This window comes from Peromyscus leucopus, chromosome 4 (genome assembly GCF_004664715.2).
Source record: "Peromyscus leucopus breed LL Stock chromosome 4, UCI_PerLeu_2.1, whole genome shotgun sequence".
NCBI lineage: Eukaryota > Metazoa > Chordata > Mammalia > Rodentia > Cricetidae > Peromyscus > Peromyscus leucopus.
The window spans coordinates 56,504,556-56,638,186 of record NC_051066.1 but is presented as its reverse complement, the minus strand read 5'-3'; the positions used below and the strand labels follow the sequence as shown (position 1 = coordinate 56,638,186).

The 133,631-nt window shown below is 37.9% G+C and overlaps 1 protein-coding gene and 1 long non-coding RNA gene across 2 annotated transcripts; one reads left to right on the top strand and one right to left on the bottom strand.

Annotated features, from left to right (window-relative positions):
• Window positions 1-15,617: 15,617 nt before the first annotated feature.
• On the bottom strand, window positions 15,618-53,100 carry Itprid2 (ITPR interacting domain containing 2). Its single transcript, XM_028884596.2, is given in 19 exon segments — window positions 15,618-16,772; window positions 17,678-17,796; window positions 24,830-25,294; window positions 25,935-26,000; window positions 27,218-27,368; window positions 27,961-28,088; window positions 28,168-28,245; window positions 30,211-31,410; window positions 33,470-33,558; window positions 37,232-37,304; window positions 43,313-43,932; window positions 43,935-43,991; window positions 44,776-44,984; window positions 46,193-46,291; window positions 46,378-46,417; window positions 48,224-48,280; window positions 49,128-49,177; window positions 52,450-52,495; window positions 52,779-53,100. Coding segments are annotated over 18 exon segments (3,744 nt in total). The 5' UTR covers window positions 52,990-53,100; the 3' UTR covers window positions 15,618-16,772; window positions 17,678-17,691.
• A 234-nt stretch (window positions 53,101-53,334) lies between these two features.
• On the top strand, window positions 53,335-109,848 carry LOC114703729. The gene is made up of 6 exons (XR_003736174.2): window positions 53,335-53,556; window positions 57,398-57,510; window positions 94,541-94,614; window positions 95,912-96,033; window positions 107,613-107,688; window positions 109,569-109,848. It is a non-coding gene; the product is annotated as an uncharacterized LOC114703729 (long non-coding RNA).
• Window positions 109,849-133,631: the final 23,783 nt, after the last annotated feature.

The following is a 133,631-nucleotide window of genomic DNA, read 5'->3' as shown; positions in this document are numbered from 1 at the left end:
GGCATAGCAGCAGTATCACATACTGAGCTTGAGGCTAGCCTAGGCAGTATGATACACCCATCTCAAAACAAACAAACAAACAAACAAACACTAAAAACCTTCAAATTAAAAAAAAACAGATTTCTGTTTCATGCAAAAAATATTTTTATACATATTGTAACTTGGTGTGAGACAGTCAGACCTAGAAGCATAAACAAAGATGCCCCAGGTAGAGGAAATAATGGTTTAAATGAGCCTGCACAGAAGTCACATAGTAGAGAGGTTTACCTTGCGGGCACTGATTTCCCGTGGAGCTGTTCCCCACACAGGTAGCTCTGAGTATCATACATTTAGCGGAGCAGAAGGGTTTTGTTTATTTCATTTATGATCAGTGATTGGTTATTCTTTTGAGCCAAGGACACTAGAGGATATCTAATCAAGCTTTGGTGATGTGACAGTGTGCAGCTTCGGATGGCTTGGGGCAGAGCAGAAGCCAATTAAGAGGAGAGGCAAAAAAGGCGGTGTAGATAAAGAACTTCATTACGAAGAGCTTGCTGGTGGGGAAAAAATTTCCATCTTTGCCAAGAGGCTGGTTTATATAGGATGTGAATGATCATCTACAACTGAGAGTCTCCTAACAGGTGGAGGCGGTGGCCAAATGACGCACATCAGATCTCCGTTGCTGAGTCATAAGATGGTGGCATGCTCTGTAAAGCTCAAAGCAAGGATCATTATTTCCTCATGCTGTTCTTGTCACTGATTTACCACCAAGACAGTCTCTGACCTTTTACACAATGACTCACGAGGGGTGACAGCTGTCCCAAAGCCATCTTGCTGATCTCCAAACTTGGAGAAATAGAAGAAGCATCAGACCCTTCTAACCATGACAGGAGGCAACAGTCTGAGGAGATTAACCAAGGTGTCTGCATCAGAGCAGGTCTTAGGGTTAAGCCTCAGTGATGTCTGGCACTCTGGAGTGACATGCAATCTCTTTTTTAGAGAGCTATTATATTTGGAGTGTGTAATGAATGCCAGACAAGCTCCAGGCTTAGGGGTTGGGGAAGGACTCTGTGGAAGAGGAATCAGGAAGAGGTGACTCACCCCCCACACACACCGAGGTGGGTTTGGTTGCTAAGAACAACAGGAGGCTTTGAGGGACTTGGGAATCAGAAATGTGGGAACAATTCACTTTCTTTGCTGCCCTCAATTTAGTCTTTTTAAAATTCGGGTTGGACTGCATGCTCTCTGAGCCCTAATGTTCTGATTTTAAAACAGAGTGAAGTTCACTTCAAAGTCAGCTGAAGAGCGGCAGCAACAGAAATAGACCTCGGAGTATAAACACTATGTTATCCAGAGAGAAAACAAAGATGACAGACTACATGTTTTAAAATAAACTCACTCACTGTGGTTTTTAATTCTCAATTATAACCTTGAACTTTATGAGTATTGATTTCCTAGGATAAGAAAACCTATAAGTGCTTTCCTAACTATCTTTCTATTCATTTTAAATAAGGTCATTAAAACCTCTCTCCTTCTCCTTATCCCTCATTCCCCTCTCTCTATATATATCCTTCTCCCTTCTCATCTCTCTCTCTCCCCCTCTCTCTCATATATGTGTGTGTGTGTATGTATGTATGCATACACATAGATATAGATAGATAGATAGATAGATAATACAGATAGATGGATGATAGATAACTAATATAGATAGATAGATAGATAGATAGATAGATAGATAGATAGATAGATAGATAGATATAGATATCTCAGTTTAAATATCCCTTTGCCCTCATCAAAGGAACTTTTCTTTGTTCAACTAAATTTTGGATATACAAAAAATTAATCACAATGTGTTCTGAGTATTTATAAGAAAAAACAAAACAAAACAAACAAACAAACAAAAACAAGATAGCATGCTTTCCCTAAAGGGAACAAAAGCTTTGTGAAGTACTTCAAACATTGAAGCAGAGTATTGCTCACAACACCATAAGACAGGGACAGAAACAGTATTTATTTGCTTGAGGTCATATAGTAACTGAGTCCTAGGCTAGAGGTTCAACTCAAGGTGGTTTTGAGTAATGGGTTAGATCAGGCCACCCAACTCAGAAATCAACGGAGAGGTAAAAGGCAGAAAAGGAATTTAACTACCAGGTCCACACTGGGAAGCCAGACAAGGTCAAGCATCTCAGCAGATCTTCAAGACCCTGCCCTGAGCCTTGGCTTTAAACAGAGGAAGAAGTAGACAGGGCATCCTGGGTATATAAGAAGTAAAACATAGCCAGGCCAGGCCAGTCATCATTCAGTCCAAGTCCAAGGTGACTCTGGAGAAATCCCTATGGCATGAAGGGATATTCTGATTCCCGTGAGCTGACTGTTTATGCCTTAAGATAAGTCTCTGTTTCTATTCTGAGGTAATTGCTTCCAGTTAGTGGGTCAATCTCATTCGGGTGATCTGCTGTGACACTTTACCTGGAATCTAAGGTAATTCAGTTTTATAACAAGAGACTTTCTGAAGATCTGGAACACAGCATTGTAAACACTGTCAGTAAAACACCTTCCTTACTTTACCCTTGTGCTGTCTGCTGTAAAAGGAGATAAGATAAAAATAGGTATGCCTTGAATGATAAATATGCCTACATACAGAGTTCATCAGGAAGCTGACCCATATCAAGACAAAGGGGACAGGCTGAATGAGGGAGAAATGCCAACTATATCTATCTCATCTCCCTTCTACCATTTTAATATGCCCTGTTTTGCTTTTTGAGACAAATTTTCACTATGCCCAGGCCGGTGTTGATTCATAGTGTCCATCTTGCTTCAGCCTTCCAGATGCTGGGATTATTGGTGTGCCACTGTGCCCAACAGATCTAGTACATTTAAGTAAAATAAATTCCTAAATTGATGTCATATATTTACTATTTGTCTTCATCTATCCTTTCCTGTAGGACTGTAAGTCCCTGCTCTGCTAATAAGGAAACAAATTTGGAATCCTGTGTTCCTACAACAGCAGTAGATTTGAAACTAGATCTAGCTAGTCTCTCAAAAGCTCTTCTACGTTTCCCCTTATATGGGTGAGATTCTTGCAGATAATCCTGTCTTTTCAAAATGCATAGAAAGAATATCACCCTCTTTCCTCAGAGAATGGGAAGCAGTTGTAAAAAGGATGAAGACAAGAACAATGTTAAAAATCTATCATTCTAATGCCCGTATGTTTCCCGGTGGACCACATTTCATCCCTTCCCAGCCTTTATTTTACATCTAAATTAGACTACACAATTCCTGGACTAGACACTCTGTTGAGATCAGGCTGTGCCCTGCTCAGAGTCACTCCACACTGTTTAAAACAATGAGGCTTTGGGTTGTGCCTTTCTCTAAGTGACTCCATTTTATAAGTGACATTTGAATCACTGTAAGTACAAATACAGAGACAGGATGACTCTGTACCTTTTTGTGGATGCAAACAATACCGTTTGCTCAGCACCATCCATTAGGCACAGACCAATAAATAAATTATTCCTAAAACTACAAAAGTATACCACCCCATCAACTTAGCAGTGATGGGGACCATATAACCACATGAGCACATTAAATCATATCGGGACAGGCAGGCCCAAGAGTTCATCAACCAACCAGACCCAGGGAAATGTGAAACCCACCTCACTTGGAACCCATAAGGAAGAGGACACCTAATGAACACTGTGATGGAAAAAGACTGATAATCTGTCACCTGACCATCTGGTGTGGTGTGTGTCAAGGGACTCAGGGCGAAAACTCAGGACTGTCTCAGCTGAGTGAAGCTTGCTTCGGCTCTGCTCCATCTGCCGGCTACTCAAATGACCGTGAGCAGTCCATTTGTCTGTCTGGACCTGGTCCTGCACTTCCACTTCATGGCATCCAGTTTCCCCCTGGATTCTGTTTCTGCAGCTCACCTCAGGGAAGTTGAAGCTTACTCAGACCTGTGACCCTTGGCATCTCCAGTGACTCTCCAGTAGGGTTTGTTATCTTACCCCAGCAGAAACTCTTAGCATAGCTATCCGCCCTTCTACCTCTGTCCCCAGTAAGGCCTCTTTGTACCCCTTGACCTCCACAAACATGTCTGTCTACACGTCTGACATAGTGTGCTCATGACACCCTCTCAGCCTCAGATTCCCAGTTCAGTCACTTCTCTCTTGAAATTTCCTTTCTCTCTTCTCTGGTTAATGAGAAAAGTCATTTTCTAAAAGTCAATTTCTCATGCTACTTCCATTTCATGAAAACTCTGTCTACCCATATCTGGTAAAATTTTTCCTACTCCAAATTCTTTGTTGGTTGCCAAGGTAGAGTACAGGGTGTAGAACAGGCATGTTTCAGACATGTTTCCAATACCTGTCCTTCTGATGCTTGCTAATGAGAGCCTGGAAAACACCCTCTATGAGGCTCAGATTCCTCAATTATAGAGTCGAGAACACCATTTCTACTTCAGTAATAACTACCTTGCAGTACTGTTAAAACTGACTATATAATTCCTTGGTCATTGGTAACGTATAAACAGACAATGATGTATAATTTCTAACTCTTAAAAACACTTTCATGGGTCCATGACTTTTTGTTCTTTGATGATGTTCTGGCATTAGCAATCCAGTCTATTCTAGTAGCTACAAAACTAGAGTCAGTTCCATAAAGAAAACAACATTCAATCTCATAGGTAATATCAAAGTTTTCTTGCCCTCTATATGGAGGACAGAGTAGAGTGAAGAAAAGTCATGGCTGATTAGTTCAATAGCATCTAATTCTGCCTCCTTCTGTGCTGCAGAAACCCCAGTCCAGGCCTCTCTAGTGTCCTACATCACTGGTAATGGCATATCAGTTCTCTAGAGCTGCAGACACACTTCTGACTCTGTTGACTTTTGTTGGTTTTGGAGCTTCTCTCTTGAAGAGCAAGGCAGTTCACCTGTATTGCCCAAGTGTTCTCAGGTTACCTCCATTCTAAGGATCTGGCAATCCACTTCATATACATATTGCTTCATATACTGTAGCTCCCTTTTGAAAGAGATTAGTTCTTTTAATATCATGCCAGATAAACTAATTTATGAAGGAGCATGGAGTGGTAGAGTCATATTTTGCCACTAGGAACCAGTGTAAGTAAATGGAAAGCCCATTCTAGTAGTTTCTCTTTGTAGCCTTTGATCCTAGGTTTCTCAGGCAGAAGTCTAATTGGCATTCCCTTAATATCTAAAACAAAGTTATAAAAATCTCATCATAGTCCTTATTGGCTTGAGGGTATAGTGAGGTGAGGAAATGTCAAAGAAGACCATCCAAGTCTCATACAAACAAGTCTCTCTACTCTGCAGCTTTGCCCCATTACTCAAGCTGGGCTACATGGGCTCATCAGTAGAAGCATCTTTTCTTTTAGCAAGTCACCTGTCGCATGGGTAAGACTAGTACATCCTTTATCTTTTGAGACATTGTGTTGGGGAGATAAGTTTTCCCTTGACACTGTTATATTGTGCTTTGTCACAGGAATTCATTTTTAAAACTTACTGATAATGGTCCCCAGGAACATCTAAACTATGATCGTAAAAGTCATCAGGGACTAAGGAATCTTTACCTTGTCTTTCCTTTGCTGGGCCAAACACTACCTTAACTCTTTTTCTCTCTGTTTACAATCAATTTTGTTAGCTTTCCTCTCCCAAGCCTCTTCATTTTTCTAAACACACACACACACACACACACACACACACACACACACACACACACACACGACTATCGTACAGCTTTGAATACCCACAAATCAGAAGAAAGTGACTGGTTAAATCCCAGTTATACACATGGATCTGTGTTGCTCTCAGTCTTCGTCACCAAAGGTTCTTTCCACCATGGGTAGTAGCTAAAGTAGAGAATTCAAATGCTGAGTCAAAATGCAGAGTATAAGTAACTGTGAGCCCTAGGCTGCAGATGAATCATCTATATCAACACCCCTTAGCTAAGGCTGAGAGAACAGTGCAGAGGAGAATGCAAAAAAGAATGTCCGAGCGGGCAAATGGAGACTGAATGGAGCTCTGAAGTTCTGACTTCTGCATGTGGCTTGGCTGTTATTCACATTCATTCAACAGGAGCTTTTGTTACCTTCGTAAGACCTACAAAAGCTAGTCGGGATTCCAGCTTGGGCAGGGGAGAGGACCCTGAGATTCCCCTTGTTTGGGGAAGGGGCTATTAGCAGTTGATGTATGACAAGGGAAGGTCATTCCTCTGTGAGGACATGACCCCTGGTAAGTTGTCCATGCCCCCAGTGGGTAGTCCCATTGCATGTGGGGACAACACCAATTATACTCATGGGAAAATTATCAACTTCAATAATCCCTCTTTCTTTTTGTCCTTTATTTAAGTCCCTAACTTCCCTGTGACCTAGTCATAAACAATTGCCTTAGATCACTTACTTTTCATCTGTCCATTTTTATTTTGAGACAGGGACTTGCTAGGCAATCTAGACTGGCTTTGAATTTGCCATCTTTTTACCCTAGGCCCATGAGTGCTAGATTATAGATATATACCTTATGTCTTTAATCTTAGATAGACATTTAATTTAAATCATGGAAATTACAAGCGTTGTTCCTTCATCTTATTGAGGATTACCTAGACAGAGGTGGTCTTTTACCTACCTGAGACCATTCTTCACAGTCCATGTTCTACAATGGTAGTTTACATGAATGAGACAGTAGAATCCTACCTGAGAAGTCCCAGGTGCACCACACCCACTTTCCCAGAAGCCCTGGAGTTTACAGATGATTGCTGTCATGTAGGGGTCATTAGTTTATCATTTAGTCTTTAAAAATGAGGTCAGAATTGAGTCCTGTGTTCAGTGACAAGAACAACAATCATCATTCCCTAAATTGTCCCAACAATCAGCCCAATAGTCTAAGTCTGAGGTAAAGAAATGTCAGCCGGGGCTCTTGTCTTCCTCCTAGAATGAAGAAAATATTCAGGAGTCTAACATAAAATAATACAAAAACATTGTCCTCCATGGGCCATTAGGACTAAATGACTGACTGGCATTCTCTTGGTTTCACCACAAAAATGAGAACAAATGAAATGACAAGAAGATTCCACCCTTACTCAGCATGAGTTCCTGAGAGAACTGCTAGAATCAATATAGTATGTTTCTTTGTAAGAAAATAATTTTTGACCCAGAAGAAATGACTGGTTACTGAAGCAGCAGAAAGCCACCTGTACAGAACTTTCACAGAGATGCAAACTCAGAGCCACGATCCCCATACATGTCCTTCTGAGGCTTGGGGAACACAAACAAGGAAGGCCCATTCATTTATAGGTTCACATAAACAAGGCTGACAGAGTAAAAGATGAGCTGCTCATATTTTTCCACTTCATCTTGTGAACACTTCACTCTGGAAATTATCACCCAGGCTCAGGTCTTTGGGATTGCCATAACAAGATTGTTTTATAAGGAACGCAGCTCAACTGGTATGGGGTGAGTTACTTTAGACACCACAAATGCACACTGAACTAGGAAAGGAATACTTTACCCAGAGCCTGACACAATCCCAAATATGTAGCTGCAGCAGCAACTTCTACCCTCGCATGCCAAATGTATAGAGAGGGAGTTTAGATATATTTCGACTACAATCCAAGCTTTTCACAGTGAACCTCAGTGCAATGCCTATCAGAAATAATGCTGGATAATCCTCTATCACCATTCAAATATTTAGTTTGTCTTAGCCACATTTGACAAAATATTTACTTCCTATTTTAATTTCCACAATCCATGAACTATTTCTTGTGAGACACAACACTACCATTTCCCTGTTCTGAGATTCATGGCTGGAGATGTAGTGTTTCAAGAATTCCATATTTTGTAAGACAATATAATCATCATATTCATTAAAAAGAGTGTAGGGGAAAGTTTTAAGTGATTGCCATAATTCTAAAACTCCAGGGATTCAGTGCCTTTTTTGTTTGTTTGTTTTATATAATTTCACATGTCTTTTGGCTCAAGGGCAGAAATTCTTTAAAAATCTTTGCAATTTCTCCTGTATTATTTGATAATCAACACCATTAGACAAAAGTTGGATCCCCAAAGCAGCCCTTTTCTCCTATTTTTTTTTAACCCCATTGCTATGTGGGTCTAGGAGACTCCATTACTTCACAGAAACACTGTGGGTGGGCAGGGCCTTAAACGTCCTTACAGAAACTTTGCAGTTTGAAATGTTTTATGAGGAACTCTTTTTAATCCTTCTCAGATAATAACAAAAGATCCTAAGGACTCAACCTGGATTTTATCTTTTCCAGAGCTACATTTTTTTTTTTTAGTAATTTTAATGAGACTCTGGTATATATGACACAGTTTTATTTTAAAGCAGACAACTTCTAGTCCCATTTAAAGTGTATTTTCAGTTCATTTCTTGTTCTTTATATTTCATTGAAGGAAAACAAGGCCCATTTCTTCTCTTCAAAAAATTACTTCTTTTGAGATTATAATTACATCATTTCCCTCTTTCCTTTCTTCCCTCTAAACCTGGCCACACAACACTCCTTGCTCTCTTTCAAATTCACAGCCTCATTTTCATTAACCACTATTACATTCATATATGTAAATACATATCTAATACAACCTTGTTGGTCTGTATAATGTTACTTGCATGTTTTGTTTAAAGGACTAACCATTTGGTATTAGATAACCAATTGATGCACTCTTCCGTGAGAAAGACTATTTCTCTCCTTCTCAGCATTTCCTCATTGCCTGTATTTCTTTGTGGTTTCTTGAGGTCTTGTGGTCGGTCTTTCCCTGTCCACTTTGGCATGACTATTGTTGTTGCACTTATTCAGGGTAGTCATGTGGTAAGACTTCATTGGTGTAGCTTCTGACATTATTAGGACACAGTCTTATAGTAAACTCCCTCATCCTCTGGCCCTTACAATCTTTCTGTCTCCTCTTTGGAAATGTCCCCTAAACTTTATATGCGGGACTTGTTTTGTACATGTATCCACTGGCACTGGGCTCCACAACTCTGTATTTTGATTGGTGTTGTTTTCTCTAACCATCTCCATCTGCTTCAAAGAGAAGTTTCTGGGATGAAGGCTGAGAACTGCACTCATAACTGAAGATCTGGAGCTAGTAGTCTCTGATGAGAGAGAACATTCGGTGTTTGTCTTTCTGGATCTAGCTTACCCCACTTAGTATCTTTCTAGCTCTCATGTTTTGCACTTCCCTTGGCAATCTTCTTAACCAGATTGCTGACTTTAATGGGTAAGTTGCCTCTTTGCTGCATTGTTACAGACATGTGTGAGGGCAGACTCCATGCTGTCACCAAAGGAGCCATTCCTTTCCTCTACTTTACAACAATGTCTTTTTCACTTTCCTATGAGCCTTTATTGAGGCCTCCTTGAAGCCTTTTAGATTTCCACTAACTCTACATGAAGACTTTTGGTTCCAGTAATGACATCCCAAAGCCAGTGCCAGTGGTTTTAGTTATGGCAGCATCTCATGTCTGGATACAAAATTGTAGCTGTATCAACAGAGACATAAACTGTCTCCAAAGTGAGTGAACTAAACAATGGTCATTGTTCATACACCTATAATTTTGGCAAGGGTTAACAGTAACTAGTCTCATATCCATGTGGTGTCACCTTCACATGGGACTTTACTAGAAGCTGCAAAGTACATTCAGGATAACTGACTCCCAGGATTAGCAATTTGGTGCTGTCTATGGCCTGGGAGTTCATCTAGAGCCAGAAGCCAGAAGTGTCTGTTCTCCATGGCTTGTTTTTCTAGGTTTGTCTTCCTTTCAGGATGGAAGGCGAGACTCACGCTAAGCATCGAATGAGAATCACGTGAAAATGCATGGCATTATCCTGTCATAGTCTAGATGGTACCATGCTCTCACATCCACTCTCCCTATGGCATTTTCCTGTCATAGTCTAGATGGTACCATGCTCTCACATCCACTCTCCCTATGGCATTATCCTGTCATAGTCTAGATGGTACCATGCTCTCACATCCACTCTCCCTTGTCACTCTGCTGTCGCAGATACACAAACAGTTGCAGGGGAAAGAGATAGAAACCCCAGTTCCTTAAAAAATATATTATTTATGTGTACCACACAAGTGCAGATGCCCACAAACACAGAAGAGGGCATCACATCACCTGGAACTGGAGGTACATGTGGTTGTGAACCATCTAGTGTGGGTGCTGGAAACTGAAACTTCTCTTCTGGAAATGTAGAAAGTGCTCTTCAGCACTGAGTAATCTCTCCAACACTAAACTCCAGCTCTTAATGAAAAACTAGCTAAGATTCAGGAGAGTAAATGGGATATGGTACTGTTGGACTCATCTTCAGAAAACTGTAGTAGAAAGATCACACACACAAAAAAGACCATATACATACATTGATTTTAGGAATATATTCCTTATTCCTGATGACTACAGAGAAAAAAACTAAAACACTGTTGTTGGTTGTTCTTGCTCTTTGGTCTTTTAGGGGGCCCACTGTCCAGCTCCCAAATAAATCACACATAGACGTTTATTCTTAATTATAAATGCCCGGCCTTGGCTTGGCTTGTTTCTTGCCAGCTTTTCTTAACTTTAAATTATTCCATCTACCTTTTGCCTCTGGACTTTTTCCCTTTTCTTACTTCTATATATCTTACTTTCACATTTACTCCATGATGGCTGGCTGTGTGGCTGGGTGGTTGGCCTTAGCATCCTCCTCTTCTTGTTCTTTTGCTCCTTCTTCTCACAGATTTCTCCTACTTATTCTCTCTGCCTGCCAGACCCGCTTATCTTCTCTCCCGCCTTGCTATTGACTGTTTGGCTCTTTTTTAGACCATCAGATGTTTTAGATAGGAACAGTAACACAGCTTCACAGAGTTAAACAAATGCATCATAAAATAATGCAACACATCTTTGCATCTATAAAACAAATGTTCCACAGTATAAACAAATGTAACATATCTTAAAATATTCTACTACAAAACACTCGATATTTCTTGTTCCTCTATGACCAAATTATAAATACAGAATACAGAAATTACATACAGAAATACTGTAATCTTTCTGTTTCTTACATATTCTTGTCATCATAGCCATCTTAAATTTATAATAAAGCCATTCACCTATTTCTTCTCAAGGAGAATCCAAAAATATATTTTCATAATGAAGTAATCACCAAGTTAAGGGCTTTGTATGGATAAAGATTTTTTTATTTTTCATTTCTAATACCATATAAACACAAATATCATATATATTAAGGAGTACCATGTGATATTTCAATGCAATAATGTATATTGTATAGTGTTTTAAGTCAGACTATATTTTTCCTATCATTTACTTATGTTAAAATATTTAAAATTTTTTCTTGCTTCTTTTTTAATATATAGGACGTCATCTAGTCACTCTAGTGCATTGGTTCTTAACCTTCCTAATGCTGTAACCATTTAATACAGTTCCTCATGCTATGGTGACCCCCAGTAATAAAATTATCATTGCTACTTTTTAACTGTAATTTTTGGTACTGTTAGGTGTTTTCCGATAGTCTTTGGGGATCACAACCCACAGGTTGAGGACTGCTCTGTGTCATAGCCCTTTCTTAACCTAGTGTAATTGTAACTTAGGACTCATTTATTGGCTGCTCCTTATCCCTGCCTCTTGCCCCTTTTCTTCAGTACTGGGGATGCAGAGCCTTGTGCATGCCATTTAAGTGTCAGACAACCCACCTACTCCTGCCTCTCTCCTTTTCCCAGTCTCTAATAGCCACCAGTCTCAATTCTATGAGATCAACATTTTTCTTTTTAGATTGCACATGAGTGAGATCATGATATATTTATGAAAAAGCTTTGACAGTCATTCTCATATAACCCAAGATAATCAACTAGAAACCACTTAACTTTTGCAGCAATAAGTATGAAATCTCATATAAGTAACAGTTGGGCTATGAAGAAGCACTTACTGCATAGGGGAGGTTTATCTAGTATTGTATCAGAATATTTTGGAAATGCCTAAATAAGAAACCAGGAAGTTGGCTATGGCTACCACCTCTCAAAAGTGCCTCCTCTTTCCATTGTCTCTAAGTGATTTCAAGGTCATGAAGTATGGCTATCCACACTTCCTAATTCTGTCTCTTGCATAGACAAGTCATGGTTAAATGTCACTCTGTTAGCAACCTCCTGGCTGGAACTGCTCATTTCCTCCTTCCAAAGATACTGTCTAGTCTAAAGTAGTGTTTTTATAAACTGTGGTCTGAATTATTTACAATATCTAGCAGTTGAATATTTATTCCTTTCAGACTTGATGTTTTTTTGGAACTCTATCAAGTTGAAAATCAGTTGGCTACTACACATAACTAGAATCTAATGTTCTGAGCATCTCAAAAGGCAATTATAATGTTCTCAGAATTGAATATGTTTTGCCTGCAGTATCTGTGTTGACAGTAAATTAACTCATTTAATTTAGAGTTCACAGTAATAGTAAAAATAAACTGGGGTTGGAGAGATGACTCAGTTGTTAAAGCATTTGCTGTCCAAGCATGGAGACCTAACTTTGATTTCCAACATCCATGTAGAAGTCAAGTGAAGTGCCCTGTGTATGTAATCCCAGAACGAGGGAGACAGGTGGGTCCCTGGAGTTCACTACTCAGCCAGTTTAGCTGAGACCATAAGCTCCAGGTTCAGTGAGAGACACTATCTCAAAAAACAAGGCGGGCAGTAATTGAAGACACTCACTGTTAACCTCTGACCTCCAATGCACACTTGCATATGTACATGACCACCGCATATACACATGCTTGCAAACACACACACAACATAAAATCTTATTTTTTTTTTTAACTTTTTCAAGTTTTTAATAACTCATATTCTACTTCATTTTTTGCAAGAACTTAGAGACTGAGTCTTATGCTATAGACCAGGCTGGCCTGGAACTTACCATGTAGTCACAGGTTCACTTTGAACTTGTAACAGACCTCCTGCCTTAGCTTTTCAAGTGATGAAATTACAGGCATGAGCCAGCTTACTCAACTGAGAATTTGAAAGCTGTTTTCTATAGTTATATTTCATTAGAATATTTTTCTAAATATAAAATTATGAAACAAATACTAGTGATATGCCTATGTATACCTTCTCCCAGCCTCCATGGATACCCACATGCATGTGCCATATCCTTACATGTACATACACACAGATAAAAATTTAAAAAAAATCAAGAAAATTTTACTATTAGTTTTTATTTAATTTAATTTAATTTAATTTATTGAATATGGAATGGCTGGATAAATCTAATTGTGATGAGATTTTAGAATAGAAAATAACAAAAATATGTTTAATGTTCATCATTTAAATACTTTTCTGTTCTTAAAAAGTAGAAGGAACCAGAGCCAAGTGAAGGTGGTGGTGGTGGTGGTGGTGGTGGTGGTGGTGGTGGCGGCGGCGGCGGCAGCGGCGGCGGCGGCCCCAGCACTCAAGAGGCAGAAGCAGGTGGATTCTGAGTTCAAGGCCACCTTGATCTACAAAGGAAATTCCAGGATTGCCAGAGCTGTTACACGGAGAAACCTCGTCTTTAAAAAAGAAAAAAAAAAAAAAGTGGGAGGAAACCAATTTGTGCCTAACATTGCATCCATTCTACGATTCAGCCATGGTGGATTTGAAATAGCTGATCAGAATGAGGACAGCTGGCAGAGAGTAACAGTGATACCTGCATTGCTGCTTTACATTCCCTACTAACGACACCCAGGGAGATGGAGCTGAGAGCTGAAATGATCAAAATTTCAGCAGGGATTCATGAGAGAAAGGCGGGCAATGAGCAATGCTGCTTTGCCACCAAGGTATGCTCTGATAGCAAGACAAAGGAAGGGCTCTCCTCTTCCATACATCACACCATACTGTCATCCCGTTGAGAACCCAGGTGGTGTAGCAGGGTTTGTCTTCACATGGAAAAATACAAGGCTTTTCATTATCAATGCCATCTCAACTTGCCCTCACATGTAGAGGTCTGAATAAACATTACTTCTATTTGGGTGCCTGCATTTTTTTTGTATATATTAATAGATAATAATGGTATAATTTCTAACCAAATATAAATCTAGATATTCACAACTGAGGTTTAAATAATGATCCTAATTGTTCTAACGGTGCCCACACACATCATAATTTATGTTTGTGAATCTAACTTAGAATCTTTTTCATAATACTTAAAGGTATTGTTGTAAAAATAAAATCTTTGGACTGCAGAAAATTATAGAAGCAACCATAAATCATCTATACATGGATTTACTAAACCATTAACTCAAGAACATGAGGAAGGAACTATAATGTTTACCACAGATGGCTTTGTTTTTAAGCACCAATTCCTTCCTAAAAAGGAATGGTACAGCATGTGCTTCAATCTGTGGTGCTGCCCATTGTTGGTGTATCATCCAGTGGCTAAACCCTTCAAAAATAATCTCAGGGCTTTGCTCTGTGCCTTCTTCTGTGAAGGCTCTTGGCACAGAACACATGAGCTACAAACAATGTGCATCTTTAAAAAACATTGCTCTCACCAGGCACATGGAAATTTAAACTCAATTTTGGTGTTCTGGATAACCTTGTAGTAACGATCCTCTTGAACAGTGTAACCCTACACTGTCCACTTTTCTGTCTTGAGTCTTTTATACATTGGTAGACTTTTCTGACCCCTTTAAATTGTGTTCTCTCAAATTCTGTTTGGAAACTGGATACTGCTAAGCATACCTTACATTAAAAGACACATCTGTTTTCAGGCTCCTTTCCTCATCATTCTACATAGCTTGGTGGCTTGGACATGGTAACTTCCCAAGAAACCAAGGAGCAGAAAAGTTAACAGAACATATGCTAAGTGATCTGCCTGTTGGCTCAGCCTAGTGTTTCAATTGTTAGACTACCAATATTGATCATCAAAACCCAAGAGTCTTATTCTGTTAGAAATAGACTGAAATTGGCTAAAAACCCAAATAGCTAAAATTATCAATGCTTGCATTACTTATTATTCATATGGAATGTCTGGTTTGCATGTTTACCATCACTGTCACAATCAACTGAATAATTTGACCAACTAACAATAATATTTTAAAAGCTGTTCCTTTTCATTTTTTTTTTTTTTTTTTTTGATGCACAGTGACATGTAGTCCAGGCTGGTTTTGAACTCCCGATACTCCTGTGTCTACGACTCCAATAATGAGACTATAGGTATGTGTGTCATTCCTGGCTTCTTAGTTGCTCTTCATAGTTTAAATGTACATTTTAAAGACAACTTCACCAGGCGGTGGTGGCGCACGCCTTTAATCCCAGCACTCAGGAGGCAGAGGCAGGCGGATCTCTTTGAGTTCAAGGCCATCCTGGGCTACCAAGTGAGTTCCAGGAAAGGCACAAAGCTACACAGAGAAACCCTGTCTTGGAAAAAAAAAAAAAAGACAACTCCAACCTGGCCTTAGATGGGATCCTAGCCCTGGGCCTTTATACACCAAAGAGTGATTAGTCCTGTGCCTCTTCTTGGTGGTGGAGACTGAACTTCCTGAGAGCATTGCAGGAGCCTCATCAGGGGAGGAGAGGCTCAGCAAGCAGTTCAGACTTTATTGGTTAGTCATCAAAAGTAATCCCAATTCTTCACCTTGCAGGTAAAAAAAAAAAAAAAATAACATTTTAGGCAAAATAAATACTTTATTGTTTTAATGGGTTTTTTTGTTTTGTTTTTTAGAGATCAGTCTTTGTGTGATTGTTCAAATATTTATAAACATTTTAGATAGTCTTTCAAAGAATGCTAACATTTCAAGCACTTTTGACTAAAATTTCTCACACAAAGTTACATAATAGAAGTTGAAGATTACAAATACTAAAAGACTAATTTTTAATAACATTTGGTTGTTACTTTATACATTTATTTGACACATATAATACCAGATAGGAAACTTTTTTTTTCAGAAAAAACAAGAGTTTTCTGGTTAAAACTGAATTAAAATCATTTATGCATGAGGAAAACATATCTAAATCTCATTTTGGGAAAAAAAAAAAAACAACAGCTTATTCATTTCTATTCTATCCATTCAAGTCACAGGCCCCATTATCTTGACAATACTATTTAGTCTAAAAGACAGAAGAAACATCTTAAGTAAGGTATCTGAACAATGCAGAAAGTACATAGTGTTTACCATAATGCACATAGCTATAATAAAATTACATTTGTTTGGGGCAAAGCAACAAGGCTTACAGTGTAAGAACATGAAGTAGTTGTAGGTAACCTCATGAGATCTACCCTACTGCTTCTCAGTAGCCTCCTCAAGAATTAAGAGCAATTTTTACAACAGAATCATTTGTCTTCTTGGAAGTGACCCACTGAAGAGCAGTGGAGGGAAAAGTCATAGGTTGCTTCAAGCTCTCAGAAGATGAATCTGTTATTGCACAGTAAATACCTCATAGAGGTCAGTGTTGTAGAAGCTAGTCTGAAGAAATATGTTATTTATAAGTTGGTTATGTCTGGAACTCTTCAAGTTTTACAATTAATTCTACATAGGACATCAACTGGAAAAATATTGACATACAAATAAATACTAGACTTTCAAATGGCCAGTCTGATAGTTTAGAAATGAGTCAGCAGAGTGCCTAAGTTTCTACATATGTTTTTAAAGTTTTATGCATAGGAGAACCGTATACTGTACACTGCATACAGAAATGCACACTCTCCATTGTGTACAGTAGCCAGCTCAGTAGAAAGTATCTTCCAAATGGCAAATAACACCTCCACCAGCGGAAATCACCGATAACGCCAGTATTATAGCTAATGGGAGCCATCCCAACCCTAAAAAGAAGGAAATGTGAACATTAAACATTATTCTAATATTTTGAAAGTTCTTTAAAAAGAAATGTGAAATTTATTCAAATAAATCCACATATATCCCACATATATCATACATATATCTACCTATACCTATCTGCCTATCTATCTATCTATCTATCTATCTATCTATCTATCTATCTATCTAACATCTACCTAACTGCAAATACATGCATATACATATGAACACTTACATATAATCCTCTGGCTACTATACATTTTTTGAGAGTTAACTGTTTGATCCTTGGCTTTTGAAAAAGAATCCTCAGAGTTGATTCTGACATAATTTATTAAAATATTTTCTCATTTTCCACAGCTGAAATTATATCGCACTCTTCATATCACACTGAATAAACACCTTCAGTTGGGAAATGTTGTACAGACTATTATTCCTTAGTGTGTTCACCAAGAACTGCTATTAATATAATTTATAAAATATAGCTATTCACTTAAATAAGTAAATCACATAAAATTCATGAATAAATTAGGATTAGAAATGAATATAAATATCTATTTAAAAGACTAAAAATAACAAGGAAAGTTATTACAATTTTTTGACTAATTCTCAAATTCTTGCTCACAAATTGTACATTTGAAATACAACTTAATTAACATTAAAGTAAGATTTGGATCTAAAGCCCAATTTCAGGGTTTATTTACTACAATGAAATTTCAAAGTAAGCATACACTGTAGGCAATTCTGTTCTTAAATTGAGTTGTTTACACTTTAGATGAGGTTATATATGGTTTTCATACCATAGGACAACTAAGACATACATTATAAAAATAAAAATTTAGCTAGAGATAACAAACTAAAAAACTAAGTGTCGATTGATATCTAGTTAAATGAAGAAACGAATACACATTACCCAATAAACTCCACTCAATGACTGTCCTGCTTCGAAGTCGACGCTTTACTTGAAGACACGGCCGCCAAAAGTCCACTGACAATCTCTCGTCTAATTTCCCCAACAATAGACTCTTTAATCTAGAGGGGAGAAACAGAAACACATTTAACAACAGGACTAAGCTCTTTTTTCCTTCAGTTTTCAGACAAAACCACACGTCACTTCATTGTTAGAGTCAGCTGAGTCACAGAAAAGACCCAGTCTTCATGTGGCCAACACCAACGCACCTGTAGCGCAGGTCACCCCTCAACCCGCGTCAGACTCCGAGGTCTGGTAGAGCACAACCCAGATAATGACAGTACAAAAAACAATCACCATTCTCATGGGACAAACATGATAAGAACTTCTCTTAAGTTACGTCACACAACAGACTGCAAGGACTAAATGTAAGTCTTGCAATGTTGCTTTTACAGATGCAAGAAGTCAACAGGATTTATGCTTTTACTGCTAAGAAAACCTGTAAGTAGCAAAGTGATAGGTAGGCAGAAATGCTCTACCTGTTTCTACCAACTAAAGAGAGAATATCTATAGAAGTTATATATTGTCTTAATTTAACACATTTTAAGGGGACAGAAGAAATTTTCATTTAATAATACTTATTTTTAAATATTATAAACACACTCAAAACAACCATCTGCTTTAGTGTTATGGTGTGCTTGCTGTCTGTCTGTCTTAGGTAAGAACTTTCATCTTGGGTTGGGGAAGGGCCGAATCAGTAAATGCTTACCATGTAGGCATGAGGATCTATCTGACTCTGATCCCAGAGCCCATGCAAAAAAAAAAAAAAAAAAAAAAAAAAGCCAGGTATAGTGATGTGTACTTGTAATTCGAGCACCAGGGAGGTAGAGACAGGTGGGTCCCTGGAACTCCCCAGCTAGCCAGACCAGCCTAATGCATGAACGCTATGTCAGTGTGAGACTCTGTCTCATAAAAAAAAGTAGAAGTCTCTCAAAGATGACACTTGAGGTTCTCCTCTGGCTTCCACAGGCACACACACCCATGTACAAATAAATACCCAAACATGCACACACTCAGAAAAGAAATAGACATCTCATTTTGTTGATGAAAAAAGCAAACAGACCCGAGGCAACAATCATTCTAATTAGGATTTTCTTGTCTAGATGTCTTAATACAATATAAGCCTCCTTTTCTTTCTAATGATATAGCCTCACCTCCAAATAGCTCTTTGTAAAGGTTTTAATGTACACTTGCTGAAGTAAATTGATAATGCACTCCCAAATTAGCACCGTGCTGCTCTCAACTAGCTCTTAAAAATTCTACTTTTCCACAGTTTCCTGTCAGTCTGATCTATTTCCTAAAACGTTCCTAAATACATCCTGAAAACATCTCACTTGGAGTCTAAAAATGGCTCTGCCATGCAAACCTTGTCCACAATACATAGACTTATATATGACTCTTCATAGGAGCACAATAGGGCTAGGGAGACGGCTCAGTGCTAAAGGCTAGGCTCAAAACCAAAAAGACAACAGAAACAAAATGTGCCTTCACTATCAACCATTCATTTGCCCTGTTATGCAGGTTAGTAAATATAAGATTTCAAATTTACCTCTTACCATCATTTTTAGAACATTAAATAACAAAGTTTTTTTTAAAAATCCCTAGTATTTTAGGTTCATTTTTTAATGAGTATGAAACATGCAAACCAGATGGTTGTAGCCACAGTATATAAGGCAAATACAGTGTGAAGAAAAAAGACCACTGCAAATTTGTATTTTATAAGATGCTTTCTAATGCAACTATGAAAAAACAACCTTACAACACCTCCTTCTGGTTCATCACTCAAAACACAAACTAGCTAACTAGTTAGTATATGATATACCAATTAAAAATGAATACTAAGCATTTTGGGTAACACAGATATTACTGGCATAAAGTATAAAAGAATATCTAAGACCCTGGCAGGATGATATGCATCTATAGTCCCAGTCATTTGGAGGCTGAGTCAGGAGAACTGCTTAAACCCAGGAGCATGAGACCATCTTGAGCAAAATCCGTCTCAACAAAAAAGAAAACAAACATACAAACATGACTCTCTACTGTCAAGCATATTTTACTCTAGATGGACACACAAAATGATACTGTCTCAAAAATAATAAAATACTAAAAGATGGTGCATGCCTTTAATCCCAGCACTTGGCAGCAGAGGAAGTTCAAGGATAGCCTGGTCTATAGAGAGAGAGAGAGCTACAGGACAGCCATAGCTACACAGTGATACCTCTGTCTGGAAAACAAACAAACAAACAAACAAAAACCAAACAAACAAACAAAACAAAAGAGAGAAAAGTAGCTACATCTAAACTAGCACTGAAAATAACACAATGCCTATAATATCTATTTTATAAAGGAATCATGGACAAATAAATTAGTTCTAAAGTTCCCCATGCTATAGAAAAGACAGGAGGGTTCAGAGTAAAACAATTTTAGGAATGGTGATAAAATTATCTTTGTGAGCACAATTTCCAAAAGGCTGTGTAGACTTTACATGGACTACTCGACATTAAAAAAGGACTACTTATTGCACTGCACAATGACTTGCTGGTGTGACGTGGGAAGCTGCATCTACACAGTGCCTAGGGCCCCAAAGCCATGGCCCATAGACAGTCACTAGAAGATTCCAAGGCAATACATGAGAAGCTGTGTTTCTACCAAAACACATGTTTAATCATGTCAGATGTATTGACAGTTGTAAACCAAGCCTAGAAGCTTAAACAAACATAGAAAACCTTTACTAAAATCATGACAATCTACATTTATTCTTCCACATTCAATGTTGAATTCATCTCCGTGAAAATGGCATGTTCACATATCCAATAAATCATCTTTTTATTCCTACACATATGTACATTTTCTAAACTATCTGTAAACAGTTGCAGCCCTGGTCACATACATCAAAAAGGCTCAGACAAATAATAAGGCAGTTTTCTTCCCAACTGTGATGTGTACACAACCTGAGCAAAGGAGTATCCTTAGTTTGACAAAAGTGTAAGGACAGACTGTGTGTATTAAACACTTGTCTGAAAGGCCTTTGTGTCGACTTTGACTTTCTCCTTCCAAAGTGGGATTCCACTGAATTAGTGCATTGTAAGTAATGAAGTACTCTTTAAAGCCTCACATGGTGCAGTGGTGGAAACAAAGGCCTAACAGTCACCATTGTTTTCGTGCACCCAGGAGTGCAGGAAGAAAGTTTCCCTTAAGGTGCCTGCCAAACACGTTTAATCCTCACCTGCAGAACTGTTCTGCCCAAGACTAGATAGTGTCATCCTGAATGGAGGCTTTGTTAATGGGGGTCAGGGCCACAAATTTACAAGAAAGATAGAATCAAATTTAATTTCCTTGGTAGCAGATACAATAAGCTAAGAACTTGAAATTTAGTACCATGGACATTTAAATTTAAAAGATTACCAGTTGGAAATAAATGGAGTAAGGGATACTCAGTATTTGAAATATCTTGTAAACAAACTTTTAAACATAAAACCACCTACCTGAACTATGATAATAACAGGTATTAGTTTTTGAATTTTAATGAGCAATGGGCCAATGTATCTATTCATGTATGCTCTCAAAGTACTCCAGAGAGTTTGATTTTCTAAGTATATCAATATTCCTTGTGCCTTGTTTATACATATATTTTGCAGGGTAAGCCCTTCTTTGTAGACAGCAAAGGTTAAAGCAGATTTCCTTCAAACATTGCCATATTCTGATGAGCTGAATGGCTTCTCATGATGGGTTTTGTAACCCATTCTGAAAGTTTGTCAAACATTTGCCTAGCATGCCAATTTAAATGTTGACAAAGTATAACATCTTTCATATTTCATGGGAGACTCCTATAAATGATTAAATAATTCTCTAGGACCGAGGCAGCATAATGGAAACAAATGAATTCTTCTATGGTCTGTGCTGTGCTACTGGCCAAAGAATCAATGTTCTGATCTAAAGCGAACAGTTTCTTCCTAGGAAATGACTTGCAACATGGATCAGGCCAACAAATTTTTTAAAATGAGAACTCCAGCATGCATTAAGGGAGCAACTATGCCAGACAAGCAATAGGAAGTCATGTTTTCAGGAGACCTTTAAAAACAAAGCAGCGTGAAAGGAACAAAAATACAATTTAGTAGTAGTAGTAGTAGTAGTAGTAGTAGTAGTAGTAGTAGAAGAAGAAGAAGAAGAAGAAGAAGAAGAAGAAGAAGAAGAAGAAGAAGAAGAAGAAGAAGAAGAAGAAGAAGAAAAAGTTAGCAAATGTGCCATGAGAAAATGCATACAGGTAGAATACTTAATTAATCTAATTCAAGTAATGTCCTGTGCTTAAACATGTACCTAGGAACAGATTTCTACTCACAGGCACACCTGATTGAGGAGGCTGAATGTACACTTTGCTAAATGTTAGCCAACCATAATTAACTTACTAAATTAACTCTATTTGTAGATCAAATAAATGTATAGAATTAAAACCTTCCACTAGTTCACAGTCAAGTCTGGAGAAAAAGTGAAAACCATGCAGCCTGCAGCTCTACTGATTTTGAAAATGGGCATTTGTTCCAACATGTCAGAAATCCTGGGTAACAATTTGCATGTAACACAAATGTCGTGTCTATTTATTTACACTGCATCCTCAAGACACATGAGTGGCCATAGAAAGTAGCTTCCAGCTGAACCCAGGAACTAAGAACACAAAACGCAGACAACTTAACCATCTACCAGCCAGGTCAGTCCTGTGCACAAGCCACTCCTCCTCACACCTGGTATTACAGCTTTGTCAGAGTTCAGACCATCCTTTCACCGCACGGTAACCCACAAACTCCAGCCCTCCCAAGCCCCAATTCTACAAGCACAAGTCAAACGCTTCCAAGGCCCAAGTACCATTTTTACTGTTGTATTATCAGCTTCTGGACTATATAATTGTGTATTAAACCATGCTACTATTTTGAACAGTTTTATATCTTTTGTCCTTTCTAGTGTCACTGATGAAGTTTGGAATATCATCCTTCCTATCCTATTCTACCCTGACAAGTCCTACAGTTTGTTTTTTTTTTTTTTTTGGTTTTTCGAGACAGGGTTTCTCTGTGTAGCTTTGCGCTTTCCTGGACTCACTTGTAGCCAGGCTGGCCTCGAACTCACAAAGATCCGCCTGACTCTGCCTTCCGAGTGCTGGGATTAAAGGCATGCGCCACCACCGCCCAGCCCTACAGTTTTTATTGCATATTTTAACAGCACAGACATTTTCAGGAAGATATCATCTGTGTGTTCACAGAATTCTCTGTTTATTTTAATGTACTTCTTAAGCTATTAATGTGCAATAAATGATGGTACCATGTATGTAGGCAGTAATCATTGGCCCCAGAGGCTCAATGGCCCATTGAGTGAAGATTCTATGCTACAAATTCATTCTAAAAGTATGTTAGATACACATTTACATTTACATTAGAAATAATTTAAAAATAGGGAGCCCTAATTTTGCTGGCTTATTTTGATTTATTTTGCTCTTAAATTGTTAGTTCTTAGATAACTGAAAAGATTAGGAAATCTGCATTCATGAGACAAGAAATGTTGCATAGTGTGTGTGTGTGTGTGTGTGTGTGTGTGTGTATTTGGTAATATTTTCATAGACTTTATGATCCCCAAATTTACAAAATAAAAAGACCCCCAAACCTGAAAACCTTTTAAGGGCTTCTGTGAAAGTTTTCACTTTTCCTTGGGGTTTGTCCTGTTAACCCTAAGTGTAATTTAAGTCAATAATTTCATGGTTTACAGGTCTTTTCCACTACCTTGGATACTTTATAAACTGTGTTGCTGGTTTCTTTCTGTTTGGGCAGTGCTGGGGGTTGGGGGAGGGAATGTCATATTCGGGGCTTACACATGCTGAATGCCACCTCTGCTGGGGTCACGCTCACGCCTAATATAAAATAAAAGGTGTTTATTATCAGGAATGTCAGTATAACTAATTACACTTCCTCTTCACGGTTATTTTTAGGAACACAACACAGAAAAATATTCAGTGTATAACCTATACAGAGAGCAGATTAAAAAGCCACCATGAAGCTTGTCTGTGGTGTTCTTCTTTTTAAAGATCTATATCAGTTTATATTAATGGAACTCAATGGTAAAACATGTTCTAATGTAAATCTAAAATACCCGCAGAGGCTCAGATGCCAATAGTTTGGTTTCCTATACAATGATACTCAGAGGTGTGCCTTTTGAGAAGTCTCTAGATTAGTCCATATATGGGCTCTTAATTCCACAAGCTACTGGGAGGCCACAGAAACTCAGAAGGTGGCACCTGGTAGAAAGTAGGCAGGTCGTTAGGCGCAGGACAGTAGCTGCTCTTTGTTGTCCTGGCCCATAGACCTCCCTTCTCCTCCTCCCCACTAACACAGGGCAAGTAGCCCTGCTGTCCCAGCTTTCTCCACATGCTTAGCTTCACCACAGGCCCATGAACAACAGAGCCACGTGTTTATGGGCTGAAACCTGTGAGGGCACCAACAGGAAGATGCTTTCCCTCTGAGCTTGTTCCTCAGGGCATGTTGTCACAGTGAGAGAACATTCAGTCACTTTACACATTTTCTCAATGAACTTTTGACCCTGACTCGTAACCTTCATTCATGCCTGTGACTCCTTTAGTAACCCTGAACTATGGCCAACACTTTAGATCCCCATGCTGTTGTCATCCAGGGTAAACCTCATATTCATACTATGTTTCAATCTATGAACAAATCATACAATTTCTACACTTCTCTAGCCATCAAAGGAAAAATATTAATCTCCTTCTTTTTCTCATTTTCTCATGCCAACCGGAATTTTATAAAATGACAGCTTTTAATCCTGAAGAGGTCTAAATTGCAATTCCTCATTTTCAACACGTAGAGATGAGAGGTCTAAAGGGCTTTCCCTCCTTCAAGCTTTTCAAAAAACTCTTCCCCTCAAGTGGGATTACCCTGCAGCATGAAATCTGCAGAAATGCATGGTCAGTGGGAAAGCTAATCTAAAGCTTTCCAGTTACCGTAGCCAGTGAAATTAGTCTCACAAGTAAGCAATACACGAGTCAAATCGACCAGGACACCGTCTGCAATTAACGACACACGCCCAGACTCGACCCACCTCCCGAATGACTTGCTGCAACTCATCTTGCTCCACGTTTCGATGCACTTCCTGAGCAGCTGGCATCAGTGGGAGATCCTCTTGCTCTTCCTCCACGTGAGATGTAAGTCCCACAACCTGTGAGGCTTCTTCAGCTGCTCCAGCTTCCTCAGAACTCTCCAGATCTGGAGGTGTCTGCACAGAGCCTGTTCTAGAGGGGGCCGTTGGTGTCAGGGCCACGGAGGCTCGGAATATCTTCTTTCTTGCCACTAAGCGGGCTCTGGGTTTGCCTCCCGTGCTGCCGGAATGCCCTCGCGATCGTCTGTTGTTGTGGGAGGGGCTGGAACAGACGGAAGATGACTCTGATGTGGCTTGAGAGAAAACGGACTCTGAGCTTTCTCCAGGAGGAATTTCAAATCCCATCTCTCCGAGTCCCAGGCCCAACTCGGACTTCAGGTATGACTGCTCCCGTATTAGTTCTGTGACCTGGAGGCCAAAAAAGTTATTCTTAGCTTGCAAGATTTAGACTGATAATTAAGAAAGTTAAATTCCCAGTTATGCTTACTGTCCCAAATCACATGGATTTTTAAAGGCATAATTCTATTTCATTAACTTATTAACTAGTCAATTTCACTTCCAAAAACAAAGTTCAATTCATAGCAATCTCAAGCCATAACTTGGGAATGTAGGAAACACAGTGATGTGAAATTTTACTAGTTAACATACAGATGTCTGAATTATTTCATGGAGGAGTAACTAATGAAAATTAAAAGTTACTCAGAGCCTTTGCCAATGAGTTTAAAATGTAATGATGAATACATAAGTCATTTTACAGATCCTGTAAAGACTCTGTATCTAACAAGAAAGGACTCCTTGAAGTGTAAATGAAATGTTTCTATGGTGCATCATCTCCTTTAGGTTATAAAACAAATCACTATTTTAACGAAGCTAGCTTTTTAGTGGCCCAAAGGGGCACTGGATTTCAAAGTGGCAAACTCACTTCCAATTACTTTAACTTCTTAACTTCTGTATTTAAAACTAGCATGAAGGAACCAGGAGAACTGCATGTTCGTGAGATGTGACAGCACCCCTCCCCTGTAACTGAGAAGGAGAGAGGGAGGCTTACTGGTTCCATGACGTTCAGCGGAGACGGGCAGGATAAGTTATCAGCACTCCTGCTCCCGCACATCCCCTGAAAAGGCAAGCACAGTGCACAGGCTCACACATGGACACATTTCCTCAAACTGCAAATGCTTCATACTAAAATTCTTTTTCACTTATTTCCTCGAAACATCACTTTATGTCACAAACACTGTAGTCAACTACCATGAATTCCTTCAAATTCTGTGACAGCTATACTACTGTACTGTACTGGCTCTCTACTCCCACCAACACGTTTCTCAGAATGATGGGTCAAAACTATGGAAGCATGCATTCCTAATGATTTGGAATATTATTTTATCTATGTGTATATACATCTTCCCCTGTAGATGTCAAAACATACACATACATCCATTTATTTTTAACAAAATCAAACATGAAAAAGTAGGGTAAAATTCAAAATTTCAAACCAATATATTTTATAACTGGAAAGATATTGGCAAAAATAAGAATAAAATGGTGATGCTCATTCCATGGGAAGGCACATTAGAAATACTAAGAAATGGCACAACATAAGGACAAATGTGTCCCTTTCATTATTCTTATTGTATATGTGGATGCCATCGGGATATCACACTTGGTCCCTTAAGGAGACAAGGAAGGCACCAGAGGAACTGCCAGTTGACAGGGCACGTATTTGGCCTAGGGAAGGTCTCAGGTTCAATCTTCAGCATCAACCACAAAACATAAAATCACAAGGAATGGAAAAGAACCAAACTGAAAACAAAGGAAAAATTCAAAGGGGTAGGCAATTTACATAAGCAAGAGAGCAGGGAGAAAAGGAGTAAAAGATTATGTTCTTTGGAGCTACAAGCAGGGGTACAAACTTAAAGTAGTCATATTTTAATTCACTAAGATTTTTCCTTCAAAAACAAAACTAAGATTTTTCCTTCAAAAACAAAGATTTTTCCTTCAAAAACTAAGATTTTTCCTTCAAAAACAAAACTTTTATGTTGACCTTTGCTTTTTCTATTACTGATAATTATCATTAAAATTTTCAATGTATTTCTAAATATACTGAATACAATATTATAATATTACATCATACTTTGTACATAAAACTAATGTGTATAATATGAAGGTAATCAAGGCAAAATTAAATATTAAATCTCCAGTGAGTAGGATAAAAGCTATGTGAATATTATGCATGGTCCTAAAACCATTGAAGCAAATGGTTACATAAGTCCCCTGTCCTAAAGCACACATTATGAAGAACTCTACTTCTGACCCCGGACCCCCACAGCATACCGGGAGCACAGAGGATCGGAAAGGGGAAGGCCCGCGGACTGCACGGAGCTGCTCATCCAGGCCCAGCAGGCGCTCTTCCAGCTGCATCTCCAGGTCCTGCAGCTCCATTCGGACAGAGTTCCGCAAGCCCTGCAGCTGATCAACTTCATACCTGTCAGATTGTGACAAGCAGAACTTTGGAAAAATAGTAGCCAAGTGATTTCTAGTCACCACTCTTTTGAATACCAGGAACTAACAAAAGGTTTACAAACATTACAATTCTATAAATTCAGACAGAAGCAACCCTGAGGTAATGACTGGGTCTTTTTTTTTTTAAAATAATTTATTTATCTTTATTTCATGTGCATTTGTGTTTTGCCTGCATATATGTCTGTGTGATGGTGTCAGATGCCCTGAAGCTGGAATTACAGGCAGTTATGAGCTGCCATGTTTGTGCTGGGAATTGAACATAGGTCCTCTGTAAGAGCAGCCACTGCTCTTAACCTCTGAGCCATCTCTCCAGCCCATGACTAGTTCTTTGAATCCGTGCACTCTCACCTCTCTGGAAAGCAGACTACTGACAGTCTTGCTTGGCACCCCGGAGGCACAGATGTAACTCAATAAACACTTATTTTTTACCCACACTGCTTCACAAACCATAGAGTTCACAGCGTGTGAATGAAGCTGCATCCTCAAGAACCTATGCCGAAGGCCTGCTCCCTAAAGACCAGGCCCTGACCGCACTAAAACAAATGAACCCTTACCTGTCCTCCTCTGTCATGTGAGGGTACACCACAGTTTGCTGCCGCAGCATGGCCAACTCCAAGTCCATCATCTGTGTTCTGAACAGATTCAGGCTCCGCCTCACAACTTGAAGCTCCTGAAAGGTATTCTGAAATGCAATGCAACAAAATTATACTTCTAAATCACACTACTTATTTTGCAACTGAAAAATTTAGGAGGGGACTTACTTCATAAAGAGGTAGAACAGATGACTTCTGAGTATTGTATGGAGCAGCAGCAAGATCAGGCCCTCTCATCATAGGGTACTTCAAACAGATGAAACAGGATTAAAAGCCATGTCAAAGTGACTACTGCCAAGTTCTCTAAGGTGTTAAGGCTAATGTAAGACATGCATTAACATTTTTCTTTAAGCTAAATCAAGCCCAACAGTGTTTTATACTATAATCAGCAACAAAAGAAATTAGTCTCTAATGCTACCTATTATTCTTAAATATTCTGGATCCAAATTACTCTGTTTGGGAGAAGGAAGAGGCAAAGGATAATGTGTGTGTGTGTGTGTGTGTGTGTGTGTGTGTGTGTGTGTGTGCGTGTGCGCGCACTCATATGCACATGTGTGTTCATAGAACTTCTTCTTCCCTTGAAAAAGAAAGTAGAAAAGCTAAAGAGAGACTCAGAGATCTGGAAGCAAATGCAACAGGAGACTGCATCACATTGATGTGGCTGGAGCGAGCAGCCAGTGGCCACCACATACACTCTCCTATTGTTAAAGGCAGAGAAGACAAAAAGTTGCCTCATCTCACAATGTAAAGAAGGAAAAAAAGAGAAAATTAAAAAAAAAGAATAGTATAAATGTATGTATGTGAGTATGTGTGTGAGATGAGTGTGCTAGTGTAAGTAAATGTATGAGTTTGCAATGTGTTTGAGTGTGTGTGTATGTATCAGCGTATGCAAATGTGAGTGAGTATGCATATGAGTGTGTGTGTGTGAGAAAGAGAATGTATGAGTATGTGTGAGTGTGTGAGATTGTGTGTGAGTATGTGGTAGGAGGCTATATCATGAAAATAAACAAAAATTCAGTTGGTAAATATGCCTACAGTGGTGACACCTGAGCTGCACTTCAGACACCATCAGAGCTTTGCAGTTCATGCAAAGAGTGGCAGGGACAGAGCCCTGCAGTTGGAAAACAGCAACAATGAAATCACCCAACCCAACCAACCAATTAACCAAACCAACCAACCAACCAACCAACCAACCAACCAACCAATCAACCAAGTGATATGTGCAGATTACTCGAAGTTCACGGATACTGAGACCCCTGCAAGCTCTGTTGCCCAGTATCACCTACGCAAGGAGACTACAGAAAATTATCTGTCTGCTGGGCTGAGGAGAGGAGTGAGGAGATTCATCAACTGAGTTACTGATGGGACATTCATGGCCACAAACCACAGCTGGCGTAGCTGGCCTGGAAAGGTACACCACAGAGGCACAGATAGAAGGGGCTCTGAAAATTCCCAGCCTCACAGAAGTACAGTGAAAACGCTGAACAGCTCAGTCATAGCCAGAACTATGTTTTATGGGGAAGGAGAAAAAGGTATGTTCTGGTCAGACTGCAAACCATTAGGGACATTGTTTACGGGTATAAGGATGGTATTTAAAAGGTGTATCTTATTTGAAAAGTTGCAACTTTGATTTTTACCTAAGTAGCTTCCCATCCACTATTTCCCTGTAACAGATGACATGCATTCAGAATTCACACTTTACCTGATTCTCTTCGGAATGGTTCCAGTTTTGAGCCCATGGAAACAGACTAATTCTGTGCCAGGAGGCCAGCATCAGAGGTCAGCGGATGAAGAGGAAAGCCTAGTCAGAGAGCTATAAGAACGAGGAGAACACCGTGCAAGCAGAGCCAATGAGAAGACTTAGAAAGTTAGGGGTGATCAACACATCCAAATGGCAGAAAAAAAGGAGAAAAAGGATTAGAAGATGCTTTTAACAGGACAATCGAAGGTTCCAGACAAAGAGAAGGATAGGCTGAAAGGGGGAAAATAGCATGAAACAATTCCTCCTCTACAAAGAGGAGGCTCTCGGCACAGAAATTAACTGTTCAGGATTAGTTACAGCTTTCCCCCACAAAACAGGAGGTATGTGTCTAGGAGAGCAGGTACAGATGAGTTCAGGCATGTAAGAAAATAAGCTGAGGTGGTTTGTCTAGGTTCCTGGTAAATTATGAAGCATTCAGGGCAATAAAATATAAAGATCTTTTATCTTACCTGTGAAAGACTCTGTAGTGAGTTTCTAATATCATGCAACACTCTTCGCAACTGCATCTCTATGGCAGAAGGAGGATTCACAGGGCACGCCCTGTATGGGGGTGCAGCATGTCTATGTGAATAGGGGCAGCCGAAAGGAGAAGAGAAGGCACTACATGAGGCACCTGATATGTTGGGGACACTGTGAGCACTCAGAGTCCTCATGTGTTCACACAGGGGCCTGTCCGGCCACTCATGGACAGAGTGAAGGGAACAGGTGGACTGGGATATTGGAGCAAACTGTGGACAAGGGGGAAGCCTTCCATGGTGGCATTCCGCCAGTCCTGTGACCTCACTCTGAGGGGCTTCTTCTTTCTTCACAGAGGATGGGGGGATGAAGATGGTGGATTTAACCACAGACTGACCATCATGCTCAGTCACTTCCTTTTCCAATTCTTGTTCATCTTCAGATGTGTACTTGTAGGTGAAGGAAGGTGGGCTGCACCGGGTCTCTTTTCCTGGAGATAATCGCACATTGACAGAAGACACGACCCTTACTGGGCTCAGTAAGGTGGTCGGCAAAGACTGAGACCTTCTTAGGGGATAGCCAGCTTTTGCAAGCAAGTACCTTTGTTTCAAGAGATCCTTTGATTTTATTAGACTACGCCCTACTCTTTGACCAGACAGACTGCAAACCTTCATTTGAGCTCTCTGCAAGGCAGTATTCACTCGATCCAGGGAAGAGGGAAACCCTGTTTTCTTTTCAGAGCTCACACCACTGCACTGAGCTTCAAGGGAAGCCAAGGATTTGAGAATATGGTGTGTGGTGTACTGAGCAAATTCACATTCACTGCTTTTCTCCACATCACTGTCTCCACTACCTTCCCTCGGCTCTCCAGCTGAGGGTGGAGGTGCATCCTTCTCCGTTTCTGGAGGCTGAGCATCAGGGTCACCGGGACTCCTCGTGGACTCTTTCTCTCCAGTATTCTCTGCAGTCTCACACAGAGGGAAATCTGGGTTGTCTGCTTTTCTTTCATCAGTAGCCATTGCTACCTTGGCTTTTCCTTTCTGAATGGGGGCGCGAGACTCCTCTTCTGACTCATTAAAATAAGGCTGGTCTTGTACTTTAGGGGTCACATGGTCTTCACCAAAGGATGTGACGGTGGTCTCGCTGTCACAGCTGTCAGCACTGCTCCCCATGGCTTGCAAGGGCTCGTGAACCTGCGACAGAAAACATTTAGGAGGATGGGATTAAAGTCAGAGACAGCGCTGGCCAAAGACTACAGATGAGACGTGTCTGGACTCAACCGTCTCCTGTTGTGGTTGTTCTGGCTTTTACTGTCTCCCTCCCCACTACTCATCGAGACTATTTAAGATCCATTTTTCTTACATTTCCTTTCCAACCCATGACACTGACTCAAAGAATTGTGCAAAAATGTCTTACTCTTCTCCTCCAATACCTATTATTCCCCTAGCTCTTCCCACCTGCTCTTCATTCTGAAAGGAATCATGTTCTTTTCCCACATCCAGCCAGGCTGGGTTTGTGATCAAGAGGCCCTAGGACCAGGGTTCTCCACAGTTTCAGCTCAGATTCTTCTAAAAACTCTTCTTATACTATGGCCCCTTCCCTAAGCTCAACAACTTCCTGCTCATGCTAAGACATAGGGATCTCTTCAAGGAAGCAGTCATCCTTACTTGCAAACCTAGCCAAGGGTCTTCTTTCTTCCTTATCACTAACATGTGTCTCAGGCTGCCTTTACCTTGTTTATTTCATCACACTATATACTCTCTTCCCACTGCCCATTTTTTTGCACACTGTATTATTTTTTTATTTTAAATGTATTTAATATACATAACCTGTCAAATAACATATCTTAACCTACTCTATCTTAAGTATGCTCAAACCTCTTATACTAACTTTGTAAAATTATCTAAAATAAATCTTACTTTATTAATAAAATATTTAGAGACATGTAGTTTATTGAATACTATAAATGAAAAACAAAATGTGTAAGTACAAGAGAGACAATGGCCACTCAGTGGACATGATGGAATATAAAAATTCAAAACACAATATCCATAAAACACTAACACACAGTACAGTATAGAGTACTGCCCATTCACTCCCAGGAACACACACCAGATTACATCCACTGCTACTGTTCTGTATAATAAAAGACACAATCAAATATTGAAATTCGAGATTTCTACAGAACAAATGCCACTTTGCAGCATTGTAAAGCTGCAAATTTCAAGTCAAGGAATTACAGCTTGGGGAGCAGAGACTTATTTGCCTTTATTAATAAGTTTTATACCATGTTTTCATATTACTGATTATCACTTTTCCATTTTAACCTGAAGAATTCTCTCCAAAGGTTTTTCAATAGTTTTAAATTTTATTCTTTTAAGAATATTATGCATGAACACAATGAATTATGATCATAACTACACTCCCATTTCTCTACTCCAAGTCCCCCTTTACCCCCACAACATGTCCCCCTCTCAACTTCATAACCTTTTTTTTATCTTGATAACACACTGAGTCTAATCAGTCTTACCAATATGTACTAAGGTATAGGGCCACCCACTGGAACATGGGCAACCTACTAGTGGCCAGAACTCCAAAGAAAAATGACTCTTCCCTTAGCTGTTCTCAGCTGCCAATAACGCACGTCAGAGTGGACCCTTGTGATCGCCTCCTCTCATCTAATGACTCTTACAGGTCTTCTTGGTGACTTTCTTGCCTGTTTACCCTTCAAATGCCATGTTTCTAGAAAGTTCGTTATTCTTTTTTCTCCTTATTTCAATTTTCAAGTTTTATTAAAGACACTTTGAATACCTTTTCTGTTCACTCTGTGACTCTACATATCAACCAACCAGCAGTTCTTCAAGGATAAAGAAGTACCTGCTTCCTGGGTTACCTAACACAGCATAACTTTTCACAGAAGTCCATATAACTAGCAAGAATACGAGTTTTCAAATGAGTTATTATAAAATGCCGGAATATACTAAATGTAAGCAAATAAGAAGAAAATCAGGCCAAGCACTTTAATGACCAAAGTAATTTAGTCATTAGTAATAAAAAACTAAGATGTTTTTTTAAATACTCAGAGATCATGAATGAGTAAAACCTGAAGTTTATAGTCAAATACTTAGTGATGTACATTCCAGACATTTTATTCCTATTTCCATTAGATAGACCACCTTGCAATAAGACACATAGATAGATCGCCTTAAAATGAATATTAACGAAAGTGCCTATTAAAATAGGAAGTAGTACCTGAAGATGGTTGAGGGGGAGGCAGTCTGCAGAGTCCTCAGCAAAACCACTACTGTCGGAATGCTGACTTGCAGTTCGCAACAGATGATCTGTCAGTAGAAACACGCTGTTAAACAAAACCACTGCATAGGCCTGCATTGGCAGCAACATTAGCCTAGATATGATCCCTAATGAAGCAGCACAAATTACTTATGAAAAATCATGGCTTTAAGCATGGTAAGTAATCAAGTTCAAATGAAAGCTGGATCAGATTCTCTATCAGAAATTCTCAGTATTCACTTGCTAATTAGGCTCCAATGGTAATGTATTTGGTAAATCCAATTAAGTCTTACCATAGAGAAAAACTGTATAAAACAAACAAAAATTACAAAATGTAAATCTATAAAAGATAGTTAAGAAGTAAAATTAGAAGTTTACATGCAGAATGCATTAAAAAAGGTCTGTATTTTCTTAGTTTGAAAAATGAAATTAAGGGCAATAAACTAAATCATTTGAAATGTGAGGTTATTTAAATATCTGTAATGTTTCTAATGATGCAAGTATTTGTATTAGGAAATAATTCTTTCATAACAATTACACCAATGTCAAAAACCCAATTAATGTATAACATTGTTAGTATTGTAAAACATGTATACTGTAATGTCACAAAGCTCTAATTTCTACATATATAAATATGTATATGTGCTTTTAAGAAAGATGCTAAGTACAGCAAGCAAAATGACATTCTATTCACACTAGAGCTACCATAAAGGGGGATGCTATAGCTAGACCCTTTGCAAGGATCTGAGAGACAGGAGAGTCTTGCAGAACTTCAGAAGCAACTGGCTAAATACAGTGCTTTACCAAATAATTTGAACCAGATAATATGACTAAATAAAATCCAAAATTAAAGTTCACTTAAGTTTAAAAACATTCCACCGGAGTTGTAGGGTTCATGAAATAGTGACTGACACTATTAAAAACTGAGAATAATTCTACAACAGTGTTATGATGAGTGAAGCTCTATAATGAGTTAAGGAAGTGTTCCATATCCTTACCAAACCTAGAAAGGCTGGAATAATTACCAAACTGAATTGTAACAAACCATTCCCACCAGTTCTAACGAGGTATTACATTCATTCAAAAGTGAATTAACAATAAATGAACAATCTATGTCAGAGTGCTTGTCACTGTACTGGTGTTTCCAAGTCTTTGTTATGTTTTGTTTTATAACTATGAGCCCATGAAATCAGAAACTTTACTTATCCCTAATGTTCTGGTATGTAGAACAACATGGCAATGTTTGCTTAATGACTCAGTTGTAACTCTCAACACAATTAAGCAGTCATAAAAATAATCTAGAAGTTAAAAGGAGTATTTGGTTGGGAAAAGGGAACTTCGGTGGAGTACAGAGAAGGCAGAATGATGAGCTCAGACTTAGTTTCTTCAAAGATCTGTTGAATGTGCAGTGGAATAAGGTCTGAGCCTGTTGCCCTCAAAGCTGAGCACCATGTGACTCACACAGTCTGAATGGCAATGGATACTGCAGGCATGGGCATGGGGAAGTGAACAGAACAAAGAATCCAAGTTTCTTCTTTGCTTCATGGAGCACAGCAGTAACTTCTCTCCTTTGTGGATTGGGATCACAGCCCTCCATTGCCTGGGACTATTTCCAAAGATAGAAAAGGTATTCCCTTAGCTACAAAGCACACAGGCACTGCTGTGTTCATCTATAATACAGAAAGACTGACAAGTTGAGCTTGAGTTTGAGGCCAACCTGAGTTCCAGAGAAAGGCCTTGCCTAAAAATACACAAACGACATTCTAAAAGTCTAAATATCTCAATCTAAGGTCTTTAGGCAGACATTTCTGTTCCATAAAAAGCATAATTCTCTTGGGCTAAAGAGATGGCTCAGTAGTTAAGAACATTTGTTTTTGCAGAGGACCTGGGATTAATTCCCAGCACCCACATGGTGGTTCATAAACAACTATAACTCCAGTTCTGGGGATACAACACCTTTATCTGGCTTCCATGGGTACCAGATACACAGACATCATACAAGCAAAATACATAAAATAAAACAAGGAAATCTTATAAAATGAGACCACAATTCTTTACTAGAGAAATTTAGGTCTAATAAAGATTAATCCTCAGTTCTGGAGATTTGGATGGTACCTAAATTTAAAAGTTAGAAGAAGCACTTAAGTGTGAAAACACAAAACAAAACATGGAAACCACCTGATTAGTATCAAAGAAACTGAATAAAATCACACTTTTCTAGATTTTTAAGACAAATATGTTGTATCTTCTATAACAAGAACAGTGTTGGACTTCTAGGGGTGTGAAGCTACCCAATAAACAATGGGCTGTGACACGAGCTAAGACACTGAACCTTTCTAAGGTGCAGGAGACAGTCCCTGCACCTGAGATTAGGGAAGTTCAACTTGCAAAGTCCTCCTAGTGAAGCCATGCATTGTTTCTATTAAACTAGTGAAATAAGTATCCTGCTGATGATTCTCATTCTAAAATTATGATCAGTCAATGACATACCACATTACTAGGATTCAACAGGCTACCTTCCAAAATAGATAAAATATGGCTGTTTCCTGTCCCCCTTTCTCCTGACTGAACACACAAAGCTCTTTTACTGTTACTTTATAAAAAATTATTCACAAATATGAATACATAGTTTTGCTCATGTTGTAGCAACAAGAGACTGAAGCTTGTGAAAGGAAGAAACTCAGATTTGGCCATAAACTGAATACATATCTTCCCCATCACTCACAGCTTCCCTAAGACAACTTAAAGCAATTTTACTCTAGTTTATCCTCCATTGACACATGACAAGTTGCTTTGCCCAATATGGCCCTTGCCTATCCACCTAAGGCAAAGATTTAAGCATCATTTTACACCTCAAAAACAGATGTATTTATGGACTTAAGAAAGAGAGAAAATCTAATGAGAAAGCTCAGTCTGACTGGAGCTGCAGTGAGTAAGGCTCTAGTCTTTAATGCCATACTGCAATGAAAAAAAAGTCACGTGCAAACTGGCCCTCAGAAGGAATTTCAGAGATCAGGAGGACAAACATGTAATTTTCTATTCTAGGAACATACATATAAATTTTTGTTAAAAAAAAAAAAAAACAGGGTGGTTTGGTATGTGTAAAGTTTTAAAAATAAACAGACCTACCTTCAGTGGTCATTTAACTTCTTCCTCTTTCTCTAAATATCAAAAGCTTTGTAAATCTAAAACCAGATGGCATTTTCTAGTTGCAAGTCAAAAGTATAAGGAATGGATCCAAAGGTTCTCTGGTCAATAATTAATGATTCAAGAGAAGCATGGCATCTATGGCCACTCACCTTTGATCTACACTTTGAATTTATTTAACTTGGTTTAACTATTGCGAGCAAGTTTCTGCCAGTTATATTGCAAGTATTATACTTACAAGATATATGTGTATAAAGAAAACACAGAACAATAAGAGTTTTCAGTCATAACAATGTAAAAGTAGTCTTAATCTGTTTCAGGGCATGTACAGATTTGAATAATATTGAGAGCACCCAGAAACGTTTAATGAGGTCATTATAGGATAAACAATCTAGTATTAGTTTATAAGCATAAAAATCTCCCCTGTGTAAAAACCTCACAATAATTATATGAAGAAATGATAACACACCCCACCCTGTATCCTAATCTCTTCACACTGATTGCACACACTGACACATAAACCACTTTCCTTCCCAGCCAACAACACAGAACAATTATGGGCAGTGGTCCACTTACCTCTTTTCGACTTGGCAAGGCCTAGCTGGCAAGTGGCTGGCACATGAGGTGCTTCCCCCTCTGTGCTCTGGACCTGGAAGAGAATCCTTTGGAGTTAAGAGAATCGACGGCAAAGAACTGCGTGTCTCTTGATGGCAATTCATTAAACAAACCAGTCTAACTAAAGTGTACCAAACACCATATAGACATTTGATCTCAAAATTGTCAGCATGTCCCACAGCTATGCTTTCTGACCTACTTCCCCAAGTGACATGCAGCACTCTACCTAGGCAGCTGGGAGAGAAATAACACACAAAGTAAATGCACACACAGACAGAACTGTAAGAAAATGCTATCACACCAGGAAGCTGCCCAAATGTTAAACTTAAAAGTAGTTTCAATCTGAGGAAAAATATTAATCTGTGTATCATAGGAAGTGATTACTGAGCCATATTTGATACATAGATTAGCATCTTTCCTCAGATTGAAACTACTTTGAAGTTTAAAATTTGGGCAACTTCCTGGTATGGGCCATCTTTAACCTATGGCAACTTTTCAGAAATGTCGTTATATGTGGTGTTATCTTAGTTATGTCTGCATGTAAGTGGAAAGTAAATCTTAATACAACTAAAACCTTGAAAAGTCTTACCCATAAAATCTCTATAAAAATTCTAATGGAGGTACCAAACCTACAAAAGTTGCCTGTCTTTTTCTTACCTGCACAAATACATCATTGTTCAGGAAATTTTGATTCTAAATGCCATCATCCTGTGGAGATACTAGCTAGCTATTCTACTATGACTAACTTGTATCATTTGGAGGAGGCATATGTTAATTTCCAATACTTTACCACATAAAAGTAAGCAAAATGACCAAACACAGGTTTTCAAACTTGAACAAATCAAAGAGCAAATAGCAAACAAAGTTTTAATTTGGATCCTGGAATATTTCAAGCTATGAATTAATTTAAACTAATGAATATCCCATAGAAATGAATAGAAAGCCAACACACACGCACGCACGCACACACGCACACACGCACGCACGCACGCACGCAAACACAATGCATACATACCACCTCCAAAGTTTAACGGTACTACTACCCAGTTCAGGAATTTCTGATGTGATGTGATGACTATATGCTATCAAGTCCCATGAATCCACAGTTATGACTTGAAGAAACTGAAAGTAATGACCATTTAACACTATTCTGAGTTTGAGACATATAAAGTAAGCTCTACTGATCCTTGCTACTATTTAAAAATTATATTATTTAAAGCAACAGATACAAGTTCAACCGGAAAACCATTGTTTTAAGTGCTAGGGAACAGAACACATTTTCTTTTTATATTCAACAAAAGGCCTATTATTAGCTGCTACTCAGACCCAACCTAATACAGACAGATCTCTGAAAAACAATCATTAGCTAGATTAAAAGAGTATAAAAGAAATCTAGATAACTATTTATATTTTAGGAATCTAGCTTAGACACAACAAATTACTATTTCTCACTTAGAAATGTAGAATTGGCAAATATTATATTTCCTTAGAGATTAAATTAATCACAAAGTAGTGTGGATTTAAAGAACATGCTACCTTCTCTGTCTGTCCTTCATGATGTTATTCTAGGGGAAAAAAAGACTTTTCCTTCTATTCCAAAGCCCTTCATCCTTGCACTGACGACAGAGAGGATTGTGTTTACTTACAAAACTAACATCAGTAAGCCTATTCTCACTCAGCAAACTTCACAGAATTAAGACAGCGAGGAGTCACAGCTTATTTCTTAGTTTCTACTATTGGTCACAACTATACAAAAGTCAGATTTGAGTGGAAAATTAGGAAAACAATACAAAATGAAGTTCTACATAGCAAGCTTTCCTAGTGCTGTGTGGTAAGCTGGCTGTGTGCTGCAGGTGGCTTTGATTACATTCTTAAAAATATAATCAAACATAACTGAACTGAATAATAAGTAATACGTTTTCTAAACTTTAGGTAAGTTCAAAACTTTCCATAATAAAAAGAAAACAGACAAAAAACACATTAAGCCAAAATAATAAAGCCACTTGTTCCTAATGTTTTGGGAACAGCTTTCTGAATCAGTGTCGGTGTATCAATCATGACTTTCGTTTCTTGATTGTAATATCTTTTGGATGTAGCCCTTCACTCGAACCAAAACAACACTAATCACTCTTGTCATTGTATACATATATAAATATAAAATAATGTTGAAATAAAACTTAAATTAGAGTCTTAGGAATTACATTATGTGTTGTATCACAAAAAAGGGAAAGAAAATAAATCAATGAATGTTTTGCAAAGAAGTTGTATGGAGCTGTGACAAGAACTTGAGCTCTCGTCCACTGACCTCACTAATCTCTGTCCACCTATCTGTTCCATGGTAAATGTATGGTGCAGTTAAAAGTTCAAGCTTTACTAATGCCATTTACTGGCCTCTAAAAATTATCTGTAATAATTATATGTTTTTACAATTACAAAATAAGGGTAAAAACTCTTCTACCACAGTCCTTAAGCCAATCAAAAGTAACTGCAAGTGAACTTTGAAATATGAAGTAGCAATGACACACAATAGAAGATTCCTCTCAGCCTTCCATCACTGACCATCTCCTGACCATCTCCATCTGACATCATAGGAAGTATGGCATCCCTCAGTGAGATAGTGAAAGCCACTGCTGGGAAGTGGTACCTAAGTGGCAGGAAGATGTAAGGGAGGAAAACGATTGCAAACAACCTTCTTTGTACCAGTCTATGATTCTTTAATTACTTGTAAGTTACCTTAAAGAAAACTGCTATTTTAAAACACACAACACAGTTTGTTCCTACTGCTACATATTTTTTTTAAAAAAAGACTTAAGGTATTTCAGAGTAAAAAAAAAAAGCAAGTAACAAGCCAAGCCCAGTGACTATTTGGACATCAGAGCAGATATCAATTTTTAGAATTCATATCTTATCTTTAGAAATTAGAGCTAGGACTAGTCATGGTGGGACATGCCTATAATATCGATATTGGGAGGCTGAAGCAGGAGAATCAATGTGAGTTCAGGGTCAACCCTCGATGCACAGCAAGACTTGTCTCAAGAAACAAAATTCACAGTCAAATTTGAGGGCCAAAGGAACAATGTAAGCTGTTCCTCAAATACTTTATGGATCTGGAATTGTTTGAATTCAGATGAAAAAATAAGATAAATCCTAAAACTTAGAAGCTAAGAGCAATAAATTGTATTAGTTAAAACCAATAATAAGTACAAAGACAGGATTAGAAACAGTTACTTTAGGAGCTCAAGAAACATTACATGTGCACCCAGTAACAGTTACAATTAACTAGTTCATTAGCACTGTGAGAGGACCACCTGGCACACAGGGGCGGGCTCCCAACACCAATACCGACATGCCTTATCCACAAAACATGAGCATTCAGTAGGAACAAGTGAACTGTGAACCATTCAGCCTTCTGATGTCTAACTCCTTGGAGTTACCATACTATATTCAAACAAGTCAACAAAAACCAACAAACAAAAATTATCCATTTATGCCACTAAGAATTAAAATCCTCTCTCCCTACCCCAACCAAAAACTGAGAAAGGGTTTAGAATTTCTGGGTACTCTGGACATTCTGAAATGTTTTTTCGAAGGCAAGCTGACTTTGAACTAAAACAGTCTACAGGCTTTTTCACCTTTTTCTTTTCTCAACTAGAAGAAACAGACACTTCTCCTAGGGCTGTATCAGTCTTGTCTGTCAGGCTCTCTTCACAGTCAAATATCTTCCCGCTTAGGTGCTGGTTCCTGTCACTTCTTACCTCCTGTCTCAGCTGACTAGGCAGCGTCATCCAAAGTACCACAGCGAGCTGCTTCCGTTGAGACGACCACTTGGAGAGCTGGCTTTCTGAGAGAAAGAGCTCTAACTTGTATCTACTTGCCTCTCACACAGGAACAAACACTAGCTACAGCAATCAGACCCCAACCAAAGGGAGTCTCCGAGAGAACTGGTACGAGCTACTCTGGAAGGGATGTAAGTCGGCCTCTGGAGGACTGTTCTTTTTGTCTGTTAGTGATTCATATCATGCTTACAAGGAAATGAAAATAACACATTTCCCTGCTTTATCCATTGTTCTATAAGCTTTCTCTGAAGTTCCCAAAGAAAAAAACAGAATTCTAGGTTTTTAATGCCTATTTTAAATAGATATGAAAAAGCAAGGACTTGTTATCCTTAAAGTTCCTCTATTTACAATAGACAAAATTGACAGAATAATTTATTTATTTGAGAAAATATCTTACTATGCATACCAGGCTACTAGCCTAGAACTTGCTATGTAGCTTCAGCTTGTCTCAAACTCATGGTCATCCTGCCTCAGTCCTCTGGATGCTAGTATTACACACATACAAAACCATTCCTAGTGACAACACACAAACACACACACACCCCAAATATCTAATATTCCTTAACTAGTCATGTAATCTTAGACGGCACAAAAAGGGTCACATTATTTTGTCATTAACTGGTTTTGCCAGCAGAGGGCGCATATGAAAAAGGTCTACGACGAAACTCACCAAACTGCATCTACCATTTTACAGGTGTTATGGACCTCTCGTGAATGTTATTGGAACCCTTTCAGAGAACTGCCCCTTACATTTTTGCTTAGAATTCATGAGTTCTCGAAAATCCTAGAAAGCACAAAAAAAGACCTGCCACCTACTGTTGTCCAAACTGAGTCAACAACATGAAATTTTCAGATAGTGCACAATTTGTATAGGTTTGTATATTGTGGTAGGTACAGCGCAGAAGTGTGGGAGCTGTCGGATCTACTCCATACAGAAGAGTTGGCATGGAGAAAGTTCGCACTAGACTAGTAGTTAGGACTAATTAGACCAAAACAACACACAACAGAATCAATAGGGAGTTTTTAAAGCAATCATCATAATTCTCTTCCACACTCATTTTACTGAGGCATAAATTACTTTAGAAATTTAAAAAAAAATGGAAATATAAACTACAGGAAAAAGATTTAGGGAAAAATAGCCTAAAAGAAAAATGTACACTATTCCAAAGAACTTCTTCTAGTCCCCTTCCATTTTACTTTTTAGCTATAATTAATATTTAATAATTCCAAAAACCACCAAACAAACAAACAAACAAAAAAAAAACATGAAAAGCTCAATAGACAACTGAAATTTTGAAATGAGTAAAAAAAATTTCACTAATGTGACTGGTACAAAACTCAGCTAAGAGAACATTATGGGCACCATTACTTATTCTGTTCTTCAATGGCAGAAAAATGTGATTCTAAAGCTAGACAAGCTATTACCAAAGCGAATCTTTCATATTTTTAATAGGAAAGGTGGCATATTGTATTCTGCATGGCCACAACTCAGAGGCCTCAGTTTCTTCCTGTGTAACGTGACATAGCCCTTTTGCATGCAGCATGCTCAGGCCATGCAGCAGTCCCTCCCGTATCACAGGTGTCCACCCCAGACCACAGAGCTGAATCTCTGGTCTCTCAGTCCCTACAGTCTAGAAGAGCTCTAGACAAATCTCAGGAGTATTCTTCCTTCTTGAATTCAAATTCTATGTTAACTAGCAAGAGAATTACTAGGTAAAATAACAAGTCAGCAAATGTTGATCTGGGCTTACAAAACCCCACTGGGCAGTCTTCCAGAACCCTCCCTCTCAGGCACACGACATCACCAGTATCCATTCACAAGCTGCCTGCACCCTCACTGGGACCCTTTAAGACTAAACTTCACATCTGTTTGGTTTCCGCATTTTCACTATTATGCAATACTGATTTGGATTTGCATGCACACTCTCAAGGCTCTCTCTGACATCAAAATCTTAGGCTTGAGGTAAAAACAGATGCAGATAAAGTGTCATCTGGGAAAGGACAGTCTGGCCTGAGGGGCCCACAGCACACAGTTCTACAACCAACTTTTGGGTTGTGAAGCACACAAGAAAGTCAACACCTAGACGAATTTCCGTAGTTATGAATCTGTGAGCAGCCTCCCTCCCCCCTCCATTTTACACACTTTCTGCAGCTTTTCTTCCTGTCTCTTTACTTAACAAGTGGTCTCAGGGACTCTTTGACCTACCTCTTCCATCTCGAAGGAGTCTTTCTGCTGCGTCATTATATTTCTTATGAATGGGATCGCCAGTGGTGCAGAGGGCTCTTTGTCACTCGTGGACGCATGGGCATTTCTCAGCTCGCAGTGCCTAGACATGTTGTCATCACAACCTAAGTCAGATTCCGGAACAGCAGGCTGCTGGAGCAGTTGATTCTCCAGACTTGGAGTTTCTTTGCTTTGTTCGCTTTCCTTCTTATGGCTGATGTTCCTATCTGCTTCCTCCGAGAGTCTGTCGGCATCACCACTGTCTGTGATGGTCGACGAACTCCCTGAGACTTCTTCTGTGACTGTAGCCAGTGTAGACGAGGACTCCTTCTTCTTCATAACTTTCTGCAGCTTGGGGTCATTCTTGCTGCCACTGTCCTCAGCCAGCGAAATGCTCAGACTCTTTCCTTTCTCACCAGCGGGGGAAGGGCTCCCTTCTTTCTCGGTCTTATCAACACATAAGTTCAGTTTGGATAGTGTTTTCATCAGACGGTTTGCAGTGTTGCTTCGAGTTAGAGGAGGAGGGGAATCTGTTGCCTCCTTGGTGGAGGTCACTGAGGACATACTTCCAATTCTCTGCAGGGGTGTCCCAGAGACTTGGAATATAAAGAGGAAAACGCATTGGCCACAGTAGTAAGCACCTCAATTTGACGGAAACGGCCTACAAAAAAAGAGAAAGAAATTATAGGTATATGTACCTACAGCAAGCAAATTCTATGCTTATGTTATAGTTACATACAGTAAACACATGCGGTTTAGAATTCTAGTAATTGAATTTAGATCCCAAATATTATGAAATCATTTTTTTCTAAGTGAACATTTAAATCTCTACATTCATAGAATAGGAAAGAAGATTTTAATTGTGAACATTAGAATTTATACTCTAAAAAAATTAAAAATAAGCACAAAAAATGATGATAGTACTGAACATGAGAGAACTAGCTATTGATCCCTAGTTATGATTTATTGTTTGGTCATGAGCTCCATTAAGACTCTTCCAAATGTTGTCCTAAGAAAACACAGCAGCATATATTTTACACTGATCCATAGACAACCTTGGAGGAACCCTGTTTTTAAACACCACTTAACAGAGAAAAAAGCAGATGGGTGAAAAGAACCCCCCCTGGCCAAGGTATTTTAGATTTACAGAAAAGCACCTGAAATAGACTGATTTTTCATTTAAAATGAACAAACCCCTCCCCCTAGTTCTTTTTTCTTGAACAAATGCAATTTAGAGATAAATAAAAGGTTCTGCAAATAAATTATGATGAGTTAATGGGGAAGGAGGGATGGAATAATATCTATAAATAGGATAATTAACTCAGAATGAGTAAAAGAGCTATTCTATTATTAACCTTATTTTTAAAATGTCAGGTGCTAAAACAAAGACCATCTGGCCTAGAGGCCAAATTTTTAAAACAATGCACTAACATCAAAAGCCTTACTTGTCAAAGCATAATTTGGGTTCTCTACTTCCATCCGTTGCATTTGCGCACTCAAAAATACTTTAATGTCTATGCCTCTGGCAAAGGATGAGGAATTAAAAAACCGGGAAGGAATTTTAGAAGCAATATCTGGTTCATCTCGTCCAAATCCAAGATTATACAGAATTTCTTCAGGATCTTCTTCATAAAGCTCCAGCAGTTCTGAAACACTACAAGGAATGAAGACGAACAGAAAGATGTAACGTGAGCTGGTCGTCCACAGCACATTGTCACAACCCCACAGTTCCAGCTTCAGTCCCTCAGTTTCTGCTCTTTACACCAATATTTGTTCCATTATCTTCCGATACTGTGCACTCCCTCAGAGAGGACAGATAGGTGCATGTTCTCAGGGTGCTAGTGCTGGAAAATCAGAGACTGAAGTCCCAACACCCAAACCCTAAGAAACAAAACAGAGCCTCTAAGGGATTCCTCACCTTATTTTCTTGGTCATTTTTAAGGGATTCTCCAGTAAAGCAATCCAGTTAAAACAAACCAAGCATGGTAAGGAAAGAACAGACTGAAGGGAAGATGGAAAGGAAAAACATCTCAGGAAGTTGGTATAGCTTCGGCACTGAGGAGCCAGCTGTGAAACACAAGCTTGGCAGACATTTTTTGTCTTAGAAGAGGCGACTATCTTAGAAGAAGCAATGAAGGAGACAAAGGGGTCAGAAAGCAGGGGAGGAGCCTCCTGCTCTCTCTTCCCATATCCACTCAGGAAGGAGGAAGAATAAGGCGAGGAGGATATAGGTTACATAAAGGGAAACTTGTGCTCTCGATCTGCTGGGCATTCAACATTACCATACCCTCTCACTCCAGTGATAATCCACGCTTTCTGGGGCTCGATAAGGGACTAAGAACATTAGAGAGGGAACTGGTAAGGAGGATGGTTATACCTGCTTCAAAGAAATGTGCCTACGTCATGATACAATAATTTGTACTGCAATTTAAAAACTGGTTCCACAGGCCCACATAGTTGATTTAACATACATTTTAGATTGGTTTAACACGCTGAAAACAAATTTAGCCTTAAATATCAAGCTTCTAATTAGGTAGGTTTATGCTGATTTCTATGTCAGAGTTACTCAAGGCTCTCAGAGGGGAGTTTTAGTTCTTTGCAAGTAGAAGTTACCCCAATATGGAGTTTCTCATTCCAGATGTTCACATAAATTTAACCACTCATTACTCGATTCTAGCACTGTTGTGAACATAGCTACTGCTTTTTATTTGCTTAGCTACAGGTGTTGTTGAAACACTTTGGGTTCCTTTGATTCATACTCTTCAGCATCGAATCAGAGAGCAGAAGGTGATAGGTCGGTCCCCTTAGCACCCCCATGTAATGGCATGGTCCCCATGTAATGGCAGTCTCACCAGAACCTACCTTGACACTGTACCACTGCTTTTCCCAGACCCAGTAGAGTTCATACTTCTCCCTTTCTGATGAAACTGTAGTCTTCTCTCTTTGGCCAAGATATTGTTGCTGTAAATATAGCAAGATACTTTCAAACTTGATTCTCTATAATCCTGTTCTCTTTTAGAAAGAAGCAGAACCAAACAAGTACATACCAGTTTTCCACTTGAGCACCAGGTTCATGGAGGTGATTGGCTACAAATGAAAAATGAATAAACGGAGGGCACAGTCGTTAGAAGGACAATGGCACAATTATGGAGAAGATAGGTTATCTACATTGTCACAGTTGACTTGTTAAATGTCCACTATTGAAACGCCTGTACAGAGAGGCAAGAACTGGACCAGCAGCTTTGGGAGGTTGTTTGCACTTTCTGGCAATGCAAAACTTCTCCTATTTGAGAGTTTAAAAATAAAAAGATTTCTAAATAATCGATTAAATTTCTGGATCAGGCTGAAGAGTAATAAGGAAGACAAACAGCATATGCTGGTATATGAAGTACTATCAAATTTCAAAGTTGTCAACCAAGAATACCTTAAAAGCACATGTGACTTGGCACCACTAAGTAGAATCATAATATGCACATATTTCTTATGTGTTTTTTAAGTTAGTGCCAGCCTTCAGGACAACATGAAATACTCTATACCTTTCGATGTAACGTCTCCCTTAAAAAAAATCCTCTCAACTTTATCCTAGATTAACAAGGTCAAAGCAAATAGAAGCCAATGTTTAGAATGTTATCATACTTATAGAAAAATAAAACAAGTGAGTTTAATAACAAAAATGTCCACTTCAGCAGTTAACTTTTTCATTTCTGATGTACATAATGGTGAGAATTTTTTTTTTTGCTTCTTTGTACATCCTACCAATAATATTGTTTGATATCATGATCCAGGCAACTACGAAAGGCATCAAAATCTGCTTACAGGGATGCGGACAAGCATCTTAATAAGGTGCTGATGGGATTTTTAAGGGCACTAACTTGAAAGAAGGAAGTTACAGTTTTTATTTTTTCTTGAAAAATGCATTGACAGAGATAATGAAAATATTCGTATTCTAAACTTTCTGAACGTTCTAATGCTAGAGTGTTCTAAATAAGTAACTCAGCTTACAAATGGAGTTAAAGTAGCAAAGGATCAAGGAGACCAAATTCAGTGGATAAATTCACTCTTCCTAAGCTTCTACTTTTTAAGCATTTATAAAAAATCTTTAGTTCTTTGTAAGAGTTACCAGTAACCTATTCTAACTAATGAACTACAATAAAATCAATTTGGATTCGAGCATGATGGCTCACACTCGCAGTCCCAGCACCAAGGAGGCAAGAGCCAAACAACCATGAATTTGAGGTCAGCCTGAGGCTACACGGGGAATTCAAGGCCACTGTGCCTACACAGTGCAAGTTCTGTCTCAAAACAAAGTCAAAGCCCTACCTCTCATAATAACAACAAAATCGTTTTAAAAAGAGAAAACTAACTTTTATATACTGGGAAGCTTTATTAGGAACCAACAACGAATTTAACATCATGCTTTTGCAGTCCTGAAGTACCCTGAACTAGGCACCAGCATAATGATCTAACTTCTAACTCAATTTGGTCTTTTTGTTTTATCTTTAACTGTCAGGAAGAAGAGTGAAAATATAAGGAGAAAGACAAACCACAGCTGTAAGTGTGACATGAATCCACTTCCCCAAACTAAAACTAAGCTTCAACTTAGTTTTCTCCTGCATAAATATTTAAGCTCCAGTCCCTCTTTGGGACAGTTTTCCTCTCATTTATGTCACTATAGTTTTGTCACCAACAGTTCCTCCAAGCATTTAAGTCAGGCGAGATGTAGCTATGGTATTTCAGAAGTGTCCAGGAAAGAATTCTACAAGTTAGAATAGTGAGAGTGACCCACTGTCAAGACCGTTAAGTGATCGGAGAGCTCTGGATCTGATTAAGTCTTTACTACATTTCTTAAGATAAACAAAACTACAGAAAGATACAGTTCCTCAACAAACAGACCTTCAGCTCCCAGCGACAAGTCATCTTCGAAGCTTCCTCCATTTCTCACAAGCACACCTAGAGCAAAGTGTGAAAATTAAGAAACCATACTGTCATGATCTGCTCTTCCCCATTCTCCATTATCGTACAAAGTCGTTAATTAAACAAGTCGACCAAGACCAAGCAAACTATTTCACAAACCACAGGAAAATATCTCAAACCTGAATACACTGAAAAGCTATTAAGATTGTCATTTCAAGAAGAAGCAAACAAGCCTTTTCTCTGTTGTACAGAAATGATGTCTGTGGCCAGGTAAAACTTCCAGAACTCAGGGGTTATACTTTATATTTCTTATGCCTCTGAAGATACTTGATTAGACAAAATACTTTACCAAAGAGTTCCATAGAAAGTCAGGTCCTGAAGCAATCATTCCTTTTACATCTTCATGTTACATCAGGGTCTCAAGCTTTGTTTTTCCAACACTGTAAATGCTTTTTATTCACCTTGTCATTACCTGTGCATTCTTGTTGTACTTTGAACTTGAGAATTTTGTCTTGCACAGGTGTTAAAATTTCAGGTGTGGCAATTTCAGTTAGTGTAAGCAAAGAAATGCTACACTAAAGTTAACCTTGTTCACTCATTATGAATTTTCTTTATATTTACATATCATAGTCTATATTTAATCAGCCTTTATAATATCTAACTGGGCAATAAGAATATAAGTACAACATTGTGAAGCGCTTTGGGAAACTCAGTTACTCAATGTTACTCTTCTTTTACGGCTTATGACAGTATTTTCCCTTTGGCTTCTAGCTCAGAACGGCACATTATATAAACAGGAGCCTCACTTGTGTAATTCAAACACAGTTTCACCTAAAGGACTAAAGAAGATTCTCAGTTCTGAAAAAAGAGAACTTCCTCTTACCCTTCAGTGCTCCACTGCTCTGCTCATCCAGTGAGGCTCCCAAAGGGGTGCTGCAATCACAGAAACACAGAAGCCTCAGTCTTCTGGAAACCCATCTGGGGAACTGTCACTGCACAGCTTCACTGCAGAGTTAGAGCTAAGCAAGCATCTTAATCAACTTAGGGCTCCTCCCCAAACACCAGGAATGTGAGTGCCTTACATAAGTAACGTCGTCCTTCTAAGCAACTACGTGTTGTCAAGTCAGGTCACCAGCAGTGACTTAATCACAGGTCTGCTTGGCAGTAATTAAAAGCAGGAATGGCAATTGCACATGATATAAATTGCTATTTTCTTTGCAAAAAACGGGGGTTGGGGTGGATATCATGACAAAAGGCTAAGGAATTGTTTCACTCAATCCCTTCTGCCGAGAAACAAACCAAAACCAAACAACCAAACAAGCAAGAAAACAAAAACAACAGGATTAGAAGAAAACAGAATTTCAGTGGTAAGCAACTTTAGTAAAACAAACAGTTACAGGAGTTGGGAAATAAGCTCAAGGGTTCTTAATTCTTTCTTACCTGTCGATGGAGCTGGCAGTCCAGACTACTACCTAAGCAGCTGCTCTTTACCTCAACAAAAGCCTTTCTCATAAACACAGAGTAGCCTGAGAGTCACTTTCTGCTTTTAAACTTAAAAAAAGTGACACATTTTCATCACTTAACTTTGGAAAGTCCTCAACTCAGCCTGGATGTCAGAGTGAAGGATCAGCCAATGCTGGCTGATTCTCCCCCCTTTTTGTAGTTCAAGCACAAATGTCTCAGAATTGATTTTCAATTAAGAGATATCTTTATTTTTCTCAAGACAACTTAGTTTTGTGACTTGAGTCACAGAGACATTCTTTTATTCTGGAGGTTCTATTCTGTGATACAAACTTTAGTTTTCAGTGACAGTTCCTACCTGTTAACAGTCTATATCAGAAGTGGGATCTATCTATCCTGGAAGCTATCTGTTTTAAAGAAATGCTATAGAAAGCCAATTAAAAGTGCAAGCAAATACATAAACAAGATAGTTCTTTGAAATTTCGTGTTTTTGAGATGTAAAAGAATCATGAGCAAGTACCATATGGGAACTGATAAAACCTTTAATTCTAGGGTTTTGCATACATTTCAATGACGCTCTAATTTATGTCATTAAGAAACTGGTTTTTTTTCTCCTGATGGCTCTTTTCTTAGTTGGGCCCAAACAATGTATTTCTGTGTCCACAGCTGCCTGCGCTGTTCTGCAGAGAAAATGGCAAACGAGGCAGAATGGAACTGGCCCCCTTCTTCAAAAGCACGTTCTCTACTCCTCACTACCCTCTTCCAAATCCCATTGGAATCTTTACTGCTTCCTAGACATAGTTTTAGTCAATTTGGTTGGTGAAAAAAGAAAGTTATCAGAACGAATAAAGACTCCATCAGAGAAGGGAAAGTATGACATCTTCACTCAGGATATGAATAGCAATGGGAAAACAGAGCATTGCAAGGAAGGAAAATACTGTCCTTCAAATCATTTGGAAATAATATACAAAATACAGTAACACTCAACTCTGAGAAGGACCCCACATTGCTATTAAAAAATACAGTTGCAAATATCGTAGCAGTCAAATCTACAACAGACTGGCGCACATTAAAAGATTCCATGTTCCAACTTTCCCAGGCACAAATGAATACTGCTTGTGTATTGAATAGGGGTGACTATCGGAACAACAAAGAAGTCTATGAGAGGAGGGCAGAAAGCTCCAGAATCTGTGCACATTAAGTTTAGCAATGAAACTTCTGGAATTTTCTGGACTGAACTTGTGTCCTGGTCAATGTCAGCATTCTCCTACTTGCATTTACCTGAAAGATGTATTTATTTCCTGTCTACTTGATACGATTCCTTCTACAATCCCAATTCCTACACATCATTTTTAAAATGTGATTTTTCTCTTCTTCTTACATTAAAAAAAATTCATTAAACCTGTTTTAAGGGTAAGCCAAAAGTGTATTCAGAAATGGATTTTAAATCCGGACCAAGATGTAAACTTTAAAGACTTGAACAAAAGCAAGGACAGACTACCCTCTTCACTCCTCAATGGAGAAATCTCAAAGATACTGCTTTGTAAATTCTCTCATAACACATTTTGAAGATGCACATTTAAAATTTCAACCTTTCAATTTCACACCATTCTGATGCCAAACCCCTGCCCGGCACACTACTGTGTTTTGTAAAGGTCATATTCTTGTAATTCAGAAATCAAAGGGGTAAACTAAGCTGGTTGCTAACCTAAAGATGCCTTGAAGCAATGTATTTGCCTGTGTGCATCTTTAAAAGGAACGTCTATACACTCCATAATATTTCAGAGACGTCCATGACACCACTAACAAAAGTTAAAAAAAAAAAAAAAAATCTGCAGTCAACAATCAGTATGGCTCCAAGTACTCAAGTCACTAAAACAGAGACAGCCAATATTCTATCTGTCTTTAGGGGACAAACATTGCTACCATATATAAGAATCACCTTCCAAAATAAAAAAACGGAATAATCCCTAGGGTAAACATAACTTGAAAAAGCAATAGTATGCCCAGCAGCAAATACCAACAAATGTTTAAAAGCTATAGTCTTTACAAAGATTTTTCAAAAAGCAAATAAACTGGAAAAAGATAAAGGTGAAACACACTTCACTATAGTCAGATTTACTTGCAATACAACCCACCCTCTGTATTTTATCAAACATTTTTGTGCCGGTTGCCAAAGCATGTAACACAGACTCATGCAGTCTGAATGCCTTCAAAGCCCCATTTCCTTCTTTGAATTCCAGTGCCATCTGACAAACCCGTGTCCAAGGAGTTAAACTCCAAGGACCAAGTTGGCTAGTTTTAATAGCTCCCCAGAGAGACTCAAGGCACACAACCCAAATTAAAGCCCGGTTAGTGTAGTTAAGTAAATTAAATTCGTCTAAAACACGTTTGAAAGGAAAATGATTCCGTGCCAGATATGCAGATGCCAAAATAAAAACATCCTACGAAACACCAGAATTCTTTCAAGAAATGCCACGACCAGCCAAAGGAGCATCACCATGACCTGTTTTAGCTTCTGATCTGATGCTGACATCATACTCGGGCTGCTAAACTTTACAGTTCTAACTGTAAAGTTAACTCAGTCACAAATAATCAGAGGCCACAACACTTCCAGTTCTAATCGCTTCAAGAAGGAAGCTATCGGCCGGCTCACTTTCCGGTTTCTAGCTTACAGCCGCCACGGGACCCGGAGACACTGCCGATTCCCTCGCTTCTCCCCCGACAACCCCAGCAGGACTCACCGGCAGTCTTTGAGCCATATTGCGATCTTCTCGTTGGGCACGTTTCCTGCGGAGCAGAGCGAAAGGACAGCTCGTTAGGGACCCCCAAAAGTACTCAGAGGCTGTGCCATCCTGACACTCCCTTGCAGGAGAATCCGCCGGGGGGCAACCGGCAGCCTCGGGGAGCCTTCCGGGGCGCCCGGCCCAGGGGAGACAGCCGGCAGCCAGGTGCACATGCTGGCGCTAGAGCGCCGATCACGCGCGCGTTTAAAGGTCGGGGGGCGTCCGGTCCCCGCGCCCGGTGGCACGGAGCACGCCACCTCCCCGCCCGCACGTCCCGGCGCACCGACCTCGCCCCGCGGCCGCCGGCAGCTTCGCTCCGGGGAGGTCCTCCTCGTCGTCCTCGTCCTCGTCCTGCGTCGTAGCCTCTGTGGACAGATCCTCCGTCTCCGACGCCTGCCAGGAGCTGCGGCACTTGGCCCAGGCCTTCCTCCTGCGACTCGCCACTTGCCACTCCAGTTCCTCCTCCGCCTCTGCCGACGCCGTCAGGGGTCGGTTCATGGCCGCACCGGGGGCTCCGCGGGCCCAGCCCGAGCCTGCGCGGGACACGGCGGCGGCTGCGGGGACCCCGCCGCTGCTGTCAGCGCCCAGCCGGGCAGGGGGCCCGGGGGGGGGGGAGCGGGAGCGGGCGCCGCAGGAGGAGGGGACAGGGAGGGAGGGAGGGAAGGAAGGGAGGGAGGGGCGGAGGGCCGGCGCTTCACGTGAACCCGGCCTGGCGGGGCGCAGGAGCGCGAGTGGCTCCGGCAAGCGCGTTAGGCGCCGAGCGCTAGGCCGGCCCGACCCCGCCCACTCCAAGGCCCCGCCCTGCCCCCTGCCTGGCCACGCCCCCCGCCGGACCCAGTCCAGCCCCTCGTCGCTGTGCGCCCCGCCCACGGAGGAGGTCACGCCCCCTTCCGGTGGCTGTCTTGCTGGGAGCAGAAGAGGCGAGTCCAGGCGGGGCTTGGCCTGACAGGCCCGGAGGTGAACCGCCCCTTTCGCGGTTGGCTCAGGAAAGAGCCAGATTTGTTTGTTTGTTTGCTTGCTTATAGCTTTTCCTTCTCTCAACTCCTCGCTCACCCAGAAATAGAGGTAAAGTGCCCAGGCCAAGTCTCATAAAACGCTCCCCCCGCCCCCCAGCGTGCGAACAAGTGACCGGGCTCCTGAGACCTATTCTTTGAGGCGTTGCTTCGGTGTGGGATGCCTGAGGGGTTGGGCAAGGATGAAAAGAAGCCAGAGATGGTACTGTCCAAGTGTAAAAGCTTCCCCTGGTGCTGCTTGCACGCTTGAGGAACGTGCGTCCTGGCTATGTGAGCTGTGAACTGGGCTGAGAGAGAATGGACATACCACATGGAAGCTGCTGACAGGAAAGAAATGACCTGGGAAATGGAGTGATAGCTAACTAAACTCTTGGATTTGGGGGCTAGGAGATGCGACAAGAAGCAGATGGTGCCAAGGTTCTGAAGTAGCTTTAAATGACCTTCGGCATCCCCCTTTAACATTTTTATCCCTTATGAGAAAAAAAAAAAGATTCAAATTCTATCAAGAATGAGGCAAAATGGGACATATCAAGCAATGAACATCCTCTGTCATGTTATTTCTAAGCTAGCTACACTTAATATAGGTTTCCAGTATTTTATTGTGAAGGGCTGAACTCTGAAAACACAGGTAGAAGCTTGTTTTGGTCTTACCTTTACAAAAAAGAACACTTTTACATAATTAAAATTTTAAGGAAGAAATTTTCTACTTGAAATAGATATTTACAGTTAATAAAATTTCAATTTAAATGTGCTTTAGTAGGCAAGGGAAATAATTTTTGGAAACTTGTTCTTGAGGTGTAACAGTATCTAGATTTCTGTGCATGCATTTTTAAAAGAGCACCTTGACCTTCTTGTTTTTGTTCTTCCCTATCTTCTTTCTAGCATGATCTGATAGTTCCCAATACATCATTATTTATTGTGGAAAACAACTCCTGTTGGTTTATCAATATCCCCAAGATCGAAGCCAAAATCCAGTCTGGCTTCCCAGAGCCATCACAGTATTATCCCCTTCACTTATGGTGAAACATCAAGGGAGTTAGAATGATGTTTCTAGCATCTCAGTGGCTTGATCTTTCACTATTAAAGAATCTCTTCGTTCTTAATATGTCTTAGACTTTCAGGAGTTCTATATTAAGGGTGAAGCTCACTCTTTAGTATCCTTCCAAAGCAGCTGCCTGTGGAAAGATGAAACAGATGAAAAGGACGTGCCCAGAGAACTCTTGTTAGGGTTGGTCAAATGCTGCAGAGCATACTGCCTCTTAGTTTTATCCAGGACCTTGTTGGATCCTGTCCCACCCATCTGCTGTCTCCGGCTTCCATTCTGTCATAGCCATGTACTATTGCTGGCTCTTTTCCCTTGACTTTTAATTCATTCCTATTCTGCCTAATACCTGAATGGACAGACCAGGTGATCCAGAATTTCTTCACTGTTGTTCTACTAGTCATGATCATAACCCGCTAACAGTTCCTTGATATGACAGAATGTACACACCATTTTTTGGGGTACTGAATTATGCAGCAAATAATAGGACTGGATCCAGACAATATGTTTAGTTTATCAGCCACATTGTAAACACGAGAGATTATGGAACAGATTTTAATATCATTCTGGTACTCCTAATACAGTACTTATTCTACATGGAATACTGACTGCTTGAGGTAAGTTGTCTATTTGTAATTGTTCTTTTTCAAAGGAGACAAATTAGGGATATGTTCATTTTGTGTTTTTTTACCAATGCATATTATTTTTTAATTAGTTTTGTTTGATTTTTAGAGAGTTAAAAAATTCTTGGGAAAGGGAATAATGAAGTATAGCTTATATTTGCAAATCATTCAACCACAATCAAAGAAAAAAGGGAGCAAACCAGGAAGTATAATTAGAATAAAGTATAGCAATTATTGAATCTGCAGTAGCAGAAATATTTTATTTTACATTGCAAAACTTAATGGAGAGTGATAAAAGTATATTTCCTTAAGAAGAACATCTATCAGACAGCATTTGTGTGGTCAACTCTGAGGTTATTTTTAATGCCCAAAGTATTTGATTTATTCAATAATGAATGCTAAACCTGAGGTAAATTAAAGCATTGGTTGTTTTCCAAGCAAGTACCCTAGGCTAGACCAGTTGCAAAATCTGCATTGCTTGAAAATACTGTCTAGGTCATTGATGCTAATGAAGAAGAGAAATACAGTTATATTAATATGGACAATGTCAATAGACAATATAGAGTGGAAAGGGGAAGACCTTTGGTATCAGACTAAAGTTGAATGTTTTCCTTCTCTCTGGATATCACTTTGTTCATATGTGAAATTGCAATCATAACTACCTTCCCAAGTTAATGTGAGGGTTACACAAAATTAAGTAGATGTTCACTAGGGCTGTTGCAGTTACTATCTTGCAAGAGACAAAAAATAAGTTAATTTCATATGGAAGAAATTACTGTAATACTAATGACTAGCTTCTATTTCCATTTTATGAGGATATTTTATACATTATAGTAAGTTCAGGATAGAACAAAAAGCATATTGTGGTTAAATAAAATTTTAGGTGGAAAAGCTTCAGTTATAAGAAATATATGATAGCATAAGAAATATATGATATCATGTAAAATTTCTTAACAAAGGTCTCAAATTAGAAAACAAGATTTATTTTGGTGCTAGTTACTTTGAAGCCTTTTGATTCTAGTTAAGATACTATTTCCTTTATATCTACGAAATCAAAATTTTATTCAAAATCTGATCTGAGATGGAAGAATTGTAGTTATATCAAATAATTTTTTTCTTTTTTTTTTTTGGTGATAACACTACATACTGTATTACTGTTTCTCTACTTTCTTCTATTCCAGTTCAATCCCAATTAAAAGCTTGGGCAATTCTTAAAACATATTTTATGTGAGACTGATGTAGTACTGCACAAAGGAGGTACCTTCAAGGTTTATTCTAAACAAACATGACAATTTGGGTTAGCTCAATAATGCTGGAATTCATTTCAGAAGAAGAGCTTGTGGTTCCCTCAACATCTATTAGCATTTCCAGGGATAGCAGGGGGAAAATTCCCAAATAGAATAAAAAAGAATTGAAGGAAAATGTCAATCAATAAGAATAAATTCTTCAGAAATATCCAATGATTTATTTATAAAACAAGTATAATAAATGAACTCTGCTGAAAGATAGTCTGACTTTGGTCAGTTCTTTGATCTATTCCAGTAAGCTATTATTAATCATTAAAATATATTTTGTTTTAGTATTTCTAGTTATTGTACATATTTTAGAGAAATAAAATTTTATCAGGTATACAATTCAAGCCTGTTATTAGACTTTCCAGACTAGTAAAAAAAAAAATCAGTAACTATTGGAACTTTCCTTATTGGAACACTAGTATAGCACAACCATCTGCTACTTTTATTTTCCTTTTTTTTTTTAATCAAGTACACATCAAAGGGAAAGGTGTAAACACCACTTGAAAACTGCTTTACATATTATTTATTCAACAGGCAAGTCGTATGTTTTCTAATGTTATACACATTGGAGGCTTGCCAGTTTTATCACTTGCTCTCAGGCCACAATTTCACGTTTATAGAACACTAGATTTACTCTTTCTACAATGAATTTGTAGCCAGCTTCTTTTTTCCCCCACTGACTCAGTTCTCTCCTGTTCCTGAGCAGCAGGTAAGAATGCCATCTAGTCTTCATCCACAATGGAGAAGCGAGATTATGTAACAGAATAAATAAACTTCATTTGGTTTGGTTTGTGAGTTTAAAAAAAAAAAAAACAGCTCAAAGGAGGCTTTGGAATCTCCTTACTGGACATATGGAAAGCCAAAATATTTGTAATTCATCTGTGAAGCCTAGATTCTCAAATATGAATTCATCTCTTTTCTTTTTCTTCTCAGTCTTGCCGTAAAATGTTGCTTTTAAAGATCTCCGACATCTCGAATCATGCAAGGTTTCACAGAGGTTTATGGATCTATATCAACTGCTCGCTTTATGCCAGTCCTTGCTGTGGGTAAGACTTTTTTTGTTGCAGTATATCACAAAACAGGATAACGTCTTAAATTCCCAAGTGTCCTGTAATGTGATCAATTTTTTGATATACATTTTCTTCCTAACTTGTTTATTTCCAAATACTTGTACTTTTTTTATATATATAATTGCTTTTTCACTAAAACCAGTTTGAACTTAAAAAATTTACTATACATAGATTTAGAATTATGTATTTCTATATAAAACTTTCTTTGTCCCTTTTATAAAAATGAAAGAAAACATGTTAGTGCCTGGATATACCATACATCAATCTAGTACTGATATATTTGAAAAGTTTTATGAGGACAGTGTTCATAATGGTTGTTTCACATGTGAGCATGCATGAGCATGTGCACTGAATACACACACACACACACACACACACACACACAATATATTTTTTAAAGAAAATAATTTCTTTGACATTCACCTGACCCTAAATAAATATGAACTATACTAGCTTCTCCCACAACATTTCCTGTCTCTAATCTATTTTCTGCAGCTGGTTCAGGCCCACTATAGAACAAACAAAATCTACATTCAGAACAGGACCCTTTACAATTTCAATAGAGTTATTCTGGGTGAGTCATTGAAAACACAGCACCAAAACTTTCCTCACCCATCAGAAATGCATTTTAAAAATAAAGCCAAAGTGAACAAGGCTTGGCAAGTTTAAGAGTAAAATGGGGAGAAAGTGGAGCTTTTTTCCAGCTACAGACAGGATTTTGGCTATGTCTTAACTTTCAACTCCGCCATTTCCTTTGATCACCTCTGAATAAAAAGTGCAAAGTCAAACAGGTAAGACATAAAATACTGACACTTGGTTTCAACTAGCACTGTCACAGTGGGTCCCCGGCAGAGCCAGTGCGCCTTTGTAGCTCAGAAGGGTTTTAAGACTCCTTTGTGTCTTTCTTTACTTCAGATCTGTAAGGCACACATTAAGTATCTGCTTTCTTTGGGCCTTTAGACAAATAATTAGAAAGGGGTGTGTGTGTGTGTGTGTGTGTGTGTGTGTGTGTGTGTGTGTGTGTGTGTTGAGACAGGGTTTCTCTGTGTAGCTTTGTGCCTTTCTTGGAACTCCCTCTGTAGCCCAGGCTGGCCTCAAACTCACAGAGATCCGCCTGCCTCTGCCTCCCGAGTGCAGGGATTAAAGGCGTGCGCCACCACCGCCTGGCCAGAAAATTGTATATAATTTTATATTCATTTCTTTAAAATAGCTTTTAAGTAAATCAAGTCCATGGAAGTAAATCCAGCAATGAAGTATTAAAGGAAGTAGAATTATGGAGACAGAAAATAAGCTAGTTCCTAAGAAATTTTTAAAGTTGAATTTGATAATAAACAAGTCTGTATAAGGGTTTCATGAATTTTAGATATTTAAGTATTCAAGATTTATAAGTCACTGTAGATTACTTCCTATTAAACATGTTACTCACCCAGTAGTGTTTCTATTTTCCACAAGGCACGATAGATCACACAGGTATTCACATCTCATGAGCAAAAAGAAATCCAGAATCTATAAGGAGATATTATAGGATTTCGGTTTTATTATTATTAATTATGTGTATATGTGCACGTCTGTGTGTGCGCATATGCATGCAGGTGTCTAAGAAAGCCACAATGGTTGGCTTCCAGGAGCTGAAGCTATGGGTGTTTGTTTCCCTCCCGACGTGAGTGCTGGGAACTGAACTCTCACCCTTTGCAAGCTCCCTTAACCACCCGCTGAACCATCTCCCCAGCCACATGGATACAGTCTTTAAAAATTATGCTAACTCAGAACTCTTGCTACAGAATTTCATAATTCTTAAGATCCTCTTTAACATGGGTTGACCCAGAATGATTACTATGAGCTAATTAATGTATACTGTAGAGGATCCTAAAGTGGGAAATGTCCTATTCACAAAAGTTCTCCCCTGAGTTATAGGAAAAGCCAAGAAACACTGAGTTACATATATATATATATACACATATATTGTCCCTGGACTCTGTTTCCACAAGTCAATGTGACAACAGTTGGTAAAGAAATAAAATGTCTATGTTTGAAATTTAATCTGCCCATGGAAATACTAGGATTGAAATATATATATATATATATATATATATATATATATATATATATATATATTCTAGTTAAAAACAAATTGTAGTATTCCATTTCCCACATTTGGAGAACTTCTTTCCTTTCACTTTTCTTTTGGAGTAAGTAATTTTTAATAATAAAATAAGAACTTATTTTTCTTTTAAAATGTGTCTCTCCTGCCTAGGAATGATATTGTGTTGTTGATTTTTACTTAAATTTAATCTACATATAATGAAAGTTAAGGGGACTTAATATATATTACCATTAAGAAGTAAGAACAACAACAAAAAAGAACTTCCCTATAGTCTGTGTCAAAGGAATGAAAATGTAAAGCAAATTCTTTGAAATCCCATCTAATTGGGCATGAAAGTTTCTTAAAGCTGTGAGGTAGTATGGTTGGCCTAGATTACATTAGTACAAATCACACAGCTCAATGGTATGTAGCATGTTTATTAGGAGATTGTTATTAAGTAAAAGAATCACAAGATAGAAGTTACCAGACAGGTTATTTTGCTTGATTTTTAAATATTCTTCTGAGTCTGTGACTTTCTTATAGTTTTTTTTTTTTTTTTTTTTTTTTTTTCCGAGACAGGGTTTCTCTATGTAGCTTTGCGCCTTTCCTGGAACTCACTTGGTAGCCCAGGCTGGCCTCAAACTCACAAAGATCCACCTGTCTCTGCCTCCCGAGTGCTGGGATTAAAGTTTTTTTTTTTAACAAATCATCTCAGGGTGGTACTTTAAACCCTTCAAACACACCTTATGTTGATATCTATTTATAGAAGTTTTAATAGGGCAATTATTTCAATGGATTCTAGAAAATGGCAATGTTAAAAATGAATGGTTTTAATTAGGTACTTGCTTTGTGCCAGTCACTACATTTAGAACTATACTGACACTGGCTCATTTAATAAAACAAACAAAAAAAAAACAAAAAAAAAAAAACCCAGATTCTTTAGCTGTTTGATTGTTCTAGTTTAATGGGTAGAAAAGCAGATTTTCTGAGATGTTAGTGTTCCAGACCACACACTAATACACTGCTTGAGTGGCAGAGTAGAACCAAGGTTTCTCCCTACCATGCTCACACTCTAACTTACCCTCACAACTGCTTCCTGGAACCTGAGCCTGGTTATTAGAGCTCACCAGCTGTGTGATCACTGCAGGCCTCTTCACTTACAACTGGGCAGAGGAGCAGGGGCACTAAAAGCTCCTGGACTCCTGAGGAGAGATTTATCTACTCCAACTCCTTGGTTTTTCAAGGCAGCAAGACTAAGTTAGAAATATTAGGGAGCCTGTCTAAGGTCAGCAGGTAGTCAGGGACAGAAATATGACAGGAGTCCATATCAGCCTTTCAGTGTGCTTGCTTGTCTACCTCTCAGGAATTCTACCAGGAAGTTTTAGGCAATAACCTTACATATCCTAACACTTTAACTTGAACATATTGGGAAATCATACATACCTCTTCTGGGTTTTATTTTTAAAGTTATGAACATTGCATATAAAATAAATACATTTAGGATCACAGCAACCTCATATACTACACTTGCAGATGACCTAAGTTCAGTTCCCAATACCCACATACTGAAGTTCCCACAGTTTGTAACTTTAGCCCCGTGGGAATCCAATGCCTCTGGCCTCTGCAGTTACCAATACACTCATGAAGCTCATTCCCCAGACAGAAACACAGACAACACATGGTGAAAAATAATGAAGGTAAAAAATAAATAAGTACAGGCTTGAGATATGGATCAGCATCAACTGCTGAACCCTAACTGCTCTTGCAGGAGACCCTGGTTTGGCACCCAGCATCCCAGTGGTAGCTCACAACCCTCTGTAATTCTAGTTCCAGGGAATCTAATGCCTCGTTTGAACTTTGCTGGCTCCTGCGTACACACAGTGCACATATATACACTCAGACACACACAGGTACATATTAAATAAATAAGTATTTTAAATAAATACATTTAAAAGCATTAATGCTAAGTATTTGCAATTGTCATTTAATAGAATTTTCAGAACCCTCTGAAATATTTGTTGATCTGTAATCAGGAGAGTTCTGGCTAAATGGAGGACAAATCTCCTATTTTCTCCAGAAAAAAAAATCTTTGTTTTTTTCTTATTAATATAACATCTCTACATATTTTGTTGTTTTATGCTAGCTTTATTTGGATGTATATTATGTTTTGAAATGGAGTCTCTCTGTGTAGCCTGAAACTCATGATGAGTCTACCTCTGTCTATCAAATACTGGGATTATTTCTTTTTGCATTAGCATAAATTATACTACAACCTTTACTATGTGCCTCATAGAGTAGGAAAACTATGAGTAAGATGTTCATTTTAGTTTCATTTATTATAAAAGTCATAGTCATAAAAAGTCTTCTCTATAAAATACTTTGTAACCATCAGAAAAACACATTTCAAGACAGAATAGCAATAGGATATACTTCCGTGTTCCTTGGAAAACTCCAATCATGTTGTAATCTTCCAGGCCCCTAACTACACAAGTTCAAGCCTATGTGCTAATAGACTTTGAAGCATTTACACCCAAAGTTAAAACCACAGTGGGAAACATCACTCACTGTCTGTTAGAGCTTATGCAGTCCTTTTAAGGATGGTTAGGCAAGGGTAGGCGGTAGCATGATGTGCTGGTGGTTCAGAAAGAAGTATGGCAACTTTGATGTAGCCTTTTCTGCTGATGTCTGGTGGAGATGAGGGTAAATTTACCAAAATTTTGCATAGTCCTTTGAAGTACCACAAGCTTCTATTTGTAAGTGGGCTCTTTTGATTTTTTTTTTTTTACTCCCTGTAGGTGTAGAGTTATAGCCACTCAATAGCTAATTAATCATGCCTTCCTCTCCTTTGTGAATATTTGTATTGGACTGGATATCATTCCTATAAATGATTAGATATGCCTTTAGATCCATACAATGTAGAAACATATCTAGATAATCTATGTGTCTACTGATTTCACTACTGTATGCAAATGTGTAAGATACATCATGTCTAGTAAGAAAAATCTTCCTTTCATATAAGCCATGTATCTCAGAGGGTTATATTCATTGATAAAGGTAAAGATGTAAGATGCTTTTATGTTATCAAATCTTCAAAATGTCAAGTAAATATTTTAATGTCTAAGTTTCTCACTAACATATAATATTACATTTTCTCATTAAAATTAGTATACTTCAGATCCCAAACCTATAACTCCACCCAGCCATAAGCCCTCAGGATTGGGAACAGAATCTCTGTAACCTGAGGGTGTTCTTTAACTTACGTTTGAGTCTTATATGGAAGCATAATATTCTATACTAGAAACAAAAGGCTAAGATTATAACATAGCTAGTCTAACTACTTTGATACTCAAAGTATTATTTAACGGGGATAGGTTCATGATAAGAACATGAGGGATTCAGTTCTAAATCTAAAATCTAGCCTTCCAGGCAAAGCTCAAATGCCAGATGTGGAACCTAATACCTTAAGAGCTTAGTTATGGGACTGGAGCAGGGGCTGATCAGTTAAGAGCAGTGGCTCCCCATCCAGAGGGTTGGCACCCACTAAGGGCCTCACACAGGCTTTAACTCTGGGTCCAGAGGGTCCAGTGCTCTCTTTTAGCTTCCATGGACACCACACACCTCTAGTGCACAGACATTCATCCAGGCAAAAACATACATCTATAGAAAGTAAAATACATCTCTTCAAAAGTTTATTTAAAAATATTTAAAATTCTAACATACATTGAAGGAAGTGGAAATGTTAACTACCCAGATTTGATCATCACACATTGCCAACAAATACAGTTGTACTCCAGAAATTTGTACAATAATTATAATTAAAATAAAACATGAACTTGAGGAGGAAAAATATTCAAAGTTGTCTAGAAGATACAAATACAGTTACTATCATGACTGTACAATATCATTATGCATGATTATTTCAATATATCAGTATTTACCCAGGACTTAAGAAAAGTCTAGGAAATAACCCACCACTTTGCTGCTTTGATAATACTCAGTGGTTTCCACAAGTATATATTTTATAAGATTACTCTGTGGTTTGTACAGTAACACCTGCTAGTATCAATTCTGCATGTGAACAGTGATATGAAAGCAGAATGCACTATCTCAGAAAGTGAATCTTTCAAAGATAATTAAGAATGTCATTCTTCATGTTTGGTAAAAGTATCTATGTGGAAACAGACATGGGAAGAATTACATAAAATCCCAGTAGGAATAATCAGAAAGTTGATTAGCATGAGAGGTTTCAATCCTTTTAGTAGCAATTCAGCATTAGCAAAACCAGTCAGAAGTAAGGAAGCACCTTTGTGCATCTCAAAAACAAAACAGAACAGTTCTCATCTTAGATGAGAACTTGAGTGGAAACCTCTTTTTACAATATGTATTGTAAGAACCGTTGAAATCACCAGGCTGTGTTTTCTCACTGGCACTGGAAACTAAGTAACTGACAAAGTTGTGCTATATTAGCTGCTAGAGACAAGGTGCCAAGTGTGTGGCTCATGCGAGGCAGATGCGCAGGTCATCATGGTATGCATCTTAAACCTTCTCTAGTTTGTCTCCACCCTGTTCTCATTCTACCTTCATTTCTTCTGCAGAATAACACTTTGTTACTTTTATTTATTTTCTTTTTTTTAAAGATTTATTTATTTATTATGTATACAGTGCTGTGTCTGCATGGCCAAAAGAGGGCATCAGATCTCATTACAGATGGTTGTGAACCACCATGTGGTCGCTGGGAATTGAACTCAGAACCTCTGGAAGAACAGCCAGTGCTCTTAACCTCTGAGCCATCTCTCCAGCCCTGTTACTTTTAAACTTTATATTTTACTTTTAAACATATCTACAATATAACAAGAAACAGCTAAGTCAAGTATATTGGGAAAGTATAGAAAATTATATTTAATCATGGAAATACATATTTTACAGAGGAAATAGGAAATGAACAAAGAGACAGTTAAATGGCAGCATTATGGCAAACTTTTCTAAACTGTTTGGGATAACATTGACAACTTAGTAAGGGGCAGGGAAACTACTTGAATTTTGAAGGCTATAGCTATTTAAGTAGGAATATGGGGAAGTATATACATGACCCCACATAATATATTTCAGTATGATTATATTAATACATTTGAAGAACTACCATAATTGAGGTTGAGATGGCAGGTTAAAGCTGATTTTCAGTCACTGTCCCAAAGGGTTTTTTTTTTTTTTAATTTTTAACTAAAGTGCTAATATTGAAAGATAATTAGTAACTTTAGAGTTGAAAGAGTTGGGCAGGCCTTAGGCAAGGCAACCAGATAGGGGGTGTATTAATTGGTATTTGGCACAGATGATAAACAGCTGTGTTAGGGCACTAGCGATAGGGCCTATACACAACAATACCGATAGTTTAGAAATAGGTATGTGGAGGAGGAGAGCCAGAATGAACCCCCCAAGGTTTGTTTTCAACTTTGATTAAAAGATGTTTATTGATGTTGTTTAACATAACAGGAAATATTATAAAGGTTGATTATTTGATGTTGATTTGTTTATGAGTAAGGAGAACCAGGCAGAAAGAAGGAAATGAGTATAATACTGTACACATTAAATGGCAAGTGTTTATAAAGACCACTGATTGAGATGTGTCTCCAAGCATTCAAAACCAGGGTTCAGAGCTAGAACTGTGAATGAAAGTTTGGCTTAAATAATGCATGTATGTTCTGACGGCCTCCCATCTCCCTGGTTCTTTTTTTTCTTTTTAGTTTTTCGAGACAGGGTTTCTCTGTGTATCTTTGCGCCTTTCCTGGAACTCACTTGGTAGCCCAGGCTGGCCTCGAACTCACAAAGATCTACCTGGCTCTGCCTCCCGAGTGCTGGGATTAAAGGTGTGCGCCACCACCGCCCGGCCTCCCTGGTTCTTGTCAGTCTTCCTCCTACTTCCCAAGGACAATGTTGCATATCCAGTGAGGTATAATTGGAAAAGACCTGTAAAATGCAAATTCTAGTGACCGTGTTCAAAGCCCTCTTTTTATAGTTAACCTTATAACTTTTGGAAGGATTCATTACCCCTTCTGTTCCTTCTTGTCCTGGATTTTTCATTGTGTTTCTCAGCTTCAATAATTGGATCTCTTCTTCCTCCATATATACTTCTGTGTTCTCCAAATTCCCATCCTTAGCTCACCAACTCTCCCTGGGCCAGGAGGGAAAGGGACAACTATATCACAGTACCTCTTTAGGTCCCTGAAGAAATGTACCTCTAATTCAGTGAGAACAGAGGTTAAGCAGAGGGATTGCATGGCCTGACTCATGCTTTTGAAGACTGACTCTGGCTGTTCTTCATAAATGTGACTAATGTGGTAAAGATAGGAATAGAGAAATAAAAGAAGATTATGAAATAACAGTTCTACCAGAGTGGTAGCATTGGGCATGGTGGAGATGATACAGATATCTTGAAGATAAAGCCAGCAGGACTTGCTATGGTTACAAGTGGTGTGTAACAAAAAGAAGGGAGTAAGAGAGATTTATTTTATTGAGAAACTAAAGATTCTGTTCAGGCTGAAGCAAAGAAGACTTTTAGTGGAACAGTCTTGGAAACATATTGAATGTGTTAAGTTTGAAAAACTTTTTAAATACTTAGCTAGAAAGGTACAATAAGCATGCAACTATGGAGACTGAAGTAGGGAGATAAATTTGGACTTAAATATAATTTAGGGAGTAATAGATAAATATGTAATACTTAATACCCAAAAGTTAGGTGGGGTCATAAATTGGGAATTGGTGAAGAATGATGAGAAGAGGTACCCAATGACAATATTTTGGGGGTACATCACACTTTAGAGGTAGGTAAATGAAGAAAATTAGCAAAGGAGGCTGAGAAAAATAAACCTATGAGATAGAAAAAAAAGAGAAAGTGGAATCCAGAGAACAGGTTTGAGAGAGCAAGAAAACAACTTTGCTAACTTCCTGATAAGTTAATTAGGATGAAGACTGAGAACTGACCTGTGGTTTGGCTGTATAGAGTTTATTTCTGACCTTGATAACAACTGTGGCTGGAACGGTGAAGAATGGAGACTTGATTAAAGTGGAAATCTGTGGGCTAGTTCTTTGAGAAGAAGGAAACAGGAAACGATATGGGTATTCACACTAAAACAATTCACTAACATACAACAAAAAAACCAGGAAAAGCATTATACAAATATATGGCCATAAAAATCACAAAAGCCTGTGCTAGCTGAAACTGAAATGAACAGCAAGTCCTAATTTTGGATTCCTCTGAACTTATTCTTAATTTTAATAATTAGCCTCACAATTACCATCATTTCATCATTTCTTAATAATTTAGCAACCACAAAAGATAGAAACACTCCACATATATGTATACATATAATTTTTAAATCATATACATTAATATATACATATACATATATACGTATATGTATATATACACATATATATGATAGATATGGTGCTTTGAATGAGAATGACTCCCAGAGGCACTCAGGTATTTGCACTTTGTCCCCAGTTGTTGGTGCTGTCTAGAGAAGCTTAGGGAGGGAGATACGCTTCTCTAGAGGAACTGTGTCACTGGAGTCATGTTTTGAGATTAAGAGTCTTGTGCCACTTCCAGTTCATTTTCTCTGCATGGCTCTTGTGCTTTAAATTGTAAGCACTCAGCGTCCTTTCCCTGACACCATGACTATACTTGCTGTCATGCTCCCCCCCACAGTAGACTTACTCCACTGGAACTATAAGCTAACACAAACTCTTCCTTCTTTATGTTGCTTTGGTTATGATGTTCTGTCACAATAGCAGAAAAATAGCATACATTAGCTAGAATAAAATATATAGTTGGAATTACATGTGTATTGCTACTCTAAGAATTCTTTTTGTTTGTACAATTACATGGTATTTGTTTTGCTGTGCCTCACTTATTTTACTCAATTTAATGTCCTCCACAATCATGCATGTTGCTGCAAATGAAATGTTAGTTTTCTTTCTGTAACACAGTGGTATAACACGAATTGCTCAATGGTCTTATTAATAAAAAAAAAAAACCTGGAGCTATATATTGGGGTTATAACCTGAGAGCTCAGAGGAATAGGAAAAGCCACAGACAACCTCATCTCACTGACACCTCAGTCTCCAAAGAGACCGACTTCCTGTATACCCACGCCTATATGCCTTTCTGCTCTGCCATCTCATTTCCTCTCTCTGCCTAGCTATGTCACTTCCTGTCTGTCTGTACAGACCTCCAGACCTCTATGGCTAGTGCTGGGATTAAAGACATGTGTCATCATACCTGGCTCTATTCCCCAGTGTGGCCTTGAACTCACAGAGATTATGATGGATCTCTGCCTCCTGAATGCTAGGATTAAAGATATGTGATATCATTGCCTGACTTCTATGTTTTATATAGTGGCTGGCTTTTTCCTCTGATCCTCAGATCACTTTATTAGGGTGCACAATATTGGGGGATATAATACATCACCACATAGTAGTGTCCCATCATGACTACAATTCAAATTTTATCCATTTATTTGTACATGGACACAAGGTTTATTTCATACATTCCAAATATTAACATCACTGCAGTAAACAAAATACAGATGTCTCTTCAGTGTTCTCCTACTGATTGTTTCCTTTTTGGAATACAGTTATGAGATTGTTGGATCATATAGTAATCTGTTTTTAAATTTTGAGGAATCTCCATACCACTTTCCATAATTATTCTATCAATTTATATTCTTATCACTAGTATTCCGGTCTTCCCTATTCTTCTCATCCTTGTCAACATTGGTGGGCTTTTGTTAAAAATTATTGTAACAGGTGTAAGATTATATCTCTTTGTTGGTGTAATTCGCATTTTCCTGATAATTAGTAGTGTTGAACAGTTTTTCAAATACCTTTTGGTCATTTCTCTTTATTGATTCTCTGTGGATTTCACATCATGCATTCTGATCCCACTTATCTCCCTGTCCCCTTGCATTTGCCCTCTGCCCTTGCAGCCTCCCCACAAAACAAACATAATTTAAAAGAAAAACCAAAAACAAAATAAAACAAAAACAACAACAAAAAGAAGAATCTTGTCCTGGAAGCTGTAGTGAGGCCCTGTGAGTCACACAGTTTACCCTTTAGTCCATACATCTTTATTTGTAAGTGTTCATTGCTCTATGTCATTGGTCTGGTTTGAGGCCTCTGGTTTCTGCTACACCACAGGTAACGGGCACTTACTGGGATTCCTCTTGGATATCCTGTTGTCCTGTATCATGGAGATCCTGCCATTTTGGATTGTAGGTTCGTCCCTTCACATGCTCCAACAGTTCATCGATTTGGTGGATATTGGGGTGGGCCAACTCATAGCCCTGGTTCTGGACCTGGGTGGCAGCTGGGTTGCTCAACATCATCACTACCCAGATGAGCTTTTCAGCACTGTCTCAGTTAGCTCACTTTATGCAGCCCAGAGCAAGGAATGGCCAATTCTCCTGCTCTGGTGTCCCCCTCACTCATGTATGTCTCCATGGTCAGCTCTACTGTTTTGCCCAGGCAAGGTGCAGGGCCCTCTCTCCCAATTGCTGTATAGGGGCATATGGGGATGGGAGAGAGGGGATGGAGGTGTGTGTGTCCGGAGGTGGGGGAGGTTTGTAGAGTCAGTTCTCCTGCTATCATGCCCTCAGGGCTGGCTCACCTGTGTCCCCAAGAACAGGGTCAGCTCTAGTGTACTGTCCAGAGAGGAAGCAGAGGCTGCTTTCTTATGTACTGCAGCCAGTGAGGGTCAGGGATAGCTCTCCTACTCTTGTGATCCCAAGGCCAGCTCTCTTACCTGCTGCAAGTGGTAATGGGTGTGTTGGTCATTTCTTTAGAGAAATGTGAAATCAGGTATTTTTTTCTCATTTTTAATAACAATTTATTTCTTTTCTTGCTATTGAGTTATGTTCTTTATATATTTTAAATCTTAACCCTTTATCTTATACACATATACATGCATACATATATGCATACATACATACATGCATACATACATATATGCATACATACATACATACACATAGTTTACAAATGTATTCTCCTTGTAGGGTGTCTCTTCATTTAGTTGCTGTATAGAACCTCTGTAGTTTAACATAACCACATTTGTCTGTTTTTGCTTTTGTTACCAGTAGACTAGAAATCATATTCAAAATCATTGCCTGTATCAATGTTTCAGAGGTTTTCAGAGAAGGATAATTTAAATGAGTTTTCATCCATTGTCCTGAACATACCAAGAATCAGATGCTCTACAAATATAATGGAGCCTAAGCCATGTGAAGATTGAAAAAGATGTGAAAGTTCACAAATCTGAACAGAAAACTAAATAGAGAAATAAAAACATGTTTGTTCAAGTTATATCTTTCTATGCAGCCTATTCCTAACATACCCATGAGACATGCCCAACTACATGTGCTTCTTGCAGGGGAAGCAAAGAAAGGACAGAGCAACCATGTTATTGTCTCAAGGGCTGGCTCTCAGCTAGCATGGGAGTAGAAAGTAAGGAGAGCTCCACACTGCTCACCACACCCACTGATGCTTCTGTGGTGCTTTGTGTCCCCCAATATACTGTGGACGCTAATAAACTTATCTGGGGTCAGAGAACAGAGCAGCCACTAGACAGACATAGAGCCAGAAAATGGTGGCACACACATCTTTAATCCTAGCATTCTGGAGGCAGAGATCCATTTGGATCTCTGTGAGTTCAAAGCCACACTGCAAACAGTTAGACATGGTGACATATGCCTTTAATCCCAGGAAGTGATGGCAGGAAGCAGAGAGGCATATAAAGCATGAAAACCAGGAACTAGAGTCCGTTAAGCTTTTAGGCTTTTGAGCAGCCATTCAGCTGAGATCCATTCAGATGAGGACACAGAGGCTTCCAGTTTGAGGAAACAAGATCAGCTGAGACTCTGGTGAGGTGAGGTTAGCTGAGGCTTGTTCTGTTTCTCTGATCTTTCACCATTCACCCCAATACCTGGCTGTGGGTTTGTTTTTATTAATAAGATCTTTTAAGATTCATGCTACATGCTTCTTCATTGTAGAGCATCCTAGAGGCCCTCTTGGAAAAGATATAGCTGTATTTAATAAGTTCAGACATAAGTTTGTTGAATTTCAAGATCAATTTTTAAGTTCATTGAGATAGGAGCTCATAGATTGAGATTGGATGTGATGGAAATTGGAGAAATGGAGGGTGTTAAGGACTTAGTTTTCAGAGAAACTGTAGAGATCGGTGGAAGAAGAAAGTCAGGAAGGAAGGAAGTAGGCTAGTGGAAGGCCTCAGTGAGATGATTTTTCTAAGGTTTTCAGATTCCTTGTGAAGAATGAAGTTATCTGATAAAATTCGGGGAGAACATTATTTGAAGGAGTAGGCACTCAAGTTAAGATAGTGATACAATGTTGTAATTATAGGAGGTGAGGACTTGCTGGGGATGACTAGGTAGGACTAGGTCATGTCACTAGTTGTTAACACTGAAGTAAAAAGGATAAGACTTGTGCACCTCAGAAGGTCAAGAAATTATGAGTCTAGTGTGTTGGGTGGGGCATCATCATAAATACTGAAGTCATGTATGAATCATTCAGGATGAGACAGGAAGCAGGGTGGAGAAAAGGCTGGCAGAGCCCAGGGCATTGCAGTGTGAGGCCATGAGGAATGAAAGATGGAGGAAGTCACAAGACCAAGTTACAAGTGGTCAAAGTCCAGACAATGTAGGACAGCCTTTCTTGTAGCCATCTGTCTCTGGGAGCATGGTAGGAAAGCAGAAGGTCCTATGTCACTAAGGTGCCTACACTGGCAGCATTCCTGAAAAGCTTTTGAGAGGCTGAACTTTTGAAGTGATTAAAGCATTAAATTACCCCAGAGGTCCAACACATTAGTAAAGTAAATATTAACACAGATTAGTCTATCAAGCCTATTTAAAACCATTAGCCCTTTAAGCACAAATAAGGCACTGAAGGTGTGGACGAGCTATTGAAAGTGGGGGAGTGGAAGGAGGAAGAGAACATAGGAAACAGCCCTAGGCAGAAGGAAACAACTACCAAGCAAGAGCATGGGGAACTGACTAATGCTTGCCCTGGCAATGCTGTGGAGAAAGAGGAAAGTGCAAATGAGCCATGATCCTCAGTTCAGTACCCTTGTCATTTTAATTATCTCAAATACGAGGTAGGGGCTGAGGACATTGCCCAGCTCTATCAAGAAGAAGAACTCAAAAGGAAATAGTAACATTTACAGTTAAAAAAAGAAAGAAAGACAAAGGACAGAGGCTTCTGCATAAATGTGAAAGTTAGCCAGTTTTCTATCCCTGAATCAGAAAATAGGGTCAATTATATCCTATTACAGAACTAAGTGCATGTTATTAGAGGAAACTGTGTTAGTCAACAATACTCCAGACATGTCTTGGAGACAACACCTATTGTTGGTTACTTACTAAGCCACCACTTCTCCTTCTTAGCAACAGAATCATTTTTATACCATTTGTATATTGACATGAAACATGACACTAAGAGCCATCTTATGACCACAGAGGAAGTTACCCTCAGAAGACCATCTGCTGAGAAGGTGCCTGGATTTTAGGGACAGAAAAGCATAGCACCCCATTAAACTGGATTTTAGGATATCAATATTGCATGACATGTAGCCAAAAATGATGTATTCTTTACTTGAAATTCAAATTCCAGGAGATGTTGTATATTTAATTTTGTAAGCCTGGATGCTAAGAATGGCAAAACAGACATTTACAAAGATCCTACCTCAATAAAGAACTATATAAACTGCTGACCTAACCAACTCTGGAGAACACCTTAGTTCAAAATATTTTGATATTGGTGAAGTTCCCTTACTAGTAAGTCAGATTTACTTCTGTATTTTCTGTCACTTCCTGTCAAATGCATCCTAATACAAGTATACTGTCCCTCACTCCCAACAAGTTGATAAGACGTATTGTTCAGACCTCACATCAACTTAGAAATTCTAATTAGCATTTTCAAAAAGTTCTTAAATATGGAACACACGTATATTTTAAAAATTCATACTCTTATATTTTGTGTAAAATATCACAAGAGTTATTGTGTGCAATTCATTACATATTAATGTCTTCATTGGCACAGTTTAACTGAGTTGGATTTTCTCTAGGCTCCAGTTTACAAAGATTACTGTTCAGAAACCAATGAATACATAGTATAAAAGATGTCAAGATGAAGTAGATATTTGTTGAAATACCTAACAATTCTGGTATTCAACAAAATTTAATCTGGTATTATTTATGTAAAGGGCCATTTTTGTCAGCAATCACTCATTTTGAGAAGTAATGCTGCTGTATATTTATGATACCAATCATCATGGAAGCAATAATTCCATGCCTTCTACATATTTCTGAATTATGAATAAAAGTTAGATCATGGTCCTGTATCCATATAAATATACAATTTTGCCTCTCAGTATCACAAAAGAATGAAGAAACTTCAAGTCTTATCAGGTGAATTCTCCCAAAGTGCTTTTGGTACCATGGTTGTAGCCATAGTGTTTTAGTACCATGGCTTTGGCCATAGTAGTTCAAGAGTAGAATAAGATCTTTTAACTGCCCTCCCAGAATTAGGAAGTAGCTTACACTGGCAAATAGGAATCCTTTCAATTGGCAATATGCATTTGTGTTCAAATATGCACATGCTGGTGAGCATGTGTGTATGCTAATGCTGTATTCGAATAAGAGGCCTATACTCTACTTATACGACCTCCCCTAGGGCAACTTCACAATACCAGAGCAAGTGAAATCATTTTGCTAGAGATTTCCCCAGGATGGAGATGGGAGGAAAACACTGCAAAATTCATGGCACACACTGTTCTCGTTCATAGTATTACTCCTTGAAATGGCACTTTCTACCTAGTCATGTTTCTCCTGTTCTTTCCTTGCACAATCTTGATTGAATGAAATTGAACTTTCTTTTCAGGTAAGTACATTTAAAAAAATTACTAGTGGCATTCATTGGAATACCACTACTTTCAGACATACCTTGATAGCCTTCCTGTGTATACCCCAAGCTATAAGCATATCATAGTAACTATCCAGAATTTTTTCTGCCTAGAATTTTTTTGCATTTGGTTTATGAAAAGAATATTATAGCACATGCACACATGCAAAACCACACCCACCCACAAATAAGAAACATATACTTAAGAGAAAAAAAGAGTATGGAGGTGGGGCTGGCTCCTCTGACCTCTGTGTGCACCTGCACTCACAGCCCCCCCCCCCCCACCACACACACACACACACACACGGGGTAGGGGAAGAGAGGGAGGGAGGGAGGCTAGAAACATAAATACTGCCAACAATCTTTAAAAGAAAAGCGAGAAGGAAAAGAAATTATTTAGTTGTTGGGAATCAATACAAATTGAAGAAAGAATTTACAATTTGAAAGTTCTTTCAGTAGGTTAATTTTCAATGAGAATCAATTTAACTTATGTTAATATCTGTTTTAAAATGCTGACTTGGGGCTGGAAAGATGGCTCAGCAGTTAAGAGTATTTGTTGCTCTGACAGGGAACCCAGGTTCAGTTCCCAGCACCACGTGGTGGAGTTCCAACCCTCTGTAACTCCAGTTCCAGTGGATCCATTCCTCTTTTCAAGGCCCTGGGGGACACATACATACATACAGGCAGAACACTCATACACACAAAATAAAACAAATCTCTTTTTAAAATGTTGGTTGACTTGCTCCAACTTAAAATTCAATAACAATATAATAATTGTCCCTTTGTATATTAATTGAATTACTTTTGAATTAGTCAAGAAAGTTAAATTTATTAGTCCACTGATTTTTTTTCTTTACATTAGTTATTATTCATACCTGGTAAAATTTTGTCTTCATGTGTTACACATTGAAGACAACAGAAAGTTATAAATGGAAAAAAACATTTTTCCAGGAACTTTTGACTCAAACTTCCCTAAAGACGGTTATTTTCTCAACTTTAATTGCTTAATAGCATTCAGTTGATTTTAAAATATATGTAAATAACATTTATATATCACTCTAAAAGGGAATATGGTGTTTCAAACATTGTCTCTCATACTAACTGCGTTTACTGCAAGCAAACTTTTAAAGGGGGTGGATTTGAGCTAGATAATCCTATCCTATCAAGTTTGAGGCTAGCTTGGGTACATGACTCTCTTCTCAAAAATAATAATAATAAATAATTAAATAAATATAATAATGACACATTTTAACATAATTTCTTTTCTTCCACTGCTAAACTATTAAAACAATAAAAATCCCTTAAGTAACCCTCCTACTCATCTGTCTTTGTACTCTGAAACACATGAGAAATTTCTCTCACAATGCTTGTTTATTCATTATTCATAATTTTACAATTCAATTCCTACTACATGAAAGTCAGCAATCAGGGTATAAGGGGGCAGGGAGAAAAGGTTTTAGTTATATAGAAAACTGCATTCCAAGCTGGGAAGGTGACTAATTTCTGTAACCCTAGTATGTAGGAGGCAGAGGCAGGAGGATATTGAGTTCCAGGCTAGCCTGAGTTATGAAATGATACCCTGTGTCAGATCAAACCACTTCTTTCAGCATTCAGAAAATGATCTTATTAGAAACCTAGTATATTCCAAAAAATAAAAATAAAAAAATCCTGGTAATACAAACAGTATGCAGGAACAAATAACAAAATTTATATCTAAACTATTCCGATGTCTTCTTATTATATGCAATCACTACATTTAGGTACTTCTTTAGAATGTGTGTATCACATCAGATAGAAATTAACATTTAGACTCGATTAGCAATTTGAATAGTTATTATACTTTACTATGATTCTGGTTTATGATTAGTTAATTTTCACAATTAAGTAATTTTCACAATTTAGAATTTTATTTTCAGTTTGTATTTTTAGTAGCTCAAATATGTGTTCAACATTCACCAGCTCTAACCCTCTGGAACACTTCAGCAGAGCTAGCAGCACAGGATCGTGCTCCTGCATACAGACAGCCTGGTATAAAGATCATTCAGGTTTTTTTGTACTTGGAAGTCTTAACAGAATTTCACAGAATGTGTGAGGAAGTAAACAAAAGTCAGTGTCAGGCAAATACCACTAAAGAGTACTCCAATATCAGGCAATCAAATATACGGTTGAAATGGGGACATTTTAGTCTGGCTATATTTCACAAACGTTTCTAACAGGGCACTTGTTCATTTGTAGATGGAAAAAATTTCCAGGCAAAATTTCAAAACAGTAAGTTCACTTGACTCGGGCCACCTGTTAAATAAACTGTTGCTACTTGTAACCTCAGAGAACTTTAATGTAGCTGCCAGCATCTATAAATTTTTTAGAATTCCTGGTTTTCCCATCAGATAACTTAACTCAGCTACTAATAAAAAAAGTGCCTTGGTTGTCATTCCAGCTTCGTCCAAACAATTGCTGATACAGCTAATCTTTGCACCAAAGCTTCTCATTTTTAAGAAACAGATTTATAACATGAAAAGTCTAATAGAAAAGCCAGTTTGTGTATGTATGTATAACACATATATGTATATGTAAACATGTGTGGGCATATAATTACATATAAATTTAGAAACATTCATTATAAATTAATTATTTCTGGTGAATTAAGCTTAAATAAGTATTATATAGAGACAATTTAGTCATCTTAGTGAAAGTGTTCTTTTATCATACCTTATTAATAAAATGCTAAGTAAAAAGTTTTAAATACAGACTATTCTGTCCATGTACATTCTCATTCATTCCATAAATAGCTGTGTTGTATTTTTGCACAAGATGATCTTTTGGGTCTTTTGAAACTTGTAGACAAATGAGGACCATACTGAAGAACTGCAGGATAAATCAGTGGCTCTCAGCCTGGGGTTGCAACCCTTTGCAGGTTGAGTGTCAGAAAACCCAGATGTTTACATTATGATTCATAACAGGAGCAAAATTACAGTGATGAAATAGCTATGAAATAATTTTATGGTTAGGGGTCACCACAACACAAGGAACTGTGTTAAAGTGTCACAGCATTAGGAAGGTTGAGAACCGCTGATATAAAAATTTTCACCTCAGTGGTCCATCCAAGCACTTTAACATCAATCACATTTTTTTTTGAGACAGGGTTTCTGTATGTAGCTTTAGAGCCTTTCCTGGATCTCACTGTGTAGCCCACATTTTTATAGATACTCCAAAGCGAGTGAGATCTTAAACAAATCAAAGAAGAACACTTTTCTTTTTCTGTCTGGAGAGCAATTAGCAATTCCTTATTATATTTTCTGTCCCTTTTTCTATAGAACTAGCATCAACCAGTTTTAAAAGCACTGTTTCTTTTTAAGTTTGAAAGCAGTAAAAAGAGTAACTAGTAACTTTGTCTGTAGGTGACAGACAAAGAAACAAGCAAGAGAGGGGCTGACTGAAGGATTCCCTACATTTTCAAGTTTATATTGACATAGAAAATACTACCAATTGTTTTTTTTTTCTTTTACAATTTACAACAGGAAGGTATTATCTTACAAAATGAGATAGGGATTTTATGTCCAATAATCTCACTGATTTATTACAAAGTCAGTGTCACTGCCATATAATTATTAGGACCAAAACACTGAACAATAAATTAATTAAGGAAGTGACTAACTTTGAAATAGGCAAGAGCAATGAACAGTAATGTTGATAAGTGAAACCATAGTCATCTGGACACAGGAAAGGATGTGCTGAATATAAAATTCCCAGTGTCAGCTGGCTGAATAGAGGCTCTGACTCTATCCAAAAGACATCATCACTTCAAGTATTTCTATATATACACTGCCCAGATTAAAATGTTTGATTTATTCATAATCAATCAGAGAATTCAGATTACAGGGAAAACAGGTCAGATTCACAATGAAACTGTCCTGCTGCAAAGACAAGTTATACTTGCCAGTTATAGAGAAACAGTTTTAGAGTCTCCAAAGAATCTTAATCTCTATCAAGTATGATATCTACATGAAGTGTTTTCAGAAATATTGTCATCCTTCAGCTACTGACTTGAATTTTACAGTATTTTATGATACATTACATAACCTAAAAAATTCTAGTTAAATGAATGTATATTACACAATTTAGATTTAAAATATATATATGGGAAATGAGTGTTTTTAAAAGATAAGGGAGCTGGCAGTCCCACTAATGTTATCATTCATTGGAATTAGGGTCAAGCATTAGCCAAGTTAGCACCAGTCAGATGTTTTTCTGACCTATATAGAGTTTCGTTCCACCCTTCTACTTCTAGTTACCAGAGAAAAATAATTATGCTGAATTGCTTAATTAACATGTGTTAGTCCAGGTTGGAGGATGTCTCTCTTCAGTCTCAACTCTGATATGTATGTGATGCATGCTTGTATTTTAGTACTTACCACAGTTTATCATGGGAATTATTTTTGTTTTTATCCACATAAAGTGAGGTGTTTTTCTGTGGGTACAACTAAATTTTGTGGCATCCCTAATGTTTAGCATAGTGCCTGACACTTGGTACACACAATTGAGTTAAATACGACCTAACAGGGTTTCTACTGACTCTAAGATTAGTAATGAATATTGTCCAACATACTGGCTCCATACAAGTAACTTGTATATAAGCTACGTGAGAAGGAATTGGTAGACTATCATTTCTACTTTGAAAGATGCTTTTCAGAATTAATAAGATATTTTGCTGAAATTTTATTAAAAACCCAAATCATTTAATTTTAATTATGTCAATAAATTTTTAAATTGTAAATTTATACTGATTACTGAAGCCTGTTACTAATCAGTCTTCAGATAATATATCTTTAGGAATAGAGTTTACAATGATTCTTAAATCAATATTTCTCTGAAGATTAACTATGGAGTCCTGGGAATCTTGGTTTGTAAATGAATCTCCTGCCACAAGAATTGTTAGAATTAAACACTAAAAACAATAGTTTTACACATGAAGTCATGAAAATTGTTTCCCATTAGAAACAAAGACATTTGAACATATGATCTTAATGTAGATAAGTTTTCTGATGAAAGAATTCCTGGAAGTTGGAAAAGCATTTCAATTGTTAATAATGTTATTTTCCCTACAGAATATACATTACCTATAGACATGCTTGACCTTGGCAAGCCTGAGGCATACATTGTAAAATACACATACAGATACATAAGAGAATTTTAACTCATGCTTCATTATTCATTTCCCCAGCCTACACAACTGAGGTGCAGATTGCCTGGCCTCAGTATAACATCACTGTATACACATTCTTGTACTTTTTTTTTTGATTAAGGAAGTACATTCATATTGTGCCTTTAAAAACATTCCATCCCTCATCACAGACTTCATATACCAGTCAAGCTGACCTGTGCAGTACCAATGATTCCCTATCCTTCCACAGCTTCTCACCTTTACATGCAGAACAAGCTCTTTATCCTTCTTCCTCTGATTTCTCTGCTTAGGGCACCTTCTATCCCATCCAAGCCCATGACCTAATTCCAGCTCACACTTCAAGACCTGGCTTAGTTAGAAATATCCATGGAAACTAGCCCTTCAACCATGGGTTAGAGTCCTGTAAACAGTACCCCTAAAGCTCTTGTGAAAAATGATCCATTCTCTTTTTACTTCCTCATCAATATTTTGTCCTTAAGAGCTGTGGCTTACTCATTCATTATCACATTTAGATAATATAAAGCCAATGAGGAGGGATGGATGAGGAGAAAAGATTTTGGAGTTACAGAGGCGATAGCTTTGTTGCTGAGTTTTGAATAAGCACCAGGATCTCAATGGCTTGATTTCATTCCCTGTAAAATGGACTCACACTGCATACTTTGTGGAGTTGTTAAAAAACACATAAATATATACTTGGTGGTTTTTCTAAGTCTCCTACATACATTGTCTTCTTGCTTAGCACAACCTCAGTAGTGTTAGTATACATACTTTATAGTTTAAAAATAATTAAAAACAGAAACATGCAGTAACTTGCCCAAATCTGCATAGTTTATAAAGACATAGTTTTTCAGCCCTGATCCATCTAGTACTGGATCAGTCATAAATCTTATAAACCGCAAATCCTATTCTTACATTCTATTTTCCCTAAGTAACTTCTTTATCACAAAAATAGTTATTAATTTTCTAAAATATAATATCTAATATATTCTCTACAAAATTGAGAATATTTTCTAAATTTCCCACAAGTACTGAGACATTTGTTTCTAGAAATGTCGAACTAAAATATCCCTTGAGGGGCTCAGGGATGTAGCTCAGCAGTAAAGTATTTGCCCTGGGCTTATGTGTTGTAAAACAAAGTTGAATATAATTTCCATGATACTAGTGAGACTGAGCTAGTCCTCACCTAAGTTCTCTGAAAAAAATAAAATAAAAATTTAAAAGTCATATCTTAAACACTCCATTGTGCCGAAAAGAGTTCCATCATAATTTATGCTCTGTCTCAACACAGAAAAGCAAAAGGTGTAGAAATCTGTCCTCTACTTAAAATGTGTGGAGAAGAAAGCAAGAGCCAAGACTGTGCAAGGCTACCCGAGTGAGAGAGCAAAGGAACAAAGGTGGGAATGCAGAAGGTCTAGGAATGAGTGAGGAAAAGTTGCTGAGATGTGAGCCTGTGTTGGGAAAGCCAAAAGAGCAGAGGAGGGCTCAAATTGTGGAGCTTTGAGCATTTGTGCCACATCCCCAACTTCTAACACTGGGTTTTCACAAACAGGCAAATGTAATCTGCTCTCACTTTATTCTGAGCTCTGAATGTGTATGTACTTGGCTAAAATGTTCAGTGCAGCAGATCATACATCATTGTGCCAATCACAATTTCAGAAAGCTTTATTTATTTGCCAGGTATTGTTTGAATGTGAAAAAATAAAATAAAATAAAATGACGCAAGTAGTCTTTCTGTGGCTGCATTGTTTGCCTGGGCTGTGATTGGATATGGTCCAGTAATACCTTTAAGATAGGCTGAGACATAAATAAATATGCAATGTGTGTTTTGAAAGAGACTCTAAGAGAAGTCAAATGGTTTCATAGTTCTAATTGACCTTAGAAATCAGAGCCCAACCCCTATTACAAAGAAAAAATCCTAAGACTAAAGGAGGTCAAAGGACCTGCTCAAGATTACCAGACTAGTTATTGGCAAAACTACAGCCAGGAAAAAAAAGTAGAACACTTATTCCTACTCCACTGATCATTATATATGCTGTTTTGTCTCCCAGGAAATTTAGAACACTCCCAGATAGCAGCAGTTTGAGCTTCAACATACTCTAAAAATACATATATTTTTTTCCTATATAGAATAACATAGCCATAGCCTGGACATACCTTTGTCATCTGAGACTCTCTCAAGTTAACATTCCAGAACTGCATTTAATAAGAAAAATTTTAATCAAATATGTAATATCAGTTGTTAAGCAAATTAGTTCAGCTGAACAACTTTCCATATCTTATCTGCCTGTTGTTCAGTTTCTCAGGTTAGAAACCAGAAAACATAATGACTGTGCCTTTCTCGTGGGTGTTTTGAAATGATGCTATGAATAATGAGATTCACATTTAATAAATTAAAGACATAAATTCACAGGGAAGCTGTTTAGAAAAACCTTACAGTGAGACTTCCATTCAGGCTCTGGTCAGATAAGGCCAAGTCAACACTCTGTCTCCCTCTCCTTCTCTACCATGGTTTTCTACTTATTAGATACCAGTGATACCAGACAATATTTTTAATTGTTATGTCTAATCCATGACTGTTACTATACCATTCTGTGAAATAATGCTTTTTGCTAATGGTAGATATTGAGCCCAATGTCTGTTTAGTTGCTTAGATCAATATTTACAATTGAAATATTATTTTTATAAGCCCATTTCAAAAATTTCAGCACAAACTAACATTTACCAGCACCTTAATTAAACAACCCAAAATGATCTAGCACATACACATAGACATCTGTTTTTAACATGGATGCCTGGAGATAAGAGGAAATAGTTACTAGGTCTGATTTATAGTCCTGAAGTCTACTAAACCAATCTGAACACAGGTTGTGCCCACATGAAAATATAGCATGTAATAATAGACAATATAATTTAGGTTAACTTATTTGTTATGCTTATGAAAGAATTTCTAAATGTTTTCAGCTTGTCTTTTCTTAAATGATAAGGAGGTCATGGTGCAAAACTATAGGAATAGGAATCTACTAGGTAGGTAGGTAAGTTTTGGCAGCTGCCAGTTTGGAGAATCTCAGTGAGGCAGAGACAGGGCTGGGAGGGGCGGAGTTGTTATTCTTTAGGCAGGAGCCCAGGGAAGTCAGGCAAGGCCAAGTACTAGCTGGCAAGGACCACTTCTGGGTAACCAGAGCCCAGAGTCCAGGAAGGCAGAGTCAAAAAGAAACCTCCATGGCAAAGATAACAGTAAAAGGTGGATGCCATTTGCTTTCACCCGTGCTGTGGGCCCTTGATCACAGAGTGCTTCCAGAAAGTTGAGAAGTCTGTCAGAGTTCTGCTTTAGAGCATAGCTGAATAACTTCTTTAACAAGTGAGTACTTAACTTTGAGGAACTTACTGACCATATTTACCTAGACTCTAGACTCTGGTTAAGCTAGTGAGATATAAATGTGTGAGGTATAAAATTCTTATGAGGCAATGGGAATACTAAATGATAACTGGTGAGTCTATTTCATAAATTGTGTGATGTTGAGCTAACAGATTCACTGTCTTCTTCAGAGTAGTAAAATATTTGAAAACCTGTTTGCATAATAAAAAAAATAGTCCTAATGGTCATACTCAAGGATATTAAATAGTAAAATAGATCTCACTATAAATTCTGGCCAAACATCACAACAGATTAAATTCGTTATTTAAAGTTCTCTAAAACTACTAAATACAATATAAAATGTGGCTGTAAATGTCTGCTCAAACATTTGATGGTTTGTTTTATTAGGTACTACTTTACTGTACTTTATATACTTAATAGTTTGTCCTACTACTTATAATCCAGGTTTTGGCTTCACTACTCACAAAATAAAGATACTAGCTGAAATATTATCTCAAAATTTTTATGCTCACAAATAAAATTTGTTTCTTATTAATGTTTCAATTTTTTCTGATTATCTTTCCCAATAGCACTGCCACAAAAGTAAATACAATTAGAACTTCAATGGATTGGTCAAAAAACTAAAACTGAAGCCTCGTGAAACATTGTGCTTCATACATATAATTTCAGCACTTGGATCACCATTATTTGGAGACTATCCTGTTCGTTCTGCACAGTATGTCCCAGGCCAGTTAGGGCTACACAGTGAAACTTAGGCTCAAAAAGAAAAAGATTATCAGCTCTCTCCATTGTCAAAGATATCTGTAACTCAAAGGATTGCAGTAATATGAAGCCTAAGAAAATCCCTTCCAAAACGCATACAAGAAGGCCAAGAACATTCACAGCCTACAGAAGTGAAGCAACCAACAAGAAAGAGGCGATCCAGCTGAAGTAGGTGCCTGAGGGTGCCCACCTGGCAACAGCTGCAGGAAATCTCAATAGATCCTGGACATGTGAGCAGGAATGGCCACTTGCATACTTTGATACTTCTTGCTGTTTAGGAGGGGCAGGAGAGGGCAAAAAGGGTTGTGGGTCTTGGAACAGTCTCTTCTAGCAGTCCTCCCTTTTAAACCCAACTACAAAGGTGTCAAAAATTCTAAACTGGAAGCTTTTCTAAGCTACAGTTTTAAGGTAGAAGCATAAAGATCAGTATTTCATTTATAGGTATTTACCATAATTAATAATTTCATATATTCTATGTGGGAATCTATTTGTAATTTCTTTCTAGGCCCATAAATATTTAGGGGAAAGATTGTACATATGCCATATAGAAAACTCATTTTTTCTAACACTGTTTCTACATAAACTTTCAAGAGGATAGCAAAAGAACTCAGATTTTTAAGTATACACTAGCCTCTGATTTCATATGGAGTACACATTATTTTGAATTGCTTTCCCAACATCTCTTAGCATAATATTATACAACCTGATTAATCAAAACCTCATTCCCAGGCAGCCCCACCTTCCCTACTTGGCACAGCTTTAAGCTGGTAACTCCCTTTGACACCAGCATTTCAGCAACATTTAAGGAAAAGGCGATTAGGACTCAAAACAGTGGGTTTTCTTTTTGAGTAAATTCTATACCTCATCACAAAGTAGGCAAAACTGAAGAAAAAAGCTCATATAGGAATAACATATTTTCACAATTTTACTCCCTGCTCTTTTTTTTTAATCCAAGACTTAAACACACAAAATGAAAAAGTCCCAAACAGAAACAAAGTTGAACCCCTCCTGGAATCATTGCAGTACTTATCTCAAACACTTCTAAGCCATAGTCACAATACTTTAGTGCCTATTTATTGAGAATTAGCTACAGGCAATCAATAGACATATGTACAATTCAATGTGGAAAATAAGTCACAGCAAATTAAGTAACAGAAAATAGTGGGTGTGTTGTTTGTTTTCTGTGGGGCTGGGGATTAAACTCAGGGCCTCACACATGCTGGGCAAGTACTTTAGCACTAAGCAATACCTTTAGCCTATTCTTATTTTAATTTAGGTAAGAGTTTTGCTATACTGCCCAGACTGGACTCAAACTTGTAACCCTCCTGCATCAGTTTCCCAAGAAGCTAGGGTTACAAATGTACACCGCTACAACTGGCTAAGAAAATAATCTTAAATCCTTTTCTAAGACAGGAAGAATTATTTTACCTTCATTAGTGAATATTCTAATTCCATATATGGAAGGTATTATATCATCTTGCTTTCACATATCTAGGCCACTAAAGACTAGACAACTACCAAGACATTCTGAATGCAAACATGAGAGAGACTGTAATTGATTTACCAGATGTTGCTTCAGAAAAGTAAGGTCTATTTATAGAAAACAATGTGTAAAATGAACTGCATCTTCAGAGCAAGTAGGTATTCTTAAATGTTAGCATTTAGTAGGATCATAAGTACATGGGCAAAACCATCTGATTTTCTGACATTAACTATAGTGAGTCATTAAATTGCCAGAGCTGTATATGGCATAAATGATGAGCTGACCACACTGTACACACCCAATGTGTCATAACTGATGATGCTCAAAGTACATGTTCATAAGCCATCTGGATTCCTCAGCATACAGTTTTCTGAAATTAAACCATCCCAGCGACAATGTTCGCTACATTCTCTATGTCCAAATATAAACCTAGTTATCATGAATCACAGGGGCCTGACTATCCTTAATTATTCAAGCCATTAAGTCTCTAGTATATATTTTGAACCACAATATGGTCTACAGATTATGGCTTGGGGGAAAAGGTATACATTTGATAAAATTTGTTGAATTGAACCAAAGCTGTAGCATCAAAAATTATACTTCTATAAAGATTCAAAAATGCAAGGGGAGGGAGAGGGTTCAGTGGATGAAGCTCCTGCTATTCAAGCATGAAGATCCAAGTTTTGATCCCAAGAACTCACATAAAAAGCTGGGTATGGTAGCACTCAACTGTAATCTTTAATCTTAGTGCTAGAAAGTGGAAGTAGAAGAGTTGAGGGGTCTCAGTGGACCTTGAAAGCACTATGGAAGGTAAAAGTTGTAATCCTATTTGTATGAAGGACATAGAACAGGGAAGTCCATACAGCAGGAAAGTAGATAGCACATAATTGCATAGCACTGTAAATTTATTTTTAAAACCATACTGCAACTTTAATTTGATGTATTCTTTGACATGTACATTATATTTTTATATGGGCTTTTTAAAAAAATAAATCCCAGCTGGGTATGAGTATATTTCTTCTGTCCAAATAATAGAGTTATAGAGGAGAGCATGAAGCCTCCTGAAGGGTTCCATTTGTAGAAAGGCAACAGAATTCTCCCTTCTAAGATCATTTTGATTCAGAAGTACCACAAAAATGCACTGATCACATTTTCATCTCCTTGTTGCTTTAGAGTCTGAAAACCTTTTACGGGCTATCCTGTAAAATAAGCCATGAAGGACCTTAGCCAAATAGGCATACTGTACATGGAAATGCACAGTACATTAACTTCTTAACATTCATATGAATAAGCTTATGAACTTAGCCAGGCATCTCACTGAGGCCCTGAAGAAATGAAATGTTAATTAAAATTTAAGGGAAGAGGAAAAGATTTGGTACTTGGCATACTGCCTAATGCAGTGATTTTTAGGAGTAAAATCTGAGAAACAGACACAAATGTGGAATAGCACCACAGGCTACTTTTTAGTAGTCATAATTCACCCACCTTGCTCACCTCTCTCTGAGTATATCAACGTTAGCTACCCAGGGTACAGATAGTTATACAGTTATACTTTTTTGTTCTTTATGCTTTAGTAGGCAAGCAGTAAATCTAGGATTATAAATCATAATCCTTGGCAAAGAAAAGCCACTGAAGTGTTTTTAAGAAGGGCAGCGTCATGATCAGCTGCTTTAGAATTGCCCCCCTCGCTGTGTTGTGGAGACAGATTTATGCAGAATGAGACTCAGTTTAGGGAGATACTCTAAAGATCAACAGCCATCCAACACAGTGTAAAGATTTCAAAGTGAAAACAGCTACAGTGGACATGGAAGCTTATCTGAACTTCCCTTATCTGACTGAAACAGAGCTTTATGAGAGTCAGCTGCCACAAATTGCCAGGAAGTCTCCTGTCAGGGAGGCAACTGGCTTTGACTGGGGGCATTCCAAGAAACTGTATAAACAAGCCTCATTAGAACCTTCTTCATTCGAACCCCAAATTCCTTCTGTTCTATAAACCCTTATTCCTGCTTGCTCAGGGAGTCACTCATTGGATGCTCCCCCATGCTTGTGAGCATATACTTTAACCCTGCTGATCTATTGTCGATTTATTTGTAGTCTCTTCCCCACCTCCAAACTACTGGAAATAGAGCTGGTAGATTTTCCTTTCTCTCTCAACAATGGATAGGGACTCTTTCACAGTCTTTCTATTGGAAAAGCAATAGTGGTTTTCACTAGTGTAGCCGCAGAGGGAAGTATTAGAGCCAGCAGGGCTCGGGCGTTTAATGTATTAGGGAAGGAATAGAGAGACATGGCAAAGAATCTTAGCTCTTTTTCAAGAGCCTTTCAAAAGCTAATGTTTTCCTGGCTTATGTAACTGTCAAAGTATAAGGTGAGCTACAAAACCTTGTATATCTGTGACAATGAGAACAGACAAGTTAAAAGCAAGTGAGAATTCTTTGTTGAAAAATACTGGCCTCAGGGCTGGAGAGATGGCTTAGAGGTTAAGAGCACTGGTTGCTCTTCCGGAGGTCCTGAGTTTAATTCCAAGCAACCACATGGTGGTTCACAACCATCTGTATTGAGATCAGTTGCCCTCTTCTGGTGTGCAGGCATATATGCAGATAGAGCATGTATACGAATACATAAGATAAATAAATAAATCTTAAAAGAAATTTTAAAAAAAGAAAAATACTGGCCTCTTCTGGAAAAAAAAAAAGACGTCATAGTAAGACAACTTTTGCTCTTTCAGTTTTTGGAGAAGAGTTAAAATGTGCTAAAAATCAGGACATTGTATATTGCCTGCTAATAAAGGAGAATGTTTTACTTCTATTGGATAAGAATGAGGCAAGTATTCCAAGTCCAGGAGAAGCTGGGAGGATAGCAGAAAGCAAAAAGGATGACCCGAGGAGGCATCAGAGCTGAGTCCTAAGAGAAAATGCTCAGATGGCCAAGACAGGGAGCAGGGATATCTGGTGTTCTGCTTAAAGCTAGGTGGCACGGTATGTTGTGATAGAAAGTCCTTTGACTTTGTTGCTAATATAAAATGATTACTTCTCCACTCTCAATAAGTACTCAGCTTATAAAAGTTCCTTTTGAAGAGTAATATATTAAAATGCCTTATCTAAAAAGTTGTGTTATTGTTTGAATTCTTCTCCAGTCGGGCCTCCTTGAATCAAGGTCATTTAAAATAATAAATGATGTTCTTAAAAATTATCCTCATGAGTTACTACTTTATGTAGTTGTGTTCATCATTCTGATTTCCATAGACCTGTGGAAATACCATACTGTTTTTTGAGCTCTGCAGTTATCACACAAACCCAAAGCAAAACCACGCTGCTTTATTTCCCCGCATAGAGGAATTAGATCTCCAATGTCCCCTTATTTTCAAATAGTATTTGTTAGAATGTACCTGGGAAACAAGCTGGAAAATGAATGCTTGTCAAAGTTGAAAGCAGTAGGTGCATAGTTTAGAGTTGCCTCTGCTTTGTACATCTTTTCCAACAGAAGTTGTAAAGCATTTTATGCTAGGCCTACACCATGTACACATTTTAACTTTCACATGAGCCAAGGTTTATAGATGCCTATTCTTCTCGGCTCTGTTATCTGCCATGCACAATTCTCTGAAGTGGATAAAAGTGCTCAGTACTTCACTGGGCCAAACAAGCCACCATCTGCCTGTTGTATCAAACAGGTGACAGTTTAAATGAAGAGGGTTTTCTTGCTCCTTAACTTTGAAATATTATTTCAATTATTACTAAAGATGGGTCTTAAGTTCACCCAATGGAAAGGCTATGCAGAGACGCTTCACATCAGACTAAATCTTCAGAGGAACTTGAACGTATAGGGTTAGGCTTTCTAGGCAGCAGTCTTTTGGTTCTCAAAACAGAGTCTTACTGTATACCTTGAGTTGGCTAACCAGCCCAGGCTTGTCTTAAGTTTCTGATCTGCCTGCTTTATCCACCAAGTGATAGGCCACACAAAACTATTAAGTAAAATTTGTTTTTTGAACTTGGTGATAGGAGGGAGGTTTTGCAGCAGCTATACAAAGTAGGAAGTAGGCAAAGCATTTCTGCTGTTAGACATCAATATTCAGGAAATGAAACACAACTAGCTCTTATTCCTATTTCCAGTCTGCTCCTTATATTGTTAGAAACAGAACAAGGTACTTTATAATCATCAGACCCCTCCAGATAATTTTCTGAGAGCTATGGTTTTTGCATAGATTTTTCATTTCAGGAAAGCCAAAGAACTGTCCCAAAAGACACATTAGAAAAATTTACTCCTACTCTTAGGCCATCAAAAAGAAGTCAGATTGTAACAGAGTGGATTCCATTTACTTGTGTGCATGGAATGAAACTACTAAAAGTAAATCTTTAGCAATATTTTATCACTGGAGTGTGAACACTGAATTTTTTTGAAGGGTAGCCACAACAAGAGAAAGAAACAAGACAGTCTTAGGATTAAGCACATCAGCCACAAAAATAAGAAGAAAACATGTGAACTTTATTTTGCTAAATAGAAGGGTGAGGGAAGTCTACTGTTAATTACTGACATAAAGTTAATTGCTATAGCTTTAGAAACCAATACATAATAATGCTATTTCTGTTTTCCATTCTAAAAGAGAACAGAGTTCAACCCTTGAAACTGGTAAAAGTAGGTACAATAAATCACAACTCAAGAGTTTTCCCTTCAGCTTCAAATATATAAGCTTATATGAAATTTTCTTGAAATAATTGGCATAACTAATAAAATTTCGGGTCATGGACTTTAGCTGTTTGCTGCACTTTTGAGAGTGGGAGAAATGAAAAAATGAAATTCCTGACATGTCTCCCTCCTACTGCCCTTTCTTCACACTAAAGGTCATAGAATTGCTTCAGTGTTGCTCTGTGACAGACTGGGTTATGAGGTACTGGAGCCAAAAGAGACTCTTGTAGTCACTTAGACACATTCATTATCTTATATCCCCCCAAAACCCTGAGATCCAAAGAATTGAAATTAATTGTCACAAAGCTAAAATTTAATAGAAAAGGAATTAAATAGTATGGAGCAGGAAGAAGTTCTTCTGTTAAATATTCATTGTGTTAGCTCAGGAAAAGATTAATTCAGGTAAGCCAACAAAAAATACTTGGGTCTGTTGTTTCAGTTACAATAAGGACTTGAGGGCTGGTGGATAAAAAGAGTGTTGGCTATTGGCTGACAGAACAAGTAGGACAACATATGGTTTGGGTTCTTCAGTCTCTGGGCCAAAATCAAAATCACACTTACAACCTTGGTAACCAGAAAGAATCCTGTTCCTGGAATACTTGTGAAACCTGAGTTAGTCATAAGCTTCTTAGGAAAGAATTCATCCTTTGTTTGATACTTCAGTGATTCCTGATGAGAAGGGCAAGCAAGACTCATTCATTCATTGTCAAGTAACTAGAGCCATACTGTAAATGCAGGTGTATGCAATCCCTTGGAACCTTAAAGAACCATTGATTATGAATATTTTTACTTTGCATGAGATGATCACATGAGGCATGTCCTTGCTGGGTCTTTATCTCCTATCCCAGTTAGTGTCGGTACACCAAACTTCACATACAAGCTTCTGGAACTTAGAGCAGACAGCAATGATGGGATTTCACATTATATTATTATAGATTATCCAGCTTGGGAATTAACCAAAATTTTTATTCAAAACTTCACCAAAATCATTTAAACTGTGAATGAAGAGAACTAAAATGTTAATATCCTGGGGGGGGGGAAACAATTCCACTGACTTTGGACCATTTGGTTTTTTCAAAGTCTAGCTTTTGGTTTCCCCTAAGGCTACTCACCTTCCCCCATGCCAATAAATCTGTTATTGCCTATTGCCAAAGGATAAAAATTCCTTTCTAATCTACTTTCATAAGTGGCAACTGACCAAAGCTCTATTTGGTATTTTATTTTAAGATTTTGTGAGGTGATAAGAAACAAACAAACAAAAAGCTTTATGTCCATTCCCAACTCCTGCACCTCCTGAATTCTCCAGAACAAATTTAGCGTAGCATTAAAATACAGCATTTGGAATAGTATCTGGATTCTTCCTGACATTCCAGAGACATACTCGAAATAAGATGCCAAAAGAAGCTAAAAATGGTAAAGGAAATTACAGAAGTGTTTGACTGTCATCCAAAAGATTCTAACAGTTCACTCAAAGGAAAATGCCCCTCCATTCCACAAGCATCTTGGGAATGCTAAAGATTTTAATGGAGTGGCAAAATACATCGCAAGTGGTCAAGTAGTTTTGATTGATAGTAGAACTTTTTTCTTTATATATTCAACCGCTTCATGTAACACGAATTGCTAAATGGTCTTATTAATAAAAAAAAAAACCCAGAACCAGATATTGGGGTGAAAGCTAGAAGATCAGAGGGATAGAAAAGCCACAGCCACCAGCTATTACCACAACAACTCCACAAATCCTCTGACTGAAATCCTCAGACTCCAAGAGAGAGCTACTTCCTATATACTCATGCCTATATACCTTTCTGTGCCCTGCCATACTACTTCCTCTCTCCACTCAGCTTCATAACTTCCTCTTTCCACCCCACTCTATCACTTCCTGTCTGTCTGTACAAACCTCCAGATCTCTATGGTTAACTAGTGCTGGGATTAAAGGCATGTGCCCAACTTCATAATAAAAAAATAAGCAAAGAAAAGAAACATAAATGATTTATATATGATAGACTCCATTCCATCAATCTTTTATAGCAAATAGAACCTTTCAGTACTTAAATACTTGATTCTCAGGTCTCTCTCAGGGTCTCCTGTCTCCACTGGAATACAGAGAATAAGTCTTCATGTTATGAATGAGCATGAAATTTGACGCCCTTTCTTCCCCATTTCAGACATGACTCATTGCTCTTGATGCAGTCCCCAAGGTCCAGGAGCTCTTCTTTAAAGCACCGAGACAAAAGCAACATCTTCAATTCAAACTGGTTTACCCAGAGAATTCTGATAGTTCTTACCCACTGACTTCTTTATGCACCATAACACTAAGTGCTCTGACTGTCTTGCCATTACTTTCCCCAGGGAAACAGATGCCTAGAAGCTGAAAAGGAAACAAGACTGGTAGGCCTTGACTAGAGCCTATCAGTTCTGCTTAGCCTCTCGTTATCTCCAGGATGCTATTGAATGCTAGCATTGGGAGTATTTATTTTCAAGGTTGGAGATCTTCTTTCCTCCAGACTTGTCTGCCTTTGGGTACAAAGAGTAAGTGGTCTGAGGTCTTTCCTAAAAGCCGGTCTCATTTAAAATCTGACTTTTGCTGAGTAAAAATTACTACTTCAACCCTCAGGTTTGAAATTTTCTACAGTTGATATAAGGAGTCTTAAAATCCAAGAGTTAATTCTGTGGTCTTTCAAGCAATATGCAAACTCTACTTGTCCCATCCTTGAAAATAAAAATAAATAAATAAAAGCTAAGGCTATGTTACTTTTCTAGAAACATTTTGTCCCAAGAGAAACTATTTCTTGGTTTAGGAGATGATAATAGTGGAAGTTAACAAACACCCTTTTAGAATTTCTAGAAGGAAGGAAGGAAAGAAAGAAAGAAAGAAAGAAAGAAAGAAAGAAAGAAAGAAAGAAAGAAAGAAAGAAAGAAAGAAAGAAAGAAAGAAAGAAAAGGCTAGCAGAGGTAGCTAACTGTTCCATTGGAAAATTTATTTCAGCAGATGTTCATCGTCCCAGGCAGAAAAGCAACCCCACTTTGCAGCATAGCATTTGAACATTTAGAAGCTTAAATATTTCTAAGTTGAAATGAACCATATGGTATGAGTGAGATATAAATAAGAGCAGTTACATTTTACTATTAAGTACAAAGGAAGAATGCTGATTATTGCTGCTTGAATTTCATATTATGACAAGGTAATGCAACTTGTAGCCTGTTTGAAATTTTCAGCTTCCATAGATTTTTCTCTTTAAATCATGTATTGTGATACCCCAGAGAAGTATTAAAAAGTTAGCAATTTAATGACATGTATATATATAGAATACATGACAGTTATCCTTGATCTAAGTGACTGTCTTAGTTAGGATTACTTGCTGTGATTAAACCCCATGATGCAAGAGCAACTTGAGGAGGTGTCTTAGGGTTTCTGTTGATGTGAAGAGACACCACGACCACAGCAACTCTTACAAAGGAATACATTTAATTAGGGTGGCTTACAGTTTAGAGGGTTAGTCCATTATCATTATGGTGGGACATGGTGACATGAAGGCAGACATAGTGCTGGAGAAGATGCTGAGAGTTCTACATTTTGATCTGAAGGCAACAGGGAGTGCACTGTAACACTGGGAATAGCTTAAGCATAGGAGACCTCAAAGCCCACCCCCACACACTTCCTCCAACAAGGCCACACCTCCCAATAGTTCCACTCTTTATGAGCTTATGGGGGCCAATTACATTCAAACTACCACAGAAGCCAAGGGTTTATTTGGTTTATACTCCCATATTGCTGTTTATCATCAAAAGAAGTCAGGACAAGAACTCAAACATCGCGTGAACCTGGAGGAAAGAGCTGGTGCAGAGGCCATAGAGGAGTGCTGCTTATTGGCTTGCTCCCTGGGGTTTTCTTATAGAATCCAGGATCACCAGCCCAGGGATGGCACCACCCACTATGGGCTTGATCTTCCCCCATCAATCACTAATTAAGAAAAGTCTCTAGAGCCAGATATTATGGAGACATTTTCTCGATTAAGGTCTCCTCCTCTCAGATACTCCAGCTGTGTCAGCTGGTATGATACTAGCCAGCACAGGGCCATTGGTCATTTTAAAGTGTAGAATCTGAAACTCAGAAATAGTAAGCGACTTGCTTGACTCACACAGGCATAAAGCCATAACATTGGCTTCTGAATAAAGGCAGTTTTACTCTAGGATAGGGGTCAATAAACCTTTTCTATAAAGTGCCAGATACACAGCCACTGACTCAACTGGCCAGGGAGCCCTTTGCTGTGAGAAAGTCAGCCAGCGGATATGTCAGTAGAAGGAACATTTGAATAAAACCTGGTTTATAGAAATTGAAATTACATACAATCCCCACGTGTCACACATATCAGCTGTTTTACATTTATTTCTAATCTGGAGTTATTGACAGCGCTTCAATGTGTTCTTTTCACCTTTTCTCAACTTCAAAATGCAAAATTGTTAAATTATGGGTTGTATAAAAATTGGCGGTAGGATTGATTTGGCTCATAGACTAGTTAAAACCAAGACTGGTGGAAGGCAGGCAGGCAGGCAGGCAGGCAGCAAGGAAGGAAGGAAGGAAGAAGGAAGGAAGGAAGGAAGGAAGGAAGGGAAAGGAAGGGAGAGAGAGAGAGAGAGAGAGAGAGAGAGAGAGAGAGAAAGAAAGGAGAAAGAAAGAAGAAAGAAAGAAAGGAAGGAAGGAAGGAAGGAAGGAAGAAAGAAAGAAAGAAAGAAAGAAAGAAAGAAAGAAAGAAAGAAAGAAAGAAAGAAAGAAAGAAAGAAAGAAAGAAAGAAAGAAAGAAAGAAAGAAAAAGGGAAGGAAAGAAGAAACAAATGAAATAAAATGGTACAAAGAGGCCCTTATGTTTCTTTTGGGTGCAACAGTAACTTGTGTTGACTCTTTCCTCTGGCTGGTATCTTTGTGCATGGTTAGTGCTTTAGAATATGTTACTTAGTGTATTGACTTAATGTATTACATATTCCTCAGTGTCATGCATGAGGCTGCTGATTTCTTTCTTAGAGACTGAGAAATATCAATGAAGCAAAATATTCTAGTTCTAACATTCTGATTTCAGTATTTCTTTTGATTTGATTTTATAGTTTCTTCCTTTCTCTAGTATTTATATTTAGCATATGAATAAAATATGAACTATTCTACTAATGTGTTAAAAATATGTGGAAAAAAACTGATGCTCTAAAAAAATCTCACATTTGGTAAAGCTATGTCTATTTAAAGTCATTAAATTTATCAAAACCGTATTTATTATAAAACAGATTCTCACTTTCTTTTCTTTTCTATTTAGAAATAGATTATGATCTTACCCAAATTGTTATTGTTATAACAGAATTCCAAAGAAATAATATAATTATGGCTATAGAAAATTTCAATGTTTATGAATATGATAGAAATTTTAGCTTATAACTGGTTTTCTATTGATGATTTAAAAAACACTTATTTTTACCATCTAGGAGATACTAGCAGATTTCAGGGAAATCCATCCTCTAAAGCCAGGATTTTTTGGCTATGGGTGTTCTGAATGTGGGTAAGTTACTCAGTTTCTGAATTTTGATCTCTTCAACTCTGAGTTGGGTAAAAATATTTATCCATCAGTTCATTATAGAAACTAAATTTGAAAATACAGTTTAGTACTTCTAACAGAGAAATTATATAATAAATAAGTAATACTCTTTATATCATCTCAGGCCCAGACTGCTATAGTTCCTTTGATAAGGAAAAAAAGCTGGAAGAACCTAGAGCACCGTAAACATTGGTCATGTGGATAGTTTATATAATGTCTTCCATCAATAGTTTGTGCCTGTGGTTTAATATTGTACTAAAAATATCACCTACAAAAACAATAGCTAAAAATATTGTAAAAGTTATGCTGAAACATGTAAGATTGTCACTTTTGTAAGTCAAAACAGTCCAACATTGGTAAATTTTCTAAGGATCAACACAAAACATATGCTACAAAAAAAAGATTGTGTTTCTGAGACAATTCTATATGATAAATGGCTGACATGGGTTGATAGCCTAGAATGTAGATTTGTTATATTTGCTGTTAAAAAGCATTGTGAAAAGATATTTCTAGGGGTTCAGAATGTTGCTCAGTGGTAGACTAGTATATTGCTTAGTGTATGGGAGGCCTTAGATAAATTCCCAGTATTGCTCCATGAAGGACAGATCAGGTTCTAAAGGCCTAAAGTCAGGAAGTCAGGATCAACCTAGTCTCATATTCTCGCTCTCTCTCTCTCTCTCTCTCTCTCTCTCTCTGTTGTGTGTGTGTGTGTGTGTGTGTGTGTGATTTCTCTCTTTCTGGTGTAGCATAGAAACAAGTTCCAAGCATGACTGAATGACTGGCCTCTTTTACAATTTTCCACTTTACTTTTATAGCAGTTTTCCCTCTTACAGCCATATTTGACTCTTCTCACTCACACTATCTCAGTTCATCAAATATTTTATTTCCCTTCATTCAACATTTATTTCAAAGTCAGTCTCCTCTCTCCTGTACACCAAGTAAGTTGTAACCAAAAATAGAGAGACATCTGCAGAAAGCATAGTTTAGGAACTAAGGTTCTGATAGTTCCTGAGAAAGAGAGGTTTGGTGGGGTGATGGTGGGCGTGGGTGTTTGTTTTGTTGTTTGTTGTAGAAGAAAAAGTATGAAAAACTTTTAAGCTAACTATAAGGCTCTATCTTGATATTAGTTAATTATGTTTAGTTTTTAATATGTGACAGAACAGTATAAATAATGTTTGAAGGAAACTGCTTTTTGGGATTTTTCTGATTTCTACTGGAATGTATTCACCATTAAAAATGAATTTTATCTTATTCACTGCAGAATTTCCAACACAAGTATTTTCTGGAAAATGAGAAGTGCTCACTAAGTATCTGTAGAATGAATAAGTGATTATTAAAGGAAGACTGTGGACACGGACACCCAGGAGCACCGTGATTAAACAGGTGACTATTGTCCTGCCCCAGTGAGTCTTTCCCTATCCACAAGTCTACCAGACAAAGGAGGGCTTAGTAATACAGACATGACAGGAGCATGAAGATAATGTGATCATTGTCACTTTCGTGCCGGTAATGAGCAAGGAAGGGAAAACTGGACAATCCAGTCAGATCATTATTCTCAAATAGACAGGTTCCAGAAGCTTCCATGAGAAAATAGAGATGATTCTGTAGGCCAATATTTGAAATAAAAGGAATGAAGTCACATGAGATTTCAAGATGTTCTCAAAACAAAATTCTGACCTTTCCCCAAGCATTTAGCTACAGTGGGATGTGTGGGGCCTGTTGGGCAGGATTTCTTATTATGGACATTTTGAACTGGACACTTCTTGTGGGGGGAGGGGGAGGGACTGGCGTATCCTGTACTGTGGATGTTCAGCAGCCCTCCTGGTCTCTACACACTAGCCAGGATTACCCTGCTTCATGTTATGACAACTGAAAAACATGTTAGGCTCTGTCAGACTAAGAACCACCCAACAGAAGAGAGAGGGTGAGGAGACTCCGAGGCTTCTGACGTGCTTATAGAAAATAAGGAAATGGGTAGAAAAGCAGTTCAGAGTCATATCATTGCACTTTTGATAAGAATTGAAATCTCACTTTAACAAGAACGTTGAAGTGGAAAGAAAACAATCCCATCCTGACTTGTGAGAACTGCAGCAAAGAAGGGACCAAGCATGTGTAAACAACAGGGCAATCTGATTTATTACAACTTGCATATATTTTCTCCATTTAGGCAAACAACCTTCTGCTATAAAGAGAACATTTCAGAGAGGCAAAGAGTAAGAAGGGACTTTATTACTCTGAATTTTTAAAGCAAGTAAATAAAATATTAAAAAACATGGGGGAAATTAACAATTAAAGGCACAGGCATGTCTTCATATGTCTTTGAACCACTACTTGAGAGATGTCTCATAAAGCAGATGATCAAATTTTCAAAGAGCATTTTAATAAAGAAGTGATGTTATAAAAATGATGAGCTGCTTCATAAGGAAATTTGAAAAAGCCTGAATGCCTGCAGTGGAATCCATCAAAATCCACCTATCTTGCATTCAATCAGTATGAATAACTCACCAATATTTAACAACAGCAAAGCCAAAATACCATCCAGAAATGGTAATCAAGCCTTTTATAGCAGTATTATTTTGTCCCTGTATAATTATATTTAAAACCTTATAGTTATTCTGCTACCTTAAGAAGCAATAGTATGCTAGATATGGACAGTCTTCCACTAAAATACTGTATCTAACCTGATGTTGCTCTACTCCACCCCCTCCACATACTCATTTATCACCTTGCTCTAATAATTACAAAAATAATGACAAAGCAACAGTTTACCAGCATAGCTATTTTAAGTACCACCCCGACAATAAAGTTAAAGTATGGTTTTGGGGCAAACAGCACTTTTTAAAAGATGAAGAGGGAGTTGTAAACCAGAATGGAATTGTTTAAGCTCATCTTCAAAGACAAATGTAACCTCCACCTAACACAGAGTAACAGTTCTAACACAGAGTAAGTCACTCTAAGCACAGACAACCACAAGCCATGCATCAGTTTATGTAGACTGCTTCCACTTTATGACTACTAAGTCAGAAATACAGTGTGACAAGTTTGTTATAGCTGATGAGACTGTGGCAGCTTTGGTTAATTAAAAATGTTTAGGAGTTCAAAAAGGAGACTAGTATAATGAGTTAAAATTAAATTAATAGGCAATCATTTCATCAACATTATTTCATGCCATGATTTCCTTATGAAAGTCTTGGTTAATTTGTGGAAAATTCAGATAACATTGTCAGGTAAAGGCATGTTAAAATTTTTCTTTACAGAATTAACAATGACAATTGCTCACATTACAGATGTCATAGTTATACTTAGGTAACTTCCAACCCTGAACACATGGAAACTTATCTAATTTTTTAACCTTGTGGTGCTCTTCCTTTTAAAGGAAATATATACCTAAGGAAATCCAGACATATGCAAGAGAGAAGAAAATACGACATAGAAAAAATAAATAACAACATTTAACTAGGTTCCTCTTTAGAGTTGTCACTATTCTCAAAGCACAAACTATGTGAAATGTAACTTTAAGTGCAAGTTCATGAGAATACAGAGTCCAGGTTGTGCTTAAGAAAGCACGAACTCCTTAACAGTAGAAGTGATTTGATCTAAGCCACACTGTCACCCACAATGAGCTCTTAGAGTCTGGGAGGTACTAACTGGGAATGTTGTCTGGAGTCCTAAGGATAAAGGTAGAACTTTGTGTTTATTTGTAATTAGTAAGCTCCTACTGAGTATAGGACCCTGATTTTATCTTAATCATAAGACAAAACCATCAAGAAAAGATCAAAATGCCTGTCACGCTGGCACTAAGGCTATTGAGGCAGTGTGATGAAGAGCTTGAAGCCAGTCTGGCTTATATTATTCTCTCAAAATGATAACTGACCACCAACCCTCAAACAAAACTCAGAGAGGACTGGTAAGTGTCGCTCACTACTGAATGCTTGCCTACATGCCTAGGGCCTCCAGTACTAGAATAAAGAAAAATAAATAGCTGCCAGTGTATCATGAATTCTAATTGGTCTTAATAATAAAAACCTGGAGTCTAATATCATGGTGAAAGCTGAAAGATAAGAGAGACAAAAGAGCAAGCCATAGCCACCACCTCTTACCTCGCCAACTCCTTCCTAGAGAGGAGAAAGTGGAAAATTCTATAGATTGTTTTGTATGTGTGAGAAGAAGACATTATGTACCAGTTATAGTCATGTAGAAGATCTACGTGTCTTTTTGAAGTTCATAAAATATAAAGCTCATTTCACAGTTAGAACCAGTCAAATAAAATTTGATGTCTTTTCTACAGGTAGAAATGATGATATTTTTTTCATAGCAATAATATTATTTCAGTCCTATTCACACTCAGAACCTCTTGCTTTGCATGTATTTTCTATTCTGAAACCAAGAGGAATCACACTTTAGAAAGATTCTCAATGATATTATCTTACCTTTTTCTCAGAATATTCAAGTATATTAAAAAAGGAAGGTCAATTTAGCTTGATTTCACAAGTATTTCCCAAACTAAGCACATTATTTTAGAATTGCCTGTTTGCTGAATATAAAAACATTTAAGTAGGCTTAAGAAAAGTTGAGTGAAGAAAGAAGGTAGCTCTTTACACCCAGATCTTACCTGGAGAATTGAAATGGAACAAGACCCTCGTAAGCCTCCCTGATCTGTGCTGCTCTCCTCAAGGGACAGCTGAATCACAGCAGCCTATATTCTCAAACTCTAAAAGAAAAAATCAGGAAGCTCGATCTCTGCACATAATGGCCTGCATAATGTAAGAAAGCACCGTTTCTTGGCAACTAGAAAACAATCCTTTTCAATTAACTCACAGCAATTGGCCCACATTTGTTGTTACACACAGAGTGAAGAAAATGTTTTAAGAACTGAAAAGAGCCTGGTAATAGCTCAAGTCTGAGCAGTCTGTTCACTTGGAAAACATTTTTAATTAGAAGACTGGCCATTCCAGTAGCCTCTTTCCTGAGATCATCTATGGACATACCCAACTCACTTTATTGATACATATTATTTAGTCAAAGTCCTAATCCCGAATGTTACAGGTTATCTAAACAATGAAAAGGCAATGAGCAATTCTAGCACACCAGAGGTCTGTTTGTGATATCCTGGCCTTGATTATTTTCATTTTGGTTTCTAAAATACCAACATGAATGTCATTCTGATGTTCATTAGGATACACAGGCTGAACTATCATGTGTCATATTCTCTTAGCTTTTAAAGATGGCTTAGCTCCAACAGACACCAGTTTAGCTGATAGTAAGTACAGCTGTGTGAGAACAGTCTTACTCAAATCTGACAGTTTTGGAGAATTCACAGATACTTGTGGGAATCTTACGATGTCTTGTAGTCACACACATGTATTAGAAATTTCATATGTCAATAAGGGCCCACAGCAGGACTTTGACTTAAAAAATGTATGCAGAAGATATAAATTAGACATGGGGTTTTTTCTAGTCACTAAATCTCTCCTAGTTGTCATGTTAAAGACTTAATTATCCAGTTAAATTATACTTAAAAAATGAACAGACAATAAGGACAATTTCTATATCTAAGCAAAGTCAAATCTGGTGATTTTTTTCCTTCATTGCCCCTCCCTTTTGCTAGGATTGAGTAGAAGTGTGTTTTTACCTTCATCAGCTCTTTTCAATATTTTCTTTTATAACGTGAATTTCTCTCAAAGATGTCAACCTTGTCTTCCTAGCCTTAATAGGCAATTCCTCTTAGGTGTACCTTTTTAAGATGTAGCCTAGGCAGTATCTCAGCACAAAGAACTCTCTTTGTTAGTGGGAACTTCAGGCAGTGTTGTAAGCTGGTGAAGGTGATGTATTTGAGTAGACCGTCTGGCACCTTCAACTCAGACTCTCGACAGCTGTGTACACTTCCCATGGGGAGATCTGGCTGGGATAATTTTACAAGTGTTTCCTCAATCTTACTACTGACTCTTCACTGGCTCTATGACCTCGGGCAGATTTGTTAAACATTTTGTGTCCAGGTCTCTTATCTGCCAAGTGAAAGTAATAATATTTACATCATAGGAGTATTGTGAGGGTTGACTAAGGCTACATGTGTAAAACTTCTTAAAATAATGTCCAGCAGATGATAATAAGTGTTTAAAGTTAAGGTATATAATTAATGCAGTGCTGTTATTAGTACTCCTGAACTTGCTGAATAATCATAATACATTTATTACAAGGCTCATAACTTTACTTCTGATATTCTTAAAAAGTACATCCATTTACATCTGCATTGAATATATTTAAACAGCATCAGCAAAACCTAGCATTTAAGAGGAATTGCATAAAAGCCAGTTTTCATAGGATCATTATGCTCACTCATATCTTCTCCATTTTAGAAGTGGGGTTTAATTTTAGTTCCAAGCTTCTAGTCCAATCCATGATGTAACTGTCTCAGTCAAAATTTTACACTCTGTCCCTGCTTGGAAATAATTCAGATTCATTAGAAACAGGTTAAATAAACCTATCTGGTCAGGAGGGATTTGGCTCCATGTTTATTGACTTGGCACAGGGCAGTGGTCCCTTGTTCATTATTTTGGATAGTGTTAATTTGCCCCAGGATCTTAAAGTAGAACATTATGGCAGGGGAAATTAAACAGTGAAATCTGAAAAGGAAAAAATAATCCAAGAGGACAAGTTTTGTGTAAAGATGCTGAAGTCTGTAAGTTGTAACAGATACCCTCTAGCAAGAAAACTTGGTAACCTGGTGTCTTCCAGAGAGTTGGGTGTGATGTGGATATAGGGTTCCATGAGCTGTTGGGAAACTGCTCCTGATCATGAGTACCATCACAGCCCCATCAGTCCTCTCATATCGACAACCCTGAGTAGTCCAGAAAGTCTAACTGAACAGCAGGAAAATCTAACATGGTAAATAGGATATAGTGCAACTTTGGGGCATCTTTACCTATAATTCAATTAAAATGTTGCGAAATAAGTTTGTATGAAGACATTAGCATACAGACAAAATCAAAATCAATACTGTTATAGAGTTGCCACAAATAATTCTTTCATAATTCATAAATGAGGTATTCAGATACATCTAGTAGGCTTTCTTGGTCTGCCAGCCTCCAAATCATGACATGGAGACAATATTAGTTATGAATGTTTGGCCTTATCTTATGCTTGTCCCACTAGCTAGTAACTTAATTTAATCTGTTTCTCTTCATCTCCATTTTGCCTCCTGGTTTTTTACCTTTCTTTCATTCTGTATGTCCTACTTTCTTGATTCCTTCATGTCTGTCTGTCTGGCAGCTGCATGGCTGACTGGCCCTGGGCATCTTCCTCTCTTTCTCCCTCATTTGCTGTCAAACCTAGATTCCTCCTCCTACTTATTTTTTCTACCTGACAGCCCCACCTATCCTTCCACTGTCTGGCTCTTGGCCATTCAGCTTTTTATTAGACCAATCAGGTGCCTTAGGCAGGCAAGGTGAAATACCAACATATCTTAACATAGTTAAACAAATGCAGCATAAACAAAACCAACACATCTTTACATAGTTAAACAGATATTCTATTCTACAACAGATGCATGCCATATAAACTGAGAAAGGTTGCAATTTGACTCCTGTGGAGAGTTTAATGATCAAATACTTCACACAATAAAATATTTTATAAACACTGAGTACATTTGTTCTAAAACAGAAGGTTGTAGTGTGAAAACCAAATATTTTCAAGTTCTTTTGGGAGCCAGAAAAAAAAAACTGAAGTTAAGAAACAGTTTAGTTTTTCATTAGAAGCAAGCTATTTCTATTTACTAAGATTCTAATCTTCAAGCTAGAGAGAGAGAGAGAGAGAGAGAGAGAGAGAGAGAGAGAGAGAGAGAGAGGTGACTAGGGAAACTTTTTAAACATGTAAATTCTTAGGCTCCAATCTGAAAGAAATTAACTGAATATCCTCAGCAAAACTAAAAAATCTACATTTCAGTAGAGCCTGGCACTGATGTCTTGGAGTACAGCACTTGGTAGCTGGAGATTCAGGAAAATAAAGGTAGGTAGGAGTCTCAATTTGTGTAAGAGGGGACAGTTATAGGATTTCAAAGAGAGGAAGATGGCCAAAATGATGAAATAGGAAAGTGCAGCCCAGCTAATTTGAGCCAGAGAATAGAATGGAGAAGAGTAGAGACAAACAGTGGTAATATAACTGCAGTGACTTCTGATTTTGTATCTGAAGTACCATTTAAAGTGTGGCATTAAAGCCTGAGTCATTGCAGCAGACAAACAGGCAGCTACTCTTATCATTCCCCATTCCTCACTTGGCTTTACTTGCTGACCTTACCTGACTGTTGCTTGTCCCTCAAGCACAATGGCTTCCACTTCCTACACTCTCCATAACTTTTAATAACTACTTTTTCAAAACCTTTGGGAGGTGGCCCCAAAAATTCAACTTCTGCCCACTTCCACCAATACTGTTTACCTTTCCTCCTAATTCTCTCTGTCACTTATTAATGACCTCTATATTGACATTGCTCACTTTTCTGTCTCCCCTACTACACTGTGAGATTCAAATGGAGGGATGTTGATCTTTCTTATTCAATGGTATGTCCCTCCCATATAGAATGGTGCCTGGCTTCTGTAGCTGTTGCTGCACAGATTTAGAAATACAAAGCATGACATGACATGTAGCTCAGTGGTAGAGCACTTGACTAGGGTATGTGAGGCCTTGGGTTATATCCTAGCCTCCAAACTACAATAAGATAACCAAGTATCATATGCTAAGTGTAGGCATAAAGAGTAATTACTCAGTACTAGAAATAAAAGCACAGCACTATTGGATTTTTTTAAATTCCTGTGTGTCCTTCTAGGGAAAGGTCAAAGTGAGGGAACCCTGTCTAGTGTTATAATGCTTCCAGGCATATTGTTTTCTAGTCTTCACAGAGGTAAGCTTGGGGAGTTATTGTTTAACTCCACTGAAAGCTAATAATTGTGTCACATTAACCTTGGGAGATGAAATACAGGAAGCATTTATCAAGGTACATAGATTTCATAAGTAATATTTTAAACGGTAATGTGCATAATGTTAAAGGAGTTGTTTTTAAGTACAACAGAATTAAGATGAAATAAAAACCAATCTTTGTGAAAGTTTCCAAAAGAACACAGAAATTTGTCATTTATTCCCCATCTCTTTACAGACACAACTAAACTCTATTGTTATTGTTTCTTGAACAAAACTATCATAGAAATTAGCCTTTAGGGCTGAGGGGCCCCCAGCTGGGTCAGGCCCTCTGAATGGGTGAGACAGTCATTTGGCTTGATCTGTTTGGTAGGCAGCTGCGGGTCCTGGGCTCGTTGCATGAGTTGGCTGTTTGAATCCTGGGACTTATGCAGGGTCGCTTGGCTCGGTCTGGGAGTGGGAGACTGGACCTGCCTGGACTGAGTCTATCAGGTCGATCCCGGTCTTTGGGGGAGACCTTGATCTGGAGGAGGTGGGAATGGGGGGTGGGCTGGGGGAGGGGGAGGGGAGGGGGAGAGCATGGGAATCTGTGGCTATTATGTGGAACTGAATGAATGGTGTTGTAAAATAAAAAATAAATAAATAAGAAATTAGCCTTTAGTAATAGAAATAATTGTTCTGCTTAGTAATGGTGAGAGTATTGAACCTTCAGGCATGTGCAATAATCAGATATCTTTCCTACAAATGCTGTGAGATGCATAAAAGTGTTAGAGAGGACCTAAGAGAGTAACTCAGACAACCAAGGTTTGATCCCCAGAATCCATGTAACAAAGCTAGGCATGATAGCACACCTGTAACCACAGATCTGGGGAAATGCAGACAGATTCCTGGAGCACAGTAACCAGCCAACCTGGCCTATTTTGAGTGAGCTCCAGGCTGGTGGAACACTTGTCTCACAAAGCAGGGTAGCTAGAACCTGAGGAGGAACAACACTCACAGTTGTCTTCTGGGACACACACACACACACACACACACACACACACACACACACACTTCGTGAAATGGGACCAGAGGGGAAAGCATGTTTCTGACTTTTTGCTGTGTTACTGTGTTCTGTATGCTGGAGATACAAATTTCTTAAAATGATAAATATCTGCACATGCCTTCTTTCATTGCATTCCTGCTTCATCCTGCTTTGAATTTCTAAAGTCAAGGTCTATCATCAATAAATCAGTGAGTAACCATCACATCCATACTTCAAGTCCAATAATATTATCTATATACTCATAAAAATTCTCTCCTTCATTTCCCCTCTCTCTCCCACACAACACACAGAACCCATTAAAAACTTGTGTTCCGGCCGGGTGGTGATGGCACAGGCCTTTAATCCCAGCACTTGGGAGGGAGAGTCAGGTGGATCTCTGTGAGTTCGAGGCCAGCCTGGGCTACAGAGTGAGTTTCAGGAAAGGTGCAAAGCTACACAGAGAAACCCTGTCTCAAAAGACCAAAAAAACAAAAACAAAAAAGAAAAAACATGTGTTCCCTCTCATCTCACTTCTAAACTGAATTTACTCTACTCAAGAACAGACAGCTGAACTGCAAGAGTTGTCTTATTGAACCCTGGAAACAACCCTAGGCGGTCAATATTTTTATTCCTTGCTACAAATGAACAAATGAGGAAAGCGTGCCATAGAGAGGTGAAGTAAATTTCCAAAGATCACAGTTATTCACCAGAGAGGCTTAAACTAGGTTTTAACTCACGCTGAAATTCACATTTTCAACCACCTTCCTCAATCCCTGGTATATCCAACAAACAATTCTTTCTAAACTCCATGCTGCTTTGTGTGTGTGTGTGTGTGTTGTGTGTGTGTGTGTGTGTGTGTGTGTGTGTTTAATAGTCATAAAACTAAAATGCTTTAAAAAGCTACTGTTTATGACTCTTTGGATGAATTTAATTAGTGCAAGTAATTGAGGGGGTGTTTAAACAGCATCAAGTACTTAAGGACAAAAAAGCAAACATTTTCATGCGTGGTCTTTTGTAATGATGTTCAATTTAGACCTAATCCTTTTAGCCCAGAGATGGAAGAGTGACATTCTAAACAAATCTCATTGTGTTGTGTTTGCTGCCATAACAAGGTATTTAAAGGATGAAATTCTTGCTGGCAGATGGACTTCTTGGCTTCACTATACATGCACTACAGAAAGTTTTTGTTTCAGAAGTTTAAACATGAAGCCAGATGCTTCTCAGTAGATATTTCCACTTAGAAATATGGTAACCAGTTGGATAGGAAAGTTAAGGAACAATAATAAATTCTTTTTTTACAAGCATTTGTCCAGCTTATGATTTTAAATGATAATTTTAATGTACATTTAATGAAATGTACCCTAGCTTAAAGTGTAAGCAATTGGTCCCAGAATAAAATATTCCTATAGTTCTTCACCTCAGAAAATGAAAGCACATTTTTATACTCAACACAGAATAAAGAAATACATCCAGCTGGATATTTGTGGTTGATGCTGGTTCCTACAGATTCATCCTTGATGCTTTAAGATCACTTGCTTATCATGAGGTTTCTACAAGGTTATCATAACGCCATGTATTTTAGTTTAGAAACCTGTTATTTTTAATATAAACAAAGTATCTAACAATGGAAGACTATCCCTTGAGCATACCATTTAAAAAGTACCAACAAAACACCAGGGTTGGCCTGTTAACTTTCAGACAAACACATGCTTAATTCATCTAAGGTCACTGGAGTCAGAAAACAGTGGTATGATCTGTCTTCTCAGAGGTAGAAATATCATTCAGTGCTTCATAATTTTAGCATGATCCATATAGTTCCTTTTTTCCTACCCAAATTCACTACTTCAACAAGTATCTATGGGGTGTCTTCTATGGGTTTGGCACTGTCATAGGGGTGGATTCATAACTATGTTGACAATAGAGTATAAGAAAAAAGATGCTATAGTACTTCTAAACTATGTCAGAAAAGGTGAAAACTATTTCCATCTTGTTCATGAGGACTCTCCAACATGGGGTCCTGAGTTGTCATTTAAAAGTACAAGTATTAGAAGCTGCAATGACATGGGGAACTAGCTATGCATAGAGATCACTGACTGACGATCTTAGATGATAATGAGATGAATTCCTAGAATGCTAGCCATGAGAGTGAATTGTAGACATGGAGCCTAGTAGATGTTCCCACGCCTGGAGCTCTGGCTAATATTGATTACAACCAAGGGTTCCCATAAGATTTACTCATTTGAGTCATTCCAAGAATTATAATCAAACAAGATTATGAGCAAAGAAAACTGAATGTTGTTTTATGTGAGTAGATTTTAAACGGATTTGCTAAATACTAACAGAATTGTGTTGCCTGGAATTAAAATCTTACTAGGACCAGAAAGCCTCACAGACTATTACTTATGGCTTCAAGCAGCCTAAAATGTTATTAAAGTCTGGAACATAGGAGATATTGAATATGTAATGTTTGAAAGGCTGAAGAATCTTTTATCCACAGGAAGTAGAAATGTACCTAATGAACTAGTTATCTGGCTAATGACTCTTTTGGTGTATATAATGGAAATGACAGTTTCTTTTAGCTGGATATTGTCATATAGTGAAGACAAATAGAAGACAGAGACAAAATTGTCCAATTTTATCTGAGTGAGAAACAAATAAAAATGGGTCAGGTTTTGCTATGTTTCAAAATAAGATTGTTTCTTATCTCTAGTGTCCTCTAGGAGAAAACTTTCAAAAATAAAGAAAAGTACTGGGGTAAAAATCAAGACCAGAGTGCAGTCCAAAAGCATGATGTCAGGGTAAATATCAAATCAAGTATGTGATTATAAAACGTTTCTTAAGATATTAGTATGATTTAAAGTGACTTCTCATAGAGTCTCAAAAGTTTGAACTAGTTTTTAGGATGTCCCTCAAAGAACATCTATTTAAAATAATAGCATTTTAAGAATTTTAAAGAAACGTTTTCCATACATAACAAATAAGAGTGTGCATGGTAGAAATCATTGGCATCAGCTTTGCTGTTTTTACACAGGGACACCCTGTTCAAGCAAAAACTACCTTGAACACTTTCGGCTAAACTCAAGCTATCATGCTATTTCATAACCCAGGTAAGGGCTATGTTTTTAGATGTTTACCTCTGTGGATACTAAAGTACAACTTTCTTTGTGGAGGAAATGTGCTTTTCATGTAAAGTCATAGTCCATCTATACATAGTCAGTTACCAGGTACATAATGAAACTCCCAGAAGAAGTTGTTATACTATTAACTATAAATTAGACACAGTCCTGGGAAGTCCCATTTTAAGAACAAATAAAAAGATTCTGAGTTTGAAGGGCACAGTTTAAGATACAGTGGTAGGCTTCTGTGGCAGGGATGCAGCGGAAATTCACAGAAAAGTTTACAGGGCTTGACATTAGGATATCTTCATGACCTCAGTCTTTTTCACTTCATTTGCATGATGAAACTCTTGACTGCACTAAAAAGTGCCCTTGGTACAGTGGAGTTGGTGCTGCTGGGACTCATATATCTACTTGCCCACCATGTACTAACAAGAAGGAGAAAAGCTCTCTGGAAATGTGTTGATATTACAACTTTTGCAATTATGCACATGATGAGGTGCTGTTGAACAGTTTGGAAAATCAGGTTCAGTAAAAGCATGTTATTACAAGAGCAATGTACAGTGAAGCATAATTAGGGAGGCCTTAGAACTCATGGGAAATCTGAATTCCCCTTGTTAGAAAGAATTTATCCAGAAAGCAGGGAGAAAGGAACTGGAGGCATAGGGAGAACTGCAGCATTAATGATATTACTAATAGTTTTCCCAGTTTGTAAATTCATTGACCAGTAGGATAACAGAGTAATCTTTAGCCTTCAGCTCTGAGCCAAAACCCACAAAACATGGGAGCTCCAGGGACCAACTATGTCTGCTAATTTACTTTTAGTGTATGAGATATAATTACAAAGCAATTAGATGTGGCTATCTAAGTACAAACCACCTTTAATTTAGGAGGTGTCCAGAGCTTTCAAATAAAATGAAAACATTTTCCTTCCACTTTTCAAATTTTGTTGTAGACTATAGCACTTTTTAGCAAATTACACTTGCCTGGGGAGTCTTTTCTTAGCCATCAAGGACCAAGGTAAAAAAAAATAATGAACATTCAAGGAGATAATTGATCCTGACAATCAAAATTGGTTCATAGATAAGCTGGATCATTCCTCCAGTTGAAAGCTGGAATCACACAGGGAGGGTCTTGAAACAAACCAGCCAGAAGCTGATGGTTTTGGCCAGCATAAAGATGTCATCAACCCAGAAGGAAGCCTTGACTCAAAGTAGAAAAGGTGATAAAATGACCACTGAGAATTTTACTTTTCCAAACCCTATATTCTCTTATGCTGGGATTGTTAAGCTAGAATGATACGGATCCTGGATGTCCATATATCAGAAGAAATGGTGTAGGGAGACTGTAATGGTTCGAATATAGGCTTGCCATCCATATGCTAATGTTCTCGAAGCTTGGCATCTGTCATGGTTAAGATGAAGGACTAGTGAGCAAAATTAGGTTATAGAACTTCTTCAGAAGTGATTTATACCTGCCCCTTGAGAGTGGATTTGGTTTCATGGAACTACATTAGAATGTAACGTTACTGGACTTTTCCGCCCTTCCAATGCTCTCATTCGGTAATTTCCATTCACCATATTTTGACCTGTAGTCAGAAGGAGGATAGACAGTTGTATAAAGAAATAGTTTTTAAAAATAGTCTTTTAAAGAGACAGTAAAAGTAATATAAGATTTAAGCCACATAAAGATGGAAATCACACAGAAAGTCTGGATTATACTGTCTTCGGGATTTTTAACTGGAGAATGACATTTGATTGTAAAGGCTGCTGAGTTAAAGCAATATATGTATTTTAAAGGTATCTTGAATTCAAAAATTGTATCTAAATATATGTTGTTTTGAAAAAGAGGTTCTGCTTTTGTTTCCACAGAAGATGAGAACCTATGGATTGCTTCTAGGCTCATATGGTTTGATTAGCCAAGACCCCCTTAAAGGTGTCTGATGACACCATGACCCAGATGACATCCACAATGGCTTCAATGTAACTGGCTCAGACAATGCAGCCTCATGACTGTTCCAGAGAGGACTTGACCATAATTCTTAATTTTCTCAGGATCTTTATAAGATTGCAGTGCACCTAACCAGCAGGAAGTAGTATGAGAAGCTATGCCCAAATTCCCAAAATATTGTTTATGAATGTTTATTTTTTAAAGCAGGTTGATTATAAATGAAGTCTCTTAAAAAGGGGGAGGATATGATATAGAAATATAGGATAAATATTTTACATTTCTATAGATTTTAGTTTATTGATACAAATCTAAAGTTAATTTTGTTATACTGTATGTATGTTTCTACTCTTGTTTAAGGTATTATGTTTATGAAACTCATTTGAAATTGTAGTGTATAGTTGAGAAATACAGATTAATAATTAGCCATCTATGATAACTACACTTACAGTCATGTTACTTAAGTTTTCTAGGTATACATAGATATATTTCAATTAGGTAGGTAATCTTCAAACACTTCAAAGACCTACAGAATATGGCATTGAAAATGTTTTAAGGACTTAGACTTTCTGAACAGTGAGACACGTCTGTTTTTGGCAGCACCAATCTACTTCAGAGAGGAGGATGGGCATCAAAGACACTCCATATGGAGTTTATCTTCTTCTTGGCAGAGCTGGCCATTTGGGCAAGAAACTGTTCTTGCCTGGACTAATTGAAAAAATGGTGTATAGACTGAACATACAGGATCCATGGCAAAATGACCACAAAATTTTGCCAAAATAAGGCAATATGGTTCTTCAGGTTTCTGCTTCACAAAGGAGAGGCAGAGAGACGCCAGCCTGCTGCCCAAGGAACAACATGCCAGCACACTGGTAAGCCACAGAACATGTGACAAAACATAGATTAATAAAAATGGGTTAATTTAAATTATAAGAGCTAGCTAGCAAGAGGCCTGCCATATGCCATGCAATTGTTAATTAATATAAGCCTCTGAGTAATTATTTTATAAGCAGCTGTGGGACCACAGGCCAGGTGGGACCCAAGAAACCTTCCAACTATATTGACCAATGATACACTCAGCAGATGTAGATGCTTAAACTTGAATATTACTTTCAAAGACGTGAGTCAAAATAAATGTCATTTGTTTGTAAATATTCAGCCCAAACAGTCTTTTTACAGCACTAAAAAAGAGACCTTGCTGAAGACTAGGGCAATGTCAGTACTGCATGGATGACTAGTATGTATAGGGGAGAGTGAGAAATTTTCACACCCAAGTTGTAGGGTAGCTTGAGAAGAAATACCTCAAGACCAGTCCAAATCATCAAGGAGCTGGATGTCTGTCTGGGCTCAGAAGAAGAGAATAAGTTACATGCTACTGTCATGTTCCATATTGTCTTTGTACCTATACCCAAAGAAGAGGAATTTTCACAGAAAATGAATAAGTAGCTGCATTCTCTCTTCTCAACACTCAATGTTCTTGTGTGCCAGCCAGGACACCTGGTGTTTCCTAAATATCTACTTTTGTAATGGACTGGAATCTTGGATTCTGAGGGCTGACAGTTATGTCCTACTTTAGGAGTGTTCCGTAGCACAAAGAAGCTGCCTCACCAAAGCTGTGCCCTCTTCCTATGACTCATAGTGTGTTACGGAATAAAGGATTTTTCCATTTCTACAAATCAGAACACCTGTGGATGGCTATTACACTTCCAGAGGTACCTGTGGGATTGTCTGGGGCTTTGCTCTCCTTACCTCATGGGTCAGCTTTCCTTCTCAAAGGTTAGCAGTAATTCTCTCAACAAATTAACTTAAGTATTTTAGTGATAACTTGATGTTAAGACACTCTGGTAGATGTTGTTCAGAAAAAATAGTGATCTCATCCTCTGTGAGATTTTAATTTAGAGGAAAAAACGATGACTCCAGCCTATTTTGAAATATGATCCATAGCCCTAATTCTGCCCTATTTTATTTCTATACCTTTAATTTATAATATACTATATATTTTACTTTTAGGTATGTTTTCATTTGCCACCTACTGTTAAAAAATGAACTGTAGACAGTAACTCTAGTGTCTTTTTTCATTCTGCATCTTCTTTCCCTTCCTCCCCTTCCTCCTACTCCAGCATGTCAGAAATATCCAGTATGGTTCCTTGTACATTAGTATTTATTGGCTTTTAAAGGAAGAAGAAGAAGAAGACAAATGTGTAATATATAGGGTAAAGGGATGTGGTAAAGGATCAGTGAGAAAAGAAACATCTGATTTAACTTTGCTAATGTTTAAAGTTAGATGCCATGTTTAAAGTCCTGCTGCAGTAAACTCCATGGTGTTTTTGTCCCTGAACATGTAACTACTCTAAAAAATCCAGTGTCTCAGCATTTTTTTCTCGTATGTTTATCTCTGTGGTGAGCCATGTAGAAGTGTTTTCACTGTAATTTTCATATTTCTGTTTTTCTACATGGCATTATAGAATTTCCTGCCTTTTTCTGTCTCATGTTTACATGGGTACATATGGGGCTCACAGCAGGGAATGTGATTGGCAGTATTTATATCAACAGGTATCCCTGGAAATGGTATGTCAATGTTCAGGTTTGAATGGCCTCTGGAGTGAATTTATCACTTCATATTCTAAAATGAATGAGTAGTTCAAAAACATTAAAACATCCATTGATTGTATTCATAAGATTATTCAGAATTAAGAATGCAGACCTTAACTGTAGACTACTGGATACAACCCCTTGCTCTGCCTATTACTATTTGTATGGTTTTCAGCATGAGTTAACAGTCTGAGCATCTATACTGACCTCATTGTCTCTTTGTGAGCACAAAATGATAATACCTGGTCAGGACTTAGTAGAATAGATGGCTTGTTAGTGTTTTTAAAATCCTATTTTAAAATCAGTTATTGAAACCTCATGAAACTATGACATAGCAGGGTAAACCTCAGCTGACCATATGGAGTTATCCTAAGGTAAGAGAACTTAACTCCCACGGGAAATCCATCTCTGTTTACTCAGTTGTTCACTTTGTCAGGTACCACACACACACTTACACACAGACACACACACCACACCACACACAGAGACACACACCATACCACACACAGAGGCACACAGGCAGACACACACAGATACACATACACAGACACACCAAACCACATACACACACACACACATACAGACATACAGACACACACACAGGTACAGACACACAGACCCACACACATGCAGAGACACACAAACAGACCCACACACACAAACACACACAGAGACACACACATACAGACTCTAATGATTACCTCCTTTAAGGAAGGATATTCAGAATTATAAATTTTGCCACACAGACGTGCTAATCTTGAGACTAAGACACCCCATCCCATAAGTGTTCATAGCAGTGTAGATCTCCTCCATTCTTGCTATTGGACATGGTTCCGTGGCTTTAAAAGACCCATGCCCAAGGTGTTCCTCAGATTCAAGCTAATCTCCTACTCTTGTTTCATATCAACACACTTTCCCCTGCTACCAACTTCCTCCTATCTCCACCTTGATTCACATAGGGTTCAGCTTCACTAGTATCAGAGTTTACACTGGAATATCTAGGCCATTATTATCAGTGACATACCATATGATTTATATTAATTATCAGCTTTACAGGACCTAAAATCATTAGGAAAGGTACATCTAGGCATGTTAAGGTGACCCACCCTAACTGCTGGACTGAATAAAAAGAAGTGAGATGACCAGCAACATTGATCTCTCCCACTTCCTGACTGTGGACGCAATGTGATCAGCCACCACAAAGCTCTTGCCTTCATGGCTTCCCAAAGATAGTGGATGGGACCCTTGAACTGTGAGCAAAGATAACCTTCCTTAAGTTGTTTCAGTCAGGTATTTTATTACAAAAAGAAAATAACTAAGCCATCATGTGATAATAGCATTCTACTTCCACCAACAGGGTAAAAGCACTAGCGGAGATATTAGCAAGCAGAGAAAAGGTTCCAAATTCACCACAACCCATAGAGAACCCATAAAAGTAACTAACACAAGTAGCACAAAGGGATCTGTGTCCTGAAATTCATGGTTCTTTTTTTTATTTTGACTACAGATGGTCTTCTTTCCTTGTGATTTCTCCATAGTATAGATGACAGTTTCTATGTTTTAAGGTTTGCCCACAACGTAGTTCAGTCATTAAACCTACTAAAAATGATTGACTTGGAGATAAATTTAGGCTTGAATTTCTTTAAAAGAGTCAAACTGGCAAGTTTTTCACTGGCATCATTTTCCAGACAATAATAAGCGAACACATTATTTAAGTCTGCTTCACAAAATGGAATGCCATCTGCAAGTGTGTTTGTCAGTGTGGGAAGGGATTTTGCTCCTGTGGATGGTCTATAGTATGCTGAAATTCTAGAATGTGTTTATGATGCTCACCAACAGCTTGTGCCTTCTGGATAGTTTTGTCTAAAGCACTTTCTCCTTGCAGTGTTTAAAAATGCAATTCATAACCATTCACTAACTCTATTATCTTTCATTTCCTTATGATCCTTAGAACACTTTGGGCATGAGAATTCAAACAATCAAATTTGCCTTCTGGGATACTTTTCTTTCACAAATTAATGTTTGTCAAAACTATAGAATAACAAAACGACACTGACATTCTAGACAAAGAAAGAGCTACATCCAGAATTATACTAAAGGCTGCATTTTAAAGCACTGAAAGAGACCAGGTACTCTTTGTCCTACAAATGATAAAACTGGGGCTCAGTTGTTGAGGACACACATTTTGTAACTAATAATGGGTTCTAATTAAGAAAAAATGCACAGAAACTTGGATGGTAGCCAGGCACAAAGGCCAAATTTTTAGCAGTTGTTCACACTTTGCCTTGAAGCACTTCAGAGGAAATGGAAGCCGCTACCCCCTCCACACCACAGATTTAGTTCCCTTTTATTATCTGCTACCCTTCATAACATCAACAACATATGACCAGAGATTTATCTTTGTAGGAAATGACAAAATCAACAGACATGATTCACTCACCAGATACTTACTGAATATGTCATGAGTTATCTAAGACTAGAAAATATAAGACATAACTTTTATCAAGTAGTTTTTAAGTACATAGGAAACACAGGTTACTATGTTATAACAAAGAAATTCAGCCTTAGCCATTTTATTTCAGTGTGTAAAACAGATGAACAATCCCAGTGTTCTAGCAATATTCTAGGTACTCCACAGACTCTTTACTGTCAATTCATTTCAGTTGGTTCTTTTCCTGTGTCCTGTGCTTTTCTACCAACCTCCTGCAAATACATGTATGTACAAAGCCTGGTGAATTGTATTCCTGGTGGCATATGCTTTTGAATTTAAACACAGGTGTCTTGTCTGAGACTCCTACCATGCTAAGCATAAAAGAAATTATGTAAACTTAGAAACAAATCTCATGCTCTTGTCTCATTTAATCTCAACAATAGGGCATCAGTGGAGATTATTTTTGTAGGAAACAGACACATGGAGGCTGTTACCCAGCATTTCAGATCGTCCATTAGTTATGAGACTGACATTAAAATCTGATCTGAAAAAACTGCTCTAACCGAATGAATTAGGCTTTATTGACAGGTTATAATTGTAAGAAACAAAATGATCAGAGTGAAGAGTTCCACAGTGTCAAGAGACAGGCACTTATTTTGCCTCTTCTAAGTTCCAGCTGCTCCAAAGTGAGCTGGCGACAATGAAAAGCTCTAAAACCCTCTATTTTAGTGTGAGCAGGAAACACAGAATATGTGCTGGAGAATCCAATGGCCTTTACACTTTGAATATCTACTGTCTATCTATTTATCCATTTATGTATATATATATATATATATACATATATATATATGAAAAGCAATACACACACATACACACACACACACACACAGAGAGAGAGAGAGAGAGAGAGAGAGAGAGAGAGAGACCCATGCATGTCTCAAATCTCAGATATCACTTTCACCAAAAGCACTATTTTTCTTCAACTCTAAGCTCTGCTCTCATTCCTCATTAAGATCCCATCTCTCTTTCTGTTTTCTCCTTCTCAGCTTACCTCCAGATGCTTCATTATGTTGTAGGCTTTATCAAGTAAGCTGGGAGGAGGAAGGGTGCTGAGGGAAATTTTAGTGTTATAATACAAGCTGCCCTTTCAGACTTTGTTGACTTTTCACATCCTATGTTCACTCTCGGGAAGGGCAACCATTTCCTGGGTATATCAATCAACCAGAAACAATATATCAAAGCTCTTGCTATGTTCCAGGAACTGTCTAGCACATCATCTCTTTAATGCCTACAGAAAATATCCACTGAACCTCCCCAGACACTATACAGATATTCTTCTCTTTTGATTTCTTACTTTATTCTTTTTATTCTTTACAAGACATAAAACTCTATTTATGTAAATAAAAGGTGGAAAGTACAACTCCAGCAAGCTAATGTATATAGAAACTTTAAGCATTCATACAATATTCATGAAACAGATGTGGTATTAGCTAGGTTAATGACTTCTGTGTCCTTGTACAGTATTTTCTTCAACGTTATGCTAATAGACAATGGTGGGTAAGATGCTGAATTCTCAAGAAAGCAAAAAGTGAATACACACATTCAATTCAAGAATAGTGAAAGGCTATTTGTTGTCATAAAATCCCACTGATATTAATAACTTAAAAACTCTCACAATAAAGATATTATTATTTAGCATCTTTTTTCTCTAGCTATAAATCCAGAAAACAAATACAAGCAATAGTATCATATACCATTTAACTATAAAGGTGATTCCATGTTGAGCCTGTTATAGACTTCATTAAATCAGTGATTCCTCATTGCCCTGAATACGGATATTATTCAAAATTCTCCATTAAGTAGCAAAAACAAAAGTCAAACTTGGATATCTGGTTCTGGTTCTCATAATGCTCACTACATGACATCAAACACAGATACGAGTGCACGCGCACAAGAGAGAGAGAGACAGACAGACAGAGAGACAGAGAGACAGACAGAGACAGAGACACACAGAGAGAAACAGAGACAGAAAGAGAGAAATAGGAACAAAAGGATGATTACTGACACCTTTTCCCCTATGATAGTGTTCAACATTGCAAATAATTTGTCTTTAAGAAAAATAAGGCTGTTTGAAGTATCAGAAATGGATCTAAAATTCCTAAATCCTCTTGTTCTAATACTTTCGTTATATTCCTTGTAGCTAATTTTTTCAGCTTGCAAACTCTGGTCTTATAACATAGATATCATTAGCAATTACCTGGAAAGGTTTCCAAGAAAAAGCAAGCCCTTTACTCCTTAAAGCAGTATTTTGTCTGGATTCAAAATGGCCAAATGTCACTCTTTAGCACTTCTTAGATAAAACTGGCTAACTTTCCCCCCAACATTCATTTAGAAATTTTGTAATGAAATATGAATTTTGAGAAGATGAAGAACAAGTCAAACTATTTCAATACACTGCATTCAGTTTATTCACCGAACAACACACTAATGACTCTCCTCCCCCACTGGTGTTTCCTCAAGTGATAATACTAGTCATCTACAGATCAAGTGAAGAGTTTATGAAATTATATTACTTCGGAAATTATGCAAAAACTGGCACATACCATGCTCATAGATAATGCCAGATATTATCCATTGGATCCAAGCAAATCATGAGTTGGGGCAGGAAGCAAACAATTTCCATTAATTTGCTCTTACAAATACAGAAATGAAATTATCATGTTTTGTTTGAATCATGACTACACATGGAATCCAAATTTTCTTTTTAGACACTTGTAGCTTAAAGTCACAATGTGCTAAAAAGAAAAAAGTATTTTCACTAATTTCACAGTAACCATATCCTTAAGAACCCTCATCAATGGAAACAGCTGTTAAGACATTCAAGTTTGCATCTTTGACCCCTCTCCTTTCCTCTTTTTTCCCCCTTGCACTTCCCAGAGAATTCAGTTACGAATCCTGAGATGATTTTTTCCCCTTCTTTGAATGTTTAACGGTCTTTCACAGTGGTTCTCTACCTTCCCAATGCTGGGAATGTTTACTACAGCTCCTTATGTTGTGGTGACCCCAACCATAAAATTACTTTTGTTGCTACTTCATAATTGTAATTTTGCTACTGTTATGAATCATAATGTAAATATCTGTATTTCTGATGATCTTTTGGGGTGTGACCTATGGATTGATAACTGCTAGTCTATTCTATACCACAATATAATATAATATATTGTATAACATATTATATTACATAATATAATTCAATTTCTACATAGGTCTTGTGGGCTTAATTTTTCCAGCTAGACTGAAAGTACCTTAAAGACAAAATCCTCCTTGTACTGTTATCATCCTCTAAGCACTTGTCTTATTTGGTGGAAACTGATAATGTCTTGCAAATTCCCACATAGTTCCAATTTCTAGACTTGCCTAACATACTGTCTTCTTGAGCTTCATTGGAGAATTCTCACTCCTGACATTTTCTGCTTTGCTCCTGGTTTCTTCCTTGTCTTCAAAGTTCAAATTAGTAAGAAGCTTTTTATAATAGCTACTATTCATGTTTATGGTGCTTCAACATCCTTAACTCATCACAAAGCCTCTATTTATCTAAACTGATAATGACTAAAGAACATAGCAAATCAACATCTTTCACAGTTCTTGAAGGTGCTATGTATGGTACTGGAAGAGAAAAGTAAACACCAATCTTACCTAGCTGTGAACCCCCTAGCTACCACAATGACCAGCTGAGCAAGATACGTCCATCGGTGCAATAATGTTACAGATGTCATGGGAGTAACCAATCACTTTCTGCTCAGAGTTAAGGTTTGCCTCACAAATTGAAACCAACACCTGACATAAAAAACTGGGCAAGAATATGTGGCAAGTCAGGTCATAGGTCCTAGAGAAGTATGTAAAACTGTTATTCTGCAAAATGGACATAGTATTAAACTGAATCCTAATGACTTGTTACACCTATAGATTAGTACCTCTCTCAAACCTCATCAGAGAAACTTCTTTTTGTAGTAGATAGCAAGTAACACAGAGAACCACAACTGGTCAATATGCATAGAATAAAAATAGTCAGCCCTAACCAGGGCATTTATATCACACATCTGCCCCCCAAGGCTCATGGATCATCATGGAATAGCATCAGAAAGGTTGTAAGAACCAGAGGTTAGGCATGAATATATAGAAAAGTGTTTTCTGGCCCCAAGGAAATATTAATTTTCAGCAGTTAAGACAAAATTTATGAGACCTGTACAAATCCAGCCAGTAAAAACCCCAGAATAGATAGGGGAGGCCAGCACAAAGTCCCATCCCTATCTAAGGAGCTATTGGCAATTGATAGCTTCTGGGAGAAGGAGAGTCAGGTTTTCTTTAAGAGGTCAGCCTCTAGTAGGTTGTCCAGTGGAAGGCCACGCACCCTAAAGTATATGGGCAACATCACTGATGGATTGAAAAAAAAAAGATGTGTGTACAGTGTATTTGTGTGTGAAATTCCCAAAAAAATTAAGATAAAAATTAAATATTTTTATTACAAAAATTTGGAGATTTATCAAGCTTGAGAATCCCAGATAGATTCGTGCTTATAATTATGCCTCGATTTTGATGCAATGGGTTGCATATTCTGGTTGTTTTCCTTGGCATCTGAGAAGGCTACTAGAATAAGGACTGATCAGGAGTAAGGGCCATAAAAAATACAAGCAAAATATGATTTTTTTTAATATTTAAGTGAAGCTACTAAATTTGAAAGACTTAAGGATGAAAACAGCACTATGGAAAGAGTATAGAAGACATGGGGGAGGGGGAGTCCCAGTGTTTTAAAGAGCCAATGAACTAAGTGAACCATAAAGAGAAATAATAGCAAAGTGAGTTGACAACAATGGAGAAAAGTTCAGATTGCTTTAGAAACACTATAAATCGAAATTAGTCCTACTACACATTTACCTGCACCTCTTCAGTATTGAAAACATGATGATATATTAATGTGTGAGGAGCACACGGCGAAAAGAATGAAGGGAACAAGAACCATATTTTGAGTACGTGACAAGAGCCAGGCTGCTGCTGCTAATTAGCTTGCTGAAGAGGGAATGGGTCAGATCTGACGTTTGCCTTATTGGTGTATTGTGAATATTTTTGCTTTATAAATTGGTAGAAAGTCTCGTTTCTTAATTTTGCATTTCTTCTCCCTATAGCCACTCATATGGCAAGCCCAATGGAAGGCTAACAGTAGCATACTTAGGATAGAGTGAGGCCTGCATGTTTAGACATCTACTGAACTTTGTTTGAGCTGTCAGAACTTAATGCATGCTTGCCTCATTTTCTCATCAGAAAAACAAAGGTCACATAATACTCCTTCTACTTGATGGGTGTGTTGTGAGGGCTCAATAATAGAAAGCTTGTAAAATACTGTCAATGTTTTGCTATAAAATACATATTTGATTAATATTAGTTGGTGTTCCCATTATAGTCATAATGCAAATACTAAATCCTAAGTCATGACTTACCAAAAATGTCTTAGGAAAATATTTCAAAATCCATCAATTAGTACTAAGGATTCATTGAACTCAGGTTATGTGACATACAACTTAGAAATTTATTTTGAGTCTTTAACAAAAAAGTAGAAGTGGATTTTAGGGACTCAAACTTCACATTTTGTCCCTAAAGTGTTTGTGAGTATGAAATATCAGAATTTACCACTGTTTTCCCCACTTTTTTCCTATGGATATTCTGTATATCATTCAGAAGTCCTGCTACCTATATACTTAGCAATCAGCATTTCCTGGTACTTGTGTCTAAATTTATTCTTTGATTTACACCATCTCTGTAGGAATGCCCAAGAATTTTGAGCTAAGTCTCACTATAGAATGCACCTCTGATCATGTAAACCTTTGCCTAAAATTTCTTGTGGCTTGGCTTCCTAGTATAACCAGTATGACCAATTGATGTTTACTCTGGGTATAAATATTATTTAAATATACAGCAACATCCTAACATCCATTTTTCTACCCCAAAATAGTTTAAAAAGGCCCAGGGAGGATGAACTTGGATTAGAAGCTATCTTTGAGATATCATTGGATTTAACATGCTCTGACTGACTCTATGATTCAGGCTAGAAGAACACAGGAAAAGAAGAACATCTGTTGTTTAATTGCTGTGTACATCTGAAGGTTTTATCAGGACCTTTATTATTATTATTATTATTATTATTATTATTATTATTATTATTTCAAGACAGGGTTTCTCTGTGTAGTTTTGGTGCCTGTCATGGATCTCACTCTTATAAGGACCTTTAATGGTATCCCTTAACATTTGTGAGATATTTGAGAAAAGTGAGACTTGAAAATACCACTTACGGTATTTCTGTCCTTTCTAATTATAACTCATGGCTAGGGTAAGGACATACTCTATTTTCCAACTACTATGATTATAAAATTTTCGTTTTCTATACTATGAGTGAGAAAAGTACCTAACAATAAAGTAAGAGCAGTCTTCAAACTGTTCAGGCTGGCATGTAATCAGGGCAGAGCATCATAAAAGAAAGGGGGGAGAGCCGGACGGTGGTGGCACACGCCTTTAATCCTAGCACTCAGGAGGCAGAGCCAGGCAGATCTCTGTGAGTTCGAGGCCAGCCTGGGCTACCAAATGAGTTCCAGGAAAGGTGCAAAGCTACACAGAGAAACCCTGTCTCGAAAAACCAGGTACCTAAGAGATGTTTTTCTTGGGCCAGAACCTAGCATTAAAAGTGTGTGTAGACAATCACTGACACTCTAACCCTGTGCATCGTATCAGGCCTTTTGTCATATCACCAGTTAGAATGTGGTCACATGCTGCCTGCTTTGCCAAGAAGTTTTTGAAGCCTTGAGTATGGAGAGATGCAAGAGCAGCCCTCTTCTCTCCTTATGTGTTGGCGTTCCTTAGGAACCACTCCTTGACTCTCATCCTCTCACTTTGCCATCTCTTCAGGGTGTCATCTACCCCTTAGGGCTTAACACACACTGACACACTGAAGGCCTCACACCTGTACACTTGTTTCACGAAGCCATTCCCAGCTTTTGCCTCAGACTGTCAATTTTCTCTTTGAAATCTTCACTTGACCATATCAAGGCCATTTTGATTCAGTTTGTTTAGAAATGGAAGTCAGACATCATCACCATCCAAGGTCAGTTACTTCCTTTCCTTAAACATTTTCTATATCACTTAGGGGTTCTACTATCTATATACTTAAGAATTAATGTCCTAGAATATGTCCTAAATTTATCTGTTACCACTGACACCATCTTTGTAGAAACTTCCATGAATTCTGAGCTTAACTATTATATAATTCTTTATTTGATTTTCTTTGATTTCCTGATTGAATGTAACTTGACCATGTCAACTCTATGCAGAAAATCTTTTCATGGGTTGGTTTTCTAGCTAAAAAATAGTCTATCTGGAGTATTAATATGACTCAATGCCTTCATGATTTGTCCCTTGTTCTCCTCACCAGCCTCATGATGACATCTTGTTCTGATTTTAGTCACAGTAGTCTATTTTTAGAGCTTCACACCAACCCTTCTCGTCTCATCCCTTACATTGTCTGTCCTTCTTAGGACTTCATTTCCATTCTAAAATTACTGGCATTATTCATCTTACTCAGTTTAAGTTGTATCTTTCAGAAAATTCTCCCTGGCTTCTAGATGGCTGGGTGCCAAAGTGCCTTAAGCATCCTCTGTCATTAATCCTAGCTTTGTTTTTTAGCAGTTTTTAACATCACTGCTGTCTTCCTCACTGGAATTTGAACCTGTGTAAATCTCCAGCATCTAACCTAAAACAAGGGCACTTACTAGAAGGACAGCAAATTCCCATGGGATGTATGCACATGGACAGAGGATCTGCTCCTGTGTTTGTATGTTTGAGACTTGCCAGGTACCAGTGAAGCAGCACCAACCTTTGAATAGAAGGTCAGGGGTTAGCTTCTTCTAGACCTTTCTTAAAATGTAGATAGCAGGGCTAGACACTTTCTTGGATGGGGCTCAAGTAACCTGCTTTTATGTGCAGGAGTTGTGTTGTAAATGTATCACTTCGGAATGGGCTCCACAATTCTGCATTTTGACTGGGTTTTAGTTTTCTGTAATGGTCTTCATCTATTACAAAGTGAAGCTTCTTTGATGAGGGGTGAGGACTACACATATCGTGGATAAAAGGGCAAGTGTTTAGAATGTAGTTAGGGATTATGCTGGTTTAGTAAAGTGGTGGTTGTAAGTTCTCCTCCAAGATTCATGACTTCACTAGCCCTGGGTAGTTGGCTAGGGTTCCCTCTTGTTGAGTGGGTCTTTAAGTCTTAATTAGAAAGCTGTTGATTAGCATCGACAGCATAACTCCTACACCTAAGGCTCAGGGATCATTGCAAAAAAGGGGCTGGAAAGATTGTAGGAACCAGAGGAACAGGAAGTTTGCTGTGTGATTATGTCTCCTGGTAATGAAAGTAGAAGCACCTTTGAAATCCAACATGACTGCCTAAACATGAGCTGAACAGGGATGACACCAATGGATATGATAATGTGGAAGGGAAAAGGCCAGGAGGCCACAGCCCTACCCAAAGAACTACAGGCAATAAAGGGAGTTGGAGAAATAGTCTTCCCAGGGAAAGAGACCATTATCTAGTACGAAGTGGTCAGCCCTGGAAACATATACATACTAGTAATATTATAGAGGCTAAGCAAACTGTTTTTATGTAGTTAGAAATATATGCATGTACACAGATATATGTAACAACAATTAAAGAAAAAGAAGCCACAAATTTAAAAGATCAAGATGAGTGGTACATAGGAGGGTTTAGAAAAAGAAAAGGGGAAATGATCTAATTGCATTATAATCTCTCAAAAATGGTTTAAAAGTTTTCACATGAATTTCAGAAGAACCTGCTTTGGATTTCCTAGAAAAGTCAAGATTAACAGCAAAGGTTAAGACAGTTTAGGATCAGTCTTAATAAAATGAAAATAAGAAAAGATATCTATTTTATATATTATATCTTCTCCCACAAAGAGGTTTTTGTTGTTGTTTTGTTTTGTTTTGTTTTGTTCCTACCCACCCACCCCCGAGACAGGGTTTCTCTTTGTAGTTTTGGTGCCTGCCCTGGATCTTACTCTGTAGACCAGGCTGGCCTTGAACCCACAGAGATCAGCCTGGCTCTGCTCCCTAGTGCTGGGATTAAAGGTGTATGCCACCATCGCCTGGCTTCTGTAAAAAGGTTTTAAAGCTGATATTTGTCTTTGTCTCTGTTTTATGCTCATATAACATCCAGATAATGTTTTTCCATATAAAAAAAGGGAAATAAATCAGGGTACAGAAACTTTCTTCTTCTAACTCAGAATTTGCTGTTGTGTTGAGACATCAAATGTATCAGGGAAAAATATATTTTTGATTAAATAACAGCCAAAAGGCAGGAAATGCTGTTTGGATCATGGTCTGGAACTGTAGGACTCAAAAGCAAGCCTATATGAAGCCTCCTTCCTTCCTTTAGCCCACTAACTCTGGGTACACATCTGTAATGTATGGAGTAGATGGTATTTTTGTGGATTCTAAGCACTGTAGCTCTCTTCAGACAAGAAGTAACTTAGGTTTCCTTCAGGTCAAGGGGCAATTGGTGTAGATGAGGGAAGAGAAAAAGCAGGCCAGTACTCTTTTCTACTCTATCACGTCCCATAATCTATATTGTGTGCATTATCCAGTGATTACCATGAAGTAAAGGATCCTTAAGTCTTTCATGATAACTCCAATAGAAAGTTTAAGTGATTGCACAATTATTATTTCAAAAGTAACTCTGACTCTTCCTTCAGACACAGCAGTATGACTATAATTAGAGTGAGCATGCCTTCAGATTTACTCACACATTCCTTGTCTGACTTGTCCTCAGCTGGGTCACTATTCATAGGGCCTTTTTACTATCAAAAAAGTCTTTCAAATATAAATTTTATGGGCATTGGAATATAAGCAATATTTAGCATGATATCAACCCATTAGTGTTTTTCTTGTTTCTCTCTCTCTCTCTCTCTCTCTCTCTCTCTCTCTCTCTCTCTCTCTCTCTCTCTCTCTCTTGTGTGTGTGGTATGAATGTATGTGTGTTTATATGTTTGTGGGTACATATGTATCTGCAGCTGTGCATACATATATATGCATGCATGTAGAGAGCAGAGGTTGATGGGTGTCTTCCTCGACCATTACCCATTTATTTACTGAGGCAGGGACTCTCATTTGAATCCAGAGCTCACCTATTTTACAGCCTAGCTACCCAGTTAGCTCTGAGGATCCCCTGTCTATGCCTCTTAAATTATGGGGTACGGGCAAGCCACGCCATCAGCCTGTGACTTACACGGGTGCTGAGATTTGAACTCAGTTCTTCATGATTGCATGACAGACATGTTACACAATAAACTATCTCCCAAAGCCCTTTTCTGATGGGTTTATTTGTTTGTGTTTGTTTTTAATTCTTCTTTTGGGAGAGTTTACCAGTGCCAGGCACTGAGATGGCTCTTTTCCATTTGCAGTATAATTAATTTTTCCCAAAATATCTACCAAGTAGATAACATCACTGTTTTAAAACACAGGAAACTGTTTCAAAACTGTTAAGGCATTGCCCAAGGCCACAGGACTACATGAGTACATGATGGTAAGAATTTAACCTTTCTGGATCACTGGAAATCCATTCTCTGTCAATTACAATATTTTCTGATTCAAAATGGAGCCTCATCCACCCCCTACCACCACAAATAAATGAAACAGAGACCTAAGTAGCAAGCACTCTTTAGTGACTGCATGCAAATCACAGGTAAGTTTACACCCTCTTGTAAAGCATAGCTGACTCAACCAGATACAGGGAGAGATTATTAATGCTCACACCATTGCTTCTGTAGTTCCAAGTATGTTTACCATTCTCCGTGAGTAAGAAAAAACTGCTTTAGGAGAACTTGAACTACGCACTTCTCACTCTGTGAGTTCTGGAAACTGAGCGGAACTCCTCCCCTGCCTGCTGCCCACTGCTACCAGTCTTTCCCACACCCTAGATATGAAGGGAGATAATAAAGCCCTCAAATAGAAGTTTCCAGATTATGAGTCATGGCTTACTCAGCCTTTGTTACAGAGAACCTGGAAGCCTTTGAAATGGACTGTTGATTTTGGCGTTCTTAACTCCCTTCACTGCTATCAAGAAATAAGCTACATGACTAATTATCTTGAGAAATGACCTCTGTAATGAGCATATTGAGAATATCCAATGTTAGAGGATCTGGTGTTTAATATATGTTCTTTAATGCTTGTTTGTATAAATAAGTACTTATTTCCTTGAACAATGTTTCACTATTTATAGTTCCTCAATAAATATCTGCTATGTTGAATTAAACAAAAATATCAATAAAAGTTAACATTATTAAAAGATACAATGAGCCAAACATTATATTAAGAGCCTTATGAATATTATTTTCTTTCTCTTTTAATATGTGTGCGTGAGTGTGTGTGCCTGCGTGTGTTATGTATACACATATGTAAAATAAATTTATAAAAATATGTGAATGATTTTATATGTGATATGTAATGTCTTATACATAATGAGCACTTAAGTATAGGCTTGATGAAACCAACCACATATGAAAACAACCACAAATATCAACATGGCTCATTAACATTAGTTATTATTTTGTATATATACTTCATAAAGATAATTTCTGAAACAAATTAGTACTGTGATTTATACTAAGGCATATATCATGTAGATATCAAGAAAATGTATTGTTATAGTTACTTAAATTAGACAATATGTACTGCTATATAATATATTAACAAAAATATTATATAATCTTTATTTATATGTAACACGAATAATAATATGGCCCAATATTAGGGCTGGCAACTGTGTAACATTAGATAATGCTTCTGTGGTATAGTTCCTACTAATCTGTTACCCTATAAATTAATGATACCTTCTATGAGATTTTAGGTTGGGCTGGGATATAACTCAGTGGTACACCATTTGTCCAGTGTGCATAAGTTCAATCTCTACTACTGAAAAAGAGAATGGATCTAGGCAGTTACCTATTCTGTTTAGGAGAAAATCTTGTATGGTGTTACTGGCACTGTTTAAAAGTATGCACTTGCAGGGCAATGCAATAGTTCAGTGGATAAAGGTGCTTGCTTTGCCAAATCTGATCACGTAAGTTTAATTCCTCCCATGTAATGGAAAGAGAGAACTGAATCTCACATGTTGTCCTCTGACCTCCATGTGCCATCACAAGTGTATGCCTACACATATGCATACACATACAATAAATAAATAAATGTAAAGCAAATGTTTCAAAACATACACTTGTTTGACTATGAAAAATGTTGTAACAGTGTCATTATTAGTAATGAGTAACTTTAAAATATTAGCTTTAAAATTGGTTTGGGAAGGTGGAATGTATAGTCTGCAGTTTTTTGGGGTTTTTTTTTGTTTTTTTTTTTTTGGTTTTTTTTTTTTTTTTTTTTTTGGTTTTTTCGAGACAGGGTTTCTCTATGTAGCTTTGCGCCTTTCCTGGAACTCACTTGGTAGCCCAGGCTGGCCTCGAACTCACAGAGATCCACCTGGCTCTGCCTCCCGAGTGCTGGGATTAAAGGCGTGCGCCACCACCGCCCGGCTAAGTCTGCAGTTTTTCAAAAGTAGATTCTGAAGTGTTCTCCAGAATAAAGAAATGCCTCCTTTTCTTCTTTTTTCCTTTATTCTTTTAGAAATGTGCTTTGAGCCAAATTCTGGAAGCGAAGATTAAACAGCCTTTCTCTCTAAGTATGGGCTTCTCCTAGTCTCTGACACATCAACAACCACTATTCTAGAGCCTTCTTAGAGACAGCATCAGAGATAGAGCAGGGTTGAACAACACTTGCTCCAAAATGGGTTTGGGGTGATTCTGATATAGGCTGAATTTAGGAGCTACTGGTCTAATCCAGTTTGAATCATATCTTCTGTTAGTCTTCCAAAATATATTAAATGTAACAACAAGATTTGTAAGCAAATACAATGATATAATTAAAGAGAAAGATCACATCAAAATATACTCAAATTGACTAATGATAATTTAAAATGAAAAATCAAAGGAAAGGAAATCCTGGTGTAAAGTGGTCTTGTTTAAATACATTTAGAGACACCCACAGTTCTTATTTTATTTTCTCTGCATAACTGTGAGAGTAGAGAAAACCATTTTAGTTTCTTCCTTAAGGAACATAATGGTAGTAAATAGTACTCTTAGTGCATTAATTAAGGTATTAAATGGAGAGTAACTAGAACTTCCCCAAGTTCTATTTGAATTATTTAATACATCAGTGATGTGATAATGATTATTATATATAGGCAAAACATTCACTTCATCAGAGAGGTCAAAGGAACAAACCACACCTAAGCTGACCACGTTAATAGTTTCTCAATGAGTGTAAATGTTGTTGCCAAATTACTCTCACACTGGTATTGTATTCAAAGTTATTTTATTATGAAATTTATGACTCACTAAATGGCTTAGTTAAAAGATGCAAACAATAATAATTTTATGTAAACACACATATCCTTCTCTAATAAAATTAGAAAACAAAAGACTAAATGTTAACAACATAACCCAGTGGTGCATATGCATTTTATACAATGGAATTATAGTTTATTTTTCACATATTCTGTATCTTTTTAAAAAATACTTTGTTAATGAAAGTTAGCATACAAAAAAGCATAGAGATATAGACAATTTGAAGTTATTCATGTTTCATGTCTCACCCATGACATAGTGGCAATGGGAATCAGTACTACATCATATAGCCTTCAGGCCCCAAACTGTAGGTTTGTTTCGTTCCTATCACCAGGTTCAGGTCAGAGCTAGCTGCCTGAATTCAGAACAAACTCATATCTCCTCCCAGACTTCAAGGGCAGAAATCTGTTGTGAATACTTCCGGAAGAACCTAAGCCCACAGATCTCGAGCCCAGGGTGGGTACTAACGAGTCAGGTCTTCCTTCTCCCGATCAACGCCTGAGTTCTAAGAACTTTGGAACAGAGAGTAGGGAAATTGACCAAATACTTGACATTACAAATCCCAGGGAGGGTCTTGACCTGGAACCAGCATAAGAGTTCTCTTCACACTGGCATTGTCAGAGGTTAATCTCTCCTGATGAGGCTGAGCAGGGTTAGGCAATGATGCAGTCAGGAGCCATGAAAACATGCAATCACCATCCAGGACTTTAGCAGTCATTTATTGTCAACAAACAGAAGGTACATTCATTCTAATTACTCTTTATTCACTGATCTGCAACTATTCATCGTCCTCTCTATTCCAGTCTTTATCTAAAAGGGTGAGGGAAATTATGGAGGCCAATGTAACACAGTTGCTAAGAGCTTTGCTCTTGACTTGAAGTCCCATGATAAAGGTGAATTTCAGCCTTCAAGGCCATAGAATACTCTTATGAAGCATTCCACACTTCACAATCGTACACATACAAATCTGACTTCAGTGTCTAACGCAGAGAAAACACTAATCAAAGGCAAATCTCTAATAATGACCATTTTCATAAGATGTCCTTCTACCTGCTTCTCTATTAGTACATAATGAAATGTAAGCAACAAATGCTATGGGATCCAAAAATCCTCCAAATGAATGTGCTTTCTAATCCCTTTGATGAAGGGGAGACAGTAATTTAAAGATGTTTATTTCCAGACACTGACATTTTAGTTATTTCAGAAATGCTGGACTCCTAAGGAAAAAACAGTGAAAGGAAATTAGTTTATTTAGCAAAAATGTTATATAGTAGCCAGCAGATAAGGCCTTCTTTAGGCAAGCTAACAGGAGGGAAAGGTATATAGAGTGATGACAGCCCTGAACATGGCAACTCCCTGATACTATCAATGAAACTCCTTAAAGACTCTAACAAACATTGAGTTGACTTCAAGGCCCATTTACATAATCTTAAAACATATAAAGGGGATATCCTAGTAATGTTTCTGCCAAATTCAAGCCATTTTTTTTCATCCCAAAGTCTGTATCAAAAGAAGATAGATGCTAATCACTTTTGGCCCAAGACTAGAGTGAGTCACTACAAGCTTTGAACATTATGGATAGACTAAACTTCATGTGCATGACTCCAGGATTTACTTTTCTTGGTCTTCTGGGCTAGCCTTCAGCCTCTTAGCTACTCAAAAGCTAGAAGAAAGGGAAGTCCAGGTAACATTGTCAGATACTCTTATTTCACATAGTCTCCCCCTATTTAGAATCTACAAGGGACATTATAACCTTTATTGAGAATACTTTGGTATACATTACTGAAAGAAAAGACACTTAAATACTAAATGATGTCATATAAAAAGAGAAATGAAGGAGATTTGCCAACAATAAATGCCTGTGTATCAACAGTGAATCTGTGTGTCTTTACTAGACTCATAGGGAAGGTAAAATATGTGAAGCCTTGAAGCCAGTTTTGGAATTACATCAAACTAGAAAACAGAAGTGATCTGAACAAATGGTCCATTTATATTGAAAGAAACCTTACAGGATTGGAGAGGACAATACTTTAAAGGTTAATAAGGGTACTTGCTAATTAAGATCTTCTTTCTTCTGCCAGAATACCTTGTCAGAAAAAACTCAATGATGCCAAATGTCTAATGCAAAGAATGATTATCCCATCTGCTATGTGCTTGGGAGAGTATCAAGATCCTCACACTTTCTGTTTGTGAGGTAGAATGTAGGATTCTGAGTTTGATGTCAGATTTAAAAACTGAAATGCATTAAGGCTTGAGAGATTGCTCTGTGGCTAAAAACAGTTTCTGCTCTTGGAGAGGATACAGGTCCTATTTCTAGTACGACATCAGGTGGCTCACAACCACCAGTAATTTCAGTTCCACAGACCTTGATGCCCTCTTCTGGCATCTTCAAATACCTTTATGCATGGTACACACAAACTCATGTAGGCACACACATAAATTAAAGATAATCCCATCTTAAAAAGTATAATGTATTATTCACTTCCTAGGTAGGCTCTTTCTAAAAAAAAAAAAAATGACAGTTGAACCTTTATTAAGCTTTTTTCTTTAATTGTGTATTCATTGTCACTGTTAATAATAATAATATTTTTAAAAGGAAACCTTATGTAGATTCTTTTCATAATAAAGTTAACAGAGAACTATTAAAATATATATGAAATGTATGATTTAGGTTCAATTTGCAGTGCTTGAACATATAGCCACTAGATTAATCCTTAAATTTTTCCTTGCAAAATAACTTGAATTGTATGTTCCCAAGTTTTAAGAAATATGAAGATTCTTCAAGGATTGAAGGTTCATATTGTTAAAAAGACAATTCAGCCCAGAGTTGTGGCACATGTCTTTAATTCCAGCACTTTGGAGGCAGAGGCAGGTAGATCTCTTGAATCCCAGAACAGCCAGGGTTACACAATGAGAATCTGTTTCAAATAATAATAATCTAAATATATTCCGAATATATTTGCTTACTATAAAATTTCCATTTGTCTGGATTTTTTCCAATTTTCCCTACCTTAAGGACATCCACAAGACTGAAGAGGAAAGAGGATTTTTAGGAAGCATTCCTGAATGTTTGCTGAAACAACCAGAATATTCATTGCAGGAAGAAGATGAGCATTTCAATAAACAAAATGAGTTATTTCCAAAAAGACAATTAACATTGAGAACTATTTACAATTAATCCATTCCAGATCTATGCCATTGTTTTGATTTCAACATGCTCTGGTCCAGAACACTGGTTTGATTATTTTGTAGTTCAAAAAGGAAGTCTCTCAGCAGAAACCCACCAACCAGTAGAACAACTCTTTCCACAGCAATGGGCCAAGTCTTTGTATATAGTTTGTTTTCCTATGGGTTGAATTTTGTCCTTCAAAATTTCACACCCTGGAATCCTAAGTCTGATGTCTCTCAGAATGTGACCTTATTTGGACAAAAGGTTGTTGCAGATGTAAACAGCAAAGCAGGGGTTATTCTGAGTAGGGTAAGCCCTGGTCCAGTAGAGCTAGTGTCTTATTAAAAAGTAGAACTTGAACATAGGGCTCAACACTGAGGCACAGCATGTGGAGGTCAGAGTGACACTACCATAAACTGGGGAGCTAGGTGGCATTTAGAGACAGTCCAAGAACAAAGCCTTCCTTAGCGGGCTCCGAGGGAGCATGGTCCTGGCAACACTCTGATTTCAGATGAATAGTCTCCACAACTGAGACAACAAAGTTCTGCTTTTCTAAAACTCCCAGCTTGTGGTATTTTGTTTCCAGAGCACTTGTAATATGGCAGTTTTACAAACTTTTTTCTATTATTCTTTCTAATGTTGTGGCTCTGTTATATAAGACAAAGGTATCACACCAAGGAAAGAATCGTGAAGTAGAGGCATGGCCATGTACACTTCCCATTTGGGGCACCTCTGTTGCCCTGCCCTCCAAATCCCCATTGTACTCAGACCCCTATTATTATGGAGGGACTTTCCACAGGAGAAATAACTGCTGCTTTCCTTTTATGTGGGCCCTCTGACTACCTGGTTACCAGGAACCCACCCTCTATTGTACTTGTCTGAATTAGTTGAGAGCTTAATCTGACATTTTAGATGGACCTGTATCTCCTACTCAAAAATTCCCAGGCCCCTGTACGGAATGGCTGAATTCTTAAAACAAAGGTTAAGAGCACTTCCTTGCTTCTAACCTAGGAAATCAACTGTTCCTTGCACATACGCAGGCATGTGCACGCACACACATACCCCCCATACCCACAAACACCGTACATATGTTGCAGCTTGCTTTTTGTGCCTCTGAAATGTGCTTAGTTGTCTGGTAAGAAGTTGGAAAAGTGAGATATGAGCAGGTTAGCCCAAATTTTTGAAGAATCGCTTATTTAGACTGACATAGAATATCTGAGTAGAACAGAGAAGAACAGAAAGTGATAATTTCTTGTGTCATGTCCCCAGAAGGTTTTGAGAATTAATTGTGGAATAGTTTCGAAGTTGCATTGGACTGTTTTGGTCTGTTTCTCCCATGGTTTTTCTGGGGTTATTTGGCAGGAGGAAAACCAGATATGAATAGTCCCTTCTATTCACCTGTCAGGAGGATATGCTGTCAATGAAATTAGATGTGAATATCTCTGTTGATGTTAGTCTTGGTCACCCTGCTGACACTACCCACTGTCTCTACTATTAAACTATTTTCTGCCCTTCCTACCACATTCTCGTAGTAAGGAGTTCCCCTACAGCCCATACTTAAAGGAACTTACATTTTACATCTTGAAGGACAGAGTATCTGCACAAACTATTTGGAGTATTTCTTCAAGAGGTAATTTATTCTCCCTCATTGTTAGTTTATCTGATCATTTATTTTTTACCAGTATGGACTCATGGGGATGAGTTAGTTCTTTGGATTATAATCCAGCTGTTTTATTTGTTTTGGCTGCTCAGATTATTCCAGTTTGCACTCTTTCAGTTGGCTCCTGCATCCCTTTGACCTATCTTCATCACTGTGCTTTGTTTGTTCTTGTGAGTACATTCTCACTTTATGGCACTACTGGATGTTGAAATCTTACAAGATTTCTTGCTCCAGTTCCAGAATCATGTTTCTTCAAGAATGCCTTATTCCTTTCAACAGAGAGTGATGAACAGTCAGCTTGTAGATGTTCCTGCCTGCTCTACTCCATTGCCATTGCTACTAGGGCTTCTCAGATCAATGTGGAGAATACACACATGGCTATAAATGCTTGCATTTCTATCTTCATTAAGATTAAATTTAGCTCATTCTCCCACACTAACTCACTGTAGGGTATTTTAATCTTTCTTTACTTACCTGTACTCTCTCCTTCCATCAGTAAGAAGCATGGCTTCTACTACTCATCATCCATTTCACTATCAGTATACAATGGTACTAAAAATTCTACCCCTGGGGGAAACTGTTTTATCAATAGAGTCCACAATTCCTTTCTCTTCTTTTCAGTCTTAT